This window comes from Taurulus bubalis (genome assembly GCF_910589615.1).
Source record: "Taurulus bubalis genome assembly, chromosome: 3".
NCBI classification, from domain to species: Eukaryota; Metazoa; Chordata; class Actinopteri; order Perciformes; family Cottidae; genus Taurulus; species Taurulus bubalis.
Window position 1 is genome coordinate 3,033,935 of NC_136591.1, and position 137,491 is coordinate 3,171,425.

The window sequence follows — 137,491 nt, forward strand, 5'->3', positions numbered from 1 at the left end:
TTGGCAGGTTTCTCCGCCCTCAGGGTAGTATAGGGGAGTCGAGGGAGTTGAGCTATCATTAGTGATGTACTGCAGTGCTGAGAGAGGGTTATAGCAATCTGACACGGAGCTGGACGCTAGCACGTGCTGTTTTAGAAGTGTGTGTGTGTGTGTGTGTGTGTAGACCAAAATACGTGTGTGTTTGGGTATCTTCTCGCACATCTATTTTTGGTCCGCTTCACCAACACTAGCTGTTTCCTTTTCCGAGGTGAGAGGAGATGAATCCCTCGACGTCTCAGGATCAACAGAGAGACAGGGGTGTGGAGAGGAGAGAACCAATCTCACGCTTAATTAATGATCGCTCCGCAGGGACCAGCACACACACACACACACACACACACACACACACTCTCTCTGGCACTACTGTGTAGGTCAGGTGGTCCACCGGGGCCAAAGACCAGGGTAGACAAGAACAAGATGCTATGTTTTTGTCACTTCAGCTCTGCTCAAAGACCAGGTGAACAAGTAAAAAACAAGATGTGAAATACATTTATTTTTTATTTTCTATTTTAAAATAAATATTTGAAATATAAAAAGCCTCTTTTTTTTTACTGACTTTACCTGATCATCAGCTCACATGCATTTTTTCATAATTTTCTTGATATCACAGCTCTCATTGCACAGGACAATTCAGAAAATGTGCAACACGGCCTTCTTGCAACACAAAACACAACAGCTTCTGTCTGCACATATGATGCAAAATACATTAAGTGCATTCAACCATGAGAACAAACTCAGAACCACAAGAATCAAGAAGGTACTACTAGAATAATAAGCCCTGCTAGCTTTATAAACACAGGATCACTAATCCATGTAGGAAGTGTGCTCAGGGGTCCGTAAAGAGGACAACATGGGAGAGAAAAGCCTGCATTTCAAATAAGTAAGTGTAGACACAAACAAACGCAACTTCTTATGCTAATTCTAAATCGCTTTCTACCTGCAGACAAAGTCAAATACAATGCAACAGCAAGCAGTTTGGATATAATCAGCTGAATTGTCTATTTTTCTACAAAACAAAATCCCGTATATAAGATTCTAATGAGCTTTTGAGACGTCATATCTTCCTGAGTATTATAAATGGTCTGAGCCCTGGCATCAGATACGTCAGTGTGCGCGTCCCGCCCACCATCTTGCTCCCGAAGCCTGCAGACTGAACCCGAGTCACCGTTCTGTGGTTCATCCATTTAACATCTCTTTGATCATGTGCCTCAGAGGAGGGTGACTAATGCTCGGCATGTTAGCTTTAGCTGCCTCCCCGCACACTGTTCAGAGCCATGCATGCACACAGCATACACACATAATGGGAGGATGATGCCACTTGTTGTGTGTCAGATCTGCACATTCAATGTCTGCTCTTATTCATGCAGATGTAAAACTCAGAAGTTCACCGTGAGCATATCTGACATTGAAAAAGCCGTTAACATTTCTCCGTTCCATCACCATGAATATTAAATAGTTCTCAAACGGAATATATATTGTCCCGTTATAAACCTGTTTGCTTAAAGCTGCCTTTTAGTCTCCGGCGGCTTTTTCCCAGCAACTCGCTCTCTCACCGCGAGTAAACAACGAGCTCTGCCGCCTGCGCTCCAGTCTTCATAAGTGGTTTGTGCTGAACTTTAAACGGCCTGACAGTTACACAACACATAATTAAGAGGCTACGAGTACTGCGGCTTGGGAGGATGGGAGGTGATGCTCCATTTAAGGGGGACTCAAGTTCTCATGGGAAATCATGTTTACTCGTCATATATATACTGCATATATTTACAGGGAGCCGTATATATAAGAGGCTACAAGTTTGAACAGGTGTGTGGAGTAGAAGAAGTGAGCTCCTCATCGAACCTCTGACGAAACTGTCGGCTGTCGAGGTGCATTGTGGGTAATGTAGGCATGCCATCGATCATTTTGGAGGCCTATTTTTTTTACGCAGCACTTCTATGTTATGTCCTCTTTCTTCTCTATCTTTTGAGTTAAGAACCAAAAATGGGTGTAAATACAAACGAAAGGTACTACCCTCTCTGTCGTGCCACTAGCTGCTGCTGTATCAGACGTTCCTCACTGTAAATGTGTTCATTTTCCTCTTCCATCAGATATGCTGGTGTCACAACTTAGGATATCTGGAAGCTCCTGATTTACATTTACACTTTTACGCGTCCTGATTTACTGGATAGTCGTTTTGGGAATACTCATTTATGCAAGTCTGTCTATCACGGGGGATCGACGTCTCCTTCTCTATTAACTGGCCTCAGATGCTCGGGAACAATTAGTACAGGAGGCTGCAATCTAGCGTCCCGTCGGGGAAAGACGCCGAGGGAGAGACGCTGAAAGCCAAGAAGAAATTGCTCGCGTCCATCATCTTCAACTGGCCTGGTGCTCAGGAGACGGGGAAATGAGAGGTAAATTGTGTGCAGTTTAATTGGGCTTTTTTTTTTTTTGCCAAGAAAACGCTTGGATACACATTCCAATGATGACAATACTATTGCGTTGAATGGGCACAGATTCCTCTTTGGCACGGCGGGATTTCTGTTTTCTCCGATTATTCTGGAGGTGTTTTGAGAGAGAGGGTTTGAGCCGGAGAGTTACAGGAAAGTTTAGAGAGACGGGGAGAAATCACACAGCAAAAAGGGTCATGACCCAGAATCTACTCGCACTGTTGCGGGATAAGATCTCCCACACTAAGCTACCATGATACCCTGCCTTTTTCTTTTTCCTGCACTGTTTTCCTCGACTCGCTCCTTCTACTCAGACTATCTAAAGTACATCAGGGATGTTGCTTAACGCCTGGGGATATATGATAATCACTGATTTATTCTCTCTTCAAGAGGTAGTGAGGAAGGCGCTGTGCAGCCCGCTGCGTGTCTCTATGTGCTCGTCTGCCAGATCATGTGTGTGTGTGTTCACCTGCATGTGTGTGTGTGTGTGTGTGTGTGCGTAGGCGGATCCGCTTCACTTTTCCACCTGCTGTCAGTCGTCTCTTCGTAGTTAGTTAGTCTCTGTGATCACCGTCCCCCAGACCTGCCAGTAACTGTGTAAAGGTCAAACCAGTCGGCAGGTTATTACTTTATTCTTTCAGTCCCATCTTTCTTCTTCTTTTTTTACCTCCTCATCTGGTCTTCCTATTATTCTTCTGCCAGGCACCCTTGCTCCCAATGAGTTCTGTGGAGGTCCGCTAGTTGCTCAGTAGGCCCAATTAGGAGAAGGCGGACCGATGGAGGCCACGCTGGTGTGTGTGGCTCATTAAAGGGATTCACACACACACACACACACATGCAAGCATCCAGATGGTACAAGGATCTCTTGATCTTTGTCTCACACATCGTCATACATGCAGAAGCAAATGAAGCTACTTGTATCTGTTGCATCACATGCACAACATATTGTTAGAGAACGGAAACGCCATCAACACGACACACTCATTCCAGCACTGGCATGCATTGTCTGTTCCTTTCTGTCGTCGGAGTGTGTGTGTGTGTGTGCAGCACTCTGCGGCGACTTTCTATATGAATCCATCATGCAGGAGAATATGTAGCTATTTCCATTCAACACTCTGCGGGAACGTGTTTGTAGATGTTTGCAATTTCATGTCTGTAGGTCATGTTTCTTTGTGCGTGTGTGTGTGTGAGTGTGTGTGTGTGTGTGTGCGTTCAGTGCAGTTTGTCTCTCAGTGTGTGTGCAGCAGCAGCTCCAGGGGTTTCTGAACCACAGGGGTCTAGTAATGGATGTCCCCCATGCCTCACAGTGGAGCTTGCAGAGATCCTCCAGGAATGCGTGTGTGTGTGTGTGTGTGTGTGTGTGTGTCTGTGTGTGTGTGTGTGCGTGTGCGTGCATGTGTGTGTGCGTGTGTGTAAACCTGCTGTCTTGTCAGCCTCCACTGTCACCACGGGGCACACACACACCAAGGGGCAAACTAACAACACACATCAGTTACACACACACACACACACACACACACTGTGCAGCAGTTTGTTTGTGCCTGGCCGGCAGGACAGCAGCACACGCTCGGGTGTAGACGGCTAACGTCCCGCTGTGGAGCCTCCAGACGGCTGACTGGTTATAAAACACTCAAATGCATTTCACTTCCACCAATCGCTGCAGTCGAGATGAAATCATTCTAATTACACGTCTGTCTCTGAGTTCATCAGAACAATGTTGCATGCATTCGAGGCTTCTTCTTCCTCTTCTTCTTTGGGTGCAGATGTCATCTCCCCCCTGGCTCATGCCGGTAGACTTGCATGGATTATCAAAGTGGAACAGTCTGTATTAAATCCTGTGCCAAGCCATTTTTAAAAAAAAGTTGCGAGGTTGCTGTGAGATTCCACACTCTTGGTGGTGTTTAATTAACTTTTTTTCCAGCACAACGGTTCCGGGAACAAAACTATTACAAAAGTTAAACTTCTATTGCCAGTTTTTTGCAAGTTACTTTATATCAGACTTGGGAACTCACTGCTTTCCAGCTCAGTTGCTTTTCCATTGCTGTCTTTTGGCTAACAGGATTATGCAAGTTGTGTATTAAACTATTTTCCCCTTCTCGTTCTGCTTAAAATCTTCCCAACATTTTGGGAAATGTCCTTTTTATGAGAAGGTACATAATGCATTTCCTGCTGACAGAAACTCATTAAGTGACCACACACCTCCGTAACTGAGAGTAAAACACAGCTATATATCTCATATGTTGAACACAACATGTATGTGATCATAAATCACAACTACAGGTGTTTGAAGCTGGAGCTGCAGCAGCTGGTGACTTATTCCATGTGAGTATATATATATATATATATATATATATATATATATATATATATATATATATATATATATATATATATATATATGCGCTGCCAGTCTGTGATATGAATGTGTGTGTGTGTGTGTGTGTGTGTGCACAGAATGCACCATGTGTCTACTACAGTCAATAGGATGTAATTAAATATGTATCGCACAGACGCAGCCTTTGATGTTCCCCAGCAGTAATGTGTTCTGTTTCATTGCCCAGCAATGTTTCTCCTCTGGGCCGAAAGACAGTCTGCAGACTACAATGCACCTGTTGCTCTGAACCGCAATGACTGAGGGATAATTGTGTGTGTGTGTGTGTGTGTGTGTGTGTGTGTGTGTGTGTGTGTGTGTGTGTGTGTGTGTGTGTGTGTGTGTGCGTGGTTAGTTGCCCTTGAATGTGTGCGAGTGTGTTGAGGAACTGTGGGAGGGCTCCAACGTACAATTTATCTGAAATAATTTCTCTATTGGGTAGCGATTATGTTCCAACTTTCATCTTTTAAAAAGAGACTAAATGGAAAGCTTAATTTGGTTTGTGCTTATTAGGAACTGAACCCATGTGGGGGGGCCCCGGCTAATTTGGCAGACGTAAAGCTGCCGGTATCATCCATTACATAACGCCGACATTGATTTGCTATTACAGCCTTGAAGTCATAATAACCTTTGACTGTGAGAAATACAGCAATATTGAAATGGATTTGAAAGGAGAGGCGAACACCTCGTGCAAGGTCAGATTTCAGATGCTGGTTTTAGAGCTCACAGTCGCTGCATCGGAAGCCAATAAATAGCTTTTGATTGTGTTGTTGCAGCTAGGGAAGTCAACTCAGGTTTCTATAGAAAGCCCTGGAGGCCAAAACACAGGTTTAGCCAGTCCCCATGTGGACATCATGACAGCAGGATCCCATCAGAACAACTGTAGCCCTTTAAGCCCTAACCCTAACCCTAACCCCTAATCCTATTGATTGTTTGAGTTGTGCTTAGAGGTTGTACATTGGGATTATATATTATTGTAGCCCTGATTTTTATGTTTAATTTGATACCTAACATGTTTGTTTTTTTGGGGGAGAGGGATTTATACCATGATTTTTTCTTGATTTTCCTGATATAAAAGGGTCCCCCAATCGGCATTGAACTCATTGAGCTTTTGTATTGGAAGCAAAGAAATGCACAATACGTTGTGAAAAGCTTGGTTTAAGTGAGCCGAGCGGAGAAGAGTTAACTTGTTTTGCATATCTCAGAACGAAGGTGATCAGATTAATTCAAGCCCTGTTCAAATATGTATGTTCATGACTTTATTACACGGATCTCAAGAGCACATCAAGCCTAGATCACATCAATTCACAATGAAGACAGAGATGTTAGAGGAGATCTCTGCTGTTCACAGCTACACATTTTAAATAGAAAAATGTGTGTGACGGTTAAACTAATGAGGAGGATCTGCACCAAACACAAGGAGAACATTTTGGCAGCACTTTAAAGTTCAACAGTGAGCACAGAAGTACAGATGTGTTGCTCCTCTGATAAATGATCATATTATCTTGGATTCAAGCCCAATATGAGTAATATGGACTTTTAGGACATTAATTGGTGACAGTCTTGGTATTTGGTTGGAGACTAATGAATAATACCAAAGACTCTCTGGTTGTAGCCGCCCAAATATGTCTATTGTATTCACTTTAGCCCTTTAAGCCCTAACCCTAACCCTAATAACCCTAACCTTAACCCCTAATCCTATTTATTGTTTGAGTTGTGTTTAGAGGTTGTTCATCGGGATTATATATTATTGTAGCCCTGATTTTTATGTTTAATTTAATACCCAACATGTTCTTTTTTTGGGGGGGGTGTGGGGGGGTGGGATTTATACCATGATTTTTTCTTGATTTTCCTGATATATAAGGGTCCCCCGATTGGACCCTAGGGCTTAACAGATTAATAGTAAACTTATTATTTCTGGGCTTGGATCATTGGTCAGCATCTCACCATGTGACTACCTGCCTACACCCCCACACACACTTTCAGCTATTCTGTGTGCGCGTGTGTGTGTGTGTGTGTGCACGCATGTATAAGTGTGAGTCTGTTTGTCACAGGGCTTCCCTGATGACCTTGTACTCTGCGGCGGGGGGGTGATTAAGGATCAGGGCCAAAGACCATTTCCTCTTCCCTGGAAGACGAATGACCCTGTGTGAAAGTGGCTGCCATGGCCTCGGGGCAATTAGAGTTTGCTGTGAGCCAGCAACCCTCGCTGCTCTGTGTACAAAAGCAGGTCCTTGAGAAAAAGCGAAATACTCGGAACATAACCCATTCTGCTGAAACTAACACCGGGGTGATGGTGGACAAATTAAATGCATTTTCCTCTCTCTCTCCCCTCCCTTTGCTTTCCTAACCCCCCTCCTGAGCCCTCTTTTCATTTCCCCACACACCTGGAAAGACCTGGGAAAATGTGCTGACGACAGGAGGCCGCTAAGTGAGGCCCGCCGAGGGTGCTCATTCCAAATATCAATATTTGATCTAGGAAATCATTTAGCGTGTGGCTTTGGCCCCGCGAGTTGATTCAGGAGCTCATTTCGTTGTAATTCACCCACTATATTGAGGGAGAGGGTTAACAGCGGGGCTTCCAGCCTCTTTGCACTGCTGATGTTTGCTTCTTTTTAATACGGAGATCAACCATCATGACCACACGTTTTATTAGAATAGCCTCCGTGTGTTATTTTGAACATGTTCCCAACATCTTATCAGCCCACAGGGCGGGGAGCGTGAGCAGAAAGAGTTGTGGCGGCCCATTGATAGGGATATGGCCTCGTGCCATTGATTCTTCTTGTAATACAAGCCTCTCCCTTGTCGGCCTGTCAAAAGCCCAGATCGAACATGATAACACGCACATCAGACAGCCGTCAATAGAAAGGCGAGGCTTCCGCCATAGAGATGACTATCTCGTGTTGATACGAGGGCCGGCGCAGCGGAGAAACGGAGCTAGTGAGATAGCGGGAAAGAGGAGATGGAGTGGCAGTCATCACTTCCAGGGCCATTCCTCCCCCTGAGAAAGTAGTCAGTGGCACATCTACCCAGCTAACGCTTATACATGTCCCCAGCTAACACTTATACATGTCCCCAGCTAACGCTTATACATGTCCCCAGCTAACACTTATAGATGTCCCAGCTAACGCTTATACATGTCCCAGCTAACGCTTATACATGTCCCCAGCTAACGCTTATACATGTCCCAGCTAACGCTTATACATGTCCCAGCTAAAGCTTATACATGTCCCCAGCTAGCGCTTATACATGTCCCCAGCTAACGCTTATACATGTCCCAGCTAACGCTTATACATGTCCCCAGCTAATGCTTAGACATCTACCCAGCTAACGCTTATACATGTCCCCAGCTAACGCTTATACATGTCCCCAGCTAATGCTTAGACATCTACCCAGCTAACGCTTATACATGTCCCCAGCTAACGCTTAGACATCTACCCAGCTAACGCTTGTACATGTCCCTAGCTAACGCTTATACATGTCCCAGCTAACGCTTGTACATGTCCCCAGCTAACGCTTATACATGTCCCAGCTAACGCTTATACATGTCCCAGCTAACGCTTATACATGTCCCCAGCTAACACTTATACATGTCCCCAGCTAACGCGTATACATGTCCCCAGCTAACACTTATAGATGTCCCAGCTAACGCTTATACATGTCCCAGCTAACGCTTATACATGTCCCCAGCTAACGCTTATACATGTCCCAGCTAACGCTTATACATGTCCCAGCTAACGCTTATACATGTCCCCAGCTAACGCTTATACATGTCCCCAGCTAACGCTTATACATGTCCCAGCTAACGCTTATACATGTCCCCAGCTAATGCTTAGACATCTACCCAGCTAACGCTTATACATGTCCCCAGCTAGCGCTTAGACATCTACCCAGCTAACGCTTGTACATGTCCCTAGCTAACGCTTATACATGTCCCAGCTAACGCTTGTACATGTCCCCAGCTAACGCTTATACATGTCCCAGCTAACGCTTATACATGTCCCAGCTAACGCTTATACATGTCCCCAGCTAACGCGTATACATGTCCCCAGCTAACGCTTGTACATGTCCCCAGCTAACGCTTAGGCATGTCCCCAGCTAACGCGTATACATGTCCCCAGCTAACGCGTATACATGTCCCCAGCTAACGCTTAGGCATGTCCCCAGCTAACGCGTATACATGTCCCCAGCTAACGCGTATACATGTCCCCAGCTAACGCGTATACATGTCCCCAGCTAACGCGTATACATGTCCCCAGCTAACGCGTATACATGTCCAAGGTGTCTTTGACTTGCCCTTGCCTCAGCGGCGTCACTTTGATCTTTGAACATGCAACCACATTATATCCATGGCAACTGACTGCCAGGATGAGGCGCTAGAGGGGAATTGATTTGTTTGGGCTTTATACCCATCACTATAAACAAAATAAAAAAATCAACTTCAGCCAGTGGGCAGCCTGACATTGTAAATAAACCAATTGGGTTGGAGATTGGGGTTGTAATGACTCTTCTCCTTCGTTCCTCAGTGTTTCTCAGCCTCTGGGCGCAGATCCATGTGAAGGTCATTTGTTATGATAAGACCGTGGTGTGTTCAGGAGCAACCTCCAGCATGACTCACTGGACTGTACATGTGTGCTTAGATTCCTCTCGCCTCTCCCCGTCACAGCCCAGCTCAGCTCATATTTCATGTCATGTTGTAACCCGGGGGCCGCGGCGGCGCTTTAGCCTCGACACTGCTCTCGCTGACCCAGGAGGAAACTAGAGACAGTGGTCGAGTGCATCGCGTCTTTCTTCTCCCCCCCCGCCGAGCGCACGCCGCTGCTTTGATGTGACCGATCAAATCACCGTCACGCTCGGCAGAATATTCCACCGCAGCTGCAGATGCAGCAGCTGCTCCTGGTTTTGCTTTAAGTTGAAACAGTTTGGATAGTACGACGACGGCCGCAAGCACACAATTAAATGATGCTATATTTTAAGAACCCGCCCGGAGAAAAATCAGTAATTTCCTCACGAGCTGATAGTGTGTAATATCTTGTTAAATGTAACGGTGAAGTCTGCAGGGGTTCAGACGCGGTTATTATTATCACAGGTGTGAAGAGAAGGTGTGAGTGCACTCCTGCAGGAACAGTACTAGATGGAAAGCCTCAGTAATTAAGCTTTGAGTTTTCTAACCGGTGGGTTGGGTTTCGCTTGATGCTTTAAAAGTCTGACCATACGCGCTTCGCATGGTAGCTTGTACCCCTAATGTACACTGACGTCTCTCCCTCGTGTTATTTCAATGCAGTGATGGACTTCAGCCTCGGCTAATAAAAGGCCTCAGCAGCCTGAGCTAGTCAAACGTTGTGTGTATCTTCCAAAGGTAAAGAAATGTCCTCCTTGTGTTTCCCCGCTGAGCGATAGTGACACAAAGAGGTCATTGTTTAACACGGGGTCTACCCTGCCTGCATAGCAAGAAGCTCCGGTCCTCTGTCAGTGTCTACAGATGCTTTCAGGTGACCCAGCATAGAAAATAGACTCGAAGCATGAAAATACGTCTACATGCACGTCTGCACCGTCTCCCGTAGACGTGATGTAACTCAAACAGCCTCGCCTGAGCTGCAGCTGCCTCTTTGCAAAGAACGAGGACTGTAGATTGTGTCCCCAAATCTTGGAATCATATTTAAAAAGATCTCTTCTCCACCTCGTCAGGGCCGAGCAGCCAAAAACACACTCTGTAAACACGCTGCATCAAGTGTGTGAGGGGAAGCATCTGAAGCTCCAACATCACACACTCCACCACTAATACTGCAGACTAATGTAAAATATATGATCCGTGCTGTGCTCTTTGTTTGTTTCTTCCTATGGTAAAAGTGTTTAATAAAAGAAGAGTTGGGGTGCCAACCTTCAGGTTTATTGTTAATCTATCTTGCGGCCTCATTGTTCCCTCTGAGGTCAGGCCTGGCTGGTGATGTAGCGTGCACTCCATTCAGCCGCTGTGGTAATTGCAGCTCCGCCTGGTAATGGTTTCTGCATTGCTGCTGGCTGCTCCAGAAGTCCTGATTAAACCCCAGAGAAGCTGAGTGGAGACAGAGACAAGCCCAGCATCTTTGCACATTCTCCATTTTGTTTGTGTCAGAGCCGTCAGTTGCGAAACGAAAAAAATGCGTATTTGAGACTCGTCGGCTGTCTGTCGCCATCGATCGCCGCTGTCATCGTTTTTAGTTGAAGTGGTAAACGCTGTTTCAACGGAGTCTGGCTACTGGTTGCAGGGTTCTTACGCTCATGATAAACCTGGAGAGGTCATGGAGTTTTAAAATGGTTATTTCCAGGCCTGGAAAATTTTGTAAAAGTCATGTAAATGTGTTGTATTCATGTGTTCATGTCGTTCATTTACGCTGAGTTTGAAATAATGAATATGCTTTTAAAAGAAAGACGCTCAAAATATAAGCAGGCATACATACAGGCATCTATATAAATGTTTATTCTTTTAATCAAACTATTGTCTCATTCATTTGTGTCATTTAAGGTTTACTGTATGCTTTGTATTCTTATTGTTAGTTTAAATACTACATTTACTCACTTTTTACTGTTTACACCTAGATTTCACTAAATATTTGGTCATGGAAATTTGGTTTAAAGTCATGGAAACCCACTGGTCAGAATGTGTGTGAGCCCTGTGCGCTGTGTGTGAGGTTAGGAACGTGAGCGTCACTTGAAGGCAGCGTAATCAGGATATCAGGCATGATGCACATAGCCTGTGAGGTTTTGATGTGCTGAACTCGTGGTGTATTACACGCTGTCTTCACACACAGGAAGTAGAAGGCATGTGCATGCATAGTCAAGCTTCCCACACACACAAACACACACACACACATCAAATCAGCCTGTAAATCCTGCCACCCAGACTTTCTCTTTCGAAATGACGATGAGGACGTTTGTTGGAAATAATTACACCGAAAAAAGAAATCACTTTGCTGCCAAAATGTATCCCACTCTATGTTATGGAGATTTAGACAGAGAATTGGATTTCCCCAGCTGTGAAATCAGTTTTTGTTGTTCCCGCTGGCCGTTCTGCTTTACCCTGCTGCAGGCGCTGCACACAGGCAGCCTCTGCACGTACGGCGTCCCGCCTCCTGCTACGTTCTCCTGGACGACCACGAGCGGACCGCGAGCCTCGTGACACTCCATCGGTTCTGCATTCGCTCAAATGCGGGGGGAAAAAATGGCAGCCGAAGCCCTTCATCAGAAGCACTGCGGTGTGAACTATTGTGACACAGAAACATCTTGTGATTATGAGAATGAATCAGGCGCACATCTAGTGGATCTACAAATGTCAAACGTCGCACTTTTCAAAAGCCCTCTTCAATTTCTACGAGTGGAACCAGATTAGAGGGTCTCTCACTCCGAGGCCGAGAGGATTTTCAATGAAACGCGAAGGGAACGCATTGAATGGAGCGTATCCTTCGACCATTCAACCTTTACAACACACGAGCTGAGCAGCCAGTCCTCCCTCTGAATAGATGTAAAGATGAACTTCCTAATGATTTTTCCGTAGCTACGCATGGCTTTGTCCTCCGTATGGAGATTATGAAGAGTTCCATGAGGCTTACCTCGGGGTTAGAAGCCGAGCTATCTGATCCTCATTACCTTCATTAGCCTGCCACACACCTTCTTTCACAGTCGTAGAAATGTCCGTCCTTGAAAGGAATGACTTACATTCATGCTTTCATTTAAGCTGCCGACAACAAAATCCACTTTGATGTCATTAATAAGAAATTAAATCCATTTAAAAGCGCTTCAAAGGAACACATCTGGAACAAGATAAATGGGCGGTGGAGCTCTCTTGATACAGCAGTGGTGGTACTTCACACAAAAAAAGGTTGGTAAGCCCCACTGCCCAAATAAATGTTGTTTTTATGGAACATAAAACCCTCTGCCTGTCTTTAGCCTGCAGCCTGAAACGCTGTCTCTCATTCCAGTCCTTGGCTCACATGTTGGGAATCGCTGCACGGATACTCTGAGGTTTTGGGGAGATTGATGGTCTGATGATTATTCCCTTCTGCCCCGCTCCACAGGGGAGATATGCTACAGTATACTTAAGATAAATGAATGCTAATTTCCCTGACTGATGTGACAGGAGAGGAATCTCTACAACTTTGGATATCTCATTAGAGTGTTTCATGGTTTATTCAACGTCTTTTTATTTTCTTTGTGCATGAGGAATGAGAGACATTACTAATTTATTGCAGTGCTATAAAGAGAAGGGAACAAGATGTCTTAATAATACCTCTCTGTGCACTTCCATAAGCATGTGAGGCTTGTTCTCACCCCAGAACCCAGGTTCTTTGTCTCCATTATGCCCACGTTACCTAAGTGCATGTAACCTGACCCTTGTTAGACTGGACACAGCCTCCTCAGGTTGCCATCGCAACAGCTAGGAAATTGTTTTGGTCACTTATTCCGGCGCGACCCTGACACATGATGAAGGTGTGCTTTTGTTAGCGAAATACTGTGTGTGCTGCGATGCGGTCGGCAGCGTGTGCAGAGCAGCGCTGCACGGATGGACTGGAGGCAGGCAGTGCTTTCAGCGACGCTGGTTACGGGAGATGGGCTGAGGCTGAAAGTGCCGGAACAGACTTTGTGGCTCTGGTTTTTCATCTCTCTGTGTCCCTGCCTCCCACATCTGCCTGCTATCATAATAACAAGCAATAACCAAGACTTTTACGCCTGTAATGTGGCTTCAATAAATACTCATGTTTACAAAGGGGCTATATTTTACAGCAATTTACTTTCCAGCCTCCCTTCTTGCTACTTTTTTTTATTTATTTTTTTGCCTCCTCGTGCTGGAGTACAGTACGTAATGTGGTGCATTATGCACACCAGCACAAACGCGCACATTAGCACATTATCAAATGATACAGAATAGCACAGTCCATCACGCATAATCACCACGCATTGAGAATATGCTTTGAAAAACCCACTTTCTTCCGGCGAGGTTTTGGTATGTTGAACATCAGCGTGTTCGTGTGTGTGTGTGTGTGTGTGTGTGTGTGTGTGTGTGGACAGCTTTCTCGGGGCGCTGTTGAAAGCAGCAGGCACAAGCATGGGGGCGCGTTTCATTAGTCTGTCAAACTCGATGATATTTAGAGCCCCACACCCTCGGCCAGGACTGGAAAACTCAATCAGCGCTCTGATTTCATAACCCTGCTTGGTGACAGGGCTTATTTTATCGCCCCGCTGATTCATTCTAATAAACGCTGGGCTGCCCAGCACTCCAACAGCTGAATTACAACCTCCCTCCCCCTGCCCCCCTCTGTCCTCCATGGGTCGACCCGAACGCAGGGGAAGCGGGGGTGGAGGGGGGATAAATCAGAATTGTGGGAACTGGAGGGTGCAGATAATCCATCGCAGGTCCGGGTGTAGCTAGCGAGACTGCCGCGCCCCGCACCTCCCCTCCCTCTGCACCCTTTAGCACAAATCAGCAGCCGGGACAGTGTTGATCTGTGAGGGCTCGGCGGGGCCATTGATTGCGGACGACGGAGGGAGGAGAGGCCCGATAAATAATGGGAGGCAGAGTGCGGGCGGGTTGAAGGAAAACAATTATCTGCGGAGCTGGAAAGCACATAAAGTACGGAATGATAAACACTGTGAAATATGATTGACTCCAGGTGATGCATGGAAGCCGCAGGACAGGCGGAGAGGTCTGTGTTGCAGAGATATCCTTGACTGGGATGTCCGCGTGCAGGTTGAGGACTTCCTGTCCCGCTTCCCTGTGTAAACGCGTCTCTCTTTCTGTTTCCCCCCCCGCAGACGACGGATGACATCGTGTCGTCGGCGGAGTGCTCCAGCGACGACGAGGACCTGGAAGAGTGCGACTCGGGACATGCAGGTGGGATGGGTGTGTCGAGTTGTGCTTGCTCTGAACCTGGTCTATTTCTCCTCCTCTTTCTTTGATTTGCTACCGAGGAGCCTCTCCTCTGAGCATCATGTCCCATGGGAGCTCCAAGTGTAACTTCAAAAAGCCCTCCGAAAATCTACACGAGTGTTAAGGGGTTCTCAGTGTATTCCTAAAGGCTAAAGAACTCTTTGGAGCTTGATGAAAGCAGTAATAATTAAGTTCCTATATAGCGTGCGCTCAGCAGGAAGTTAACTGTAAATGCATACATCGTGTAGTCAGCTACACACCTTTCATCTCTAAAACAAGTTACACTTAGCTATGGGGCCACTGGTTGCAGACATGACAAAGCGTTGATACTAATTTTGTTCTCTCAGCATTCAGTCGAGAGCAAAACTTTACTCAACAAAGTACGAAATTAGTATCAAGCCCCATGTCGCCCGCACTGATGCTTCAAAATGTATCTGTCCTGTACTGGTGGGTTTCCTCTTGCTGTGCGTGTGTGTGCGTCTCTCTTGACAGAGGATACATTTTGAGATTCTTTCGAGAACAAAGATGCTTTCAGCATAGATACTGTGATATGTAGCAGACTAACTGCAACAGAGCCTCTTCCTCCCTTCTCCTTCTTCTTCTTCTTCTCCTCGTTTGTACCTCTGTTTCCTTCGTCGGAGGCTTGCCTTACCTGAAACATTCTGATAGAGAACAGATATCCTCGAATTTCTGTGCGCATCGTCTCTCTTCCCTCCTCCCTTCACACACACACACACACACACACACGTACATCACTTTGTGATTAGATCAAAGTGATAAGACATTCACTCAGAGGAGTTTGAAAATACAATACACAGCTGGAAATATAACTGCAGATTTTAAATGAGTGGATATTTTGAGGCAACTTGGGTTTGGATCATTTTTAAACAAGAAACTGTCAATCCCACCGGTGCCCAGGGCAGTTTGCATATATCCTAATAGTAGGAGAGCGTCATCCAAGCTGCCTCAGTATGTAAGGAGCGTCTGAGGCTATTTGATCGCGTCCCTGTCCTTCAAAACGCCCTCGGCAGCCTAATCGATGCCACGTTAATCTGCCTAATGCGGCTCATCTTGGCACCGAGCATGTGTTCACTTTTACTGCTAATAATGAGCCTTAATTGAAACAATGCATTGCTCCTTTCACTTTATCTCTGCTGGGAAAACAGATAGTAAGTCACTTATTTATTTTTCTGGGAAATGAGGTCTTTGCGTGTACTTTAGTAGATATTCATTTCCTCCAATCGTTGTCTTTGAAGCCTTATCGCGCCGTTATAGCGTTTGTTTCCTTAAAATTATGACCCCATTTAGGTCCTTCCGCTTATGGCTTTTAATATGAAGAGAAAGTCATTTTCTCCGGGGCGTCTGTGCAGTGTTTAGGTTCTTTATCTATAAGCATGAGTCGCTCTCTTTAATCAGAGATTATTGAAATTGAATGGACGCATTTTTGCAGCTCATACTGCTTTTTCTTTCCGTTGCCGACTCTATTAAAACATCAAACCCAAGTATTCTCAAAAGTGGTAAGAGCAGTGGAAGAAGTTTCTACTGAAGAGAACATGGTACCCTCCCCTCATATAGTGGCAACATATGTAGTCATACACACTCATACATACTGTACATTTCACCATGTTGACACAGAAATTCATATCCTCATTCCTTGCCCCGCTTCCAGTCGTATGAACAGCTGCATGACATGATGTTGGTTTCTTTTCCGTTGCATTGTGTTTGTTTTATTTTCTCCTGTGATGCACATCTGAACATCTCTCTTTCTGTATGGACCCAGCTGTTGGGTTGCTTAACATTTGAGCTTTTTGATTTTGGCTCTACTTCCGAGCCGGGGGCGGGTTGATCGCGGTGGTTTTTATTTCCTCGTTTCGTCGTGGTTGTTTTTTTCTTTGGTGTCCTCCTCCATCATCCGTCGTCCATCCTCCAAGCAAGGATAAAGCCACTTCTCCCGTTTTTTGCCTCATCTTGTGCCGCATGAACTTTTGGTGGTTGGAAAATTCAAAGTCCTCCTCCTCATCAAGTTTGTGTTTATTTTGTTGTGCCATATGGATTCAAGAGAAACATCCCCCCCCCCCCCACATTGTCGATACAACGTAGGGAAATGAACGGCAACAAAACATTTTCTTGCCATCATCCTTTTTTTGGCCTTGTGCAGGCAACCCCATTCTGTCTCAAGAAAGTTGTGTGTGAAAGAATGACTCCCTGTCTCCCGAGCGTTAACCCTCCTCCCTCCACCCCCCCTCCTCACCCACCTCCGTTCTTTTAGCCTTTCTGCATATACATGTCTGTTTGAATGCAGATGGCATAAAAAGACTTTTATTGCCACAAAGTATATCTGTTTTTCTATTCTATCTGTTGCTCCAAGTAGAAGGCATTTGTGGCATGCACACCGTACTGGACTGTACCGCAGCTGTAGACGTACTTATACTCCTCTCCCCCCTGCTTCTGCATGGATATGATTGGCATCCATTTTGTGTACTGCTTCTCCTCCACCCATAAGACTCAGGCTAACCCCCAGCTGGCTTCTACTACATGTCAGTGTGTGTGTGTGTGTGTGTGTGTGTGTGTTCGCGGCTCTGGCGGCGGGCCGACGCCGCGGCCGGAGCCGCGTGGCCGCTCCTCCCTCGGAGGCGCGTTGTGCTTGTGCTTGTGCCTGCTGTCAGCCTGTCAGTCTGTCTGCTGTGGTCGTTGTGTGGTGGTGTCGTCGAATACAACTGTTAAACCTTACCTTCTCCCTTTATCCCACGTGAGTTCCACAAGAGGGCAAATAAGGAGTGTGCGGTGAGAGTCTGGACTCTAAATCAGGACCTGAACCCGTTCACATCCCGACAATCGGAGGCTCGCCGTGTGCAGGAACTCACTCAGACTGCACACACGCTGGTGGGAAACAAGCTCAGTTCAGAGAACAGCTAATAACACTTCGATTTATCATTTCATTTCACAGTGATTAACGGAGTCGCAGCGTGTCATTACCGTGTAATCTGAGCAATTTCTGTGATTAATATGCAATTATATTTCATTAATTGATGCAAATGATTTTCGTAAATCCACAAATGCAAAATGTTTGATTGATACATTCGGTGCCGAAGACGTAATATTAGTTTGACCGGGTAAAGATCGCTTCGAGGTCGACTCCTAACAGGCGCTGCACAGCATGCCTCGGCAGAAACAACACGGTGTTGCAGAAGTATTGGTGCTTTGCTGCTCTATTTACATATATGAATATATAGGAGCTGCAGGAGGCCCTGCAAGAGCTGCAGGAGCTGCAGGAGGCCCTGCAAGAGCTGCAGGAGGCCCTGCAAGAGCTGCAGGAGGCCCTGCAAGAGCTGCAGGAGCTGCAGGAGGCCCTGCAAGAGCTGCAGGAGGCCCTGCAAGAGCTGCAGGAGCTGCAGGAGCTGCAGGAGGCCCTGCAGGAGCTGCAGGAGGCCCTGTAAGAGCTGCAGGAGCTGCAGGAGCTGCAGGAGCTGCAGGAGGCCCTGTAAGAGCTGCAGGAGCTGCAGGAGCTGCAGGAGGCCCTGCAAGAGCTGCAGGAGCTGCAGGAGGCCCTGTAAGAGCTGCAGGAGGCCCTGCAAGAGCTGCAAGAGCTGCAGGAGGCCCTGCAAGAGCTGCAGGAGCTGCAGGAGGCCCCGTAAGAGCTGCAGGAGCTGCAGGAGGCCCTGTAAGAGCTGCAGGAGCTGCAGGAGGCCCTGTAAGAGCTGCAGGAGCTGCAGGAGGCCCTGTAGGAGCTGCAGGAGCTGCAGGAGGCCCTGCAAGAGCTGCAGGAGGCCCTGTAGGAGCTGCAGGAACTGCAGGAGCTGCAGGAGGCGATCATGTTTGGGCTTCAGGATGTCGCACATCAATGTAACGCAGTGTTTACATGGACATGAATAACCGGTTTATGAGGATTATCCCAGTTTATATTCCCAAAAATAATGTTTACATGAGCACAGAGAAATTAGTTATTCATACCCCCCGTGATAAATACTAGTAAACCGGTTTCTGGTTGCTGGTTACTGGCTACTGGTTACTGGTTACTAGTTACTGGTTACTGGCTCTCTCTCTCTCCTCACACACTGATCTCTTCCTGAAAAGCAGAACATCTTTGTTGCTCTATAGCTCCGCCCTCCTCACCTGTCCGCCTGTCACTCCTCGACGGAGGACGGTGGCTGAAGATACGCAGCCTCTGTCACAGATTGTATTTCTGTGACATCACTGTGCAGATAAGGGAGGATGAAGTGCATCCAGGTTCCCCGGCTGCTTTCGGTCCCTCCAGCTGGCACATTCAGGTGTATAATAAATAGTGTTTTGTCCTGCTACAGCAACACTGTACCAGTGCCTTTTAATATGAGCAAACAATAAGACTACATGCTTTCTAAAAAATGACCCAAAAAACATTTTCTAATCCGCCTCCTCTATGTTTAAGGTTTAGTTAAGTTTAGGAAACTAAAGCGACGTGCTTAAAGATGCTCTGGTCTATAGTTTCACTATAATAGTGGATGAAATGACGTGTAATGTGAAAGGAGTTACTCATCGAGTGACAAACCTACAGAGTTATGACCCGACAGCAGTGTGGAGCCTTTCAGCCTCTTTCAGCTCATTGTTTTGGGAACTTTGGGTTCACTCTCATCAGCGTTAAAGTACAGTTTTCTCAGATCTTAGACATGTCAACTTTTTGATAATATGTCAATGTTGCACTGACTACAACTGTCTAAACCCTCAGGTTTCGGGGTAGTCTGTTAACCTGTAGGTAGGCGTATGCTTTGCATCCATCACACCAGCCTCCCCGTACTCGACATGCAGGTATGTTGCTCCCATCTGTTTCAACCAACAACACAACAGAGAGCAGCCTCCCACAAATCTCTGCAAACAGGGCAACAGTTGCCATCCGTGACAGTCAGATAGATTGTAAAACGATTGTGTATTTAATAAAAGGGCCCTAAACGGCCCAGCATGCACCATTACCCTATCAGCCTTTGATGAAGTGGAGCACAGATCAAACATATTTATAGATCTCTCCTCATCTCTTTGGCCTTGGTGGTAAAGTGGACAGTCTCTGGATCAAATTAATGTTCGGCTGGAGGCTCGGATGGGATGAATCCCTTCATTGCTGGAAGAGCAAGAGTCGGGGTACAGAATGAAGTACGATCGGGACGGATCACTGGCTTTTCCTCGTGGCGTCAGCCATGGCTTCTGTCAAGCCCCATCGGGCCGGCTGTCACTTCAACGCAGGCCTCAGATCAGTTTAAAGGTTATTCAGCTGACACATGTCCACCTAGTGCGGAGGTGCAGCCTAACAGCTGTACTGCAAATCGAGCGGCTGACAGGGGCGAGTCGCCACGCCTGCTGGAGACGCCAATTTAACTCGCCAGACTGCGCCCATCCACTTGATGACAGATTAAGAGCTGCCCGCCATGCAGGAAGCCCCTCCTCCAGCCGGCGATCGCTCTCCGCTTGTAAACAGAGCGATGTTCAACTTTTAGGATGGGAATTAATTGTAAGATAAGTGAATGGCAGGGTGAAGTGCTCAGCTTCTTAGGGCACATGTTTCTAGAAAGCTCAGCCATCGCACAGGGCGCCAATATAATCCCTGGCATGTCCCTTTAAGTGTGTCCACACTGGGAATCTGTGTTTTGCTGGCTCTCAGGTGATCAACTCTGGAGCTGCGGTGGGTCGAAGTGAATGAATCTGCTACAGCAGGTGGCTGGGCACAATGTGCACAGCCACAATGAGATTTCAGGGCCCCAAACCACTGACTCGCCCACAATTTGCAGCGTCGAAATCCCATTGACTCAGTTCATCCACGGTTGGCGCTAGTGCCCCGGCTTTCCGCTTTTATGGCGTAGCATCGGCAAATCCCTGACACACCGGCGGGATTCATCTCCATTCGGAAGCCTCAGCAAACGCTGGATGGACACGGGGATCAGGAGAGAGGGAGTGGAGGAAGAGAAGAGTGCTGCTCTGCGATTTCTGCATCTGTAGCCGCCAAGCTGCTGAGGCAGTCAATCAGCCATTTAGAAGTAACTACATTTATTTAATTCCTCTTCAAACGCCGGCGCAGGCATGCCGTTGCCTTTTTTTTTTTGTTATCACCAATGATGAAAACAGTGGGAAATTCAGTATTATTATTTTTCATGCTCTCTTTTTTGTGGATTAAAAAGATTGGATCGGTTTATACCGTTGATGAAAATGCTACCCGGTAGGCACCGGCGTGAAGAAACTCGTATTAATCTGAAGTCCTCACTTTGCTTTGCTTAAAAAAAAAAAAAAGACAAGAAAACATATTATTTGTTTGCCAGGGAGGCGGAGGCTTAAGAATGAAATCCCATCCATCTTGACGAGAGCGGGAAAACAAACGCAGTCTGGTTCAGCAAACCCATTAGACAGCGCAGTGCTTGTCTGCAGCGAGATGTGCAACGCTTGTGCAAGAGCTTACACAGGATTAAAGTGTTTACCCAAAACATCAAGGTCCTCTGCACTGACGTGACTGGAGACCCTCGACTAGCATCCAAGTGTTTTGTTGATGCGGCGCAAAGCTAACAGCTAGCGAAGAGCGGAGTGAAAGGAAGCAAACAAGGCCGAGACAACGAGGACCGTCTGATGAATAAAAATCTCTTACTGGGCTGGGGATGTTTCTGAGCGTGGGAAGACGAGCGCTTGATCACACACTCGGTACGGTGTCGGACGCCATGTTTCCTCAATAGCGGGTCCAGTTTTGCGTAATGAACGAGGTTTCAGCCTGCAGAGGGAGGAGCCTAACCCCGAGCTCTCTCAAATACAGACGCCACCCTGAGCCCTCTTGTGGAACTCCTCTCTGTCACGTGAAGGCTGTTGGTTATGTGCATAACGCAAAGCATCTGAACACTAAATAGAAATTAGCTCATTAATTATCTCTCTACTTTCCCCGCTTGATTAATTAGCCGTCTCCGGGCCTAAATGCCACGTAATGCTGGTTATACATCACCCCTGTTTCACTGCTGATGAATGGTTCCTTTGCCTGAACAAACATCCCACAGCCCTTGGTGGCAGTGACCTTTAACTGACCTCTGACCCCTCCTTAAGCCCCTCCCCCTACCTGTTCCATGGCTTGCTGTATTGTTATTGTATATTACTTTCCCTAAATGCAACTTACTTAAGCATGCATTAACCCAACTTCTTATAGTGGAACTAAAAACCAAAATAAAACCATGTCTGATTGACCTCTCTTTCTCTGACGTACATCCAGACTGCACGCCCTGTCCTGTGTTTAAGATACTAACAAGAGAAATGTAGTAGTAACTAATAATAAAGCCTTTATTATTAGTTAGTGAAGGTGGTGACACTTTGCCTATAAACTGTCCCCCTCCTCTCTGTCTGCCTCAGTGTGTGCTTTCTGGTTGTTCCTCTTTGATAGTGTGAGAGATTTAACGCCTTTCTTTCTTTCTTGCTTGCTTTTTTGTCTTTTTGTACATATATGTTCAAACACATATATGTGTATCTATGTTTCTATTCTGAAAATGTTCAAATTTTTTTACTATCTGCTAATTTGCTAAGAATCACTACTGCCAATGTTTTTGATGATTTCTTCCCTAATTAGAATGAAACTTCCTCTTTTCTCTATGAATGAAGGACTGCTTCACAAACAGCAGGAGGTTTGTAAGATTGGCTGTCAAAACCACGCCGCTGCAGCATTTTGGATTTCAAATTCACGTCCTCATAGAGAAAAAAGAGAAGACACCTCCAAAGTAGACCCTCGCCACTATCTGTGAAAATGTTCCAACCTGTTTCTATGCTAATCTTTAATATGTTCCTGTTATCTGAAGGCTATCTCTGATTGAAATTTGGATTTAAATCAATGAATGAGTCCATTAGTTTTGTGCATGGCAAAAGAAGTTGCAGCTTAGGGTTTGTAAAACTGTCAGTGTTGAGAGTGCTGTTCTCTTTTGTAGATGGGCATGTATATGCTCATTGTTTGTATATCCCCATCCCTTCCTTACAGCCAAAAGCTCTAATGCCGCCCGACCGCTTCGTGCCGCCTTTACATGGACATGGCAACTGATGTACACGTTCACCCCCATCTATGTCATTTCCTTCCTAGTATGTTCATAGGTCCCACCCCGTCTCACACTCCCTCCTCCCAAACCCGTTACGTAGAGATTCTAAGATATGTACAGTCATCCATTTGTTCATTAATGAAGTTAAAAAAGAAAAAAGAAAAGAGAGTCATCTAATCAGGCTGTAGATATTTATGGAGAGACTTAACTATCGAAGCAGGAATTATAGATATACACTTTTCTTTTCGTAAAAAAAATTAAATGACTATCAAAAGAACAAAAAAAAAGTTATGCTGAACAGAATGGTGAAGAATATTTTTCATGTCATGATGTGTGGATGTATGTGTTGTTGCCTCCCTGTACCATCCTGTCTAAAAAGAGAAATATATACTAATTAATCAGAAACTGCTAAAAAAAAAAGAAACTAACCTAACTTGTCCAGAGGCATTCTTACACAACTTTCTTTTGTAAATTTTTTTTCTTCCTGCCAAAATCATGCGGGCAATTTGTTGATGTAAGTTGACAAAACTGATGGTATGCTTTCTTCCTTTGAAACGTGTTTTTTCTTTTTCTTTTTGTAGGCTTTTATGATTTTCCGAGCTGACTTTGTTTTTACCTGTTTTTTCTACTTACCTATTACTAATCCCTTTCTGGATAGCTCTATCTGTGGCTTTACTTTGTGAATGTTTTTTTTCCAACGTTTGCCCTAACTCTGAACTCTTTTTGCAATGCCTTAATTATTATTTTGGTTTCCCTTCTTTTCTGTTGTGTTCTTTTCTTTTTGTTCCTAAAGGTTTGCATCTCTTTATAGTGCCCTGTTTGTGAGCCTTTGCAATGTACAAACAAGCCACTTTGGCAAGAGGAGACGCAGCTTCAACAGACATCTGAATGTTTCAACCCCTTTGTAGTCGTCCAACAACAGGTGGAACCAGTAAAGCATCAAGTGTTCCCAAACGGATCTATTAGAACCAGTGCATGTGGGAATGTTTTGAAGTCTTATGAATAATCAGTTCCCATCGAGTGAAACTGCAATGTCAATCACGTTTTGAGGGAAACATATTTTCTCCAGGATTACGTTTGTGATGTTTATAATCATAGTCTGCGAAGGTCCACAGATGGAGGTTAGCACAGGATTATCACCCATTGTGTGAAACCAAAACTCCATGTTGTGTAATAATAATCGCATCCGGAACTTAAATAACATAACAAACTATGATGTTTTTAATAAAAATAGCAAGGTATCGCAAAAGTCGGGTTACAAGCCGCTACTACGTTCCTAGCTGTAGCCAGCTAGCGCTGCTGCTAGCTCCCCGCTAACTTCCTCTAACTGTCGCTAGTTCCCCGACAACCACCGAAGGTAGCAGGACGCGGCTCGACCCCCGACTCGGGCAGAGGGGACGCGGGCAATAGCAGCTGCAGCGGGGAGCTAGCAGCAGCGCTAGCTAGCTGCAGCGGGGAGCTAGCAGCAGCGCTAGCTTGCTACAGCAGGGAGCTAGCAGCAACGCTAGCTTGTTACAGCGGGGAGCTAGCAGCAGCGCTAGCTTGCTACAGCGGGGAGCTAGCAGCAGCGCTAGCTTGCTACAGCGGGGAGCTAGCAGCAGCGCTAGCTTGCTACAGCGGGGACAACCACCGAAGGTAGTAGCGGCTTGTAACCCGGCTTTCACGGTACTTCTGTGCATAAATGTTCTGCTTTAATCAGGTGCTTAAAACTGGAGAAAATACGTTTCCCTCGTAACCTAACAGAGAATGCAGTTAAATTGGGTTGGAATAGTTTAGAGCTTTCCCCCCACAATGGAGAAGCTGGTACAGGTGAGATCCTTCCCTCCAAACATCAGCAAACATTCAGGTGTGCTTGAACTGCCTGGTGACTTTGTGCCATCGTGGTAACTGTAGGGCTCAAAAGGCAAGGGGCTGGGGGAGCCCACTGGCTGCTTCTCTTACGGCTGGTGAGCGGTGACCGGCTGACGGTTTTCCTTTGTAGATCAGTTGTGACGCTCTGATAGAACTTCAGTGCCACTCAGGTTTTTAAGAGGCTGTTTTTGGGACTTCGGATCACTTTTCAGTCCAAAAACACTGCCTCTTCTCTTTTTAGTTCTCTATCATTTTCCAGTTCGTATTTTTCACCGGTGTAGGTCAGCCGGGTTACAAGCAGCTCCCCTCAGCTGCTCCATGACACACCGCAGCGTCACTTTCTCATTTCAGACTTAGTTATCCTGCTTTCAGGCACACTGATGCACTCTAATTGCAAACACATTTACCGTCTGCTTCTTTTTTATCTATCTATTGGTGCTCAGCTAAAAAGGATTTGCACTTAAAGATGAATGAAACAAGCCTCTTAAAAGCCTGAACTAGTCATTTATGAGGAAATGTGCAGCAATATCTGAAGAAAATAGGGGCATTACACATTCACACGTTGTTATACAGTAACTCGTGATTATTCATGCAGCACATAGAACATCTGATATCCAGGACTGGTTCACACTGCAGCATCAATGTAGAGATAGAGCAAACATGCAGGATGAGTATAGTTAGGAAGTGGAGTCAGTTTACTGCGGCTCACCCTGGTGCATCCCTCAAAGCCTTTTGATGCAATGTAGCCTTCATATATGGCTGTTGTTTTCCTTTCAGTTTGGGTCTTGTTTGGTTCTGAGTTTGATTGTTTTTGCACTGGTACAGTACTTTCCGTTCTTTCTTTCCTTGTTTTTCTTCAGTTCGTTTCTTTGCTTTTTCCGTTCTTTGGTGATTCTGTTGGTGTTTGGCTGCTTCTTGCTCTGCTGCCCTCTGACTGCTGTCTGTTTCTCTCTTTCACCTTCCAGGAGGGGAGCTAGTCATCCCCGTGCTAGTCGAGGACCCCATAGACATCCCCTCTGTATCCACCCGTTCTCCATTCATCCCTTTCCCCCCAACCCTCCGCCCCGTCCTCACCATTATTGAGACCACCAAAGAATCCATGGCCATGGCCACTGAGGCGGGGGTACCTTGCTTGTCGGACCGAGGCGGCGATGATTGTGATGATGGTGATGGTGGTGATGATGGTGATGATGATGATGATGATGGCATGGTGATTTCGGGGTTTGGCTCTGGCGAAGCTTTCGACTCTAGCCTGCCCCCGACTGACGATGAAGATTTTTACACCACCTTCTCCCTGGTAACAGATAAGATCTTGACCACATCGGCCTATGAAGGCGGCTACAAAGCCCTCGCGCCCAAGTGGGAGGCCAAGGACTTGAGGCCTAGCAAAGCCTCTGAGGCAGGTAGGACTACACCCACCTCGCCTCTGCCCGACCTCCGGGGCACGCCGCCGGCGGCGGTCCCCTCGGACACGCCACCCAAGCTGCCCGCCGGGAAAATGAACAACCGCGAGGTAAAACCCCCGCAGCCGGACATAGTCCTGCTGCCCCTGCCCACGTCCTTCGATCTGGACGGCACCAAGCCGCGGGGCCCCTTCATCACCTCGCCCATGCTGCGCACGGTGCCCGCCGCCTTGCCCACCGTGCCCGGCGTGGTGCGGCGGGTGCCCCCGGGGGCCTCGGAGGTGATCCGGGAATCCAGCAGCACCACGGGCATGGTGGTGGGCATCGTCTCGGCCGCCGCCCTCTGCATCCTCATCCTCCTCTACGCCATGTACAAGTACAGGAACAGAGACGAGGGCTCCTACCAGGTGGACGAGACGCGCAACTACATCAGCAACTCGGCGCAAACCAACGGCGCCGTGGTGAAGGATAAAACGCCCAGCGGCGGCACCAAAGGCAGCGCCAGTAGCAAGAGACCGAAAGACAAGGACAAGGAATATTATGTATAGAATTCAAAAGTCATTTCCCAACACATAGAAAAATAAACTGTTTGGAACACAGTTATAAACATTTTGACAGTACCATATTGGCAACTGTGATTTAAAAAGGATAAAATCTCTTTAGAACTCAAGACTTACTGAGTCACTGAAACATTTACAAAAGAACTTTGGCTTCTGGAAGCACACTTACTATTGTAAGCATTACAGAGAGACAATGCAGTACAACTTCACCGGGACCCGACGTGGATCTTTTTACGGAGTCCCTGCTGGAGACGCTTGGCAGTGTGAATAACATCTCTCTAACATCCACGCGACCCCAAGTGACTGTCAAGAGGTGTGTGATCCCTGGAGTTCTGACGACCTTGTCCATTGTAACCCTGTAAAATACGATCACTGTCATTTCGGCCATTCTGAGCATGCATGTGAGGTGTATGTGACGTGGTGCTGGCATCTGTGTAAGTGAGGGACCTCAAGAAACCATGATTGTTCGGGAAAGTTGGAAGTCAAAACATGATTCGCATTGCAAACGGTTTCATTAAATGTAGCTTTCATGGATGCGATATGAGCTAAAGTAAATGAGTACTTACAGCAGTCTTTCTACTTTTTGTTTGTTTTTTATTTATTCATTTAGTAAGTTATTTATTTATTCATTGGATTTCGGTCCTTTTTTTTTGAAGGATGATGTCCAGTCAGGGTTGACTAGTCAGTCCTCAGACCGCTCAGCAGGATGTGATGCAGTAATGCATCTCAACATTCCTCCCTCCCGCCCTCCCGTCTCAGTTAAGGATCAGACTGCTATGCATGGCAACCAAATTCCAGATGGTGTTCAAGCGTGTAAGAGTGGATCCACCAGGCAAAATGCACAATGCATTGTTATTCCTCCGAATTTTAAATCATTTTCTTTTGTCCAGGTTTCCATCGCCTTCTTGAGATGTTGTTGCGAAATGCATTATCATAACGTGTGTCCAGCTGAGATTTAATTGTCGCAATCTTAAAAAAAAAAAAAGAAGAAGTCCAGACTAAAGACTTACTCCAGTGTGAACAAGTGAGATTCTATCTGTTGTCACAGACAACTGTGTCAAAAACAGCAAATATGTTTACATATTTTATTACATCATAGCCGTTGTGCTTTGCAGGTCAATATTGTACAGAAAATTCAAGTTTCTGTTGATTTTGAAGAAATCATCTTCTTGTATAGACGGACCATTTGATTTGATTTTACTGCTTGAGCAACACGACAAAGAAATGATTTTTATTCCTTTGCCAGGAACGCCTGGAGATAAAAAATGATGTGCACAGGAACATTTGTTTAGGCAGAGAGCAAATGTTGTTAGATTAGACGTCTAGTCTCTCTGGATGGTGTTCCTCTTCAGTCGCATGAATATTTCACCGGAAGCTGTCAATCAATTAGAAAAACAACTCCCTCAGATGTTGTAGTAGGGATTCCTCCTTTTTCTGAAATGAATTTCTCATCATGTTATTTATTTTTTATTGGACATTTTAAGAAAAACAGAAGAAGAGAATAAAGACAGAGTGTGATGGATTTGGAGAGCTATTGCTAGCACCTTACTGACTTGCAGGTGTTTTTATTTTTGTTTCCTTTCTTCCTTTTTTTAAAACTCTGACGTCAATGTTCTCGTACGCTCAACTCGTCTTTTTGCATTTGTTTTTTTCTGTTTATTGTGTAGCTTAATTTCATGTCTCATTTTTATGACGTTCTCTTTCAGCAATATCTTGTTTTTTATGTCATTATTTATTGCTGAAGGTATTTGTTCTCATTTTCATGCGAAATCAGTCGGTGTGTATGTTCACTTTGCTTTTTTGTGTTGGTACTTGGCTTTTTTCGACCAGTTAATTATTATTGTCTTATGCTCCTTTGACTCCAAACAATTCCCAGAAATAAAAAATGTTGTTCCCAAACTTTTTGGATGTTAGACCGCGGGTGGCTGTCTCTGACTCATCGTGTTGTGGTGTCCAGGTGGGAGGAGATAGAGACAGATAGCATCTACTGCGAAGATTCTCATCCATTTGCTGTCGCTTCAATGATTCTTTTCATAGCAAAAAGTGCTATCATTTCCATTCAAATGAAGTCCGGAGCAGAGCGGCGCAACACCATCATTTACCTATAGATCATTATGCAAATTCACGCACTGTTCAGCGATGCAACAAGAGAAAAAAGGGCGGATGGAGAAAACGGCTATTAGAGGGTCCAGAGTCTTCACATGAGCAGAGGAATGGTTTGGGGTTCTTTAGAGTCAGGCCTTTATGAGCGTGCACAGCCAAATGAGATTCTCCACAACCATATGGCCGGGTTATGAGCTACTCAACGCTGCAGCACCTGCTTCCTCAGCCCGTTTTTACACTGTCCATATTTTGTTCAAATGGGCCTTCACAGAGCTGGTCATTAACTTGCAATAGCCCATTGATGTAGGATATCAGAGCGGCGTGTGTGAGTATATCTAGCCGGCACAATGACTGCATATGAACTCATTCATCCTGCCACAGGCTATGAGAACAAGAAGGCCAGCGGGGATTTGTTCCACAGAGGGACTGTTTCGTACATTCTGAGCCAGACCCACATTTCAACAGTCATTTCTTTTCTTCACCGCAAATGTGTGGAAATTTGTTCTGTGTAAGTCAACACAATAAAAAGTTAATGTGTAAGAAAACAACATTCATTTTAGCAAGCAATGGTATTCGATCCATTCCTCATCCTACTGCAGTATGCACACGGCCCTATGAGGCAGTCAGTGTGTGTGTGTTAACACATCTTAACATGAAGTGAAACGGCTTGCTCCTCCACAGAACGATCGGCCTGCTGTTCCTGCAGATCTACAGAGCCTTCCTCTGTCTCTCAGTCCATCTCAGCCTCAGCAGACACTGAAACTCACTGGAGCACCAACAGTCTGGCACAAACCCCAACATTATTTTACCCTAGCTATCACTGATGCGTGCAGCGCCTCCCCACACTTTCAGTGGATTGGTTTGTCGATCACATCATATTGTGAATGAATGGAGAACAATGATTGAACCGTTTATTTGTGACATTATTATGGCACTACTGCCAAGCAGCATCTTTGTAAACCGCTGCCACCGTCTCAAGCTCTTCAGGTGGTGTTGCTCTCTCTTATCCTCTGTGAAGATAATTGAAAAGTGTCCAAATGTTTGTGAGCTTTTCCAACTGACATTTGGCGGCCTCCTTTCCCCATCTGCTCCTGCAGCTGATTTTGTTGCCTTGCCGATAGCCTGCCAGAGCTATTTGTAATTGGTCCTTCTTACACTAGAAATGAACCAAACCATTGATCAGTGGGATCTGCACCGAGACCGCCTCTTGTCGTCGGCCCAGTCCGGCTTGTGGCTCCGCTCCAAAGGAGGTTTCACACCGGCCATCTTTTGTTCGGATCGGATCCGAAAAGTTTGAAAGTCTACACCACACAACAAAGATGTGAAAGTTCCCTTAGACAATAAACATGTTCATATTTATAAAACAATCTACCGTAAAAGCCGGGTTACAAGCCGCTACTACCTTCGGTTGTTGTCCCCGCTGTAGCAAGCTAGCGCTGCTGCTAGCTCCCCGCTGCTGCTGCTACTGCTAGCTCCCCGCTGCTACTGCCTGCGTCCCCTGGTCCCACTACCTTCGGTGGTTGTCCGGGAACTAGCGAGAACTAGCGGAGAGCTAGCGGAAGTTAGCGGAAGTTAGCGGGGAACTAGCAGCAGCGTTAACTGACTACAGCGGGGAACTAGCGGGGACACCGACCGAACGTAGTAGCGGCTTGTAACCCGACTTTTACGGTACATGACAGACTTTCCAAACTAAAACATCAAATATGTGATTTAAAGGTAGTTTAACCACAGCATTCATTCCACAGCAGTCATACGTGGAGATGAGACTATCAGAATCTATCAGTTCATGATTGAAGACATTTTGCATTTAGAGATGGTGAATAGCTGGTGAAAAATCTAAAAAGTTTATAGCTGAGCCTTTATTTGACTTTATGAACTTTTCATTTCTGCTTCAACGTTAGCTGTGAAGCTCTTGTTCTGTGGCAGAGGGCAGTTACTGTGGTAAACTCTGTGTTGTTGCACATCTAATAGCCTGTTTTCACTGCAATGGTTTACTTACATTATTTTTAAATGGTAAAACAGATTCAGAATCAGATTCAGGTCTTCACTTGATCAAATACTGAAACGGTTACTGATGTCAAGTGCTCCTTGAAGATGTTTTCCAGTTGTACGGCATGAAGCCGTTCCGTCTCCGCTTCCTTTCTGAGCTGACGGCTCTTTTTGAGATCACTCAATCTGGTCTTTTGTAAATGGAGCCTGGAGCTGCAGTGCACTGTGCACCAGAACCTCGCTGCCTTTATATCTCTACTGTCACAGCTGATTTATGATGGAGGAGCATCTGTCAACGATGCATTTCATTCACAGCATCACACAAGATGAATATGAGTCTAATTGTTAGATCATACGTCAAGAAAGGAAGCCGTTCACACAAACAGAAAATCTCAAAATCCAGAGACGTGACGAAGAATCTAGGTCTTGCAGTGGTAGACATCGGGGAAATATAAAAGGGCTTTTTCCACGGTGCAGAGGGCAGAGATTAAGATTAAAAGCAAATTCTATGAAACACCAAACACGACAAAACCATCAAGAGAACAGAGAAATAAAACACCAGGGAAGGTAATTGCAGCATAAATCACCACCGAAAGCATCATATAGCCAAATATTTCCCCACATAACAAATAAACAATTAATAATATGATCATAATGAATACAAGTCCCCAAACAAGACCTGTGTGTGTTTAGCTGAAGCCTGAAACAGGGAGCTGCTGTTTCCCAACCATCCCTCTCCTTCAGACTCCAGCAGGGTGCCAGCGGAGGAAACGCTCCCGTTTGATATTCACAACCCATTCGCTTACACAGTTGTTGGCTGACAAAGTTTATTGATTGGATTTTATGTGTAGCAACTACTTTTCCTTTTAGTCAAATTAGTAGAAGTAGATTACATCAATCCTGCTGATGTCGGCTGGATAATTCATATCTTAATTGACAGAAAAACAATTTACATTTGCTAATGGCTTTTGCAAATGGATTTCTGTGTATTTGCCTACATTAGCTGTGCCTCTGGAACGGCAACCAGCTCCCCTTCCTGCATTTAAAGGCTGACAGTTGACCCGTCATGAAATTTTACTTCAACTAATGAACTGGTTAATTCCACATAAACGCTTTATGGCATGTTTTTCCGTTCAAATAAACAGCAGCTTTATAAGAGCCATGCATCACCCTCTGTCAGTGATTACGGATGAGACCTGTTTTTGGAGGCTGTAAAAACCTTGAGCACTGGGGATGTCAGCCGCTGGAGCGTTATATGCCTCCTCCTCTAGAGATTGTAGACATGCAGCTTCTTCTTTTTGTCCCAGTAAAGATTCAGGAGTGATGCTGTATCCTCCAAGGACCGGAGCACAGCAGCTGTGAAGGTGATGCTGATCAGTCCTGACAGGTAAAATATGAGCCCGCTGACCTTAACCAGCATTATGAAGGGCGCGCACATACAAACATTAGCAGAGCTCAAATACAAGCCTGTGCGTGTGTGTGTGTGTGTGTGTGTGTGTGTGTGTGTGTGTGTGTGCGTGTGTACACATTGGACAAGCCACAGCAAAGTTCACACACACAGAAATAAATGTTATAGTTGTTGCGTTCATATTCGTATGTCACAGTGGGTGCACACAGTGCTACATTTGCAGTAAGTCAGGTGTATATGTGTGCACTTAATTCACTTTTGTGTCCGCCTGCAGGGAGCACAGCTCCTCTTATTCTTGCACTCCATCACTCAGCGGCCGGAGCTTTCAGTTAGCTCCCCAGCCCTAATTAACTGCCAAAGATATGAACGTGTTAATCTGGGCTCTAAATCTTCGGTTCCACTGACAAAAGCTTTTGCAGGCTGTCACAGCTGCATGATAAACAGCCGCGCTGCGTCCTCACCTAGTGGTCACAGTGCCACCTAGGGACCAGGTCTGGCAGCTCAGCTCACACTTTCAGACTCCAGGGTATTATTGTAATGCATGCATAATAATGCCTGTTAGTGCACGTCTGATAAAAGACCAAAGTCTACTGTCATTTTGAGCAATTTGGCAAAGTGCATCCAATAGTTGTTAATTTACCTGACATTAGAGAATATTACCATAACTTTGAATGGATTATCACTGAAGTGGAACAGAATTTGGAAAGTCGGTTAGTTTCCCCAGATGAGATCGGGCATCAAAATACAGGAGAGAATGTGGTGTGCACGTGGCGTGCACGCGCAAAGGTGAACCCCTTATCCTACTGAGGGTGCACACTCATACTGCATGTCTCTGTCTCCGTCTGTGAGCGATGTTCAAAACTCTGAGTGTGTGTGTGCTGCTTCCACTACCTAGGGAGACAGGCCTCCTATCCGAGCTTGACAGTGTGATTGGATTCAGTGAGAATCCCAATGAAGCAATGAGTATCTCAGCGGCGGCTCCGGTCCCCGGGGCCCCCGCACCGCCCACGGGCCGGCCCCGGCCCTGCCTGCTCGCCCAGATGGAAAGGGAAGCGGGTTGAGATCTGAGAGTCAGTGAAAGTGTTTCTGTTGCTGTGAAGGTGACTGCAGCAGCTGTAAAATAGGATCTGATGGTAAGTGATGGTGGCAGATAATTGTTGAGGCTGTCTGAGTGCTGGAATCAGATGTGCTGCGTTTGACTTCATAACAACTCAACCTGCGCTGCAGATGGTTAGGATGCATTAAGTGATACAGATCAAGTGCAGAAAAATTAATCCATAAGTGACACATTTTTGAATCAAGATTATCAACACAAAAAACTGTTTTGGTTCTTTTTTAAACTGCTGTAGATAAGTGTTGCTGGTGAAGGTGCCTCCTCTCTAATAACACACTGCAAACTCAATACTGGATTCCACAACAGGCCTTTGCCTTGAGCCAGACACGCGGAGCAAATAACAATCTGCCTTTCATCGAGTTGCCTGGTTACATGAAACTTTTTAAAACAGCCATCTGGTTTATTTGGATGCTCCTCGCTCGGTCCTGGCAGCTGAAACTTCATTTATATTAGGCGGACAAAAAGAACACCAATTTAATTGTGACGCACCACTAAAACGTAACTTGAATAGCATAACTTGTTAGGAGCCAAAGCCATACATTAAACGTAGCATCCAATCATTGTAAATGTAGATATTACTATCATCCATAATGACATATGTGCATTTCTGAGTTAACAGTATTCACTCGAGAATGAGATTATGCTAATTGGTTTATTATTTGGTTATTTACACCATTATTGACATAGTGTTTTATCATTTAAACTATGATGTATTGGTATGAAATGTCATTTAAAAGTTCAAATCATAACCAAACAGTATTCTATCAAGTAAAATGTGTCCCTATGATAATCAAGCTGACGTTAGCTTTGTTGGCTATTCAGTTATCTACTCAACAGTTCCACTTTGCTGTGGGTGTAAATATGAACTATCCATCATGTGAAGAAACATATTTAACTGAGTGATAAAGAAAACTCCATTTAACAATAACATCATAACTAAACGCTCAGATGCAACTCAACTTTCAGACTCCTTCTGTCCAGTATCTTCATTTCATTGAGTAACATTCTGCCCTTTCACAACTTCAATCTAAATGGTAGTGAATGGCATTTGGCATTTCTCGTATAATAATGTGCTATATTATAATGGTATGCTATGTAGAATACAACCATTCACCTACTAGCGTTTATTCCTCTTTGTTCCAGCAGCTGCATAGAGAAGACCTCTTTGATTTGAGTGATTTCATCCAGAATCAGTGCAGCAGGTTATGAAGTAAAATGATAGAAAAGTACACAGGAGGATCATAAAGGGAGTTTAGAACTTCCTGCAGGCTGATCACACGTCCTCATAATCAGTGATGAGCTCGTGACACTGAGCCTGTCACTATTACAGCTCGTCACTCCGGCTCCATCAATCCCCCAGCTGGGCCGTCACGCCGCCTGCTCCGTACGAGCTACAGCTCAGACCCTCGCGGTGACGAGCCTTCGCGCTCCCGGAAGCCAGCAGAGGTCATGTTGGGCACCGGGGCCGGCAGACTGAACAACGGGTCCTCCGCACCTGTCTGCCATCAAACATGCAAATCACCCCGCTCAGCCGTGACTGTTGCATATTCCATGAGCGAGCGTGGCACTTCATCTTCTTCTAACATGGCGTATGAACACAAATCGCTGCACAACAATTGCACAAAAAAACATGTTTGTCTTTTTTTTTCACCCTCTAAGCCCAGGAGAAAATGAGCTTGATACGGAGACTCAGCTGCAATAACCCATTCACTTATTGAACGGCGGCGGCTGGATACACTCTCAGCCTCCGGGCTTAAACGAAAAAGCAGAGCCCGGCTGCCTGATTGAATGGGTTTGTAATGCAAGCCAAATAGGTTTGTTCTAATGGGAATCAGCCTCGGTGGCTCTGCAGAGGCTGACGCCAGCACGAGGAGAGCAGTGAGCGGGTGATTGGCTGAAAGAGGCCGAGGTCGAGGCCGCACTCGGGGCCCGCTGTGTTTACTAATGGCCGTTTAGTGAGGGCTATGAAATGAGCCTTAACTTTAGGAATCACAGTATTCGTGAGGAGAGGTGAATATACTGTATGTACAGTGTATTCACCAGTGTGTGTGTGTGTGTGTGTGTGTGTGTGCGCGCTTCTACACTGTCACAGCATATTAAACATCCTGCCGCAGTGCCCTGGAGCGATTACTTCCACAGTATAGTTGCAGCTGACCCAATAATCCCAATCCCCCGTGTAGCTGGGTAAAAGATAGTCAAGCTGATTATTAATATTGAATCTAAACCAGGGAGGCAACAATACATGATAAGATGTGAAACCACAATAAGCACAGTTGTACCTCCAGGTCTCCACTGAATGTTAGTTATATAAATCACTTTTTTTGTTTTACTTCCTCCTGTTGCAGTCGAGCTGCATACTTTCTAAGATATCCATCAGAGATTTCTGCTGCAGCCCCACTACAATGGGGGGAATGAAATTTGATTTGGGATCAGCATCACAAAGTTACATTTAAGAAATTCAGCAGCAATGTGTCTTTTCAGAAACGCTTCAATTCAATTCAGTTTATTTTGTGTAGCCCAAAATCACAAATTACAAATTTGCCTCAGAGGGCTTTACAATCTGATCTGTACACATACGACATCCCTGTCCCAGGACCTCACTTTGGATCAGGAAAAACACCCCCAAAAATGAAGAAACCTTCAGGAGAGCAACAGAGGAGGATCCCTCTCCCCGGATGGACAGAAGCAATAGATGTCATGTGACCAGAATGAATAACGTAACGGAGTTAAACCACATTACATGAATATGACAGAAATTATTCATAGAATTAGGAATTATTATATATAATATTATAGTAGGCATGGACCACGATCCAGATGAACACGATTCATGTCAGCAGAAGGAGATGGAGAGGAGGGGCATCAACAAGGCAGCCATGGCAGGAGGCAGGAGGCAGGAAACAGGAGGCAAGAGGCAAGAGGCAGGAGGCAGGAGGCAGGAGGCAGGAGGCAGGAAACAGGAGGCAAGAGGCAAGAGGCAGGAGGCAGGAGGCAGGAGGCACGATCCATGGAAACTTGAGGCGAGAAAGCATAGAGGCTCCGGGGAAGAAGTAGAGTTAGTAATGTGCATTGAAGAGACATGAATGAGTGGGGTAATATGGTACTATAAGCTCTCTAGTGGGGTAATATGGTACTATAAGCTCTCTAGTGGGGTAATATGGTACTATAAGCTCTCTAGTGGGGTAATATGGTACTATAAACTCTCTAGTGGGGTAATATGGTACTATAAACTCTCTAGTGGGGTAATATGGTACTATAAGCTCTCTAGTGGGGTAATATGGTACTATAAACTCTCTAGTGGGGTAATATGGTACTATAAACTCTCTAGTGGGGCAATATGGTACTATGAGCTCTCTAGTGGGGTAATATGGTACTATAAACTCTCTAGTGGGGTAATATGGTACTATAAGCTCTCTAGTGGGGTAATATGGTACTATAAGCTCTCTAGTAGGGTAATATGGTACTATAAACTCTCTAGTGGGGTAATATGGTACTATAAACTCTCTAGTGGGGTAATATGGTACTATAAGCTCTCTAGTGGGGTAATATGGTACTATAAACTCTCTAGTGGGGTAATATGGTACTATAAACTCTCTAGTGGGGTAATATGGTACTATAAACTCTCTAGTGGGGTAATATGGTACTATAAGCTCTCTAGTGGGGTAATATGGTACTATAAGCTCTCTAGTAGGGTAATATGGTACTATAAACTCTCTAGTGGGGTAATATGGTACTATAAACTCTCTAGTGGGGTAATATGGTAATATAAGCTCTCTAGTGGGGTAATATGGTACTATAAGCTCTCTAGTGGGGTAATATGGTACTATAAGCTCTCTAGTAGGGTAATATGGTAATATGAGCTCTCTAGTGGGGTAATTTGGTACTATAAACTCTCTAGTGGGGTAATATGGTACTATAAGCTCTCTAGTAGGGTAATATGGTAATATGAGCTCTCTAGTGGGGTAATATGGTACTATAAGCTCTCTAGTGGGGTAATATGGTACTATAAGCTCTCTAGTGGGGTAATATGGTACTATGAGCTCTCTAGTGGGGTAATATGGTACTATGAGCTCTCTAGTTGGGTAATATGGTACTATGAGCTCTCTAGTTGGGTAATATGGTACTATAAGCTCTCTAGTGGGGTAATATGGTACTATGAGCTCTCTAGTGGGGTAATATGGTACTATAAGCTCTCTAGTGGGGTAATATGGTACTATAAGCTCTCTAGTAGGGTAATATGAGCTCTCTAGTGGGGTAATATGGTACTATAAGCTCTCTAGTGGGGTAATATGGTACTATAAACTCTCTAGTGGGGTAATATGGTACTATAAGCTCTCTAGTGGGGTAATATGGTACTATAAGCTCTCTAGTGGGGTAATATGGTACTATAAACTCTCTAGTGGGGTAATATGGTACTATAAACTCTCTAGTGGGGTAATATGGTACTATAAGCTCTCTAGTGGGGTAATATGGTACTATAAGCTCTCTAGTGGGGTAATATGGTACTATAAACTCTCTAGTGGGGTAATATGGTACTATAAGCTCTCTAGTGGGGTAATATGGTACTATAAGCTCTCTAGTAGGGTAATATGAGCTCTCTAGTGGGGTAATATGGTACTATAAGCTCTCTAGTGGGGTAATATGGTACTATAAGCTCTCTAGTGGGGTAATATGGTACTATAAACTCTCTAGTGGGGTAATATGGTACTATAAGCTCTCTAGTGGGGTAATATGGTACTATAAGCTCTCTAGTGGGGTAATATGGTACTATAAGCTCTCTAGTGGGGTAATATGGTACTATGAGCTCTCTAGTTGGGTAATATGGTACTATGAGCTCTCTAGTTGGGTAATATGGTAATATGAGCTCTCTAGTGGGGTAATATGGTACTATAAGCTCTCTAGTGGGGTAATATGGTACTATAAGCTCTCTAGTAGGGTAATATGGTAATATGAGCTCTCTAGTGGGGTAATATGGTACTATAAGCTCTCTAGTGGGGTAATATGGTACTATAAGCTCTCTAGTGGGGTAATATGGTACTATAAACTCTCTAGTGGGGTAATATGGTACTATAAGCTCTCTAGTGGGGTAATATGGTACTATGAGCTCTCTAGTTGGGTAATATGGTACTATGAGCTCTCTAGTTGGGTAATATGGTACTATAAGCTCTCTAGTGGGGTAATATGGTACTATGAGCTCTCTAGTGGGGTAATATGGTACTATAAGCTCTCTAGTGGGGTAATATGGTACTATAAACTCTCTAGTGGGGTAATATGGTACTATAAGCTCTCTAGTGGGGTAATATGGTACTATAAGCTCTCTAGTAGGGTAATATGGTAATATGAGCTCTCTAGTGGGGTAATATGCTACTATAAGCTCTCTAGTGGGGTAATATGGTACTATAAACTCTCTAGTGGGGTAATATGGTACTATAAGCTCTCTAGTGGGGTAATATGGTACTATAAGCTCTCTAGTAGGGTAATATGGTAATATGAGCTCTCTAGTGGGGTAATATGGTACTATAAACTCTCTAGTGGGGTAATATGGTACTATGAGCTCTCTAGTGGGGTAATATGGTACTATAAGCTCTCTAGTGGGGTAATATGGTACTATGAGCTCTCTAGTTGGGTAATATGGTACTATGAGCTCTCTAGTGGGGTAATATGGTAATATGAGCTCTCTAGTGGGGTAATATGGTACTATAAGCTCTCTAGTGGGGTAATATGGTACTATGAGCTCTCTAGTTGGGTAATATGGTACTATGAGCTCTCTAGTTGGGTAATATGGTACTATAAGCTCTCTAGTGGGGTAATATGGTACTATAAGCTCTCTAGTGGGGTAATATGGTAATTTGAGCTCTCTAGTTGGGTAATATGGTACTATGAGCTCTCTAGTTGGGTAATATGGTACTATAAGCTCTCTAGTGGGGTAATATGGTAATTTGAGCTCTCTAGTTGGGTAATATGGTACTATGAGCTCTCTAGTTGGGTAATATAGTACTATGAGCTCCTTAAGATATGATGGTGCTTCACAGCCCTTCTGTTGGCAAAAATCTTGTCTCGCTGTCTGGAGCAGCTTAGTTGTCATAGTGATGCTCACCGCGCAGACAAGGAAGGAGTGAAAGGCATCATTGGATGGCTGGTGATGGGGGAGGTCATCCCCATGAGCTCACCAACTAACTGTATCTGTCGACCAGAACATGGCAAGTCTTTATGTTTGGCGGCTCATGACATGTCGGAACAGATTGGAGGGTCAGAAGTGAAACCACCACATGGGAGCCGTCCGACTGGTAATGAGCCACTGAGGGACACAGAGAGTGTATGTGTGTGAGACTTATTGAAAATAACTTTGACGGTCATACTGCAGTTTTTGTCTGACTAGCTCACGCCGATGAGAGTGTGTAAGAGTCGTCACGTGTGCTGAAGCAGATTACAAACTTTACATTTGTAAGTAGAGGCTGTGATTTCCTCAGTGGGAACACACAAATAAACACAAACGTGTGGAAAGCTGTAAATGCATTCATTGCCATCTCTCAACCTGACAAAGTGGAGTAAAGCTGGACTAATGATGGGGCAGAATGTAAATGGGAGCCAGTCTGCATGTGTTTCTCAACCTAATACAGCTGAGATAAGCAGGCGGCTTCCTCGGGACGGAGTTACGGGATGGAGAAGCCCAGTGGGGTCTGTGAGTGTGACTGAACTTGCCAAATGTGATTTATTTAGACAAATGTGAAGATATCAATACTATGGTGAGTGAGGGGGGGGTCAAGAAGTAGAACTCTGAGATTGCTCATTATCTTCAAATGGAAATTTGAGCCCTGAGCGGATGTTATTGCTGAAACTCACACGCTCAATAAAGAAAACACTTGAATATACTTTCTGGACTGTGTTTAGTGCTGAACTCCTGACTGAAGCAGCTTCACACGTCCAGAGATACATGTACAACCTACAGCTCATTCAGCTTCATTCTCCTCTCCTCTCAGACGTACCATGGAGCGCTGCTTTGCTCTGGTATCTTTTAACAAGATACAAGTACATTTAAAAATGGCAAAACTCACATAAACTTAGCTTTATATTAAAGAGGAAGACGTGGCTTAGTTTTTCTTTCTTTTCTTTCTTGTCTTTGTACAAAACACACCTGCAGGAGCTTTGAAAGGATTGGTTTTGTACAGCTGGCACACGCAAAGCTCCAAAAACCCCACAAGCTTGGATTTAGTAAAAGTGTATGAATAATTTGTTTCCTTTTGGGAAGCGTAGCTTCATAAATTGATACCTGCATGTCTTGTTTCAGATTTAAAAGCACCAAGCCGCTCACGAGAAACATGATTACAGTGAGGTTCACTGAAATGATTTCCAAAATGGGTAATTAGGCTTCTAAATTCACCATTGGGGTATTTACTGACGAATTGTATATTGTGGAACAAAGCTTTATAATCCAGCCACAGATCCTATGCTGTGTTCCAGACATCTCGGAACTCCTACGAGAGTCAGAGTTTCTTCTTGTAAATTTGTGTTTAATCCAATTTAATGCCCGACTTCATGAAGAAGCAGCTGTCTGCCGCCACACAACAATGGAAGCACACATTGTAAGTAGTGCCCCATTAACTAAGAGTCAACGTAAGTCAGAAAGGACTCTGGCCAGATGATGTGAGGCGATGCCCTCAGTGGCACGAGTGTTGAGTATGTTTCATAGTTTTTTGGCACATACATATGATTGATTATGAGTATATCTATCACCTGGATTGGTCTACTTGCAGCTGAGGTGGTGTCTCAGGACCTCTAGTTAGTGACTTTTTTGCTAGCTGGCTAACTAGCAAACAATAGCTAGCTAAATACTCATAATCAATAATCGATAATATGTACAGTATGTGCCGGCAAACTACTCGTGCCACTGACGGGCATCGGCCCCCATCACTATCTTATGATGTCCTTTATCACATTGTGTTGTGTCTATTTCCTTTTCTGTTGAGAAGATAACTGAGACGTGTGTTAGCTTTGAGGCTCTGCTGGCCTTTCAATGTCATTTATAAATGCTTTGTATGGCATAGATAGTCCTCACTTTAGATGGAGTCACAGAACATACTTAACTAGTACTTAACTAGCGACTAGAAACTAACTGAATTAATCATGAATTGCAGTATTAAAACACGTTTATAAAGAACATGTTAACCTTTAGTGCATCACCTATAAGTCTTAATAATTGGTTTGCAATATATATTACTTAATTTACAAATGAGGAATCCATCATTTATAAAGTATGAAAACCCAATCATGAAACGCATAATAGTCAAGCTTATTAATCAAGCCTAACATATTTATAACTGTGTTTATGAATTGCATACTAATGAGTTACTATTGAGTGGAACAATGCTTTATGAGTGATGAATTATGTGTTTACCTAATGCTTTACTAATGCTAAATAGTGTGTAGTTATTATGAAGTGCTACCAAGAACTAACTCATGTCAAAGCAAAAAGGACTTGTGTCAAAATGTTCTCACCTGGCTTGATCGATATAGTTGAGTATCATCTGCATAACAATGAAAGTTTATGGAGTGTTTTCTGATAATATTGCCTAAAGGAAGCATATATAAGGTGAATACAATTGGTCTATATGAATATGAATGTAAGCTGCATTAACAAAGTTGCACTCCATGCATGACCCAATATTACACATATTATCAGTTACCCATTTCATAACCGGGGATAATAATAAACATATCTCATACTAATTATGTGGCGCCGTCAGTAGCGACGTTCCGGCAGCCAGGGGGCGTGGCCCAGCGGCAGCGGGTTTTGACGTCATTATTTAAAGTTCTAAATGGAATGTTCTAAGAGCTTCTATAGAACGCTGTGTTCCTATAAGAGAACAGTGTCCCTCCGTTCTCCTCACTGCGCTTGAGGACCCCACCGAGGGAACAGCTGACCTGACTTTCTCCTGAAGAAAACCACTTCAACAACTAGCTAGCAAGCTAACCCAAGCTAACCTAAAACAAGCTAACCTAAAACAAGCTAACCTAACTCAAGCTAACCTACACAACCGTCAGTGAACAACCAGCTGATTGTTAGCCATGTAGCAATGTGTGTTTTCACCCAGAGTAGTGATCATGAAGTTGATTTTATTATCTCTCTAAACTTTACTGAAACATATTCCCTCTGGTCTGTGAATTGTCAAACTTTTCACCTTAAAGAATTATTGCATAAAGTAAAGAAACTCAGAAGTACTATCAGTAGAATAACTGTCAAATAAATCATGCAGATTGGCTCATTTCAAAGTTCTGTATCATATTTTATAATATTGGATTATTGATACTGATTCATCAACATGTGAGCTGTATTTAAATAGCTGTGCAGGTGAAAGCAAATACAAACTAAGTATTGTTGGATAACTTTGTTCACTGCTTCATGTTTTGTAAAAGTAACGCGTTAAATAAGTTGTGTAAAATGTTTCTCTGCAAAGTAAGTAGGACATGAGCTGTCAAATACATGTAGTGAAGTACAGTAGAAGAAAAAACATAATTGAGCTTATTTATTCACCAGGCCATTGAAGGTTCTCTCCACAAAACATCAAAAGCAAAGGTTCAAAAGAAACACACCACAAAATGACATTCAAATACAATTAAAAGCATTAAAGCGCCAAGAGAACCGGAAATGAAGACAAACTAAAACAGAATTAGAGTGCAGTGTAAGAAAGAACTACCTACGTCTTTGTTTAATTGAAGAAGATTCTGCTTTTCAATGTACTCACTCTGTGCTTGTACTGGACAACAGTCCCCATGCCATATGGTTATGCAACAATCCTCTTTCCCACACACACATTTTTATATTTAGCTGTGATAAGTTTTATTTTATGTCTAATGTTGTTTTAGTGTGATAAGTTTTATTTTATGAATAACGTTGTTTTAGTGTGATAAGTTGTATTTAATGTAGGAGGAGGAGCTGGAGAAAGTGTGAACCCTCTCATTCAAAAGGTAAATATACATTTCTACCTTCTTTTTCATACTGATGGATGATTTAAATGTTTACCAAACAAGATTTTGTATTTGTTTTAACGAAGAGAGGAGGAGGAGGGCAAGTATGAACCCTTTTATTAAAAAGGTAAATATCAATTTCTATCTTTTTTTTCATAGTGATGGCGGATTTAGTGATGGATGATTTATGTTCATATTTATTTTCTCAAGATTTTTTTATTTTTAAATAAATATGTTTCTGTCTCTGGTTCAATATATTTCAGATTTAATTGATTGGGCCGAAGACGTGGAAGCCAGATGCTCAACCCGTTGTCGACACGCTGCGTATCGCTCCACCCTTCCTCCCTCTCTCCCCCCTTCCGGGCGACACAGTGGCTCAGTGCTTAGCGCTGCAGCCTCACAGATATGGAGACAAATCCGGGGAATAGTTTTGATCATTTGAAAAGAAAGATTTGAACCTGAAAGTTCATGTTTTGGTCTTGAAATTCAACAATGTATTCAATATAAAAATAAGTGTATGACAAGTTGTTTTGGGGTTAAATTATTTATTTATTTCTGTTGAATTTCTTAAAGTTCAAGACCAAAACTTGAACTTTCAGGTTTAAATTTTCTTATCAAATGATCAAAACTTTTCCTGGATTTGGCTCCATACACAGATTCTTTCCTCTGTCTGTGTGGAGTTTGTATATTCTCTCTGTGTCTGCGTGGGTTTTCCCCTGGTAGTACAAAATAAATATTCACTTTTGGCTAATTGGAAACTCTAAATTATCAACTTTAATCAATCGTGAAAGGGTTTCTCCTGGTGATCAGGTGTTTCCCATTTCATACACAAAATAAAATAAAATGAATGCAAAATAAAATAAATGTTTCTGCCTCTCTGATTCAATATACATAGTATTCATACAATTGCATGACATGATGGTGACTATAAAGAAGAAGTATCTTTAGTTGTGATTTTTAACTAAACTGAAGCTGATCAATAAAATGATCAATGTTACGTCACAAAAGAAGTTCCAAATGGTATTTTAGGAGCTGACAGGAACTGGTTCTGTAATAAACAATTTTATTCTACAGTAAAAAACACGTAATCTTCATCAATGAGGGGTTTAAAAATAGTTTTAATATTAGCATTATTTACCGGTAATTTCTATTTCCCTCATTGTGTGAGTTGACTAATAACGAGTTGATCACTAACGTCCTTTTCTATTACTTCAGTTGTCTTACTGACAGATAAAATGATGAAACTCAGTAAACATAATCTATGTATAAAGACTTTTAAAATGCATCTCTGAATAACTGCAGGTAGTCAGGACTTTATTTATGTAAATGAATTGTGTAGCGCAGCTCATATCCATTATAAATAACCTGAAAGTCAACACTATTAAGAAGCATTCAGAGAAATACTTTCATCAAAGTCATCACTACGGCTCACTAATTAAAAAGCTGCAAACATGAAGCCATGGTGAGTTTTAATAGTGAGACTCTAAAGGTGCAAGGTCAAACTCTGGCTTGAACTTGCACCAATGGATTCTCAGGTATTTTTGAACAACAAAGTGACAGAAGTCTGGTTCTGAAATGTAACGAGCAGGAAATGAACGGCAGCGTTCACTTCAGATCATATTAGCATTAAAATAAATGAAACCAGGGCCCTATTCCTCGTACCTGACTTACCGAGTTAGCGGGCTAATTTTCAGCCCATACACATATTCAAACATCTAGTTATATGGTAATCTACACATACATGTACATACACATATATTGTACATGATACATACGTGCATACAGTACATATATCCTCATAAGTATATATGTATTTGTATACTACTGCCAGCAGGCACATTTAAATAAATATAATCTGATTAATTTGGGTGATGAAGCACTAAAAATTAGCCGATACATTTTCCCAACACTGACGCATTTAACTTGTCTGATATATCAGCGTTCACGGCAACAACGTTGCGAATATTCGCAACGCGTTTGCTGTGAATGACTAAGGTCTTGAATTCCTCATATGCGTTCATGTTCATCTCATGCTTCTCAGCGGAGAAATAAAAAGAGGTTCCTCTGAGTTTATTTGCGATTGTACTGTTAGAAGGAGCGGGCACACGCATTTATCCAGATGACTGACGTCTGGTTGAAATATAACGAGACCGTTTCAGCACGGATCTTCCTTTGTTGAGCCAGGTACGAGAAATGGGGCCCAGTTTGGATCGAACTGTCAGGTTGAGCTGCACCAGTGACCGTCTCACCTTCTGTCACTTTCATGTTTCCATGTTGTTCCTTTAGAATCTTTCTAACAAGGTTTTATGAGCTGAAATGGAAGTTCAGATTCTGCAGAAAACAAAGCTTGTGTTATTTTGTGATGAAGATTTGCATAATTCTAGAAATTATGTTTGTGGAGTTAAAAAAAAAAACTTTGATAAAGTGAAGCAGAACAAAGTTAGAGAGGGTGTCATCTTCATTTACTCTTAACTAGTAACATATAAACTTATATTTAAACATCTGAACAACATCTCACATGTGTACCTTTTATTCTAACACCCAAATTATTCAAATAGCCCTATTAGTTGCGGAGATACACCCTTTTTAGTTTGGCTATGACATTTTCGAGGAAAAAGCCTAAAATAGGTTGGTGTTCGAATATGCATTCCATACAGGACGCCTCCCTCCTCATACCACTAACATGCATTGGTCACATTGCAATGGTCTGCTGTCCATTTCTAGCTCCTAGCATGCTGTACAGAAACAAGCTCCACACGCCTTAATGCTGTAGCTATAAACGATCTAATGGAACGCCATCATGATGGAAAGACATTTTAACGGCATACCTTTCCAAAGTACAGCACAAAGTGCCCGAACATATGGCTCCAACAAGAGTATTTACAACTCTGAGAAGTGTTTACACAGCAGGTACTGCGTGTGTTTACGTCTTTGAAGTGGAGCAGCACATTAAAAGAAGACTTTTCTCTCTCATGTGGCTTTTGGTTGTTCCCTCCAATGAAGGATTTGAGCAAAAAGAGGGACCAGTGGGAGAAGCTGGAATCTCAGCTGCTGCAAAGCAAACACTTAGCTCTGAAATGAAGGAGACATCAAGAGGGCTCTGCTTAGAAAAGCAGACGTTTGGCTGCTTGGGGATTTATTCTCAGTGCATATACTTCCTTCACATTAAAGCAAACAAAAAAATGGACCTATTTGTGCTTATAGTGTCTTTTTACAAATATATACTGTAGGAAAACAAAAATAGAAAGCCATGAAGCAAATCGGTCAATACATTAAAAGAGATATAAAAACATATAGATATATATTTATATATATATATATATTCATTTTCATGATGTCAGTAGAAATATTGTTGAAAAGGCACCAGTGTTTGGTTTGAGTGAACATTTTAGCACTAACACATTGGCATGATAATAAGGATACACTCAACAATATATAAACACCTTAAAATAGTTCAAATAAAGCTAATGTAATGTAACAGTCAAACTATTTGAGTTGAAACCTTTTTTTTAAAATACATTCAATTCAGGTTCTTATAAATAACATTTAAACACTTCCTCCTGAACAGTGTCCAAAGTCATGCGGCTCCAAAGTATCCCTCAGAGTTGGCGTTGAAGTCTCCGTCTTCCCGTCTTACCCTCTTGCTCTTGAGCGCCTTCAGTGACGCCCGGGTGAGGTAGAGGAGGATTAGTGTCGAGTGCAAAGGCCTCCTGGCACAGCCGAGCACCGTGGGTTTAAAGGTTGAGCTAATCCGTGAGGGGTTTGGACTCTGAACTGGTCAGCCGTTTGGGAGGAGCTGTGGCGGAGGAAAAACCAGAAGAGTTATATTCCCACAGCCCACGAGGTGGGAGTACCACCTCCACTTTGATTGTTAATGGATCTAGTCCATTACACGTAGTCCCTAAATGAGTCCCGTCACTGCCAAAGCACTCCTGAACACGTGTGATAATTGCATTGTGTATTAACAGCAGTGTGAAGTAGCCGTAGATATATTTTGGCCAGCATACTTCTTGGAGGTAAAACAGACACAAAGCCACGGGAAAGTACGCTTCCTCTCACACGGCGCCAAATATCTGTAAGCAGCTTAGGAAAGCGCTACAAGTGCTTTTGGCTGAGAGCCACTGGCAGTGATACAGACACACACTCTGAGCACTGATGGAAAAATACTGAACGGGAAAAGTGACAGGTCTGTAAGGACTGCCGCAGTGAAATGCATCACACCGTAAGCTTCATGACGGTGGCCTGTACTGTGGCGGTCAGCGGAAACCTGCGTTGTCACGGCAGAGATACTCACACAGGGTGTCCGACCTCAGCGAGCTGCTCAGGAACGAGCCGGGGCTTTTCACGGAGGAAGACAGAGCGGCCAGCCTCAGGCTCCTGGAGCTGGCGTCCAGCTTCTCGTCCTGGAAGACAGGAGGACGCCGTCACTGACGGAGCTGCAGCCATGCTAGCAGCACTGCGATGCCTAGCGTGGCACGTTTAGCCTGAGGAACCAAACAAGTTGGGACCGACTCGTCCGTCTCATCAAATAGTGGATGCTTTTGCCATGAAAGCCGTTGGTGATCCTCTGACAATTAAACACCTCTACGAGACGGAGTGGCACACATTTGTGGACAGAAGATAATATATATATATATATATATATATATATATATATATATATATATATATATATATATATATATATATATATATATATATATATACACACACACAAGATGTCTCATTAGCTCCTTTTTCCAAACACAGGAGCTGGCGGGACTCGATTTGACTCAGCGATCGGCTGAGGAATGTGAATTTTAAACTGGCTCGCAGAAATCGCAGAATCTGAGAGTTACTTCGTGTAATTTGGTTTCATTCCAGCAAAAAGGATGCCGGTCTAGCAGAGAAGACTTGAGTGTCTGCTGACAGCTGTCCCGTGACCGGGTCCAACCCGCACAGGGACGTTAGTCTGGTTTACCCACACACTAATGTATTATTCATTCAGCATTTAAGTCACGACGGGAAGAGCAACGACTCAACAAACTGAATGAACATCGGTGGCAGATGGAACACACGTCTGTGGCACAATCCTAAAACAATCCATCCAATAATAGAGAGATCACGTCTGTCGGTCCAAAGTGCTCGTGACAGACTAACCGCCGCGGGCAAATTTCACAATGGAAACAGTAGAACCAGAAATGTGAGAGCTGTGGCATCCCAGGAGCTCTACATGATGACACAACATTGTGTTTGGGACTCCCTCTATGAGAAGACAGTGGTTTTCCTGTAAACACGCAGGCACAAGTGGACACACGTCTCTGAATACTTTGTGATTCTGTTGCAAGGCGGGCCAAGTCACTGTTGTCTCTTCCAGTTCCACACACGCATTACAGATATCCCTTGTTTATGAATCATTAATATTGCAGATGTCCTTTAATGACATCCACGGAGCCAAAAATCATCCCGTCTGAACAGAGCTTTCACACACTGGTGGTCCGAGCAGAGGCACATTCACATTCAACGTGGAAGCGCTTTGCTGTTGGCTCTGCTGCCTGCGATCAAGACAGAACTCTTGTAAAGACACCCCATCCATCCTTTTTCATTAAACAAACCCCGGGTGTGAAGCAGCTATTAAGCTAATGCAATCGCCACTTATCACTCAACACAGGAGTCATTTGGCAAACCGACGGGGTAATCTGGCAGATTAAAACCGTTTAAGAAGTGACTGTATGGCTGTTCGGGGGAGGCTGCGCGCGGCTGATGGGAATCAGCTGTCAGCGCCGATGTCTTGATGGCTCCCTCGACTGCTCCCTCGCACGGCGCAGGACCGCAGCCATCAACCGAGACGGGTGACGCTCAGGCTTTGTTTGAGCGGACCTTCGTGGCGACGCTCGAGCTTGTCCCACTCGGTCCATCCGTGATGCATTACCAGCACGTGGAATTATTCATGTATTCACACGAGTTGCAAATGAGGTGCTTTGCACACACACTGGCTGTGGCGTGGGCGAGCCAGACTCATAAATGACTCTCAAAGTCAGGCTATCCTGATCCAAGCGGCTGCTGTTTGAACAAAGCACGGCAATTAGTGACTGAAATAGAAAAGGTGTGGGTTGCTGTTTGGGAGTACAGGCTCTTGAAAGGCATCAGAAAGCTCATTTTTCTAGAGTACAGTCCATCTGTGTGTGAGTGTGTGTGCGAGAGCTGTACTCTGTGCTCCTGGATTCTGCGTTTGGACTCGTCCAGCTGGTGCTGGAGGTCCCAGACGATCTCTTTGTATTTGCTGTAGCGCTGCTCTATCACCTCCCTCTGCCGCTGTGACTCCTGTTGGCACAAAGACACAGCTGTCCTTAACCCTTCAGGGTCTTAGGCCTTTTAAAGCACTCACACATGAGATATATACCCATGTGTTACAACTACAATTGCAGAACAATCTCAGCTCTCTATATAATGAGGCACCATTGTTATAAGGCACAAGTGTAAAGTGATAATATGGCCCTAAAGCTGAACAATTGAAGTCCGATTTTTAAAAATTCTTCATATCTCTTGTGAAAACATAACTTTACTCATGTGGAAGAAACGTTTTGGTGATGGAAATTGGTTTACCAAAGGCCTTAGGTTCACAAAAGCAGTGGAATATATGAATAAAATGGTAGATACATGTAAATAAATGTCCAATACCACATTTTCTATTATCGTTTCCTGAGTAGAAGTGTTGTGTGTAACTACTTTCATCTAAATGAGAGAGGGACTGAGAAATGACTTCATACTACAGACCAAGCTTCATGGGGTGTGTGCGAATGAAAAATATCTCAAAAGTCTGAAATGAATGTTTTCGGCATGATGCTAACGTGATGCGTCTCCATGTTTTCTCATGCACTCTGTTAGAAAGCTCTCTCTATCCAGTATTGACCTCCTTGATGAGCTTCAGACACAAACAATACAGAAACTAAAGTAACTGACGACGACCTGCTCATGGCAATGAACTCGGATCTTTAATGAGTCTTGCTGTTACTCGTTTTAAGTGCCGCCTTGTGGACTGTGGTGGCGAACAATTCATCAGACCCAGTGTGAAGAATCTGGGAATAGTATTCAATCCCTCTTACATTTGAGCAACACAAGCCTTTTTTAAATAACTGCTCTGGATTTAGTACTGAGCAGCTTTAACCATTCCATGAACTCTTGGTGTCACGTGTTTGCCCACCGAGCTCCAGCTCTCTGGAAAACCTCCCACTGCACATTCAAGCTCTGCAGGTACTTGCAAATCCAGGATGTTTTACCTCGTACAAGTACGCAACCTACTGCAGTATTATTAGGGTTATACTACGGTTTCGGATTGCTGTACGGTATGAATTTTTGATATATCGTCACCGGTCGACGCTTTTGGCAGCAACAACATTTAATGTTCACAGCTTGAAGCTGAAGGAGCAGCGGACAAAGCTACTTAGGTCTCATGGTGACTCACTTGACTCATGGTTTGAAAGAAATTACATCGCCATGATGTTGGGTAAATTAATTCGCCAAAATGCCCGCCCACACAGGAAGACTCTTCTTGTGCAGGAAGAGGTCTCTTCCTGTGCGACTGAGTGGGCGGGATTTAACCAGCATGCATTTTGGCGATGTCATTTCTTTCAAACCATGAGTCAAGTGAGTCACCATGAGACCTAAGTAGCTCCATCAACTTCTATCCGTGAGACGTAAGTAGCTCAGACCGCTGTGACTGTAAACATTAAATGATGCTGCCTGCCGAAGGATGACAATAGTTGTTACGGCTGCGCATGCGCCACGAGTATCAAGGGATTCCCCTGGGTCCTAAATCCCTCCATGTTCAGCTTAACACAACCTATGTACCACAGCTGCTGGCCAGTTGCGAGCGAGTGGTGAAAAACGGCGGCGGCGGCGGTCCTTTTCGGCGTCAATAAATTAAAGTGTTTATTTGGAAAAAAATACCATGATATACCGTAAAACCGCCAGAATCTTACAAAATACCATGACATGAATTTTTGGCCAAACCGCCCAGCCCTAGGTTATACTGTAAGATCGTTGGCTTTAAGTTACTAACCTCAACCGTGTGTTTTATTTGCATTTTCTGTTTGAGAGACATTACCCAGAGACGCTCTAGGTAATGTGCACGTTAACTGACGTTGAAGTTTCATTGCACGAAGGTTGGTAATCCGAGGGAAAGGAAACCTACTTTGATCCCAGAGAAAAGGCTTTATCTGGACCCACCTCCAAATCTTTGAAGTTCCCCATCAGACATTGTTTCTCTGGAATTGACTCCAAGTGGTCCAGAGCCACTCTTGTGTTCTGGAAAGAACACACATCAAATCAGTTACTTTACATCACAATGTTCATTTCCTTGTTTGCATTGTCTGACATTCATATTTGGTCCTTTAACTTCAGCCTTTTCAACCAAAACCAAGACTAACTGTAAATGGAGAATCAATACAATATCTGCATTGTGCCGGATCCATGAAACATATTTTAAGAGATTCTTTGAACGAGAAGTAAAAAACAATCAGGAGACTGTAGCTCACAGCATACTGTTATAACAATACTCCTTTAATTAACCAAACAACGGAATCATGTAAAAACAATTACCGTGTAAGCGGCAGACAGAGAGCATTAGAATGAAACAGCTAAACAGGTTAACACTGACACAGTTCCCTTAATCGCCTCCCCCTTTCCCTCACGTGTCTTTTCCTCTTCCTCACTACTCATCACTTCAGACTGAATGATGAAAGAGAGCGAGGCGAGGAAGGGATAATTGATGAAAGACACATTTAGTGAAATGAGAAGTCGATCCCAGTGGAGGGTCAAGTGAAGCCATGAGTACTGATGACGGCTGCACAGCTGGATCAGCTTTAACTTTAACTGCTCTGATGCCGTGGTATTTGCAGAGATAATGGGATGTACTACCAAAAGAACGGGGCTGATAATGTCCGCACTGTTAAGTAATATTTGTTCTCCAGCGAGAGAATATATTGTTCCTTTAAAATAAGCCGCCTGAGAAGCATTCACACATGCACAACAAGCCTGTATGCATCAAGAGCATTGGTAAATACATATTGTTCCTTTACAATAAGCTGTATGCATCAAGAGCATTGGTAAATATTCTACTTGGTATGCTCAGACACACACGAGCTACAGTGTTGGTGGAGCTCAATGCAATATGCAGCAGAGATGCCATTGTTGAAGAAGGAAACCAAAAGCATTCAGAATACAGTTCAAGGTAAAAATGGTGTTTTTCTGTATGTTCCACACACGCCACAGCATATTAAAGGTACATTCTCATCGGCTACTAGTGGCGCTATTTGAGTTCTGTATGATGCACATTCCTGCCACGATATTCTAATACGCAAAATCAAACCAAAGCAGTAAAGAAGACTGCAAGTGTCCTGTATGGAAATAATGAACAGCTGGAAATATTAAACAAATAAACAGCTTTGCAAATGTTTAACAAGGAAGGAAACTATCAGAACCCTGAGGACAGAGCATAGAACCCTGAGGACAGAGCATAGAACCCTGAGGACAGAGCATAGAACCCTGAGGACAGAGCATAGAACCCTGAGGACAGAGCATAGAACCCTGAGGTCAGAGCATAGAACCCTGAGGTCAGAGCATAGAACCCTGAGGACAGAGCATAGAACCCTGAGGACAGAGCATAGAACCCTGAGGTCAGAGCATAGAACCCTGAGGACAGAGCATAGAACCCTGAGGACAGAGCATAGAACCCTGAGGTCAGAGCATAGAACCCTGAGGACAGAGCATAGAACCCTGAGGTCAGAGCATAGAACCCTGAGGACAGAGCATAGAACCCTGAGGACAGAGCATAGAACCATAGAACCCTGAGGACAGAACATAGAACCCTGAGGACAGAGCATAGAACCCTGAGGACAGAGCATAGAACCATAGAACCCTGAGGACAGAACATAGAACCCTGAGGACAGAGCACAGAACCCTGAGCTCAAGAATAATAAAAAAAAGCATTTCAATGTGAAACACTGAATGTAAAATAAATCCAAACAGGACCTTGAATTCAATACTTGCGTCGCGCGGCCCCTCCTACCTATGAAGCTTTTCCAGAAGTAGTGTATTTAGGGATGTATTGATGAATTGCAGATTGATTGTGATATACTGAGGATATGGATTAACGGAGGAAAGGTAGTTTTGTGTAAAGGTATGATAGATTACAGAGTCCTGCTGACTGGAAGGGAACTGTTGGGTAATACAGGATCTGCCTGAACCACTTGGCTGCAGGAAGCTGAAAGATGGAATTAGCTCTGGGCAACATGGGCGCTTTATTTCTGGGAACGCAGCCTGAGCGCTCCCTGTTCAACAGACATCATGTCACGCTGCCTGGTCAATTCAGGAGCTAATGGAGGACTTTGTTCCAACACACTCAGCGCAACCTCTAATTAAGATGAAGTAACTGCTCCACTCCACTCCACTCTATTCATCCCTCCATCGTATGTTTCAATGGCCTTCAGATGGAGCATTTAAGCATCAAAAGAAGTGGTTGTTACAAGGCGTCCCGCTGATCTCCACACTCAACGGCCCACTGACACACGAGTGAGAGTCGCTGGTTGATCCCCGGCACCGGGGGCCGCGTGCAGAGCGGGTCGAGGTACTTCCTCTTCTTTCTCACAACAGCTAATTGGAGGTTGAAGTGGTCAAGCGCGCCACATAATTGTGACGGATGGACGGTTTTATTTATTTATTTTTTACAACAGAGTAAGAAGAGCTTGGGTCAATAGAGCCGTTCAGCGGTGCTAAGTAATTGCGGGGTAACATGTAATAGCTGATTAAGGATGTTAGCGCTGATGTCAATCCTGTATTGTCGGTCCAGCTCGGTTCTTAACCCCCTCAGCAAGACTTATGATGATTACCAGAGCTGTGAGCCGTGACTAAAGCAATCATTTCTAACCCCGTGTCAGCCTCTATGGGTTGCTGAACAGACAAAGTCTACGCACAGAGTCAACACCACTTCTAATCAACAACTCCAGGGCATTGCATACCTCCACGTTTTCTAAAACGGAATTTACATACAACTTTTCTTGAACTGCTTTCATCAATTTGGAGTCGAGAAATAAAAGCTTACCATCTCCAGATCCAAGACACGGTCCTGAAAAGACACAAAACACAGCAATGTTGCTTCATATGCACAGAACACAGAACCTGAGTGAGGCTTAAACTAACACAATAAGTCCAGCTCAAAGTGGTAGATCAGCAGAAATGCAGGGCTAAGAAGAGTCTGACACACACAAACACACACAGATGTTCCCTCTCCAACGATGCATAAGTGATGCTTTGCCTCTTATCTGCCACTCAAACACACACCTGCCCCCCCCCCCCCCCCCCCCCTCCCTCCCCTCTGCCTGCACTGCGCTGATGGTTTGCAACACGGGTGCTTTCTTTCCCTCGACCCGCCCTACAACGGTTTTGTTTTTCTAAACTCGTCAGCGTCCCTCACTCTGTCTTACCTCTCTACGTCTCTCTCTCTTCATCCTTCATAATTAAAAGCTTGGCTGGGTCTGAGAGGCCTGATTAATTGCATGCGAAGCGCTGGCAGGTGCCATCGTGCAGCCACAGATGGGACCCCGGGAATCCAACACACACACGCACACACACAGATAAAGAAGGAATGCTTAGCAGACATTTTACTGTGTGTGTGTTTGGCTGTTTAATGGCGAGTAAAGGGTCGGTGAGGCGCTGGGGGCCGGTCCAACCCAGACTAGGGGAGTTGGTGGCCTGCCAGGTGTAGATGCTGCGGTACTGAAAGACAGAGACAAGGCCTCTGGCGGCCTTTAAACTCCAAGGCCTCGTGTCTGCAATAATTAGCTACTTGTCCAAGCAAGGCTGCAAGCAGTCTGTCAGGCCCGCGGCTGTGTACTAATGTTTGGAGCAGCACATCACACGACTCAGACAACTGAAGCGCAGCAGTTGCACACACAAAAAAATAAAAATATTTGAAGGAGATGTGGTGTATAAATAAAAACCATACCAGCTGTCTCTTTTTTGGCAAAACAAGGCCAGCTGGATATAAAAACCCTGCAGTCTGGGCTGCAGCTCTTCAGACGCAAGTGAACAAACGGGTAAGGATTGATGAAGATATAAAGTGCTCACCTGAAGGCTCCTCATCTCTTCCTCCTTCCTGCGACTCCTCTCCAACAGCTCTGAAAGACACGTTACGGTCCATGAGTCGAGGTAGAGCTACCTCCCCTGAACCCGCGTCAAAGTATTGACAATGAAGCATCTTCAGCAGGTGTTGTTTACTCCTTTAACTCTACACTTCCAGTACCTCATGCTCAAAAACAGACATCCACCAAAGGGAAGCGCAAACACTTCATTTGACTTTTTCTTTCCTCGTCATTTTCTCTGACTGTGTCATTTGGAATTATTAGGAAAATAGAGACATGGATCTGAAACTTTTCAGAAAATGTCCACGTTTATACTCCTGTATTATTGCTAATGTTATTCTTCATATGTCGAATTGTATGCTTGCCAGTAGACACAGTACACAGGTCAAGGCACTGCCCTTTGGAGCTAGTGGCAACTAGAGATTAAGATCAAATAAAATAAAATAATCCTTTATTAGTCCTGCAGTGGGGAAATTACAGGATTACAGTGAATAAAAGATTTTAAAAAATCAAGTAATATAAATAAACAGTAATAGAAAACAGTAAAGAAGAATATTAAATATACAGACTGAATTAAAAAAAAGTATATCAAAGTACTTAAATAATCTCCTCTTCATAAACACACCAAGGAACATTTCATTTGAGTTCAATGGAAAAACTCAATGAGGCCCAGAGTGCGGTTATAATGGCTCACTGTGTGACTGTGGCTGGAAGCCGCTAGTTAGCTGGTAGCCAAGAAGCTCATGAACGAGTGAAACAGCTGAGGCCAACAAGCTAACACAAGTCCAGCGAGATGTTCAGCCGACTAAAGAGGCTTCGGTTAAGATAACTTGGAAAGTACCGGCCTCTGTTCCACCTACTTTACAACCCTTTATTGCTACATGGATGCTGGATGACATCACAACCAAACCTTTCTTCACTTCCCTGGAGTCAACGAGCAGATCTAGAGGAGCAGAGCCCAAATCCTCCTTCAACCCATGCTCTACTTTATCACCATGGTGGGTATTTCAAAGCAAACGACTAATTAGCCTATTTTGGAAAGTGTACTTCACTGATGTTTTTGGATGAACCCCAACCTGGGTGTGGTTTTTAGGGGCGGATCTAGACAAACACTGACTTGCTTTACTTTTCATTTCTTTCTCTGGAAATGATGGTATAGATACAAGTGTGTTTCTAAAGTAAAACTATTACTACTTCCCAGTAAAAGTCCTGCATTCAAATGTTCACTTCAGTTCTGATCAGGCTGATTGATCAGGCCTTGTTTGGATACTTTGTTACCAAGTCGATGCAAAAGGTTTTGAAGCCTTGAGTTCAACAATTTGGCCGTCGCCATCTTGGCTTTTTGCATATAATGAAAGGATGAAAGAGTCATCAGCACAATGTGCCCACATTTATTTTACGTTTGTTCAAGGTGAAGCTAACGTGCAAACACGTCGGTACTTTGTGTCTAGAACATTAGGTTATTGGTCGGTTCTCCCTCTGTATTTGTTTTGGTCGAAGCCATTTTGTTGGTTTCCTTTCCAGAGGTAGTTTTGTTATCTTGATTTCTATTTGTTTGGCACGACCACAAACTGTCCCAACCTCTCCCACTTCATGGAGAACCTTTGTTCTATTTAACCACCAGCAGTGTGAATAAATAGTTTAAAAACATTACTTTCTTTCACTTATTCTTTGGCTGACCTGTGTTCGTTTCCCCTATCTGAAACGGGGGCGTAACAGCTTCTCGAAACAAGATCTCAAACTATCTAAATACATGTCTAAAACAAAGCAGGAGTGTCATTTCACGGGGTCTTTAGCAGTAGTTTAACATTCACACAGATCGTTACAATAAAAGCGGACCGTATCATGTGAATGGAGCCCTGGTGACTGGGCTTCCAGTTCCACTGCTAATGATTAAACCAAAACCCATGAATCGGTCCACTTCTCCTCCAATGAGGTCTGAGGCAGTCGAGCCGTCCAGAACCACCGGCTCGCCTCAACATGCCGGGCTGCTTCACAGACGGCTTGCTGTGACGGTTATTGTACAGAAACAGGTGTTGGAAAGACAAACTCTGCAAAGCAATGTTTTTAATCACAAATCACAGGTTCTTTGCTCAATGAGGTGTTGAATCAAAGGAATAACTCTCTTCATTTAAATACAGTTAGCACTTACTAAGCAAACGCCACAATATTTACCCAGGTTTATTCCGCTGGGCTTCATGCTGAGCACAATAAACTTTGTGCCAACTGCTACAATAAAATGGTGGCAACATAGTGTGAGAATAAAAAATAAAGAAAGAAAATGTTCAAAAACATTTTAGTTGTATTTATTCTCACAACATATAATAATCAGGTATTGTTTTTCCAATAGCTAATGCCAACTTGTGTTAATTATGTGTTTTTGTTTAGTATAAATTAACTGTTGCACCATTGATGACGGCTTCAAATATGATTATGAGAATCAGACAATTCTTCAACAAAGACGTTCTCTCCTCACATGCACAGTGCAGAGCGACCCGCTCCACCTTTGTTTTGGGATCAGCTGCACAAGTGATGCGAAGAGAAGGAAAACACACAGACTGCAACCGCAATCTGACAGTAATGAATTCACTGAGACAATTACTGTACATCACACGATGTTCTGCAGAGGGCTGGCATTGACATGCCATCGACTGAGATGAGGAGGGAAGCAGGAAAAAAACATCTTTTGAAAATACAACTTCCCGTTTTATGAGAACAGGAACTACTGAATTCATCATGAATTGCAGCATTGTTTTTATCCTTTACTAACACTTTACAAATGATCTTATTCGTCATCTATAAGTCCTGAATACTTCATTTACAAATGGGGAATCCATCATTTATAAAGAATGAAACCCAAGCTTATTAATCAAGAATGAAACATTTATAACTGTGTTTATGAATGAGTTACTAATGAGTGTTCATGTTGGAATAATGCTTTATAAATGATGGATTCAGTGTTTATTCATGCTTTACTAATGCTAAATAGTGTGTAGTTATTGTAAAGTGCTTCTGAGAATATGAATGGCAGAAGAAAACACCAATCAGTTGTGATGGGGAGCGGTAAACTAAGCTATAATAAGTATTTGCTGCATGGTGAAGTGTATAGCTTCTTGTCATTACATATGTGTAGGTCTTGTTTTGCTCGGCAATAATACAAGAGAATCACTGAAATGACTAAGAAGCCATACTTAGAGTTGATGCAATCTTAATTTGCACGCCATGAATTAAAATAACCCGATCTTGTGGCTGCTGTGACACCAGCTCTCAGGTCTAATTACTGAAGGGACCATATCAGTGCTTCTGTGGAGACGGACGAGACTACTTCTGTCCGACGGTTGGGTCAACAGACCGACTGACCTGTGAGGGGCTGTGTTATCAGACGGTTTATCCACTTCAGCCCAAAAACAGACTCTCTCTCTCTCCGTTACTGGAACACAAATTAGGCCCAAGTCCCTGCATTGTTCAGCCCTCCCTCTGGCGGCTACAGCTCATTCGGAGAAACTCAGTCAAACATGGAATTCGGAACGGGGAAAAACAAATTCTCAAAGTTCACACACACAAAAAGATGCTTTCTCAAACGTTTTGTAATCATAAAACAGACAGGTCAGTGTGCACGGTCTAAAAGAAACAATGCACCAGGCAGCCATTCTAACAAGCACCAGTTACAACACAGAAGAAAACCTTCAGTAGTATGCAGTCATTTAATTAGCTATCGCTTTTAATGACGCCGTGTTTGAATTCAATTAACAAAGAGAAGAGGAAGTCATTGTGTAGGTTCAATCAAAATGACTATTTGCCCAAGAGTCAAGGAATAAGTCCATTTCCATGGAGCGCTTGCCGAGTATTCACAATGTTTCCCTTCTGTTAATTCACCAGAGCAAATGCTTCCTTTAATCAGGTATTAGCTGCCCAACTTCGTCTGATTAGTTATATAGCCTGGCTTTGCTTGGATGACAATACTACCACCACTGAAGCAAAAAAAAGAAAAACACCACACACACATCTAAACCCACAAATCATACCCTGCATTTTATTTTGCTTCCTCAGAGAAGTCAACATGAAGGTATTTTTCTAATGAATGACTACTCTTTGAGTACCTCTCTTTTCAGTGTCGAGGGAGTGCAGCAGCTTCTCCTGTTGGTCCAGGCGCTGCAGGAGAGCCATCTGCTCCGAGTCCCGGCTCTGCCGGAGGGCCTTCAACTGATCCCTGGTTTGTTGTTGTTGCTTCTTCAAGCGCTGCTCTCTTGTGGTACACTCCCGCACCTCCTCACACAGCCAGCGGATCTTGGTCTGGGTGGTTAAGTAAATACAAAATCAATGGGGTGAAGTAAGATGGGCTTGATTGGTTCGTATAGTAAAGGTTTTAATCAAGACTTAAGGGAATCGGGACATTAGGGGGTGGAATTCACACAAACACTTAAGTTTTAAGACCGTCTGTCAGCCAGGCGGCAACCTTCGGCTCTCAAACGTGAAGCTAATGCAGAGGTGCCTTCATCCTGCACCAAGGGGCGACTCCTCTGGTTGTATAGAAGTCTATGCTTCATGTGTTAAAGCTGCATTCTCTCTCCTGACCACCAGGGGGCGACTCATCTGGTTGTATAGAAGTCACTCCTCAGTCCAGATACGTTCACTTCCTGTTCACTGATTGCAAAAAGCCAAGATGGCGATGGCCGTAATCCAAGATGGCGACGGCCAAACCGCCAGTCCACAAAGTCAAAGTCATGGTGACTGCGTCAATTCAGAGTGGAAGTAAGTCACCTAAATTTTCCCTTAAAAGCATCTTAATTGTAAACTTGCAGCTATCCAAGCTGCAAGTTTACAATTCTCTTGAAATATCTTTGAACACAAAATACAGTCTATCATTTTGACTATGGTGTCAAACTCAATGTTCAGAAAAGAGTACGGTCAAAGAGTGTGCTAAAAGCTCAGCGGCACAGTCAGCAACAGGGACTGTATATGAAATAAAGGGTTGTTACGGCCATGCAAAGGATTGGTTAACTGTGTATTCCAGATGTGCTCGACAAGCCTGTAAATCACACCTACATTTTACTAACATAAAAATTGCTAACTAGGGAGCTAATTATCTCTCTTGTGCTCCGGTGCTTTATTCTTGTAAATGCACAGAGCTCTGAAAGCCTTTCTGACAGGAGACATACATTATGGTGATAAACACGGTGAGCTGTGCAAACACATTTTAACAAAGTCTCTTGCATCGGCGCCACAGCCATATTTACATCTTTCATTTGTACGGTGCATCCTTGCAATACCAAATGGGAACTGATCCGTTTTGGAAAGAAACCAAGGGACAACTATTATTGCAAAAGACAGGAAGGCAACATTAGGCCTCACTAAAGCAGAACAGTGCTAACCGTGATGCTGGCATAGAGGAATGAAAGCCAGTGAGAGAATGCACTGTGACGGAACTTCTTAGGGTGGTGCAATTCACTATTGTCCTTGATAATTACTATGGAGAGACATTCTGTCACAAATCCCTGAACTTCACAGTTTTATTATGATGAGGGCAGACTTCCAGCACACATCAGTGCTCAGCTGTGAAAACTGGTTTCCTCAACAGTAAGTCATCCTTTACTGGGAGGCTATGCCGCTATGTGTTGGTTTAAACACGCAGAAATGCAACAAATGTGGTTGCTACGATTATTTAAGTCTGCAAAGACTAAATCACACTGAATACATGAAGTCTATGCTATGCTCTTACATTAATCTTCTATTTCGTGTAGGCCTCGGAATGAGCATGATTTTCATGGTAATAGTGTCACATGCTTTAATTGTGTGTTTTCTCCATCCTACCGTTTAAAGGTTTGGGATCACTTAGAAATGTCCTAATTTTTCAAAGAAAAGCACTGAAGATAACATTAAATTAATCAGAAATACACTCTACATTGTTAATATGGTAAATTACTATTCTAAGTGGAAACATCTGATTTTTAATGAAATATCTACAGAGGTGTATAGAGGCCCATTTCCAGCAGCTATCACTCAGTGTTCTAATGGTACTTTGTGTTTGCTCATCGCATAGAAGACTAATGGATGATTAGAAAACCCTTGTGCAATTATGTTAGCACAGCTTAAAACAAAAGCTATAAAACTGACCTTCCTTTGAGCTAGTTGAGTATCTGGAGCATCACATGTGTGGGTTCCATTATACTCTCAAAATGGCCAGAAAAAGGGAACTTTCATGTGAAACTCGCCAGTCTGGTCTTGATCTTAGAAATGAAGACTATTCCATGAAGGAAATTGCAAAGAAACTGAAAATGTGTCTGGGTGACCCTAAACCTTTGAACGATAGTGTGTGTGTGTATATATATATATATATATAAATAATGTACATTTAATTGTTTATTTAGACAAATCCCCCGTAAAGAAGGCAGCACATACCTTTGTCTCAGCTTGCCAGCGGTGGATGTCTTTCACTAATCCAGGTTTCTGGGAGATCGCCTGTCAAAACAGCACAGAGGTGAATGCATGCGTGAGCTGCCTGTGAAAGCATGCATTACAAAACATGCTGTTCTTGAAAGACAACTACTTCATGCAGGTTCAGTAGGTTGTCTGAATTGACACAAAATAATTGAAGAAGCATCAGAGAAGTTACAAAATGTAGAAAGAAAATGCAGAAAGGGTGATGTGGATGGACAAACAACCGGATAAATATCAGAGCTGTTGTCAAACCCTTCACTGTCGTGAAGAACGGCTTCTGCCAACTTAAATTGGCGTGCGTGTTGAACAGCCTCTGACACGCTGCACACACACACACACACACACACACACACACACACACACACACAGGAGGTTGTGTGTGTCATGAAAATGAGCTCAGGGACTATGTTCCATCCTTCCCAGACACGCTTGTCAGCATCAGCAATACAAACTGACGGTCTGCCAACTCCTAATGACTGCTGACACGCACACAAAGACACACGCTTCAGATAAAACAAACACTGGATGGCCCTCAGCATTCATGACCTGCTTGTTTCACATGAGGGCATGAACACAGTACCCGAAATGGAATGTGAGATTCTAATTCTCCTTTTAAGCATTCTGGTTTATCACCGAGACCCCGTGTACACAGGCAGGTGTTCGTTTGGTAAAGGGCCATTAGGGGTTCACTAAAACCAGTGCACACGGTGATGGAGAAACTGGAGTAGCAGCTATCCTCTGCTACTAATGGCTCACACACAACTAAGAGGGCCTTCAGACGGGAAACAGCCATGTGTTATAACAAGGGATGGGGCTGCGTGGGTGGTGGGGTGTTGCTTCAGGTACCAATTAAATGAAGTCCAGCTGAATTCATTTGAAAACCTGTCGGAGGCCAAAACCCTGCACAGCCGTTTGCAACACAGACACAGGACTGTAGAGCTCAGGAAAGTTCTCACAGAGGCATTTACCTGTTGATGCAAACAGTCAAACACACTCTTGCCACAGAGGCTTCTACCAGCGATGTGCGTTTGCACGGATTTGATTGGCCACCGCAGTGTTTTGCTGGACTACTACTTTCTGTTTAGCAGATTGAAGATAGTAACACTGAGGCTGATGATGACTGACTACAGGGTTCTTACACATTTTGACCAATGGATTTCCATGACTTTTCCATGACTTTAAACCAAATTTCCATGACCAAAGGTTTAGTGAAATCTCGGTGTATACATGAAAAAGTGAGGAAATGAGAATTCCAAAGCATACCTTAAATGACACGAATGAATGAGAGACAACAGGCTCGTTCGAGATGAGGTAGAATCGATCTGCGGTGATCGGCGCGCAATGCATGCTGGTTAGATTTGTGTCCGACTTGCTCTGAGGTCATGCACACGTGGTTAACGATAATCTCACGAGATCAAGCCGGCCGTCGATTTCAGAGTCAGCCGCCGCAGTTGCTTTCCAACGACTGCGTGGCCCAGTGCATGATGGGAAACGCCTGGCTGTCGCCAAATCAGAGAGCTGATTGGCTCTTAGATCTGACAGCAAACACGTGTTGTAGAAAATCCTTATTTTATGTGTAGTTGTAATACTTAACGCTCGGTTGTTGACTATTAGTCTCATGTTTAAATCTGAAAACATATTTTGTGTGGTTGTTAAAACAAAATCGTATTTATACAACACATATCCAAATGAGTAGTAATGTATTTCACAGACAGACATAAAAAGAACACAAGGATGCAGCTAGACCCACATTCCAAATAAATATATATTTATAAACACATGAATGAATCCAAACGTGATCTGTAAACTACAAGTAGACAAAAGTTCGGAACTAACAGGAAGTCATTTTCTGTGACTTCCTACTTTGAAGGCAGCCTAAAACTGTCCGACTTGACCGCAGTTTATTGTCAACGCCTCCTGCTGCGGCCGCAACTCTAACGAACGAGCCTAATAGTTTGATTAAAAGAATAAACATGTATATACTCTGGTTGACATGCATTCAGTAGCATCCAGCTAGTGCACACAATGCGTTGACTTTTAGTGCAAATTTTTACAAAACGTTAAGTTGGCAACTAACTCTAGCTCTGACTCCCTTTGCGTCAACACGTTGGACAACGTGAGACTCTTAAAGTGGGGAGCGAGCCGCGATATGAACATTTGCTTTCGCCACAAGCAAATTGTGCCGGTGAAATAGCAGACTGGCGTCTTAGGATGATCTAAAAGAGAAATGTGAGTTGGCAACCTTCAGTGCCCACATTACCTCCGCAGTAAGGACTTTTTTTGTTGCTGCGCCATCGCTTATCGCCGCCTGCTTGTTAGCCGAAGTGAGCAGCACGCTCGGCGTAGCCGTTGGCCTCGCTGTGGCGAGAAAGCCGGTGATGGGGTCGCTGTAGCTCCACTAGCAGCAGCGCTCTGATGCTATCACAGTAGCTCAGGGAAGCGGTCGGCAAGTCACCTGTTAATTCTTGCGAATAATTCGCACTGCGAGAATGAAAGCGTATGTCTGCTTCTATATTTCTTTTAAAAGCATATTCATTATTTCAAACTCAGTGTAAATGAACAACATGAACACATGAATACAACACATTTCCATGACTTTTCCAAAACCTTTGGGATGTTATTTTTTCCCATGACTTTTCCAGGCCTGGAAAAGACCATTTTAAAATTCCATGACTTTTCCAGGTTTTTCATGACCGTACGAACCCTGTGATTAGTTCTGCACTTATTAATGATAAGAAGTCGGTTGTAAAATTATTACAATTCATCCTGACGGAGACATAAATGTGTGTGCCACCTTTCATAACAATCCTTCCAATAGTTATCTATACATTCACTCTAATTTACAAAAGGTCAACCTCGTGGTGGTGAATGTCTTCACCACATTTCATGGGAATCCATCCGGTATTTGGACTCTGCCAAACCTAAAGACCCGCCGCTAGTGAGGCTAACCCTTCTGTAGTGTGAACATGGACTTATCCAAAGGTACGAGGCTATGAGATGAAAGTCACCTGCTCCTAAGTAAATAATGGGTCCTTTGCCCATGAGCAACCTTTCCAAAAGCTCGTGTGTGAATCCATTCATAGAGAGACAGAGTAAAACCATAAAAAACAAAGCCAACACAAAAGTCCCACATATTTTTTTTCCTCATGTACACCCTTGTGGCAAGGTGTTTACGCACGATCACCTGCCATGGAAGGCACGCAGCAGGAGGGTTCCTGGACCCTTTCTGTCCCGCGCCTCGGCAAACAACATCGTTACCGCGGAGGTGTCGAGCTACTTTTTCAAGCCGTCATTCAAAACCAGATCCAAGCACAAAAAAAAACCCGAACATCCCAAGATGTTGCCACGGCAGCTCAAAGGGCGGCAATGCAACGCCGCTGTGCAGAGGTGCCCGTCTCGGGGAGCGCACAATCTGTGTGGGAGGATGAAACTCTTTCCCCAAAACCATCAAAAGGCAGCTCGGCGCAGTGGCAGACAAAAAGGAGACTGTTGGAAAACTGAACAAGTAGGCTGGGAGTTGAAAGTGCCGTCTGTGGGGTTGAAGTGAAAGAAATGCCACTATTTTCTCAGCAGCACCGCCGTGGAATCCAAGTGCCTGCCACGGCTTATTTAAATGTGCGACTGCGTGGCTTATGTGTCTGCGAGTAAACCTGTGACTGGGTGTCTTTGGTTACAGTCTGTTTGTTCCACCTCCCGCTGAGGAATCGGTAAAGATGGCAGAGTTTAGAGGTGGAGATGTTAACGACTAGCAGCCAGTGGAAGGGACAACGCTGGATGTCTTTGTTGAGATGATGACTGCGGCTTTTTCCTTCATTAAAGGAGGCAGGAAGCAAAGGAATTTAGACTGAAAGGAAAAAGGGTTGTACTGGATGTTCTTAAAACCTTATTCTGATGTTTTAGAGTTGAATGTCTATCTCCTTATTTTATGATGTCCTCATAATAAAAAGATTGCGTGAATGTAATTTACGGTGTTGTTTAGATTGCTGCCTCCCTTTGTGTGCGGAAAACGTGGAGAGCAAACCGTCTTACCAAAAGGGAAAATATTGGTTTTGAAAGGCTAAATGACAACAAATATGGATTGCAGAATAATATGAAAAAGAAAAAAAACATGAATCTGGGAAATGATGTCATCAATCTTTTTTCAGTAACTCTTGACTGTTAGACTTGACAGCGCTCTGGAGTTATTGCAAATGTTTGAATCACATCAGTTGGAAACAATCCTATGAAGCCGCCACTGGAATCTAATTCTAAAAAAAACGTATAATAGCAGAAATAAAATGAGTGTAGCCTGACCTTTATCTGCAAGCGTGCAACCGGGTGGAGAATGAATGAATGAATAGACATGCAAAAAACATTAGAATGTTGATTTTAAATGAGAATGTCAACCTCAAACTATTCAGCACATCTCCACACAGAGCCTCAGTGACAGAGAGGCACAGGGAAGAAACCCCAGACGAGATTCCCAATCGAGTTCATAAGGGAAAACAACCCCGTCAAACATGACATGACAGCGGAGGTTAGACTTGTATGAAGACTGGAAAGTGGTGGGAGAACTCTGTGCCTATGGAAACACTTTCACCAATATAAAATCTTCCTTGGTAACAGTTTTATCGCCTGCCAACATCCATGAAGTCACATATGACAGCGCTCTCCCCCTGTTGGGGTTCCTTAACCTCCAATGAAGCACTACTCTGTCTTGCAACTTCTGGCATTAGTGCTCCTGAAGAGAAGGAAGGGGGCATCGTGGGGTAACTGTGAACGATTCCCCTCATTAGGCCAATCACTAGCCAGCCGGACTTCTCTTCAACGTGACACATTCCAGATGAGGGGAGGCATTGGCTCCAAGATTGGGGAATCTGTATCAGATAAGAGCTGACCGGGTTCATTAGCTTGGAGCAGCAGAGGAAGACGAGCGTCCAGCCTGTGAGTAAGCGTGTGTGTGTGTGCGTGTGTGTGTGTGTGTGTGTGTGTGGCAGTGTTTCCTGTAGGCCACATGTGTAAACATTAGTACTGTAGAAACTGTACTTAGCACAATATGCTTTAATGAGGCATGTGTATCTTACCCCACATACATTTGCATAATGTATTGGAAAGCATATCTGGAGTTGAGCTTGAATCCTCTTGTTGATCTGATCATTGTGGCACACTAAACCATTGAATCTAATATGAAATGTTCTGAAATGATGCGAGGAAATGAAAAGAACGAGATGCTAACTGAATGCATCTATTTGGTCTCATTTAAACTGTTACTTACTTGTCTTCAATAACATGCAGAAATGAAGACAGGATTGAATAAAAGGTATATTTCTTCAAGTTAGCTGGTTTACCATTTATAAATAATTTAAGGTGATGCGGAAATGGCAGTAAAAATGATCAGGACTGTTCATTGAGGCACACATTCCCTCGTCACACTTTAAAGTTAATGCTATTGTAAAGTGGGTCACAGCTGTTTGTTATTTCTAAAATGTTGGTACCCAGAAGAAAAAAGAAAAAATTCTGGACTCACCAGACCTGTGTGTGTGTGTGTGGTTGAATAGCATGTACTGTACATTCATATCATTCTACTTCACTATACCTTGCTCATATATATCAATAAGGTAATGCAATAACTATTGTAACAGACGGCCGTTTGTCCCATAAAAAGAATACTTCACAGCATGAATCAACAGTTGTATGTCATTTACTCACCCCTTATTATCTTTACATTTAGGAAGAAAACTCTTTCCTCAAAAATCCAAAAACGGAGAACCGTCTTGATGGATTGAAGTAAATGGGGGCCCCAGGCAGTATAATGAAGTTTATGTTATCCAGTCATACGCTCACGACCTCCCAGACCTATTTAGAACACAACTCATGCAAGCGTGAGACTGTTTGTGTGGTTTGAGCCTTCAGGCATGCGAGAAAAATGGTTTCTCCGGGAATTTGAGGTCACACAGGTAAGGGAGGTAATTGATGAACAAATGCTCATTTTGGGGGTGAAGTATTCTTTGAAGAAGCCGATCCTCCACACATTGTGAGTAAAAGGATTTAGTGCTTACCATTTCTTAGCACTTTGTTATACACATAAAACATTGTAATTCTGCCTGATTGGACTCACACAGAAACATAGAAAACACAATCTCATCCATCTCAAGTTCCCTTCCTACAAGCACCTGTCACCTCATGAGGAGAACAAACATCTTTCCCCGGCTAGCATGAAAGGGTTTTGTAGTCACCATGCAGCCTGCTTTCAGCATTCAGTACAGTATGTGCAGGATTAGTGGGCCTTGATGATGATGGTGCATGTGTGTGATCTAAAATGCATCAGAAACTATTACGATAATCCATTAATCCTTCATTGGGTTAAAGTTTTAAGCAGGAATTTCTTAAATGTCAGAATTTGCAGCTTTTCCTTGTCTACGCTGAATATTTTGGGGTATGGACTGACAAAACAGTCAGCCAACACCAGACATTTGATGTCCTCACTTTGGGCTCTGGGAAATATCATCTCCAAATCAATCGCTAAAAATAATTGTCCCTTGCAGCCATAGTGCGCTCAGACGCCATTTGCACAGACAAAAAGCATCTCTGTTCTTATGCTAATTCTCAATGGAAGTCAATGACATGAAGCTACAAACTGAAGCCCGCAGGTAGGCCGGTCCCTCCTTATTTTACTGCTCCAATCATGTGAACCAATCATATGTCTGCGTTTCATCCGGTCCTGTTTCCATGTAGCCACAGAATCCGACAACAAGCCCTCGAGCGACACTTCAAGTGGCTCAGCGACGACATAACGAGCCACGTCATGTTCTAATTTGAACTTTAACACTTGAACCAAAACTAGCTGGGTGAGATGAGTACTTGTACGCAGCTTGTAGTGTTCTGGTTACTGAATGAGTTCCCCTGCTACTGTGCATTGATATTCTGTGTAGATCTGTGTCTGCTGGGTGTGCATGCGAACATGTTCACTCACAATGCCGTGAGGGCATTTTGAATCGCGTTGAATGGCTTTAGACCGACACAACCGACACAACCACATACCCGTAGCTTGTCTTCCCCGTTCTTAGCCAGGCTGCGACAGGCTGCATCCAGTTCCTCCCCCGTGGAGGTGAGGACGGCCTCTCGCTCCGCTTCCATCCGCAACACCTTCTCCTCCAGCTTAACAAGCTCGGACTCTGAGGCGCGACTCCGCTCCCCCGACCTGACCTGTGGAGGATGGGAGAGAGCCGAGCAGGGGTGGATTCAAATTGGCCATTGCCGCCTGGTGCGTTTAGTTCTGTTATTTTAATCTCACAAGACAGGATATAGACATTCATTACAGCAAGTGCTCTGTAAACGAGAGGCGACGTGATCAATTGATCGGCTTACTCGATAATACACGTGCAGGAAGACAGGCAGCGCTTGTCTATCAGAGAGACATTCCCTTCCCACTCACACAAACACAGAGTTAAGTTTCCTCCTCTGACAACAGTTTCAGGGTCCCTACCAGGACACAGTCGATCAATATATCCGAGGCATAGGAACCAACTGATGCCCAGGGACTATGGATCATTATCCTGTCTCTGGGATGATAAACCACCCATGTTACAATAATAAGAGTCCCCTATTCCCCATTCAATACATGATCCCCTCAGAGCCCCATGGGCCTTATCAAAGGCCTGCCAGAGAAGAGCATAGGGTTTCAATACTACATCTGCTGTTGTAAAACACCCAGGGACGTATTGATAGAGCCCCCCTTAAAAATAGTGCTGATTTGGCACCCCTTACCTTTTCAAACCATCTGTAGGTTTATCTGATCATGTGACCGTACAGATATCCCAGATCTTAATTCAGTGTCCTTAAAGCGTAACGTTTCAACATGTGATGCTTCCTGTAGCGGTCGTATTGTACAAAACAACCAAACAAAGAAAATACTCTGAGCGCTGCATGAAGAGCCAGTCCTTTTCACTGCAGATGCACGATGTGGTTATCTTGTGTTTCTCTCCTCGTGTGCAACACAAATGGCTTCCGATAAGGTGCCAGTGTACCAACGTGAAAGACACATCCAGGGACGAGCATGGTTCTATTAAAAATGGACCGGCTGCGGACGGCGCTCATATCTGCACGTTGTCAGTGTCCTTGGACTTTATCTGTCGCGATTAATTAGAATCGGCAAAAACATATTATTGGAAAGTTTCCCCCGCTTTCAATATTAGTCAGTATGTTTGAAAAACTTGGCACAAAAAAAAGGAGACAGGCTTACTTTGTCATCCAGTTCCTGTTTGAGTAGCTGGTACTTTCTGTGGGAAAGTGCGTGTGCCTCGTCTTTGGTGATCAGCTGTGCTGCCAGCTTATCACACTCATCCTTCATCCTGTCCAGCTTGATGCGCAGCGCCTCACACAGCTCCTTGTGTGACGCTGCATCTGCCTGGGGAAGAAGGGGTGAGTTTAAGGCCACGGTACACGGGCAATAACGGGAGGAAATAAGGACCGATGGTTCATCTGCTGCTAAATCTATCAACTCAAAGCAGGTTTGCAATTGCTTTTTCTGTGATGTTCACGCTCTAGAATATACAGGGAGAAATCATGACATCGTGCGCATACGGTTTTCAAAGTAGCCATTTCATTGACATGAATGCTGCTTTGAGCCAGTGAACCCGAACAATTTGTGAAAGATCTTAAGTCACATCGAGCAGGTACTGGGTGAATTCACAATAACGGTCTGACATGACATGTTTGTGCCGCACAGAGAATATCATGTAAGTGAACGGGTAAATGCCAATCCGAGACTCTGAAATCATGTCAAATCTATCTCAGACGTCAAATCTAAATCCTTAATTCATGTGTCAGTCCAGCTGAAGCTTGCCAAGGAAAATCCAACCTCAGACATAAGCTGTCTATCTACAATGATCACATCACCACACACAGCTGAAGATATTGTAAAGTGGAATGGACGTCAATGGTTGAGGACTGGGGAGTGACAGGAGTGACACAGACGAAGAAAAAAGAAAATGCTGGAAGTGAGGAGAGAGGAAAAATACATGGAAAATGCAAAATTAGAAGTGGAGGGAGGCAGAAAGAGAGGGATTAAGACAGAGAGAGACAGCGAGAGAAAAGATAGAGTGGAGGAGGAATCAAGAGTGAGAGGACAAGGACAAGGAAATACGAATATTTCAAGCCTTTTCTGACAGTTTGACTGTATCAAAATCGTAATGCGGATCCTCTGGCTGTGCTGTGTGAATACTGGGTGGGCTTCTGAGGGACATCTGCAGCACCCGTAGGCTGGCACTTTAAAACATTCTAGCAAACGCCCTTGTCCTTACCGCGCTGGGAAATGACACCATTACAATGAGCTATGTCAGATATTAATGCCATTCTGCGCCGCTAATGGGCTAAGCTCAACCATATCAGGGAGGACCATGCCCCTTAAGAGACAATGGACCCGGGAGGGCTCATCATTGGAGATACGGAGGAGGGGGAGGAAGTCAAGAGGAAGCCCGTATCTCCAGCGCTGCCTTGGTGAGACGTCTGAGGTTTTTTAAATATTCACGCTTGGAGCTTTGGAATGGCCGTGAGGATCACCACGAGGAGCTCAGCTATCCTCGATTCACCCGCACTCAAGAGGACAGAGCCGGGCCGCTGAGGAAGATTACTCTGGATGAGGACGGGTGTCTGTGTCTCGCTGACTCGGAAATATGCCAGATGTGCCAGATGAATCTGAAGACTGTGCCAATGATTCTGTAAATGTCAATTAGAGTGTGGCGCACTGTGATCTGAGCCCAGGTGCAAAACACACACAAAAAAAAATCACTCTTTGCTTGGTTTATGACCCTGACATCTCAAAAGACTTTCTGTGATACATAATCCATGCAAATCAAATCAACTGCTGGGTCACACATGCACACACGGAGAACCTGTACCTCACCATTTGATCCATCCTACTATATAGCACCCAAGGGGGACTCAATCCACCATCTTCTCAAGCTTTTCCCCATCCAGATGAAGAGCAGTGCACAGGCGTGACCGGGTGCTGTGTCTGCCACACACCAGCAGAGCGCTCAGCAATAACATAACGCACATCACATTAGACTGAAGGGCACATTTGTTTCTTGAAATATTGTGAATTTATTCTCGTATTATTACAAACTTTCTTCCACAAAATATATGAAAAAACGTCCTCAGAGAACACAGATACGTGGGCTTTAAAGTGCAGACATCTCGCTCTGTCCGGGGCGTTTATACATGCATTCAGAGGAATTCATGCATCATTGAGGTGAAGAGGTGACACCGGCACATTTGGAGAGGTTGCTTCCCCAGGCAAGACACACAGAGGAGGACTAAAGCATGCCTACATGCGTTGACTCGGCACATAATAGAGAAATACTTTCCAATGGGTTCACACTGGGTGTGGAGGTGCCGCAGAGTGCTATGCTATGACAACTGTTGTGCAAGCAGTCGCCTCACCACGAGCACCACATGCATAATTCAGCAGAATGCAGGAAATTAGGTCATATATATATATATATATATATATATATATATATATACACACACACACACATATATACACGACCCTTCTGCTGGCCATCTCACTGCCGCAGAACGTTAGCCTGCATACCAGACTTCCCCTTTTAGTCCCATGACAACTTGGATGGGGATAAAATAATTCCATCATCATCTTGTAGACTTTCTAAATGTTACCGGACTGCATGGATCAAATTCTCATAGTGAAACAAGTTCTACAGAACCAGCAGCAGCGGAGACGCGTATGACATGAAGGCGGTTGGTTGAGTGTTTTTGTAAGGAGATCAAAATAAATCGTATAAACTATCCCTGCCTCTCATACTAAATACTACAAATGAATGACTAATATGTCACTGTGCTAGTCCATGTCGTGTGGCCTTGGGCAAGACATTTGACCCCAGGTGGGCGGGTGGCCCCTGCATCAGTGTATGAATAGGCATGCATGTTGTGTAAAAGCGCTTTGAGAGGTGGAAGACTACAGAGGAGCTACTTTAGTCCACTTACCCTGAGCCCGAACTCAAAGGTCTCATTTAGAGGGAGCTGAGCCTTCCCTGGCTCCGTCATACTTTGTCTTACTAGCATCTCCAAAGCTTACCAACACATATCGTGTGTTCAGTCTATACAAAGACTGAAGTGACTATGACAGATGCCAGACTGAGACAAGGTGCCAGGCAACAAGTAGCTGGTTCCAGACCTCTGGACAGGGTCAAGCTCGCTGTTTCCAGTCTTAATGCTAAACTAAGCTAAGCTAAGCTGGATGCTGGCTCCAGCTACATATTTACTGTAGAGACATGAGAGAGTATTATTTGTACATACCAAATGCCAAACTCATTTCACTGCACATTTCCTTCATGGAATAAATAGTAATATTCATACAAAGGTCTTACCTTAACCTCCTTCAGGTGTGCCATTATGTCATCCCTCTCCTGGTGGCACAGCTTGAGCCGGTCCTGCACTTCACAGTACTTCTTTGTCCTGCTGTCCTCCCTCATCGCCTTCGTGCTGTCCAGTTCTGTCTGGTGCACCACTCTCTCCAGCTGCAGCTGCTGCCCCAGGGCGGCCCGCTCCTCCTGCGCTGCCGTCAGCTTGGCCTGGAGCTTCTGCTTGGCGCTCTCCTCCTCGGCTAACCTCTGGATTAGCTGAGCGTGGGTGGAGGTCATCTGCTTTAAGGCGGCCTTGAGCTCGGCCTGCGTGTCCTGGTCCTTCTGACAACGACGGGCGTGGGTGTCAGCTCGTTCCTCCAGCCTCTGGTTCTCCTCCCTCAGTCTGGTCTGGGCAGCAGCCAGGCGCTGAGTCTCCTCCTCCAGGGCGGCTGAGGACTCCCTCACCTAGGGTTAGAATCTGTTAGTCTGATCAAAGCTCTTTTAATGACTATAGCTGAGGTTTTCTCCTCTTGACTTTGACAACACTTCCAACTGAACATGACAAATTGGTCTGGCAAAAGAATTACATCAAACCTTCAGCCATGACTGTGGTCAGCCTGGGATCTGTGCACAAATGCAACCACTAAAAATGCATTTTTTAAAGCAGAATTGATACGTCTACCTTTGCACAACGTCAACTCTTGCCGACTAGTAAAGGTGTCATCGTTACATGACACACATCCGGCATACTTCATGGTGGAAGTTTCATTTTGACCGCCGTGCTGACTGCTGTCGTTTGTGAAAAGATGAGTCAAACTGGTCTCCAATCAATGACCTAGACTTGCAGCCTGATGGAATGACACGATTCCTCAATGCACACTGCTGACCAAAGACTGTGGGTCTTTGATCCTTCAAGTTTATGCGTGTCCCTGGTGGGCGGAAAGATATTTCGGCTCTCCGGTTGCTCGACCCCATACCTCCCGGATTTCCTGCTCCAGTGATAACTGGCGCTGGCGGGTCTCGGACAGCTCCACGCCCTTGCGGTGGAGCTCCTCTTCGCGCTGGGCCAAACGCCCGAGGATTTCAGCGAGCTCCCTGCGGGCCGCCTCCGTCTGCTGGCTCAGCGCCTTCAGCCCGGCCTGGGAGCTCTCCTTTTCCCTGGCTGCCTGGAGGGAGGGCGAGGGAGCAGGGGCAAAGAGAGGGAGAGCGTGGGGGGAGGGGAGAAGAATGACAAATGAAGAGGAGGCGGAAGATGCTGTACAAAAAAGGAGCTCTAACAATAATGATGAGAGCAAAAGAAAGAGTGACAGAGAGACAGAGGCAGAGAAACATATGCAGTACCAGCTCTTGCACTGATAGGAAAATGGTCGCTCTCAGCTCCCCGATAAGGGACAATGGTCAGGTCTGTTCAAGGCAGATTGCTTCTAATACTCCGGCTTTGACTGGAATTTGCTAAGACTTTGCTGTAGCTCAGAACCTAATCATTTAATTGAGCACTTGATTCTCTCCCCTAATTCATTAAGGGGGCAGAAATCATTTTGTAATTAATTCGCGTCACGTGGAGTGAGCCAGGTGGGAGTCTGTCCGTCTGCCTGCCTGAGAGGAGCGAGCTGCTGACGGAGAGTTTGGAGGTGACTCACTCACTTCAAACGGGATGGAAATCACTGAGGTGACTTTCAAGCTAATAAGCATTGTCAGCCTTTAAGTATTCAACAGGCACTGTAACATACAGTACCTTCAAAAGGTACTCAGGCCACTTTACTTCATATTTGGTTATATCATTATTAAGCTATTCAAAATACAATATTCAAGAGTTCTAATCTGACTTTGATACCAAACCCTCTCTGCTATTTAGATGCAACAGAGTATGAATTCGAAAGAACAGTTTTATGTATTCTAGTTATAAACAGCCTTTTCCTTTCATTCCTTCCTAAAACTGAGAGCAGTTTCCTTCTCTTCACCATAAAGAGGACTGCATGCGACACACATACATAATATTACAACAGACGTGTGTTCATATCGTCTCTTTCCAATCATTACAATGCAAAGGCACAGACGGTGCTGCTTTTCCAGTCCATTTCTACCGTGAAAGAACTAGACCAGAAAAACTCAAATAGTTTTTATCTGTGTTTCCCCAGTGATGGGAGGGTGTTGATTTGTTTTCTCTGAAACGTTGCGCTCCAGAGTTGAATGTGGTCCACACTGTGTGGTAACGCTTACAACACGGAGCTATGGCGTTTGTGTGAAGACAAAACACAAAGCACAGCAATTACAAGTCGATGCAGAGACACAAACAGATGTGAATATGCAGGTGCAATTAGATTCTCCTGACTTCACCAAGATTCTGAAATGAAGGACAAACCTCTCAGTCAACGTCTGCAGTACTATACAGAGACGGGACAAAGAAAGCAGGTCACGGACCCAGACGTGTTTCTGGGACTCCCACAACACGCATAGTGATAGTATTTATTCATGTATTTGGTCCTGCTTGATGGTGGCGATAAACAATGCTAAGTTATGTGCTAGCTATGGAGGTAATCCCCCTTTCCTTTCCAGAAGGAGTCCTCCCATTGGCTGTTACGGGAGAATACTCAAGTGGTCGTATTCGCCTGAGTAATGTGAGGCAAATTTTTCATATACCGTCATATTGTTGTCGCTCTTCGGCAGGCAGCAACATTTATTTTTCACGGTCGGAGCTACTTACGTATCATGGTTATAACTTTATAACAACAATTAATAACCCACAACTAACGCTCTTTAACAGCACAAAACACCACAACAACACTTTGTGACATATAAACAATTTGTAACACTAATCATTGTACATTTATAAAACTACACTGCCGAACTGCATGCTGGGTACAGCTCAGCCACAAAAAAAGAAGAAACTCCGTCGCACAGGAAGAGACAGAAGACTCTTCCGGTCTGTCTCTTCCTGTTTTTTTTCCACCTACATTCCCCTGGGTCCTAAGTCCCTCCCTGTTTAGCTTCCTAACACCCTCTATGTACCGCTGGCCAGATGCGAGCGAGTTGGCCAGCGAGCAGGTGAACAACGACAGCGGCGGTCCTTTTTGGCGTCAATGAATGAATGTGTTTACTCGGAAAAAAATACGGTGATATACCGTGAAACCGCCAGAATCTTACAAAATACCGTGATATGACTTTTTGGCCATATCGCCCAACCTTAGTGTCCATTACGTTCAAAACACTGCATCCCTGATGCCAGTTTGCTGATGTGTTCTGACGTCAGTGGGTTTCAGAACCTCAGGGAGAATTTGGCTGATATAGGTTTGGTTTTATTCTCGCTGCCAGGGCGTCGCCACAGATCAGACTACTGCTGGAGCTGAATGCATCTCAGTACAGACATTATTGATTACTTCACTTTTTTAGAACACACTGTCAAAGTCAAAGCAGGTATGCATGAGCCAGAGTCCACCGTTCAGCGAATGCAACAAAGACAGTCTGTTTTTGTTGACCGAGCTGCCAGCTGGCTAGCTTTTAGCCCAGCAGCAGCAGCGGCGGCGGCGGCATCCGGAAACCTTTGAGACTGCTGGGAGGCCGTGAGCACAGCCCACCAGCACCGAATGACACCGAGTCAATAAGCTGCAATGAGATTTACCACAGTCTGGTCAACTTTAGCTGGATTCTGTGAACCAGCTGAGAGCTTTTACTTCGTTCAAAGACGAGCCCAAAAGAACAACAACTGCCAACAGGAACAAAAAAGCAGCCGACATACGAAGCAGTTGGGATTTTTATCTCGACTACAGTGGACACAGACACCTTGCTAGTTTCACTCGAGCTAATGTATAATAATCATAGTGTCGCTTTCCTGTTACCAACGGCACAAGTTTGTTTATTGATCAGTCCATATTGTACATGTTTCATGCAGGCTGCTCAGAGGCTTTACCATCAAGCACCTCATATAAAAAACTTTTTATAAAGACCAGCAAGTTCTTTGTCAATATTCTTGGTGCATCCAAACACTTGGATGGAAAAAGTTGCCTTTAGAATGGAGTTTCAATGCCAAGCTGAGATTTTTTTCCTCACTTCAAATGTAGTGAAGCACAATTCCCCTCCATGCTCTAGTAATATCTTGACATACGGTGGGTCAGTGCACTTGACTCTATGAGTTGTACAGATAAACTGCTTTCAACATTCTAAAGAGCAGCAGTTCAGCCCTGTAATGCATGAATCTGCCTCAACCGACCTGCGAGGCCTCGTCACTGAGGACCGCGGACCGGCCTCTCGCCTCCTCCAGCTCCTTCTGCAGTCGCCTGCACTTTGCCCTCCACTGACGCACGGCCTCCTGGGCCCTGGTCTTCAGGTCGTCTCTGCTCCTCGTGCTCTCCTGGAGCAACGCCTCCGTCTCCCTCCTCTCGGCCAGCCCTCGGCTCTGTAAGGATGAGCGAATAGGACACAGAAGTGTACATTGGTTCTTTATCATTTTAAACCGTCCCAATGCTAAAATGTCTCGGAGGCCAAGTTCACAAGGATCTCATCAGTGCAGCTTTTACAGCGTCTTTACGTTGTCGTTTTATGAACCTGTGGCTCAGAATGCAACACTGCCCACAGCCTACATCCAATTCAAATGGGGCATCCTACGTTTACAGTCCTTGAAGTAAATCCCCTATTAGCGAAGAATTACAGTGTGACGCAATAACCGATATAAAAATACCTGCATCTCCCTCAACTGCTCCAGCATTCGGAGCTGCTGCTGCTCCCGCCGCGCCAGGTCTGATGACAAGTCCTGGTATATAGAACAGAGAAAGGTCAAGGACTGTGTGTGTGTGTGTGTGTGTGTGTGTGTGTACACTACTGCTGCTAATGGGAGCAAAAAGACAGAGAGGCAACAGACAGGGAGGCATAGCGGTGTGGAGGAATGGGTTTAGGGCGATGGAAGCAAGAGAAAAAGACATAAATAGGTATGAGAGATTACAAAAAATATCAACAGTGAAGAACAGGTTTTGAGAGCAAAGAAAGAGGACAAAAGGCAAAGGCAGAAAGGTCAAAGAAGGTTGAGACTGTCATGCTGCCCACTATTGGATTATCTGCACGGCTGGTCTGAAAAGTCGTCTGAAAGGAGAGTTGCACCGGATTAGCTTCATTCTCCACAAGAAAATCACAATCACTTTGAAGTTTCCAGTTTGATTGAAGTCTCAAGTAAGGGCTAGTCAAGTTAGCCTGGTGCCGTTCAGGTATCTATACTGAAGAAGACAGCTAGCTAGGAGTAATTAGTCATAGGCCTATTAGACTGGATATAACTTCAGTCGCTGAGAAATTTAATATTCCACCCTATTCTCCTCATTATACTTCATTTTTGCTCATTTGCCATTAAAATTAAACATTTCCAATGTCTATTTTGATCTAGACATAAAAACCATAAGAGACGCCTCAGGTGATACATGCAAACACCTTCTTCATCTCTTAACACCTACTCGGCAATAAGGGAAGCGTGGGAGTTTAAACACATTTTCGGTGAAAGAAATCAGAGATTAGAGGAATGTGCCAATGCTTTAAAGTGCAGCTATTCCTACTAACATTTTATTGATACCTTGAATACCCCTGCTCAGCAAGGGAATATGTTTTGTTTTCATGTCTTGCTACAGACGCATCGCACCAGTTTGCGAAGGATAAACGACTGCCGGTTGTCTTCTGATTTCCTCTTCCGACACACTTCATGTGACGATTTTAAGAGGATGAAGGAGCACGGAGTTGGCGGAGGATGCCACCGCGGATGAGAGGCACCCGACAAACTGAAATACCCCAGCTCAGGGTGGAGACGCCGACAGGGGCAAAGTCAAAAGCACGCTTGTGGTGTGTTCTTTGCACTCCAGCTGAGAAAGCCTCAGTGCATCTATTCTTAAGGCTCTTCTGCAGAGACAGCCACGTGGATGACTTCTCTGAATCACTGGTGTTATGAGCTCCTGCAGGTTCTATATGAATACCACACCTCCACCTGGAAGCCGAGTTGGACCCGCTCCTTCTCCTTTCGGTCCAGAGCCCTCTTCAGTTCTTCGACCTCGCTGACGACTGAGGCCGCGTGCAGCTGGGCCCGCAGCTCCGCCACCTCTTTCTCCAGACGATCTACACGCATGGACCCATGCAGGCACATCATCAAAGGGTTGCACGACACATGGTGGATTATTGAGCACGCGAAATACACTACACACTGCAAAAAAAAAAGCCAAGGCAACATCTTTGGAATGAGATGAATATTTGAGCGTTTTGACTTATTTCCTGGCCCGTGCTCTGAATTGGTTATACCTCTTTACCTCCTATATAGGGGGCTCATATGTCAATCACTTCACGTGGTCACATGGGGCAGACCCAGTGTTGGTAGACATGAACAGAATATATATGAAGTGAGAAATTATGCGAATGAGGGACTCTCCACAAACACGGATGCTGATGTGCAAATGCTAAATAATGTCATCATAAAGTATTTCACCATGTCAAAAACAGATTTTTATAAGAAGCGGCCATTTTCAAACTTTCACTGCTATATAAGGCCCTTTGATGCTCTAAATGAAATACCATTACAAATAAGTAAACAGTGGAGCATTGACAGGGAAGATGTTCACTACAGTTGCTCCCAATTTTCTCCCTTAGACATAATGTCAGGTATTTCTATGGTTACTCACAGAGTTGTCATAGCAATCGTTTGCAGGGAGGATTTAGATGCAGGTTAGATGGATGGGTTCCATTTAGCCTGCATCCAAATCCTCTCCGTCTTCCTGCTGCTGCTCCTCTTCCTCCCCTGCCCTCCCCAGACGTAGATTCAGTACCTGCGCCTCTCTGCCCACCACTCCCCTCCTCCCAGGAGGCGTGGTTGCCTTGTGGCTGAGCAATGAGCTGAGGAGTCTTCAGCTGAAGCTCAGTCTTCTCCTTCCTCATCCTCAGCAGCTCGCCGCGCATGTCCTCCACCTGGAAGCAGACACGGAGAAACGTGTGACTGTCTGGCGTTCTCAGAGAAGATGCTGCTACCGATTATTGCGTCGTCTCCTGGGGTTTACTGTACATCTGCAGGTGGAGAACACACACACACACACACACACACACACACACAAACCTGGTGAACAAGGGCTTCTCTGTTGTCCTCAGACCGTTCAAGTAGTCGTCTAGCTCCCTCCAGTTCCTGCTCCATCTGAGGACAGCGTAACAACAACAACAACGACAACGTCAGGACGACACATGATGAAGTGTTCTGAGCATCACCTACAGCGGGAAGAATTCAGAATGTATACAAATTGAGTTGAAGGCACAATTATGACACCATTAGGACGTTTTAATGTTTCAATTTTGGATTAAAAGTTGTAAAGTAAATAAACTGCCTGAGCAAGATTATGAATTCTAACTATTAGTTCAGTAAAAGGATGAAGGGAAAAGGGAAGGACCTTTATTAAAAAGCAAACTTTCTTCTAAATACCAACCCAATGTTTTTACATTTCTTGAATACAAAACATTTCTTTGAGACTGAACATATCCACCTTGGATTTCTCCCGGCCTGCTCTCAGTAGCCTGGCTGGAACGCCGTCCTCCCTCTCCTGGGACGGAGCTTGGCGTCTCCCTGAAGTCTGCCGAACACAGACCACAATATCATGACAAGAGCACGCGCATAAGAGTAGAGTAAGAATGCAACACCAGAGTCCCATTACATCATGGCATTCCCCCCCAATCTCATCTTCTTGGAACGAGATAGTGCCATCATGGCGGATTTGTACAAGAGCTTAGATCCCACTCAATCCCACTCACTCCGAGCGGGCTGTGATGATGAATTACCGGCTGCTAGCAATAACATCTACCCAAGTGACTCATCATCTATTTGATTCACATCACAGCGGGCCCATTGGTGGGGAATAAATGTGCCCTCTGCTCTCCCTCCTCTCTTGCTCTTTAGTAGTAAAAGAGATTATTTTCCTCTTCATGTCCTCGTGCTTGTTTATTTACCCTTAATTTTTGGACAAATGCATTATTTCCCATCGCATTGGGTGCTGCTGGTGTCCCATTATGGCACTACGGAGGAGAGGGATGCAAATGAATTGGAAGCTACTGTCATTACAAAGAGTGTGGAAGAGTCTAGCTCCCAAAGGTTATCAGTGAGGATACAGCTACACAGTGCCCCTCTGTGGTGGACGGGTGAACTGCAGCAGGCAGGAGAGACTCAAGGAAAGCAAAACAATGTAAATATGCTGATTATCTCTAATAAGGGTGATTTCTTTTGCTCAATGGAAGTAGCAATGTAAAACGCAATATTACAAGATGATGTGGGTTTTTTTTTTTACTTTGAGTGCATCCAGCTTTGGCGCTTTATCACTAAAGTGCACCTAATGACAGAGCTCGCTCCACGACTAATGCTTTGAAGCAAACGCACTCGTAAAAAATTAAATAAAGCATGATTGTCATGAAATACGGGAAAGTAGCAATTGCTTGCTTAGCGACCATGTGCACTGCATCGCAGTAATTGCCTGGCTGTGGTTTATAGTCTTGTAAAGCCGAGCAAGAAGGCCAGGTGACTTAGTGGGAATGCTGTTTTAACAAACCGGGGAGGACTGCAGCGCATGAGAGAGAGAAACCTTCCAATTTAGACAAAGTCACCCAGCAAGTGCGGAGACCTTTTGACCTTGTTTGCATGCTCGGTCACAACACGTGGGTCACGCTACGGTGCACGCCATCACACGTGGAATACACGATATGTAGATGTGCATGTAGCACAAATTCCACCCGGTCACTTTATCTGTACGCCGTGAGCAACGTTTAGCACCCTGACGTGCCCGTTGTATTCCTTATTGATCTATTTATTTAGCATTTTCAATTTCAAAGCATTTTTTTTACTTGTAAGACTTATTCTGACCTGTTGGGAATGCAGGAGTGCTTGCTGCCTCAGTTCACTTTGTTTCAGCATTCATTTCTTAACGCCATCAAGAGTGCATTTACACGCCTTTGTACCAAGAGAAGGCAACCAGAAGGGCTGAAGCCATGTGAGGATGCACGAGCATTCAGAAAAGGTGTGAATGTCAGTGGTCTGTATGTTTACTCAGGAATAAGCAACGGGCTTTTACTGCTGCTGCTGGTGCTCGTACGTGGGGAGAAAGTCTGCTGACTGACTTCATCTGCAGCAGCCACATTTCTCATGGTGAAACAAATATATAATTCATTGACTTGCTCTTGGTATTAGTAAAATTATTTATTGCAGTGATGGTTGCTTGACCAGCTGGTCTAGTATACAATCAAGCATGAAGTCTGTACTGGAAGTCTGCATGTCATTTGTTTAACTGCTTTATTCTTGTATACATGTGTGTGTGAGTGTGTGTGTGTGTTTAGGTGTGTTTGAACTGCATGTCTGTTCCGTAAAGTTTTTTCCGAGATTCCTTCTCCTTTATGCTCTTCTGCGTGCTTCGATATTGTTTTGTCTGCATTATAAACATCAACCGGCTCAGGTACAACAAATACAAAATTGCCTTTTTTTTTTTTTGTTAATGAATGTGTGCTGTCTCCTGATAAATAAAGTTCTAATGAAGTATTGTTATGTTCCCTCCATTGAGTGATGTGCCTTCATGTTGTCTCCGGGTTATTTTTCGCCCTTCTCTTTGAATGTGAGAGAACATGACAGTGTCAGCGAGGAGGTGTTGGTGGAGGGATAGCAGCAGTTGAGTGGTGAGGTGGAGTGTCACCTCCTGCAGTCTGTCAGACATGGCCGCCCACTGGTCAGGCCTCCTCTCTCTCTCCACGCCACTTTGCTCAGGATCCATCTCTCTCTCCAGCTCCTGCAGACGCCGCTCCACCCGAGAAGACACCTGCAGACAAGTGAGACGGGGACGCCTGAGGTCACGCACACATCACCGGGGCAGGGATGGCAGCAGGATATGATAAATGACACGACAGGAAATTAAAATGTGGGCGACGAAAAAAAAAGATATCTTTTAGAGCTGATGCAAGTATTCCTTGTCTAATCAGGAAGCAGCACAGCCACCTGTAAAAGGCAGTTATTGCCTTCATCTCGACACATCCACAGACGTGACGAGATAACAAAATATTATACATGTTGGAGAAGCATATTTGTTAAAGCAGTGATGGTGAGGTGAGGGGACATGTGCCTGGAAACATTTACTTAAGTTGGACTTCGCTGAAGTAGCATGTGAGAAAGAGGACCCAAGAGGACTTTGCTGACCCTTAAAGCACCAAAGTCACACAACCTAACCGATCGAGGCTGCAGGAGAAACTCCTGTGTTCTGTGAGGTCAATGACGGTGAAACAATACTCAATATGGTGAAGACTTAAACTAATATTGATCGTTTATAGGAGAGCTTTACTTGTCTAAAATACGTCCACAGCAGTATCTCGCTTTGCTTCGTGCCGATACTCTTGTCTAGGGATGGGTATCGTTGTTTGCATAACCGGTGCCTGAACCGATACTTTTTTTTATTGCCAAGGCAATTAGTTTTCTTCAAATTGAACAATATATTAACCGGTTAAAGCATACTATGAATAGCGTTTCTCAGCCGGTATTCTTCCTGGTCAGCTGCGGTTTCTCCGCTCTGACGTTGACTTCCATCAGACGTTTCCAGCAGGAAGTTTAGAGTTTGGAGTTCAGGAGTCTTTTCTGCAGCTTTCTCGTCCAAATTCCAGCATCTAAAACAGACGTTTGGTGGAGGAAACGGAGCGTTTCTCTCTCGGAGTTCGGCTCCTCTTCTTTACACGCAGTTGTTTTGTTGCATTTGCTGCACGTCGCGTTGTTCGAATCTTTTTTTTGCAAAAGCCACACTTTTGACCGTTTACCTTTCGGACTTTTCTCTGTTAAAAGGTTGATGGCTAGCTGGCTACTGTAGCTAAACAACCTGCTGCCAGGACGGACTCGTCGGACTGACTCGTTCCTTTCGGCTCAGGCACCGAAAGGAAGCACTGAAATCTGCGTTGTGTTTTGGTCCGGTAGATACTGGTCGTATTGGCACCGGTTTTCGGTACCCAACCCTACTCTTGTCTATTTCTCCAAACTGGAGACGTGCAGCCCGCCATCTTCTGTAGGTGGTGCTATCAATTAGTACCTCACGCAACCTAACGCGTCCCTTTAAAATGAAGTCCACAGAGCTCGACAGCATGCTTCAGGTTCTGGTGGTGAAATACACAGCAGCACTCACTGAGGCGTGTCTCTGGGAGTCCGTGTTGTCGGTGAGGCTCTCCATCGCTCGCCGGGTGTCAATATCAGACCTAGAAAAAGCAGACAAACATTCACACAGCAGAGTTTTGAAAGGTGCTTTCCCAGGACATCATTAATCAAAATGTGAATGCATAATGTGATTCCACTAGAAATATTCATGCAGCTTCTGATGTTAAAATATAGTGGACCATTTTGGTGTGGATTTCTTAATAACCTGAAAATGTCAAATTCAAAAGGAGGCTCTGCTGCCGGCCTTTTATTTTTCCAGCGTCGTCCCTTGACGCTGCCCGTGACACTTTGAGCACTTTCTCATCAAGGAGATGTCAGAGACCCGAAGAGTTATTCATTTGTTTTCAAAGTTAAAGAAAAAAACTTTTGGGATGGACGGTGGATTTGAAAAATAAAGATCAATATGCAGTCAGAGCATGGACTTAGGAAACCAAGGTCAGTTGGTGCTCTTTAAGAGAGAAGTAGTAGATTCATCTGGTTTCTTTGCAAAATAAAAGTAAATAACAGGAGCCTGTTCTAGTTCATTTTCAGTCAACTTTAATTGAGTTTTTTCTCACTTTAATGTTCTTTAACTGTATTGCCATTATATGTGAGCACTTTGTAAGGTGCTATGCAATTACAATGTAATATTATCATTATTCTTGACGCCACTTGTTACTATGGAAGCTAATAAAACATCAGTTGTATTTTCAACTCGGTTCTAAAAATCCCCTTGTCGACTGGGGAATTCAGTTGTGTACTGTGTGGAAACAAAACCAAGTTCAGACTTTTCCCCTCCATTCAGATACCTGTTTCTCTTGAGGATTTCTTTATCCAGGTCATCAGACAGTCTGTACTGGTCACAACGCAGATCCCTCAGGGACTGGTGCAAAGTGTGAATCTAAACAGATACAGAATACACAACATTATACATGAGCAAAGCAAAGGGAAAACGTTGGCAATCACTGCCTCTATGGATGCACATTTATTGCAAGGGGAATCACAGATAAATAGAGACTCCTAAACACGATAAATACCTGAATACTCTCATGAAAAAAAACCTCATCCGCATAAAATCTCATCAAGCCCCTTTTTGAGATTAGCATCATATAAACACTCCTGACCCGGTGTGCCCTCTTGTGGAAACGTCCTGACACTGCGTGACAGTAACAAGTGGCAGTGATTAGCGGCTGTCTGTCTCCATTCTTACATCGCTTGCCGACATGCTGGCGTCCTTAAAACGAACACTGGCAGACTGAGACCTCCGCCTCCTTCCTGGAGTGCTGCTGTAGTCCCTCAGTGGAGAAGTAGGGTAGAACCGCCGGCCTTCTGAAAGTACAGATCTACATTTGTTATAAAGTGTGAAAGAAGGAGCCAGAGAACCAAACACAAACTCACTGCACAACATTTTCTAATGCTCCTTTGACATTTGTTGTCATTTTCCATGTATTATTTCTGTGTTTTCTGCTTTTAAGTTGCATCTCTTTGCAAATGATCCAGAGCTAAGACTACAATGAGCGGGACAGCTGAGAGCTAAATCCTTTCTTGTACTCCATACCTGATCCGGAGCCAGCCTCCAGGTCACTGGTATGCAGGGTGGAGGCCGACGCCGACGCACCGTGAGGCCCGTTGGACCGGCCCCCCCTCTGAGTCTGGAGCTGACTGATGGACTCTTCCAGGTTCTCCCTGAGCTGGTGCAGGAGGAAACATCAGACATGAACAGGGTTCATACACATTTTGACTTTTCCATGACTTTTCCATTATTTTAAACCAAATTTCCATGACCAAACATTTTTTAAAACATAAAAAAAGTGTGAAAATGTAGTATTTAAACTAACAATGAGAATTCCAAAGCATACAGTAAACCTTAAATGACACAAATGAAAGAGACAATAGTTTGATTAAAAGAGTAAATATTTATATTTTGAGCATCTTTCTTTAAAAAGCATATTCATTATTTCAAACTCAGCGTAAATGAACGACATGAATATAACACATTTACATGACTTTTACTAAACTTTTGGGATTTTGTTTTTCTCAAAGACTTTTCCAGGCCTGGAAATAACCATTTTTTTTAAATCCATGACTTTTCCAGGTTTTCCATGACCATAAGAACCCTGTATAAAGGCATGAGAGCCAATTACATAATTGAGAAACGTGAATGATGCCTGAATAAACAATGAGACAGTGGATTAAAATACAACATAAGTAAATCACATAACAGGTGTCTGACCAGTGCCATGGCTTCAGCCTGGTCGTCGGTATGCTCCCTGTAGTGGCCCAGCATCCGGTCTACTTTGGTCAAGTTCCTACTGGTGTCCTGCAGCGGAAAAGACGCGTTTTAGGTGCTAAACTAGAATGAACCCGCAGACCCAACATGTCGGAGTCACGAGCTGCTGTACTGTGGTGTACCTGTAAAGTGCTTGCCAGGGTACCGATCTTCTCGGAGAGGTCTTCGGCTCGACCATCAGCACCACTGCTGGCTCTGCCGCGGTCCCGGCCCGGGACGCGGTGGGATTCCCGGCCCCGGGACCGGTGCCCCCGCGTCCTGCTGTACGAATCAGACTCACTGGACGTATCCATCACAGCTCGGCACAGGGGGGTTTACGGGGGAGAAACGACCTCGCTTCGTCTGCATACACCGCTAGCTTGTTAATCAGATTACCGAACAAACTGCGCTGCTTTTTAGCTTTTTTTTTACACTGTATATATTGGGCATAGCGAGCGGAAACGGGCGCTTTGTCATCGTTGCCGTAACAACCACTTGCCCCCCTCCCCGAACGTGATGCTCCAACGAGCAACAAGTGGTCCGACAACTACTGTGACCGTTAGCTAGCTAACCCCACGTTAGCCCCGTGATTTAGCGTGGGGACCGACCCGTGACCACAGCGGTACGCTTGTCTCTCCTCAGCGGGAGCAGAAGGCGTCTTACTGCCGCTAAAGCTCCGCTACACGGGGTCCGCTGGTAGCTTTCAGGAGTAACAGCTCTCCGCGATCCCGTCCCGGTTCCCCTCTGCTATGGCAACTTGAACTAGCCGCGCCTGAGCAGGAAAACAACAGTTGGCAGTGGCCCCAATGGAATGCCGGGAAATGTAGGCGGGCGACCATGGGACAGTGCGGGAATCCGTTATGTGTAAACTACATTGCCCAGAGCTGTGCGTTAGCGCCAGTGTTGCCGCTCGTCAGTTAGAAAAGATAAGGGAGAAAAAGAAAAGGAAAGAAAAGAGGAGACGAAGGGAATTATGTTTCACACACGAAAAGATAAACTGTTGATTGGAAAATAAAAATATAAAGTTACATCTTGAAATGGACAGTTAATGTTAACTGACATGAATGTACATAGTATAATGAATTAATTGGGCATTATTGAACTAATATAACTATACTATTCACTGTGTAGAACTGAATGCTATGGAAGCCCGTAATTATGACTTAACATCTCATAATTATGACTTAACATCTCATAATTATGATTTAACATCTCATAATTATGACTTAACATCTCATAATTATGATTTAACATCTCATAATTATGATTTAACATCTCATAATTATGACTTAACATCTCATAATTATGATTTAACATCTCATAATTATGATTTAACATCTCATAATTATGAGATACTAAGTCATAATGATGAGATTGTATCTCATCATTATGACTTACTTAATACTAAGTTGAAATTATGAGATAGTTAAGTCATAATTATGAGATAGTAAGTCAAAATGATGAGATAGTATCTCATCATTATGACTTCATTATCTCATAATTATGACATAGCATCTCATAATTATGAGATAGTAAGTTGAACTTATGAGATAGTATCTCATAATTATGAGATACTGAATCAAAATTGTGAGATAATTAAGTCATAATTATGACATAGCAAATCGAAATTATGGGTTAGTATCTCATAATATGGACTTAGCATTTCATAATGATGAGATAGTAAGTCAAAATGATGAGATAGTATCTCATAATTATGAGATACTAAGTCGAAATGATGAGATAGTTAAGTCATAATTATGAGATACTATCTCATAATTATGACTTAACTATCTCATAATTATGACTTACAGGGTCTTAATTGTTTTATCACAGTGCGGAAACGGGCTTCCATAGTTACCATACTAGGGACAAAATAAAAAGCTCTCCTCTCACACAGCCTCAGAAGTCCACCTCCCTCCAGTTGGAGACCACCTCCAAACCAGCAGCCCTGCAGCGGTCCGTCCAGCTGCAGCCTCACACACTGCGTGGCCCCGTAAAGAGCGCACTGCTCCCCGGTCCCTCCCTGAGGATTACACCCCCAAAACAAGCATCACTACACCGGGTGACTTGACCTCACACACACACACGTGTGGTTGTGGACATCAAGGGGACTGTGGAGAAAAGACACACGTCAGTCTGGGGACATTTCTTTGCAGAAGCTGCAGCGCATCCCTCCGGCATGCAGGTGATACCATGCGCGTTGCTCGCGCTCCTCAGCCTCGCTGCCAGCGCCGGGTCGGAGGCTGAGTCCTGCCCTGCTGTCTGCGAGTGCTCCGAGTGGAAGACGCGCACCATCTCCTGCTTTGACATCGCTGCTCTCCCCAGGTTCCCTGGCAGCACGGAGACGCTGTAAGTAGGCGGACAGCAGGCATCTGCGAAAGCGATGCTGCGGGCTTTGTTTCATGCCTTCTGCCTGTGAAGTGCTCTCTCAGCCCGAGGAGAAACCATTATAACGTCTTGAATATTCCTTCAAAGTGCCCCAGTGGGACGTTGCGGCTGTCTGTGATGTTAAGTAGTTATTCCATTTTATGGTGTTATATTCAGTGTGTATGACTAACACGCTTTGTGCAGTTGATTCTGGATTTCAATGTAGCCAATCTCAAATATATTAAAGGAATACTAAAGTTTGGAATGATTTATAATTGGCTGTAGTTGTTATTTAAGTTGAACCATATTTAATAGAAAGAAAAGAAGAAACGATTTTTCCACCATTAGAACAACCATAATAAATGAAAAACAACAACCTGAATTTCCCAGGTATATGGTTGATTTTATATTTATTTGTGGATGGTTAATTGCGGTTTTTGTTTTTTCATTGGCCTCTTTAATTATCATTACAGTTTACAGTACAATATCTAATATCATCACATTTTCAATTGTCCCTAAATCTTACAATTATGGATATTTGAGGATGGAGGGAGAGACGGTGTCAGACAACCCAGAATGTCCACTTCAGAAGATTTCACAGAAGACTGAACATCCAGGGCCCTTTAGAGGAAAGAGACCTTTAAAAAGCGTAATGCTCACTACTTCCCATTTCTTTGTGTTTTAGGATATTTTTGCAAAACAACCAACACACCTGCTCACATTTATTCATGGAGCTCCAACTGATGTTTGTTTATCGCCTATTGTTTCTCAGTATACTGCTAGCAGCCAAGCTAACGTTGACACACACTATTTAGATAATGTCTCATCTTATTTGCCAGCTATCAGACTACAGTATATACTGTATAGAGTAAAACATATATTCGGATAGTATAATAATAGTACTGCTAACCCTTTTTTTCAAATAAATCCATACATTTTAAAATGTCAGAAAATTGGGAACCCCGTCACAGTTTCTGAGAGCACATTATGGCATCGTCAAGCTGCTTATTACACTCATAAATATGTATGATGTCAAGTGTAAAAGGGAGAAAAAATTAAAGAAAAGAGAAGTTTTATCCCAGGTTTTACATCTCCGTTCACTCGTGTACTACAAAGAGGATCAATCCCAAAACTAAAATCCTTGTCAGCATTACAGTGGAGAGGAGGCTGTGTGTCTTATAAGCAGATGGTAATTAAACCAACGGAAATTAATATGATATATATATATATATATATATATATATATATATATATATATATATATATATTAAATATTCGCAACGGCTGATCTGTGTGCAATCTGTCGTCTTGTTATCTGAGACCTCAAAGACTCTGTCAAGAATCCTGGGAGCCAGCATGATGGATTACGTCAGGGTCACCTCTGAAAAATGTAGCGGGGCTTTTACGCTTCCTAAATTGCTTAAGAGGGCAGAAGTGATGCAACGGAGAGCGGCCAGTCCGCCATGGCCTTGAGTGATGGAAACACGTGCCGCTCAGAGCCATGTGTGGAAACACAGAACTGGAGAGTATTTCCATTGAAATCTGCATTCTTTAGTGATAAATCAGACGGTACTGCTACATTGTATTAGCCGAACCTTGACTGACGTTATTGTGAAAATAACTATGATAGTTGTACTGTTCCTATGTGATCTAGGGCTCACTAATGAACATCCCTCCATCCTTCAATGCCAAACACACCACTGTGCATCGCCTCCAACAGCACCCATCACATGGCATTATCTCCCGATCACTGCCCCAATTCACTTGAGCTCGTGCCCCGATGTCCGCCACGGTTTCCTCGCATTCCTGCCCAAAGTTTACCCAGAGCCCTCCAGGAGGACCGGGACATGAAAGCATGAAAAATGACATGAAAGCATGGTGAGAAAAATACACCCCAAATAGACGTGGGATGTTCTAGCAGATGAGGCGTGAGGGAGTTTGTTGAAGATTTTAGCCACGAACTGCTGAGATACTTACTTGACTTTGTTTTGCCGGGGTCAAAATTCTTGTCTTTAAATCTTGTCTTTGGATCAAATAGTTCAAATAGATCGCAACCCCTCTCCTTGGCATCAATCTTCTCATTTAACTCTCTGCCAAAAAGTTAATATAGGAGTATGTTCCTGAATGCAAAGCAGACGTCTGTGTGTGTGTGTGTGTGTGTGTGTGTGTGTGGACGCTTAGAGATCCGAGTCCTGAGTGTGTGTGAGGTTACTCCGCGTGTCACTGGGAGGCAGAGAGGCGGAGAGGAAAGCACAGAGCGTAGCGTGACTCCTGACTGCGTCTGGACGATGCATTCAAATACAATATTTACCTTTTGCAGCACATTTCTCAAACAACGGGGAGCACCATTTGAGAATAATTAAGAGGAAGAAAAAAACTTCAAGGGAAAAGAGGGGAAAAACGCAGCGGTTTCAAGCCTTTCAAAAACCTCAGAATTTCTGGATTGGAGTTCAAAACGTGCGATAACTCGATGCCTCTTGACCTTTCATCTAATAACTGAAAACGCCGTGAATGGTAACAGATGAGCACTGGGATTAATTGTTGATCATTATGAGCTGAGATTACTGGAAATACTGACAGCTCCCCAGCTATTCATTTGTACCAATGGAAATTGTTTCTTCTGCAGTAATTACCTCATGGAATTATGAGATGACACATTGAATATTTCAAAAAACCTAGAATAAAATAATTGAAAAGGTAATCGCTCTCCACCACCACCTGTTCGAACAACTTTTTCTTTTTTTTCGGACACATTTTTTATTTCATAAAACCCAGAATAAACTCAGTTAAACGGTATTCTCTCCAGCACCTGTCCGAACAACTTTCTCTGTCTTGCTTCTGCACACACCGGATAGTACAGGGAAGTAAAGCGGTATCTCTGAGCTGCATCTCCAAGCGTTCTCATTGAGAAGACAATACGGGTTACTTATTTTTGAGAATGTTCTTTTTGAGAAGAGTTGACACTGAATCCCACTGCAGGTTGAAGAGCAGCTGAGTAACTGAGCCTCTCCACATCAGAATGAGACCATGTCAATCCAACACTGGCAAGATTATGAATTCTATAGCTTCTCCCCACTTCAAACTCAATTCCCATACTGTTTGTTTTCTCGAGGTTCTATCCAAAATGACAAATTGGGGGGATAATGTTCCCCTCCAGCCTCCCAGATGGGCTCATTGGTCTTCTCCTTGGGAGAAAATGCATGCTGGTTATTTGGGTTTGAGCGCGGTGGTGAGACGCTGCGGTTCCGACAGGAGTGTTTGGTATCAGGGTCTGCTCTGTGTCCCGCTGTTTGTTTGAGTGTGTCAGAGCGCGTGCAGGGTGCTGTGCTCCCATGTCTACTGACCCCCCCACCCATGGGAGTCTGATTCAGACCCAAAGGCCAGATCTCAGCCTCTGAATTAGCCTATTGTTCCCAAAGGGGCGTGAAGATGCCGGCTTTGGCTGAGTCACTTGTTCTACCTGTTTCCAAATGGATGCACACACTGTTTCCAGTTGAGACAGGATGCAGTGGAAGACTCTAAATGTGCATCCTCCTTCAGGCTGGCTCTGCAGAAACAACATGACATCAACACATGTGGCTACCATCCTTATCTCTTTCCTCTATTACTACGTTTTGATTCCCAAAACCACCACAACAACATCTGTTGCAAGACCACAGGAAAGAAATAACACGCGTTGACAAGCTCGGTAAAAGAGCCAACAATATATAGGCTGCTTGTAAAGTTTCTGGGAGATAATCTTATTTGCGAGTCAAAGAGTCAGGTGAGAAGATTTCTGTATGTTCACTGTAAATCTAGAGGCAGCACCCGGTGAGCTTAATGAGCATGAACACAACTCAAAGTAGAGGAGGGTATTTTGTAATCTTTGGTCAGAGCCAGGCTAGTTGTTTTCCTCTGCTTTTAGCCCTCATGCTAAGCTAAGCTAACCATCTCTTGGCTATAGCTTTAGAGGGTATTGGCATTTATCTCCCCATCTGATTCTAAACAAGAATTGAAAAAGTGTTATTCCTAAAATGTCAAACTATGTCTCTTTTTGAAATATATATTTTGTAAAAAGCAAAACGTTTTGACGTGTGGATCAAATATAAGAATGTAGATGAGGTTGTCAATATGTTCATTCTCCTCACATGGCCTGGGTAACAACGTGACGGTCTGTTTCACTCTGAGTTTCCACACTGAGGTCCTAATCTTTTCTGAAACATTGTTCTAAACAGACCCAGACATTGTTGGATTTGGCTGCCAGCTCAGGTCCAGTTGTTTCCCCATGTTCCTAAAGGGGAGTCTGTTATCCTCCCTTACCTTTGGATCTCCTCTTGTCTATGTAACACCTGTTGGTTTTGTGTGTGTGTGTGTGTGTGTGTCCTGATTGTTTGATTCCCTTCACCTGCCCTCAGCCACTGCCATGTGTTTCCGATGATTGTTCATGCCCTACACCTGAGTTTCCCCTCTCTTATATATACTCCCCTGTTTCCCCTTGCCAGATTGTCTTTGTATCCTCGTATGTCAATCCTTTGAAGTATCTGTTTCCCTCGTGTGTTTACTTTGACAAGTAAAGGACCTTTTTGATTTTTACCTTAAACGTGCCTCCTGTTGTGTTTCCTCTGTCCCACCACCGTGACGGTCCAGAGTTATTGGACAATTGTAAATATAAAAATGATTGATTTGAAATGACAGATAACACTTGAAATGGGAGAAAAAAGCTTGCCTTGCTGTGTACAACACAAACAAAATGCACCTGTATATAGTATCTACTTTATTTAGTATTGTAAGTGAAAAAACAACAGGTTGTCATTTATGAGAAGGCATAACTATTTCTTGACCAAGAGCAACTGCCAGGCAAGCTATTAGCCACCATATCACACTTTTAACAGATAAAAACACATTGTAATTGTGGTACTGGTGAGCAAATTGAGTTACCTTTGGACAAACTAGCTGTTTCCAGTTCAGCTAAGCTAACCGTTGCGGGCTCCAGTTAGCTAACGCTACATATTTAGCCCACATTAGAGTGGTCTTCTCGTCTAACTCTGCAAGGAAGTGTTTTTGCCAAGATATCTAGCCAATGTCAAAGAACGCCTCGCTCACAGCCTCCAGAAGACACTGAGAGTAAAGTGTGTTTGTGACGACTAAAATATCCATCTTTACTTTCCAAGCAGATGGCTTTTCGAGACCCGTCTTTCATCCGTGCCAACAGACGCCTTTGCCAACATGGTCAACATCTCCAGGATGTGAGTAGCAATTTCTTCAGTGGGATTATTCATTCAAGGCTCTCCACTTTTTACTGAACTTCTATTCAAACACAACCCCTTTATAGTCGTTCTCTTGCACCTGTTGCCGTTCAACTGCTCTGCTTAAAAAGAGCCAAACTGCCCACCCTTTCCCTCTCTGTCTCCCACCCAAGCAGATGATGTCTCTCTGGTTAGTATCACTGCTGTCTCCTAATCACAGCTGGAAGCGCTAATGCGTTCCTTCAATAGGAATGTTGCTCTTTCAACCGCACAGGGGTTTGGGCATTGACTCGGTATTCCAGCGGAGCGTTTTGGGTGTGTGGTGATTTCAGATTCCCAGTAGAGATGTGTAGAGGTAAAAATACACACTTGATTCCCAGCCGCTAAGTCTGGCATTTGGGTCCAAGTCATGCATGGAGGAAGACAGAGGTGGATGATACGTTTGCTCTCTATCCAGATAAAATGACTGCATGGGAGAAAACCAACCAAATGTCAGTGAGATTTAGTCAGATTATAAGTAAAATAAGTAAACAGAACCTACGTTTTCATCTAGTCATTCCTAAGGACGATCAAGTGCTAAATTCATGGTTTATTTAAAGAGCAATCTTGTTACCAAGGAATAACAAATGGTAGCCGAGTGACTGATGACTGGGTAATGTATATGTGGGGCGCATACCTGTAAAATTACCCGTGACTTTGGAGGCTTTAGGCACGGCGGGTTGATAAATTCCGGAAAGAGTTGCAGGCTTTAGGATAATTTTGGGAGCCACACACTAACTCTTTTCTAAAAGCACGTCTCGCATTTTGCCTGCAGGCTGGTACAGTACCTTCATTCTTACAAGTTAAGCACATGGTTAGAAAACACCATTATTTTGATAATACAAAGGCAATTTGTACTTCAGATTTGGTTTAAGCTGTGTGTGTTTCTTTTAGATATATATCAGTGGATGTGATGCTGCAGAGGCTGGAGAGGCACTCCTTCTACAGCCTGAAGAAAGTCACCCATATGTGAGTAACTAAAGGAAAATGCCACGTTCGTTATTGATCTGTATTGATGAAGCTGCTGCATTTGCTCTCTGGAGAGAACAATGCTTCATTCTGAACCTTGCCGGCAGCAAATGGAAGCAAGGAAGAAATGCATTAGAAGCTTATTCCTCTCTGCACACCCCTGAAAGCTCTTCATCAGAGCAGTGTTGCCTCACTCCCACAAAATAATACCCAGTTGTGGAGATCACTGCATGCAAATTATATGCGAAACAATTCAATTTGGTGTCATATCTTATTATCTGATCTATTATTACTGATCCTGGTCGTAGCAGACAGTCAGAATAAGCATGTAAGGAACCAGTATCCGGGTCCTCTCCTTGCCTTCTTTGGGCTCTTGTTGAAGCAGCTCAGGGGGAAAAGACTTGCAGTGCACTCTATTCTCAATTATGGGATAGAGATTGATGGCTTGGTTTCAGGGTGGACCACACACTCTCCAGCAGAACACCTCCTAGCACTTCATATATTACTCCAAGACGTCCTGCCTATGTGAATGATTAGTTCCAAGTTACAGCAGTTTGTGTCTTTCCACTCTTCAATTACTGTATATGTGCATGAAGACGTTTGAGACAGTATGATTAACAGCTACAGAGATTCATTGGACATGACTTGGTTTATCAAAAGGCTGTCCTTTTCTATCTTAATTACCCTTCCTTTTGGTCTTTCCTTATTAGACATTCCAGACATCAAAACACAGACAGAAACAATAATTCAAACTGCGAGCTGAGGGTTGAATCCGTGTTCTGCGGCTGTATTCTGGATCTCCGGGGCCTATTTGCCACTGATTGGTGTGGTGTAGTGCAATACATCAGATAATGGCATCTCTCTCAGGTTTCCTTCAGGGTCAGACACAAATTAATGCTCCGCTTCCTGTTGGCTGCTCCAGGCCGACAGCAGCTGTGGATCTAAGGCTGCAGTCGGAGTGGAGAATTCAGAGGAGGCTGGTGAAGTTTGTATCATGCCACCACTGAGAGAAACCACCACTGTCACGCATTCTGGCTTTTTACTGGGAAGGAGGAATAAATAAATAGATGAATCTCAATTTTGGCGAGGGATGTGAGTGTGATCAACCTATGCGTAAACACGTTCATGAAAGCTTCAACATTTTTGGTCATTTGTGCTTAAAAGAACGGGCAGAAAGGAAAGTAGGTATTTTATCTTGCCAGCAGCAACATCAGCATGTTTGTTTGGGTCATCTCCAGGAAATAAAGTGGGTAGTTAAAGCTGCATTGATCCAATTAATACGCGTCAATGTAAATGGAAAACAAATCATTAGCCGACTCAGCAGTTTCCCTCCGCTCGTTGGAACCTAATAGTTTCTTGAGCAGATTGTTTTGGTTTTACGGCCGGTAACTTAATGTCACCGTTCTTATAACCCTCACTTCCAGAAGCAGGAGGTGTCTGCAAAAAAACTCTGATAAACACACGGGATGCTACCTGTCCTACAGCAGACGGCGCGTTAGGAAAGTTAGCAACTTAGCGTTTAGCAGCTAAAGAGCCAGCTCTTCCTCGTGAGTTAGCAGAGACCAAAAAAAAAGGATAAAATGATCGAGAAGCTTGGACTTGGTATCCAGAAACACAACTCCAAATAAATGCTAGTGTTACCCCATGTCTGCTGGATGACTACATCAACAGTTAGCTAATGCTAATGTGTCACATGGGCCAAATAACCAATGAATGCTGCTTGAACGTGACCACATCGACATCATGTAGAAATGATGACAAAAAAAGAGGCTCTTTATATAGAAAGAGGATACATTCAGTGACAATGTGTGAAAAACATTAACTTAAAGTGAATGATTCAGTCATAAGGATGATCGTATCGTCGAGATATGAGATTATTTTTTTCTTGTGTGTGTTTTTGTGCAGGTTATTTTGTCACGGTATGTGATGGTGGGACCATTTTACATTGGCAACATGAACCTGATTCTACTCTTTAGATGGATTCAAGAGTGCCCTCAAGTGCCCTCAGATATTTCAGTGTATCTGGGAAGATCAAGCTCTCCCACTCAGTGACTTCCATTGACCTGACCCCGTCTGTGTGTGAAGGAGAGCCAGGCTTCACACGCCAGAGAGAGGTGTTGGGTCCAGCCCAGGGCGGACAGAGTAAACACACTAATGAAACACTAATTGGACTCTACTTCTGGCCCTGGCTGTCTTCACCGACTTTCCCCTCTCTGGCACACTGGCATGCACCTCGTCTGTTCTGTCAACAAGTTATAAGTGTGTGTTTCTGAATGTGTGTCACCATAATGTCTTAGTGGCACACACTTCTGTCATTTTTAGGCTCTGAATGACTTAGTTTTTATGTGTAAGAGCATTTTCAGGACACTTGTTTCTTGTCTGGTCTTTCAGAGAGATACGCAATGCAAAACGTCTGAGCTACATCCACCCGGAAGCCTTTAAAAATCTCCCAAACCTCAAATACTTGTGAGTATTTTTCACTGCAACTCATTGATTCCCTCACATTGACAACCTAATGGTAATCCAAAAAGACGTGGGGTGTATATTTAAAATACTTACATCTGGCAATCATTTTGACATTGTGATCTATTCATAGCATTGTGTACCAGTACGGGCAAGAGTGAGTCATGCTTCATTTGAGTTTAATGCAGAGGTACAGTCGAGTTCAGAAAAGTGGATGCACACTGACGTTTTTAGAAGAATTGTAACGTCTCATGATGACTTAAAAGTCCTTTCAGGCGCCCTGGGTCTACTGCTCTACTTGGTGTCACGCATGAACATGCCAGTTAATGAACTGGGCTCGTTACTATTTTATTATGTTGTGAAACTAAACTCAGATCTTAAGGAATATGTTTGTCATAGCAATGCTCGTCACCATTTTTGCATTAGGCTGTTATAAAATACCATTTCTCCTTGTGTAGTCTCTGTTGTGTGACTGTTTCTCTCCTCTTGCTGTTCAGGGGTATTTTCAATACCGGCCTTTCTTTCTTCCCTGACTTGAGCAGCATCCGCTCTAATGACATGAACTTCATACTGTAAGTTGTTATAACTTAACTTAACTTTTAAACCTAATGCACTATAGTTCAAACTGCTACACGTGGAATTTGAATGTCAGCAATTCATTGGCACATTAATTCAGAGCCAATACTGTAACTATCATGAACCACTGTATTTTATACTTCTTTACTACTTCATGTACTTTACTTTATCATTCGTTGTATTCCATGTAAGACGGAAGGGCAGGAAGCAACAATACTGTTTGGAACACAATGTTGTTGAGATTATGGGAAATGTGGTCTCAATTTTGAGAAATGCCACCACTAAGAAGAGCACTTCCCTCCATAACGTTGATTGTGTGTTATTAGTGTACAAAATGTCACATAGAGGGCCTTTCACACAGAACAGTAACACCGCCACTGCGCTCTGAAAGCCATTATTTCCAGCGGCCCTGTGTGATGGGCCCTATAGGTGAGCTTGTGCTTTCTGCTCGTGTGCATCTTGGTTGTCAATAAGCATCTGCCTTTCCATATATAAGCCTCTGCATGTCTGCACCAAGTGAGCAGCTATTCTCTCATCCTCCCCTTCTGCCATCACCCTCTCAACTCCATCTAATTTAACTTTCCTGCTGAGACATAATACTTGAGAATACATTAATCAACTGTGCCACCTCCCAGCGTAAGGTATTTCTTATATCATTATTAACACCACTTCACTTCCTCTCCATTCGGTGTCTTCCTTTACAGGGAGGTTGTTGATCATCCCTTCATCACGGAGATTCCAGCCAACTCCTTCCGTGGCATCACCAGCGACGTGCTGACAGTGTAAGACATGTGCAGGAGCAACCACATGCATGGACACGTGCAGATATGCACATGTGTACATGTACAGAGAAATAACTGTTTAATTTCATGCAATTACATGTATGTTTGTGTCATACACTTGTATAGAAAATACACAAGGTAAACTAGATAGAAACTGTAGTAAGTACACAGTAAGTGTGTCATTCATCCCTGAAACCAATCTAAACCCTAAAATAGCCACGAGAAGAAGTGTTGTTTGGGCAAAATGTCCTCATTTCAAAAACATGTCCTCACTCTGAACTCCCTTGAATCGGTCAGAGATGGAAAAAAACTCAAAACACAACAGGCAATCACATGCATGCGGTTAGGTTTGGGAGCGAGGACGGAAGAGGGACTGCAATTTTAATCCACCAAACAGAATGCTACATGTTGGGCTAAAAAGTGCAAAATTGCACAGGCCTCGCCACAGAATGTGAAATAAGCAGGTCTTACTTATCTCACTGTGCAGAAAGTAATGAGGCATCAACACATGGAAAATATTTTTCACTCAGTGAATTATTAAATCTGAAGATACAAATTCTAATCAGTGGTATTATCTTGATATTACTGACTCCTGCTTTTGTTTCAGGATGCTGTATGGAAATGGCTTCAGAGAAATCCAACACCATGCCTTCAATGGGACCAAGCTCGATCAAGTGTAGGTGTTTCATATGAACGTGTGCATTCGTTATTCTTGCAGAGAGTTAGATGAGAAGATTGATACCGCTCATGTCTGCATGTAGATATAAATGGCCCATTGTAAGGACACACACAATTCTTATTTTCATCTTTATACACTAAAGAAAAAACACTTATTCATATTATATTCCATTTGTGCCAATAGATCCATCTAAATGCTACACAATGTTCCTTTAAAGACTTGAAACAGGGGAGACCTTGCTCTCTCCAAAGGGAACAACATCCACTTGCATCACTAAAGCTGAATTAATAACCCATGATATCTCATTTATCCCATACCCAAGTTTCACGACAATAAGTTGTAGTTTTATTGGCGCTCATGTGCAGGACTATTTCAGCTGTTTCCTGTCTTTATGCTGACATAAAAGTTAATTTAACCGGCTGCAGGCATATGACGCATACAGAGATGAGAGTGGTATTAATCTTCTGATCTAAAACTGAAAAAGGAAATTTCCCAAAATATCAAACTCTTCCTTTAATTTTGTACAGCAGTTTTAGACACGCGAATGGACACTCTACCACACAATAATCAGAGCAGTGTTATTCTATTGTTACTTGTGTATAAGGTTGCAGGGTTATTTTTATTCACTTATGTTTCAACTTATGATTCACTGTTTCTGAAAATTAACTCTCAAGTCACATTTCTATAAAGATCTGGTAAAATATCGTTCTCTGCGACACCAAAATCAGTCGATTTTTGTTCTTGCATTTCTAAGAAAAATTATGTTGCTCTGTATTATTAAACCATTTCTGGCATGGCACATCTGGCATGTGTATTTCTTACCAGAAATTGCTCTACAAAAGCAGCGGGATCACGGTCACGTCTCTACAGGCCTTCTCATATGTACCGGTACTCTAAAAGTCTAAAGGGCCTAAGCCCAGCTCTTGAATAGGAAGCTGAAGTTCACATGTAAATATATATTCTCATGAAAATATGTTTCAAAAAGTGTGAATCAGGAAGTCTACATTAAGAGTCCCGCTCTCTAGCACACTCCCTGACTTGGAGAAATCAGTTTACAGCCACAGAGAAATGTAAGTGCTTCCCTTCTTTCTTCTTGTCACCCGCTGGTCCTGAATCCTGTACATTCCGGATATGAGGTATTAATCATATTAATCTCACAACACCTACACACATCCCAGGTCCTTATAAGTTGAATCAAGCCATTGGTCCGTGACTTGTGAGTCTTTGCACACAGGCGTTTGTGTTGGCGCCTGATCTGCTCAGAGGGGAGAACTGATCCCAGCGCAGCCTGACCAAGACAAACACACCCCTCACAGGTCTATTATCCTCATTAGATTTAAGGGATTCAGGGTGATGGTGTAGTGAGGGTGCAGTGTGTTTAAGGAGAACACCATCACACCGTCTAATTTGAATCAACAATGTATGCGAGACCCTTTTTTGTCATGTTTCACCCCCCGAAATAAGAAAAAATAAACAGAGAACTGTGCGGTGATGAGGCTTGGGGAAATATTATACCATGCCTCGCCTCTGTCAGTGTGATTGAAATGAGAGGGATAGCTTTTCTACTAATAAACTTTAATTTGTGCTTTCCTGTCCAGAGACCTTCACAGGAATAAGTATCTTACCAAGATGGATGAAAAGGCTTTTGCGGGCACCATCAGCGGCCCTATGCTTCTGTAAGTATACCTGAAGTTTTTATCTTCCTATTTTTATTATTATTATTATTATTATTATGAGCATGTAAAAATACTGACAATCCTAATCTGTAGTCTGAATACATATTTAAAAGCGTAACCACACAGCTAAAGTAAATGATATGTCTGTACTGTGATGAAACGCATCAATAGAAAAAAAGAATATTAACACCCTTGAATCAGACCCCCTCTCCACACAGCGCCTATCATTTTAATTTTGCCGTAACCACTGTGTAGCATTACAATCACAGCAAAGCACAAGCCTGTTTACTCCTTTCTACGAACTGAATTATCTAAGCACTACAAAGTCTGATGAATCAATGTTAATGTCAGATTATCTGGTTATATCAATGTAGATACAACATTAAATGGTTTAATTGTTCTCATTTATCGACAGGCTAGCTAGCCAGCTAACGTTACCTTGCTTAGTTCACCCCGTTTTCTTGCTAACGGCGGGCTGGTGGCCAGCGGCAGCACTATATCCCTGAGAGACTAGGAGACTACAGGGAGGAAAGCAGGAGACTTTTCTTTTTCAAAATTATACAAATGGTGGACTTCGGCTCAGACCTGGGGGGAAGTGACACCTTAGATTGATTTGTTCAATTGTCTCTTGGTGGGTGCTTTTGGTTACACACTTCTGTGCTTAGCCTACTTAACAGCTAGCGAGTGTGTATCTTTCAAACGAAGAAAACACATGTATAAACTGAATAAAACATACCCTCGCCCAGTTCAATACACTCGCTACAGCTTACTTGGTCTGGTATGACCACTAGCTAAGAAAAGCTAATGTTAAACATTTTGCTATGCATAAAGTAACACGTTTTGAAAGCTCATATATAATAATAAATAATCGGCCTAGTTTGGTACTTTCATTATTCACACCGTCAAGATAGATTTGAACAATTTCCTCGTTCATTATGTTCAGACCGGGGGAGACATGTCTGCGAAAGGGATAGAATATCATCAAAGAGTAAAAAATCATTCCCCCACAGCTGTGTCTTTGACCAGGAAATCTGAAACGCATTGTGTGCAAGCGTGGGAGGGAGAAACTTCCGACGTTTCTCCGATACTGTCATTGTTTTTGCCATTCTCAAGGTTTTTAAAGCCGAGTCTCCATTTTAAAAGTGTTTGATTGCCAGAACCCTTTACCACGGCTATCTAGTTGCTGTTATGGCTCTGATCTAACCATTAAGTGTCTGGTTAGCTAAATGGGGCTTGTGTGCAGGTCTCCCTCTGTTCCACTGAGGAACATGTCCTGAGTGAGGTCACCTTCATGAGGTCATGAGTTAAACATCTGGGAATGACAAAATCAGACTGCTTTTTTTTTAACAGCCTTACACAATCCGTCCCATGAGAGGAAAAACGAGCAGAGGGCAGAGAAGTGGGGAGTGCAACTGGGACTAAAAAAGAACAATTGGGCTCTTAGTGAATATTACATACTTTGGCTTGTGTTTATTCTATTTTATTAAATGAATCAGCAGATACAATGACTTAAAGGTTTAATTGGTTCAGAAACTAAAGAAAGCAAAAAGAAAATGTGGCCTCTACTTGGCCCCTGGAAAGGGGAGAGAGTCCGGTGCTGAACAGCAGAATGTCCTGATAATGAGATCGCACAGGATGTTAGTGAGATTGTCGATCCCCTGCATGTCTCTGTCCCGTTGAGGTTGAACTGGCTTTGGCATGACAGCAGAGTCATGTAATAGTTTAAAGATGATGAAGGACGGAGGAGCTCACTCTAAGAACCAGATGGAGGGTTTAATCCACCTATAAGATTTCTGGTGTTATCATGTCTGGCTCCTCTGTAGATTTGCTGATAGTATGTTTATTACAGATTCTGGAAAGGTACTGTGTAGCAGAAGAAAGTATTGTATTTACGGTAGTGTTGATTTACAGGCATACTTACAGGATGGGGGTATGAAGAAAATCAAGAATGGTCCCATGCTTTGGAGGTGACTGGTGGCCCCTCCACTTTCCTTTCATGACCACTCCAAGCCGAAAACTAAAACCTATGTTTATGCACCTAATTGCATCTTCTTCAATTATTCCATTCCCTTTCTGTCTTAAAGAGACGTGTCCCTAACAGGGATCACCTCCCTGCCGACCACAGGTGTTGATTCTCTCCGGGAGCTGAAGGCGCGCGATGCCTGGGCCCTCAAGAAACTACCACCCATCAAAACCTTCAAGCACCTCGCCATCGCCAACCTCACCTACCCCAGCCACTGCTGCGGCTTCAAAAACCTAAAAAAACAACGAGGGTGAGATTCCACCAATTCTTCTCATTTTACATTCGTCAAATGGGCTTAGAGGAATTAGAAAATTAGGGTTGAGGCATCGTAAAAAGTGTGTCCGTAGGGTTTGAAAGACGAATGGAGTCCAATTGAACGCTCTTGTGTTTTTGTGTATTTGGATTATCTACCATAGTGAGTGAGGCAGCTGCACTTATACGGTGTGGATCTTGGCAGGGAGTGAATCAACTCTCTGACGTGTTTACCTATAACTTCTTACAGCCCTGCCATAGTTAATGTCACTCATTGCTGTTATTGTAGGAAGGAAAAAGGTTGAGCCGGACTAATAATGACTCTCAAAACAGGAACCACTTTTCTTCCACTGGATATATAAACGAAATGATGTGATTTGACACTTAGTGTGAGTGAGGGTTGAAACCAGGTCTCTGCATTTTTGTCTAAGTTAGGACTACAGTATTTCTTTATGAACTCAATCTGAATGTGTGTTTCAGCTTCTTGGAGTACCTCATCTGTAACTTGACTGCGTTCTACGACCAGCATCACAAGCGTTCTGTAGGGCCCCTCGGCACCCCTTCCCTCCAAGGGGACGTTGTGGAGGAAACAATCCCAGACCAGGATCCAAATGACGGAAGCCACAGAGAGTCCCAAGACTGGAGGAGAGGTGACTTCCATGGAAGCCTCCACTACCACGCCTATTTTGGGGGCCAGCCAGATGAGGATGTGGGTTTTGGGGAGACCCTCAAGAACCCTCAGGAGGACACCAGCCAAGACTTTAACAGTCGTTACGATTATGTGGTGTGTGAGGAGGGAGAGGAGGTGGCATGTGCACCAGTGCCTGATGAGTTCAATCCTTGTGAGGACATAATGGGTTTTGGCTTCTTGCGGGTGTCTGTGTGGTTTGTAAGTCTGCTGGCCGTTCTGGGGAATGTGGTGGTGCTCCTGGTGCTGCTCACCAGCCACTACAAGCTCTCGGTCTCCCGCTTCCTCATGTGTCACCTGGCCTTCGCTGATCTGTGCATGGGGATTTATCTGCTGCTTATCGCCTCTGTAGACCTCCACACACGAGCCGAGTACTTCAACCACGCCATAGACTGGCAGACGGGCCCTGGCTGTGGACTTGCAGGGTTTTTTACAGTCTTCGCAAGCGAGCTGTCTGTCTACACCTTGACGGTGATCACTCTGGAGAGGTGGTACGCTATCACCTTTGCTATGCGGCTGGATCGTAAGCTGCGTCTGCACCATGCGGCAGCCGTGATGCTAGGCGGCTGGATCTTCTGCCTCCTACTGGCCCTGCTCCCACTGGTTGGGGTGAGCAGTTACCAGAAGGTCAGCATCTGTCTTCCGATGGACACCCAGTCCACTGTGGCTCAGATCTACATCTTGTCAGTGCTGGTCCTCAACATCCTGGCCTTCCTTGTTATCTGTGCTTGCTATTTTAAGATCTACTGCGCAGTGCACAACCCTCACTACCGTTCTGGATCCAAGGATACCAACATCGCTAAGCGCATGGCTGTCCTCATCTTTACTGACTTCTTGTGTATGGCGCCTATCTCCTTCTACGCCATGTCGGCCGCGCTGGACCGGCCCCTCATCACCGTCTCCAACTCCAAGATTTTATTGGTGCTCTTCTACCCGCTCAATTCCTGCGCCAACCCGTTCCTCTACGCCATCTTCACGAAAGCTTTCAGGGGGGACGTGTTCATCCTCCTCAGTAAGGTGGGCCTTTGTCAGCAGCGAGCACAGCTGTTCAGAGGCCAGACGGTCTCGTCAAAGGGCAGCAGCGCAACATCTCAGAACCGCAAAGACAAGGATAAGGTTAAGAAAGTTGGAAACGGAGGCCAGGAAGAAGTGCCCATCCACCTGAAGAAGTGCTCCGGTCAAACCGACCACCAAGCAGTCTGCCAGCTGACGAGTCCTGAAGAGAGCCAGAGCCTGAACACGTGAGCCACACACCAGCTCGAGGTAGTAAAGCAGGGCAGGTTCCGCTGGATCTTGACGTGTTTGTGGACAGATCTGTTTGGATAGTTAACAGAACGATCCAGTATTCTGTATCTGCTTCAGTTTTGCTGGCCAAGTTCAGCTGTTTTCACAATTTCGGCTGTGATGATTTTACGGTTCCAGTTGTTGGAGAATATCAAGTGTCACTGAAATGTGAGCCCGACTTCATCTCTCACTTAGTCCTTTGTATTTGGAGGGAGAGGCTGGAAAAGAACAGATTATTTTAAGAAAAAAATTGTAAAGAACTCAAACATACATACATATTATATTTACCTTTTTTTTTCAGTATCTTTCATTTTGTTGAGATTTAATTTAAAATCCCTGCACAGTCTAGCATTGATATACAAGGACATATAATAGATGTTAAAAATACGTAATACCTTTCTGAGGCGCCCTATTCAAACGTGGTAAATATATTCAAGGACAGCCTGCTGGCTCAGTGCTGTTCACAGTGGAAACTTTATCCAGAAAATGGAAAAACACTGCATTTGTTATTGACATATAAATACCTCTACATATAATGGAAGTACACAATAGTGTTTGGTGATTTATGGATGAAAACAGGACACATTGTTGGTGTTTATTTTGTCTTTTAATCGGAAGCTGAACAGTAATTATAGACATGAATCGTAGAGTACTAGACTGTGACATTGGAAAGCAGTGTTTTTACGGTGCTCTGAAATTGTTCTTTCCTGTGGCTTAAACCTGCACCAAATGGATGTATCACTTTGTTAGATTCATAAAGTATTTGTATACTTTTGTTTTTTGTGTCATTCCGAGTTTTTATTATTATGTAACCAAAATATTATACTTTCCCTTATTTGACGTTGATCCAGCACAACAGTTTGCAGAGGTCTGCCTCATCTCCCGAGAGCATGTGATCCAATTACAAAAAGTAAACACAAGACATATTTTAATTATTAGCAATTTTCTACAAATTACAGACAGGTATGATAATCACAAATATATAGTGTTAAAGCCTTATCTCCCCTCTGGAATGTCATGGTTGCTTTTCTAGCATGATCGTGACATTTTTCCATCCTCTTACGGAAACGAGTGACTTATACAATCAGCAGAGATAGCTTTGCCTTCGCTGGGAGAGCTTAAAGCAAACACAGCTGAGACACGCGTGAGCTGCACTGCTTGTGGGATATTGAGCCATTATGAGTTAAAGGACACCCTCTGCCAATGGACACTTAACATCTGGTTAGCATTTCATCTGCAGGGTGACATTTTTTTTCAAGGAAATATACAGATGGGGGGGGGGATTTCCAGGAAAGAGGGATCATTTCAGACCTTTTTTAATTTCTTGCAAAGTCGTCGTGAAGTTATTTGACCAGACAGCTGGACAGTTTGTTTCAGTATGGAAAATATAGTACATTCCCAACCCTATACCACTCAAAAAATGGAAGGATTTCTAGCTTTAAAGTGGAAATAATTAAGAGCGACATCTGCTCAATGTGTTCCAGACTTGCAGGTCATCATTTTCAGCGAAATGTTTTCCACAGCATTGTGTCCATCTCCTCCAATCATCCATGAACAACAATCCAGTGTGGACCCTTCAAATGCTAAGCACACAGAGCTGGAGCCTGATGTGCCTGGCTGCGTTTGTGAGAGGCCTCCTCCCTTCCACTGACAGTTCATGTTAAGCCACATTTCATACTTGTTTCGCGAGTGTGCACATGTCCAGTTTGTTAACGATCAAAACCACTTCCCATTTGTGTGGGTGAGCGCAAAGAGACTGGGGCTGGTGACATACCTGCCCTCTGAAACTACACCTCAATTTATGACAACAAAATATCCGAGATTATATCAGAGAAACCGACAGACAGAAAGAGCAAAAAAGAACCGATCGAGACTTGGACTGGATTTATTTTGACATTCTTCACGTAGCTGGTTCTCAGGCCTGTCTCATCATTCCTTGGCCGGTATTTCAAATAAACCCATTGCCGAGCTGTTCCTCAAATAAGCAGGGCACGACACGACAATGAACCCCGCTAACACCAGATTGTGTTGCTAAACTCAAATACAGTGGGGAAAAAAAAGGCCTGAACAGAGAAATTGTGGTTTTTAACATAAGATTTAGATTATCCTTGGTCGATCAGAGGAGGTCAGAGTCTTCAAGTATCCATCCAGCTCCGGTTGCTGGGAACATAAAATCCCATTTATGACGTCCTTCCTTAAATTATTCCATGGGCCAGTAGGCATGGACGGTCCTCTTAGAGAGTCAAGTTTCTCTCTCACAGAAAACTCTTGAATGACTACTAGAGTGGACCACAGAGTTGAAGTCAGCGAAGACGTTTGTCTTAGTGTTGTTCTGAAAATGGTTCCACTCATCAGCCATAACTTTGAGAACAAGCATTATATTCTTTACTGTCTTTTGCGTTGTTATCAGAGCTTCTCCTGGCTTTGTTCACACAGCTGACATTGGGTGAAGGCAGGGTTCACCTGGACAGGTGTCCAGTTTATCACAGGGCTCATATAGAGACAGACAACCGTTCACGCTGACATTCACTCCTACGGGCAATTTAGAGCCTCCAATGTCTTTGTCTGGTTATTTGGTACAGCCCAAAATCACAAATTACAAATTTGCCTCGGAGGGCTTTACAATCTGTACACATACGACCTCACATCGGATCAGGGAAAAAAAACATTCACAGGGAACAAAGAATGTTTGCAGTAGTTTATACTGTTAGCGCCTTTAGCACCGTTAGCTATGCGGCGCTGGCTCGCCGTCAACATATTGAAAGCCGTTGAGAGGCTCTAATCCATGGTGAATCGGGCTGATCCTTTCCTCACAAAGGACTGTTCTTGCTACAACTTAATGAACCTTTCAAAGCACAACCAATGACATCACGGCTGTATGTGAGATAGACACTAGCACTTTGCTTCTGCAAGCGTCTGCACTGTAAAAATATGTACGTTCAAATATATATTTTGCAGCTAAATCAAATTGTTTACAGGATATTCAACCTTTTGTTTTATTATAATTCATTTACTACTTGATGTATTTCTTCACAGGGCTTGAACAAAGGCGATAAAGTACCCCATGAATATGAGATATGAGTTTACAGTTGATCACAATTACTCCTCAGCACTGTGTAGGTTGGTTTATGGCGTTCTACAGGTTAAACTCGTTGTCTTCTTACTTCTCCACAGTACCTTTTTTTGTCTGCCCTCTCTTTTAGTAGAAGAAACAGCATGTTTTGCGCTTGAGCCCCAGTGCCACGCGCAGGTGGAAACAAAACTTCAACTATGTGAGCAGTTTTGCACTGTTAGCACTGTTAGCACTGTTAGCACTGCCACTGCAAACCCGCCGGCTCAGCAGTCACCAAGTTGAGAGCCGAAGAGAGGCAACAGAAATCCCAATCTTGTTCATAACACCTTTATGCATTCACATTGTGGCATTCCTCTGAACAAAAAGTGACAAATATGTTTTACAGAAAACCCTGCCAACTTCCTCACCTCAACTCCCCTGCTCAGTGAAGTGGGCATGCTTGTCAGACGCTGGAAAGCTTTTGGGGGAGGACACTGCTCAAAGATAATGTACCTCACAGGTCAGTGAGCGAATCATCTTGGCTTGTCATAGTAGGAAGAGCACAGGGGTTGCTAATAACATAACAATGGCTCTGTTCTATTCAAGTGGGCCATTAAGCCATGCCAGTGTGACAGTGAGCCAGCATGCCCTATACCAGAACCCTGAAACTGAAGTAGCTACATGGAATTCAACAATGGATGAACACCAGGAAAGGAGGAATCTCCATTACAAATGGATAGAGGCTCTTTGTTCACAGACTACGACAAACTCAACCGGCCTGGCTACTACATTCCACTGAAGCCTACACACTATTTTATCATGCAGCTGATTGGCAGTCACTGTCAGTTAGGTGGTAAGCAGAGAAAACCATAGAGTCTAAGTTAGACATCCCCAGGGCCTCATTATAAGCTTCATTCGCCAGCAGCACAGCCTCTTAGGCCTGAGTGCCCAGTAGTAGCAAGAGGGCCCACTTCATCAGTAGCAGCCAGGGATACATTCTTCCTCCACTAGGTCTGTTCGGGACTGAATACGTCTTTGTGAAGCATGATGTATCGTAGAAGTGACAGCTGGTCTCAAATCCATTTACAATCAAGGGCAGAAATCTCTATGTAGTTTTTGATTCAGCTTTAATCCCAGACAGCACCACACCTTTATCTCATAATTGCCCACAAGGAAATACACAGGGATTGTATCAGTTTGGTTAGGACTTAGAGGAAAGGCAGGGAGAACGCCCAGCGCTGTGCATAAACTGACAGACATCGGATTATACAGCTCCAGAAGTGGAATTAAAGACAGGCTGAGGCAGATTCTGGGGCTCACACCTCCATGTAGCATCAGATGTAGTAAGGAAGTGATTTCCAACCAGGGCTCCTTGTACCTCAGAGGCTACTTCTGCAGTTGCTAAATACGTGGAGAGATTAGATTGACTAAACTCATTTGGAAAAAAAAAAAGAAATTAAGATATGATTAAAGAATATATAGCCTACACGTTTTGGGCCAACTCTAAGACTTGAACACGACAAGTTGCGTTTGAGCATGTAGTTGGCAAGTGAGCAGAGAAGTGAACAGTTAGCTAAGTAATGCATAACTGGTTTAAATAGCTAGCAATACTTGATAGTTTTAAATAGTTAAATAAAAGCAAAGTGGTTGAAATAGCTAAAGGTAATGGATGAGTTGTTACAATATTAGCTAACGGGTGAATTGTTACAATACTAGCTAAAGGTAACGAATGAATTGCTACAATATTAGCTAACGGATTAATTGTTACAATATTAGGTAACGGATGAATTGCTACAATATTACCTAATGGGTGAATTGTTACAATATTAGCTAAAGGTAATGGATGAATTGTTACAATATTAGCTAACGGATTAATTGTTACAATATTAGCTAAAAGTAATGATGAGTAGTTATGTTAACGAAATGTAATGGATGAGTGGTTATAATGTTAGCTAAATGTAATGGATGAATAGTTACAATATTAGCTAAATGTAACCGATGAGTAGTTACAATATAAGCTAACAGATTAATTGTTACAATATTAGGTAACGGGTTACTTGTTACAATAATAGCTAAAGGTAATGGATGAGTTGATACAATATTAGCTAACGGGTGAATTGTTACATTAGCTAACAGTAACGAGTGAATTGTTACAACATTAGCTAACGGTAACGAGTGAATTGTTACAAATTAAATGTATGAGAATACATTTCCCTTATCTGAACAGAAAACATTTTGAAAGCAAATAATCCATTTTTAATAGACATCCTTTTCATAAACTCATCTATTTGTTGATATAAAAAAAATAACAAAAGTTTAAAAGGCACACGCAACATCCAACAAAGAGAAATTAAAATAAGCAATTTAAATGATTTTTTTGTACTAATAACCATGGAGAGCTACTGAATGCTGTCTTTAGTATTCTACCTTAAATATGTGGGAAACCTCTGTTGGCATGTCTATATTATTAGAGAATGGTGATGGGCCATTAGTGTATTTAAAAGTGCCCATTTTTCCCAGACATTTGATTCATTTGTTTTAATCAAAAAGATGGAGACAATTACTAAATTACTATAAAAACAATCTAAAATAAACATGATTGTATTCCAATTAAATGATGGAGAAATGCAAGAACACTTTTAAATTATTTTCGGCATTGGTAACCTCAGGGTTTTCTTGGTATTAATAGAGTTTCTTTCAAAACACACTTTATAGCCAACCATCAACCAAATTGACACAATAGTCAAAAAACACATACTTTATTTCAAATTGCTGCAACAGGGGCACTAAAAACAAACTGCAGAGAAACACACAGGCCCCCCCCCCCCTCCGAGTTAAACTCGCTTCAATAGAAAATATTCTTATTTAAAAGTCATGAATAAAATGAAAGCCCAGGAGAACAGACGGTGGACGAAAATATTTGGAACACAGCATTATGTAGCTTTGTCCAACCAACAGAGAGAAAAAGAACACTTAATAGATTATAAGAGCACAGTTTGGTGCGGCTTTCCAACCTTTCAACAAAAAAAAAATAAAACATTTTATGAATTTTCAGGAATAAATTATTAAGAAAAAAAAAGGACATTGCTGTGTCCTCACCCAAAAACAAGGAAGAAAAAAATATTTTAAACTATTTTACTGTTACTACTGAGACCGTTTGAGATTATGGGGTGTGCAAAAAAAACAAAAAACAAATACATTTCCAGAGTAAAGCGGTGACAACACACATCAACATCCACACTCGTCACACTGGCCACATGCCTGTACAATCAGTCACTGTATCTCACTTTCTCTCGCACACACAAATAGAAGAGCGCTGTGGCTATTGATTAACTTGACTGATTCCACAACACATTGATAAACTGACAGTGCAAATTTTCAGACGGCTGCAGGGAACTAAAATGAGAGCAAAGAAGATACACCGACAGAACAGACCTTCAGGCATTTTGTACATTTCTTAAATGAATTCAGTGTTGTATCTGCTCTTTTTTTTGTTATCAATAAAGATGGAATGAAGCTCCAGAGAAGCAGATGAGAGAAATAACAGTATTTTTGGATTGAGCACTCATGAGATTAAAAATAATGCCTTTACACAACTATTAGTTATTCTAGAAGTAATGCAATTGTACCTTATTTTTCTTACCCCTTCATGAAACACATTAAAAAAAAATAGTTTAAAAACAATAACAGGTTGTTAACTACATAAAACCCTCTGGAGCACCTTTTTTTATAAACACGAACCGAGACAGAATTACGATCCAAGAGCAAAAATTTGAAGCCAAAAGTTGATTCTGGCCGCTGTAAAGGCAGCAATCTTGAGTGGTGGCACTAAGTTTGGACTTAAATGTAGACGCGAGTCAATCCAGCCAACCGACTACAGTGCATCATAAAGGTGTTGCTCATCTACGGGGTTATAATGAATGACCTCCGACCCTCATGTGGCGAGGCAGGTCACCCTGGTCCACTACACCTGTATGATGTGAAATGCTTACTGTACTTCCCATTGTGTGTGAATTCTCTCAGGGAAAAAACGTAGAGAAGCCTGGAAGAAGCAAAGAAAGATCAAGAGGACTGTTCGCAGGCGTTCACTTCCCCTGTAGGTTTCTCATCCCGAAAGGCCAGTCGAGTGTTTGGTGGACAAGGCCCGGGTTTTTACGGTACCACGCGGCCCGCTGGGTTAGTCAGAGTTCTCAAAGACTCAGAAGTTGTTTGCTGAAACGAATCCAGTCACAGGCTATGGAAGGATATTGAAGTGTCTGTTAACTGGATAGAGGGAGTTACAGAGTTCCTGCTCCTGTTGCCTTTGTTTTCTTCTTCTGCGGCTTCACCATTCAGCATCCCCAATGGCTTTGGAGAAGACATAATCTCTCCCATTCAGATTCATGATCCCGTCCTTCAGGTGGAATTTCCATTTGTTCTTACTTCTGTGAATCTGGGGAGGAAAGAGAAAGAAATCAATGTTGTGGGCGTCAAAGACAGATGGACACCAGCTCATCTTACAGTGGACGCGTCTCTAATGGTTTTAGCTCACGCACATCGAGGAAGAGCCGCACACACGCACATTAACCAGCGTTGACCAATACTGTGTGAGAAACACCGACGGAGAGAGAGAAGAGAAACAGGCGCGACAGTAAATGACAGCAAAAGGCGGGAAATATTCTCACTGAGCTGAAATGAAGCCAAACTCCTGATGTGCTCCGTCACTGCAGCAATGCAGAATCGTTGACGTCCGCATTGCGATGCATGACACTGATGGGCAAACATTGCACTGCAGGCAAAAAAGGGGCCTCGACCAAAAGAAGCGCCAATATCCAAAACTAAAAAGGATTGCAAATTGTCGCTCGGTTTTTACCGAATGCTCGCAATTTCTTTAAAAAAAAAAAGAATATGGCGATAAATAATTAAAGAGGCATTGATTACATTTATAAAAGGTACTGGGTGATGTAGGAAACAATTTCATAGCTTCAAAGTTTAATTCATGTCCAATAGTATTTGTGTATTTAGATCATTTTATTATAGTGTCAGAAAAGGATAATTGTTTTTACTACTGAAAGAAGAAAAAAAAAATCAAATTGGTGATTCCCACATGTTAGCGTTAGCGTGTGTGTGCTAGTCCTGCAATAGATTGGTGACCTGACCCGGGTTAATGAAAACTAAACAAATAATCTATGCGTGCAAAAAGTATGCGGGCTAGCGTAAACCAACAGGTATAAGATAATTAGACATGTTGAATATTCATACATGCAGGTGGATGGCGTTTACTTGTGCCGTGTTTCCTACCTTGTCATACTGGCACACCACTACATTCTCTGTGTCAAACAGCTCCTGGTCCTCCTCATCACTGACATCGTCCCCACTGTTCAGTGGCTCCTGGTGAGGAAACAAAACAGACAACATTAAAGTTGGGTGGCTGACTTCGGTGAGCTCCATGTCCCATTGATGACGTTACAGGAGGGTATTTGCTATATTGTGAAAAGAAAATATTACACAGTACAAAACTTTTCCTTAACATTAGACCATATTGCTTTTTGACCGTTAAACCTGTACTTTGTAAAACACTGATCCCAGCCTGAGCCTGAGCCAACCAGCTAGCTGTTTTGTGTCCGTTTGGTGCCCACCTCTTCCACCTGCCCGTCCTCTCCCCCTTCCTTGTCCTTTTCCTCCTCCTCATCTTCATCATACTCCTCCTCCTCATCCTCCTCATCCTCTGAGGAGGTGTCTCCGGCGCCGTCCGTCTGCAGGATCATGGTAGGCTGGGGTTGGGCCTGCTGGGCCTGCGGTAGGACCTGCTGTGGTGCAACTGTGCCCTGGACCTGCTGCACCTGCTGCACCTGCTGCACCTGCTGCACCTGCTGCACCTGCTGCACCTGCTGCACCTGCTGCACCTGCTGCACCTGAGCGGTTGCTGCCTGATTCGGCTGCATCACCTAACGGCAAACAGAGAAAAATAAAATTTGAATCAAGCTTCCTTCCATTGTGAGACTGACATAGATTCCCATTAATACTGAACTTCCAGAAAAGAGAAAGTCAATAGGTCTTGGAGGAATTGCAGAAGCGCTGACCTGTGTATTTCCTTGGACTTTGTTTCCTGAAGCTAAGACAATCTGCTGCGGCTGGATGATGACTCCCGTCTGCTGGGGCAGGCCTCCCTGCAGAGGAGCCAGGACCTGGGACCAGGGAACGGGAAGAACTCATTCAGAGAAAGCTCTAGCACGAATATTATTGGCTTGTCCTGTGAAGGAATTACATTTTGTAATGCTGAAAGCTATTCATTTAAAACTCTGACTTTTATTGTTGAAAAGCGGGAACCTGGATTCTGGCTCATGTAGTGATGCATTTTAACTTCATTAATGCTGGTTCATTTTGAGAAGTAACGATTTCTTAGGCGTAAAATGTGAAGTTCGAGTAGTCCTGATTTTCCAGAATACATGTTTTTCATATATTTTAAGTCTTTATTTCCATAAATTGGTTCTTCCACTGCTTCAGCTATGCAGCCAAAGAGAGACGATTGTTGTTCCGAAGACTACAAGCACAAGATAGGTTCAGCCCCGTCGTCGTTAATGCTCAACAGTCTGGACTCTGTTCAAAGTGAGGTGCTCCTACCTGTCTAATGGGGCATACCTGCTGTATGACCGGGGCCTGCACGCCGCCAGGCTGCATCTGCTGCTGCAGGAGGATCTGCTGCTGCGGCTGGATGATGTACTGAGCGCCGTTGGGAGCACGGACCACCTGCAGGATCTGACCTGGGAGACCGTGACACAGAGGAGATGTGAGCGCTGGAGGAGGGAGCGGACCAATATCAGAAATACATATTTCCCCTCTTACCAGTAGGGCTATTTATCAGTCTAGATAGCTTTGGTGGGAGGTGCCTAGTGTTGGACTTATCCACCATAGAGATGTCAGTCTTCTCCACAATATAATGCAGGGTTCATACACATCCTGACCAATGGGTTTCATGACTTTTCTATGACTTTTAACCACATTTCCATGACCAAACATTTAGTGAAATCTGGGTGTAAACAGTAAAAAGTGAGTAAAAGTAGTATTTAAACTAACAATGAGAATACAAAGCATACAGTAAACCTTAAATGACACAAATGAATGAGACAATAGTTTGATTAAAAGAATAAACATTTATATAGATGCCTGTATGTATGCCTGCTTATATTCTGAGAGTCTTTCTTTTAAAAGCATATTCATTATTTCAAACTCGGCGTAAATGAACGACATGAACACATGAATATAACACATTTACATGACTTTTACAAAACGTTTGGGATTTTTTTTTTTTTTTTTTCAAAGGACTTATCCAGGCCTGGAAATAACCATTTTATAATTCCATGACCTTTCCAGGTTTTCCACGACTGTATGAACCATGTCAATGAGACTTCATGGTACTCTTCTTCTGGTGCTCAAGGTGCCAACAAAATACATTTGTAAAAATTCAACAGCAATGTCTCTCTAGAAAGCTCACGCCGGTAGAAAGAGAATAGCTCCGACATAAAACCGCTCACAACGAGGTCAGCGGATGATCTTCAGTAACCAGGTCAAGACTTCTAGAGAGACATCACTTCTTCATTTCTCTAATGGTTTTCTCGGACACTTTGAGCACCACAAGCTGACTCCCGGTATCTCCAACGCTATGCAACTCACACCAAGACAATCAAGATTGATAAATTGCACAACAGGTAAAAAGAGGAAGGTATTTCTTCACAGATAAAGCAGTGAGTGTTTCACCTTGGCTGGTGATGAGCTGCTGGTATGGGGTGACCCCTGTGGGCAAAGCCAGGGTTGCTGCAGTAGCTGCTGCACTCTAGAGGAGGAAAAGGAGAACGGCTGAAACAAGGCAGCCGGGTACACACTCACCCAGAAAGTAGCCCACAGGCAAAAGGTTATATCTGAGCATTACCCTAAAGCAGGACGCTCGGCTTCCAGAATGTGCAAAACAAGTGTTTGAGGTTGTTCTACTGGGGCTCTTAAAGCACACGCCAGCTATGCATGATTACATTTCTCTGGAGAGATTTTAGTATTCATGAAATGCAACGCAACTTCACAATTAAAGTGCTAATATTGGTATTCCCTTGGCTGCTGTGATTAAAGCAGCCGTTTCACGTTTGCTTTTGTTCACGTTACCGGCCAAGTTTGACGGCGAAAAGGTTAGACATTTGCAAAGTGAAGCTTAAAACAAAGAGAGTCAGGATTAAGACGAAAAACAACAGTCTACTAATGCAGCACAGACGCAGGCCTCGACACTGACAGACGGCTCGCTGAACCCAGGTGTTGTCGAGGGCAGTGTTGACACTGCTGTGCGAATGTGAAACCGATGAAGACAAAGTGTGTTTGTGAGAGGATGCTTATCCCCGGCTTTATCTCCGCTGTAATCCCGGCTGCAGGACACTTCTCTGAAAGGTCCTTCCTCTCTTTGTCTTTCCACGTCCGTCTGCAGCCCCACCCCCATTGTAAGAGCCATATTAGGCTTAATGACATGTGTTGAAATGCTCCTTTAAGTTACGTCATAGCCAATATCCCTAAATCGAGGTTAATCAGTTTGCGGAGCGAGACTGAGAAATTAATCTTGTAACTTTATTTTTGTTGAGTAAACCTTTTGTAATGGAGTAACAGCTCATTGTAGTGGTAATATGGATTACCGGACTACACACATAATACTAAAATGGTATGTTAATTTCATCTGTACATCATCTACTTACCATCCCTGTTGCACTCATGTGCTGGAGAATCTTAGAATCTTGAACAATAACTTGCTGCTGGGGAGCTGTGCAGAGAAACATGATTAAGGCATACCATAATATGCTGCAAAACGGAGTATTAGGTCCTGCTGAGGAAACTATTGAACAAAAAAGAATAGCAGTGAACACAGATTCAGTCAAGTCATTGAATCTAGTACTGGCTCTTAAGCCACAGCTGCTGTACTTTCAGAAGAATAACTGTATATCTGCTCGTACTGCCATTAAATACATGAGAAAGATAATCTGTGAAACTAATCTGGTTCCTCTGCCTCTTAATGCTCCTGATGAAGGTTGTAAAACTCCACTGCGCCAAAAAATTGACTAATTTTACAGATAAACACTCAAAATTATTCAATGCAGTAACTGAATCTTGATTCATATTTGATCAGAGATGCCTGGTTTTTATTGTAATTTACGGACAGTGACTGACAGCTGTGTTAGAGAGTCCTCGGCTCGGATTGGTTGTTTTTCTTTGGATTATTAGATTAGAAAACTGTATTAATAATCCCCAGTGGGGCAAATCATTTGTCACTAAAATGTATACAGACCAACAGACAAAGTCCACAGCAGACAAGAAACCCCTCACAAAGAACAAACAACACCAGAAAACGGCATATGGAACATGACCGACATCAGAAAGAAACCACAATTAAAAGGAGTCCATTAAGTAATCTAACTGCTGCTGGACCTCAAGACCTTCTGAGCCGTTCAGTAAAACGCGTCGGCGCCCTGAGTCTCTCACTGAATGAGCTTCTGAGTCCATTAAAAACACAGTGTGGTGGATGACCTTCAAAAGAAACAATCCTTTTAACTCGGCCCTTGTTGTCTTTTCCACAGTGACCTCTGGTGAGTCCGGGGGAAAGCCAATCACTGAGCCTTTCTGATCATCTTATTGATCCCGTTTTATCATCTGCAGTGATGCCGCCCCCAGCAGAGCACAGAAGCATAGAAGAGGACACTAGCTCCTGATAAAAAATATGAAGAAGCTTTCTGCGGATATCAAAGGATCTAATCTTCCTCATGACTGAGCCTTTTTAAATACAGCAGTGTTCTTTTTCCAGTTTATTTGCAGTGGATTCTTACAAATGTCATGAAGAGCACTAAAGGGAGGCAGAGGAACCAGATGTTTTCACAGTACGGTAGTACTGTCAGGATAGAGCGACGGTTTGAGCAAAGTCACTTGAATTTAAGCTACAATTGTAGTTTTAAAAGGTTAAAATACTTTTTGTTTATCAACTTATGTCAAAAAAGCTTTTTAATAGAGGAATTGTCTCCAAAACCACTTGATTCCAGTAGGAAGGAAGAACGCGACTTGTCCAAATGTGCATTTGTTTTGCGAGTAGAAATCATCCACAGGTGTTAGGGGGTTGTGTAGTTATTTACCAGTGCAGTGCGGCAGAGCCGACCGACCTTGCTGCTGCTGAGTGGGCAGCATGACTTGCTGGGCCTGAGCCGGCTGGGACACATGCTGGACCTGTTGGACGTGCTGCACCTGCTGCTGCACCTGCTGCTGGGCGGCCTGCAGGGCGGCCTGCTCCTCCGTGTGGAAGCCCTCCACCGCCTTGGACTGCAACAGTTTGTTCTCCCACAGCTGCAGCGTCGGGCAGAAGAGTTTTAACAATACTTTGCGATTTACCATTTTGAAATAGGAGAATAAATCCATCCAGGTGAGGAGAAGTCAGACGTTACCGTTTTCAGCTCCAGAAGCACCTGCTCATCCACTCCCTCGTCCAGGAACAGCTCCCGCACCTCGTTGATCACATCCTCAATCACAGACTTGTAAAGTTTAGGCTGTGAGGACGCATGCACACGAAAAGACAGAGGACATTTTCATTATTGTGCTTGCTAAGAAAATAATATATATAAGCATATATGTATGTGTGTGTGTGTGTGTGTGTGTGTATATCTGTGATCAAAGTTGCCATGTGGGGCTTACTTTTACATAGCCCAAATGGCGTGTGGTATTCTGAAATGTGTAATAGGAATATATCAGTTAATAACATTAAATGTCCAACAAAACACATACATATATACACACACACACACACACACACACACACACACACACACACACACACACACATATACATATATATATATATATATATATATATATATATATATATATATATATATATTCCGTACCCCCCTTGCCAGATACGCATACATTAGTAAGTTATAATAAAGTAATAAGCCTAAAATATTTAGCTCCATAGTAAAAACTTATATGAAACATTAGCGCTAAAGTGTCCCGGCCAACCGTCCCTCTGGATAACGTCGGATAATGGCGCGCGCTAACTACCGTTGGTGTATACCCGTTCAATGAGTACGGCAGCACAACCGTCGTTAGAGAAGCCGCGGAACAATGGCCGCCGCGGCGCCGGACCAACGGTCGCTCGCCCTGCGCGAGCTGAACTGCGCCGTCCCGTAACGTCCGCGACACGGATCCGAGAGGTCCGTGTCGCGGACGTTACGGACGGCGCAGTTCAGCTCTCTGCCTTCCTCCGCCACTATTTAAAGCCCGGGCTGCTGTTTATATGTAGAGGCGGTGACGTAGCGGCGAATAGCACCTTCCCATCCCGGGCAGTCTATATTAGAGAGCCAACATGGCCGTATAAAACCAAGCGGCAGAAAAGAGGAGGGCCAGAACCGGAGCGAGAGCAGACGTGGAAGCCATTTTACGGAGCGGCAAACTGCGCGCCCGACAGCCCCCCGTACATTGAGCAGTATGTGGCGGAATGTGAAGGATGTTTTCGGTGTTTTTAATCTTATGACTACGTAGTGTGGCCGTGTCACCGGGAGCGGGACTACTTTGTCATGAGATGGGTACAAGTGGTGGTTTGGGACGGCTATCTATGCTGCTGCTGGCCGCGGAATGGTGGACAATGAAGCGGCTTTTAGACTGAGCGCTGACGGGTTTCGGCTAAGGAGACTTTCATTTAAAAGGAAACGCATAATTCATTCGTAGTGGAGGGTGGCGAGGTGCTTTGCGAACATCTGCGTCTAATAAATTATGCCAAAAATAAAACATTTAGCTCATTTAACGTTACCGAATTGTCCTTTAAAATGTCAGACTCCTCGACACAAGCGTTGCTTTGACCCTGAACTAAAGCCACAAGCACAGACATCAAACCCCGAGAATCAGTATCAGAGCCATACGTGTGACTTTTAGAGAAACTATAAATTAATTAACGTTAACGGCCAAATCAAGAACGCTTCAATTGGACAAATAGCTCATAAACCAACTCATTTCCTCCCAACCCTCGGCGTCTAACCCGCATCTGTACTGGAGCCGTTAGCCATTGCGCTACCAGATGGCTTTATCGGAGAGAACTATCTCACCTCACTTTCGAAGAATGATTAAAATGGCCGATTGACTGAAGTTAGTCGTCATTTATTTGGAAGAACAGTGAAGTGTCTGTTAAGCCCATTCATTCTCCTGAATGATAAACAGCTCGTTGACAGCGTTCTCTTAACTTAACCCCCATTTCCCCCGCTGACAATCCTTAGAGATTGATCCTTACCACTGGGTTCGAGTTAGCCGAGCTCGCCATTATACGCGTAGTGTAAAAACCACACGGAAATAGGCGAGAAATAGAGCCAAAAAAAATTACAAAAAACGATTTAAAACAACTGGGAACGGTCTCTTAAAACAGCCGGCATTACTTTTGTAAATAAAACACAGTTTTAGCGGTCTTATTTACAATCCCGGGCTGCGACTCCCAGCCGTCCTCCTTCCGTCGTTGTCCTGCTTTATATACTGAGCATGGAGCTGCGAGTGCGCGAGACATAGGGCAGGGTCAGTCTGTAGCTCTCGCGAGATCTCGTACGTCGTATAACGACCGAGCGATAGATACGCCTGCTGCTGGGAAATGTAGTTTAAACGTGTTTAACGTGGCACGGGGTAAATAAACGTGCACAGATCGCATTAGCTTCATAATGCTCAGTGATCTTGTTTACTGAATTAGGCCAAGTGTAAATATTATGACCCATATAAGGAGATAATCACAATATCCCAGGAGCCATAGTCTCCACACTGCTAGATCATTAGATAATAGGCAAATACTATTGCTATGGGGATTTTATACAACAATCATACAGCATATCAACCCCACGCGAGGCACTTTAAAACCACACTCCCAGTACTTTGTCATAGTCTCCAGTAGACTTTAATCTGACTCTGAAAACAGCTTGTATCCTGTTTGAACTGGTTTTGCCTATACTTAAGTCAATAATGGCTGATTAGGATTTGGCGATAACATATCTTCCCTTTTTATAGATCGTCATTCCATTAAGTGCATGACTATAGTAATTATATTTCTGTAATATAACAGTACTTATATATGGGAATATGTGGTGCCTTTGTTTATGGTTCCAGATCACTTTTAATGTAGTAACACCTTTCTGCCACAAGAGGGTGATCACACCACGTAGCAGAGCTCCAGAAAACCAGCTCTCCTATTCTGATTCCATCACTCACTCACACACACACACACACACACACACACACACACACACACACACACACACACACACACACACACGCACACACACAGACCTATTTTATTTCAATAAAGGGTCTGAGTAAGTGATTCTTTTTTGGGGATTAACCAAATCCATGAATTCAGTTTCATCAAAAATACACCTGTCCTGACTACCTGGGGAACATTTCCAAAATATCATAAAAGCTTCGCAGTAAACGAGAGCCGACAAGAGAATGCTACCTCTACTTCTGTCTCCATGGAAACTTGCCTCACTGGTCATTCTTTGGATGTGGATGAAACACACACACACACACACACACACACATACACACGCAGCTCTCTGTGCATCGTCACCACTGACTTCATCACATGCATTTCACCAAGGGGAAACTAAAGGTCACCGATGAGGCTTCTGCATCCACTCGGAACCTTTTTCTTTCCAAAACTTGTGAAAAAAGATGATTGTCGGGGTTCCTAAAAACTAGGAGATGTGATCCGACGTGAGGCTGCGTAACGTGAGGCGTGTCGTCTCGCTCCTGGTACGATGCCCTCTAAAGATCCAGAGAATGCACACTTTTCTCTCCCCCCCACCCCGCTCTTTCTTTGCAGTAGTTGCATAGCAACAGAGGAGCTGCTAGCTCCAGTTGCGCTGCACAGGGAGGCACCGGCTCCAGATTAAGCCCGTCTCGGCTTCAATTATGAATGGGCTTCCACTGCCACACGGCTCCAAAATGGCACCACTCGGATTGATAAGGTATCGAGGAACTCTTTGGTGCACTTAACTCTTTTTACTCCTCCACCCTCGAGGGGGTGCGGAAGTCTGACTTTAATCAGAAGTATTGAACTTAAATGATTAGAGGAAGTAAATGAATAATTAACTGGCGGAAGAGGCATGGTTATGATAAGACCCTTGTTGATGGGAATATGTGAGGTTAATGATTGGGGTCAGTCTTGAGAGCAAATTAAAGAGTCTCCAGTCTCACAAAGCGAGCACTTTACCAGCACATGGGGGTTCAGTGTGTGTTGCATGTAGAAGTGGTGAACATGAGGAGGGGGTGATATGCTTCTTTGTGAGCCTTTACTATATTTAACTCAGAGGAAACGTAGTTAAATCGCTGCTTTTGAAGAGCTGGGATTAAGCGCCGTGGGTTCGATTCTCTCCGACGGACTCGTTGGGCTCGAGTCCGTCGGAAGCAGCAGCCAAAGGAATCTTCTGCAACTTGTATTTTTTATTATTGCAACCAACTGGAAGACAATACATCACATAAACATCATTGCAGTTTTTCAGGAAATGGAAAAACAAAATAAAACAACATTTATATATTTTTTGCCACGGTATTGGACAACGTTGATATTTACATGTAGTGATGAAATAGGTCTTAAAATCATTCTTTGGCAATATGATTGCACAATTAAAAGGAGAGAATTGAACATTTACTGAAAAAAAAAAACAGAAAAAAAAAAACACAACACCCCGGTGCACTCTGCATCACGCCTCACAGATCAATAACAGTTTTGCATTTTGACATCTCTAAACCTATGGCTTTCCAATATTCAGCTCGGACAGTCGCCAAAGAAAGAACGGCAGTATTGTAGATTGTTTTTGTCAGAGAGAAAACAGAACAGAAAATAAAAATGTGCATTAAAAACATAAAAAAGAAAAAGAATGGCAACTGTATTCTTTTGAGCGTTACATTGCTGTGTTTGGCAGGTTTTGAAACAAACACTTGTTTTCTGGCGCTTTCAGGCAGTGAAGTGTATTTGCTTTTTGAAATGTCCGAGCTATACCTTTACGCGTTTGCTCTGGGTTCTTTTTCCACGACTCGCAGGTCAGGAGTTCATCCTTCCTGCACGTCGCCGAGTGAATCAGAGGAAGAAAAAAAAAAGGCGGTTGCTAAAGCAACACATTCCCCCTCGACACGGCTCTGCCAGCTGAACACATTATTAGTCACCGCGACGACGGTGGTGGTGGTGGTGGATGTTGCCGAGACCCGGGCACTCCGACATCCGACAGATCTCAGACCGGAGACGGACGTCGACGAAACAAGAACTCTGAGGCGTCTCCTTTTTTTTTTTAGCTTTGTTTAGTCTATGCCGGCATGGATACCATACAGAAAGCAAAGCCAGTGATGCATGCTACAGGTGGCAAAAGACTGTACCAGTGAGGGTCATGCATTCGTCTGCCTGCTTGGCTTCGCCGACAACCGCTGCTACAACCAAAAACAGGCCATGTTGCTTTTTTTCCTTTGTGCTGCATCTCTGAATACATTTACGCATTCCTGTTTTCAGCAAAAAAGCGTGCCGAATCATGGCAGTGCAATATTTATATTACTTCTGATGCAAAGAAATGTCAGTGGATTTCAATCAAGTCAGTGGTGTCTTGATCCTAAGCGAGATCCTCGTTTGTAGAGCGGCGAAATATATTAAAAAGCCCTCTGATCTCCGGGTTGGGCTCTTGAGATAAATATGTGTGCAAGCTTTGACACCCACAAGGGCATGTGGTACCTTTAATCAAAGGGTTAACAATACTGTATGTAAATCAAAAAACTTTTTTTTTTGTCATTATGCCATCTCCTACATTCCTCTTCCTTTTCAATAGCATTTCTAAGTAGCCTATTTGGAGATATGAGGTTCTTTCAGGACACACACAAAGCTTCCCATGCCTGTCTGATCCACACATTTACACTGAACAATGCCGATGGGAAATAAGGACACATGTACATTTACACACAGGAGAAAAGAAAAAAAACAATACTGTTATAAATAAAGACAAGTAACGTTCTGTCAAAACATGTCAGAGACATGACAACAGAGGTACTGAGGGCAGGCAGGCAGGCAGGCACAAGGTTAAAGGGTGTGTGCTCCTGGGCACACCAACGCACACACACACTCTACACATGTGTTCTGAAATAACACTGGGGTTAACATTGAACACCTAAAAATCACTGTACAGGCAGAAGAAGACGGAAGCCCACCCCTAAGAGGCGATTCAGCTGGCCTACATAGCCTGAAGCCCAGAGGTGCAGAGTGATCCCCCACGCTCCTCCCTGAAGACGTGTCTTTGAAAGCCCGCTCAGAAAAAAAAAAAGAACCCAACATATTCAAATAAAAAAAAAAAAAATCCAATATAATCACGGGTATAAGAATTGGCGGCAAAACTTTTTTTCTTTCCTCTAGGAACAAGGTTTATATGAAAATAAGTCATGCTTCATGCTAAATACATTGTTTATCTTACATGATCTTTGAATAAAAAAGATTTGCTTTTTATCTTATTTACAAGCACCCATGCAATATAACTGAGAAAGTCCTGCAGGTCAAATTGCTTCAATTAAGAAAGGAAAAAAATAAAATATTTTCTAACCTTTTTACAGAGTTGTCCACACGGGACGAATTGCTTATATCTTTATGAGGGTAGAGTGAGGGTAAACAGACACGAACGGAAATCTAAACCCACAGTTCATGTATATAGTTCTTTGACATTGTAAATGAAGAGGAAGGTGTGGTAGCTACTGGCAGCTACGATATCTATACCAGGTGTCTACGCCTATGGACAGAAGTACTGGGGAAGTTTCAGGGACGTTTACATTATGCAACAACAACAACAAAATGAAGGAGATATTGCCTCGGACCCGGCACACTATCCATCTCTATGGTGATAAAAACATGACCATTTTTTTATTTTTAAATATCTATTCTTAAATACTATGAGTGCTCTTGAAATAAACCATGTCTTTACCCATGATGCTTCTATTATAAGTGGTGTTAAATAATCTTAAGTGCATGAATATATATCACATTGGGTTTTACAATTATTTTGACGCTTTAGGTCATTCTCCCCAGCTCTCCTTTACTCCTTATGCCTTCTTCTTTTTTTTTTTCTCAGCTGTCGCGTCGGCTACATGAAGCAACCTGGTCGCTTATCTTTGGCACAGTCTCACATTTGTGCTCGTGGATGTAGGAGAGTGATGCTAGCGAAGTCTGGTGGAATAGGCTCCGCCCCCCTGTCGCTGGCATCACTGCGAGATTGCTACAGATTCACATGGAAACAAACAGGTAAGACAAACAGCCAATCTTCTGTGTTTGCACCGCACGCTCCTCAATGTGATTCGGCTTCGTCGCGTTCAACTTGTCCAAATTAGTGACAAAACATGCGGTTTTTTTTTATGGCTTTCATCCCCTTTTAAACAACAAAAACAACAAAGACACATGAGAAATACCCATTGATGTTAGTGTTGCTGAACATGTAGGAAAACATAGATTTTTGATATTGCCACAAATAAGTAGGATTCACCTAATGCCCTGCAGATAGATAGAGGGAGATGAGAAGTGTCCGTTGAGACTAATGCTGTAGTAACGTTACCTGTTGACCTATTTGTGTATTGTGTGTGTGTGTGTGTGTGTGTGTGTGTGTGTGTTCAGCTCTAAGCGTCTGTGTGTGTTTGCATGACTATGTACTTGTTCTCTGTCTGAGTCTTAGTTCCTCAGGGCCTCTTTCTGCTCCTTCTGGCCCTTGGCGGTGCGGTTTGTGATGTTGTTGAGGCAGGCTCTGACCCCCGCCAGGTGGAGCAGCGACCCCGCCGCCTCCTTCATCTCCTCGTCGTCGCTCTCCGGCGGCTTCTCCACCGCCGCCGCGCGCCGCTTCTTCAGCGGCAGCGTGTCGCTAATGCCCCTCGCTCGGTTTTTGGTCCAGGGCAAACTGCTCCCCGCCAGAGTCCCGGCTCCCGGCCCCGAACTACGTCTCTGTCCGCGCAGGGCCTGCTGGGAAATGTAGGCGGCGGCGGCGGCAGCGGTGATGTGAGAATCCAGCGGGATCTCCCGCGGCTCGGGTTTGACGTCCGACTGGATCTCCACGGCGATGATGTCGTCGTCGTCGTCGTCCAGCGGAGAGGAAGGGCTGCTGACTCCGGAGGAGCACAGCCGGCTGGGGGATTTGGCGGTGCTGTAGGTGTGGTCGTCCTGGAGGTCCTCGCCGCAGAGCGGAGGAGAGTACCGGGATAGGCTGTCCGGTCCTCGGCTGAGATAATCTCCCAGGGATGATCTGTATGGGGACACAGAGCGAGAGAACGTTGTTACTCCTGCGCTCACACGGCCAGCCAGGTGGCCGGAAAAATCGGTAAAGCATAGCATCGCGATATTTCGATACACGGAAGCCAAGTATCGATCAATTATACACTTTTTGGTCCTCGAATAATACAATCAATTGCTTTTTCAGCCCACTAGATGGTGCTGTGTTGTTTTGTGGTGAGGTCAGCAGAGGGCCCGGGTCACGTGATCGGTAGGAAGTTGGACAAAACAAACATGGAGACATGCGAGAAAGAAATTAGAAATGCGGCGTTTAAATCAAACGTCTGGACTTCCTGTTGCTCGACACACGGGACAACATAAAAAAAGTATACATCAAACTGGCTACTGGTACTCGCCATTCAGACGCACTTCCTCGCGTGAAATCCACCGAGCTGTGTGCGGCTACGGATAATATTATGAACCCAGACACGAGGCGTTTGATGTTCCGATGTTTTGGGGATTTCCACAACAAGTATAAAGCAAAAAAAAGTGGTTGTTTCCATGGTGAATGGCATGAAACTGTTTGCACGTCCAGCTCGAATGAAGCGACTATGTAGACTGCAATAATGACACGACTATGTACTGTAATGCAAACAATTATGACAGTGTTGGTCAGTTTGAAAACTTCATCTTCTTAGATAAAATATGTTGACAAAGTTTTCCTTTGGGGACAATTTGCAGTGGAAAAAAGGCAATAAATCTCAATACTCAATACATCGCAGTATCGTGATAGTATTGCAGTATCGTGATAACATCCCAGTAGCATTGTAGTATACTGATAGCATCGTGATAGCATCGTGATAGTATCGTGATAGCATCGTGATAGCATCGTGATAGTACCGTGATAGCATCGTGATAGCACCGTGATAGCATCGTGATAGCATCGTGATAGCATCGTGATAGTATCGTGATAGCATCGTGATAGTATCGTGATAGCATCGTGATAGCATCGTGATAGCATCGTGATAGTATCGTGATAGCATCGTGATAGCATCGTGATATTATCGTGATAGCATCGTGATAGCATCGTGATAGTATCGTGATAGCATCGTGATAGCATCGTGATAGCATCGTGATAGCATCGTGATAGTATCGTGATAGCATCGTGATAGCATCGTGATAGCATCGTGATAGTATCGTGATAGTATCGTGATAGCATCGTGATAGCATCGTGATAGCATCGTGATAGTATCGTGATAGCATCGTGATAGCATCGCAGCATCGTGAAAGTATCAAATCGGGATTCAAGTATTGTGATAAAAATTGGGACCTCTGGTGGTTCTGCCTGTGTGCGCTGCGCTCCACCGAGCTGCTCCAGTTTGCTCCGCGTTGGGCTGGAAACCCCCAAAAAAATCACGTGTTCATCCGTCACCCTCGAATAGGGCCCCCGAGGGCCGAATGTGCACGCTTCTCAGGTCCGATCAGAGCCGTGCATCTCCAGAGAAGAGTCAGCAGCCTTTCCTTTTACAGAAATGAGCGGACTCATTCTCAGATTGCCACCTATGCATTTTTCGAATGCCACAGAGCATTTTGAGCAGCTCTCTGCTCCCCGAGGTCGTGAAACTCGCTCAGCGCATAAAGGACCTCGCAAGCTTTAAAGTCAGAGCGCCACAGAATGACGATTCTCTGTCTACTACACATCCACGTATTAGTGCAACACGCATTTTGCTCTATTAGTCAGAAGACACTTTTCTCTGTAAGGCCCTAAAGGACAGGGGTGTATTCTGACACCCGATAAATCAGAGGGAGCTTCAGCAGCGGCCCCTTCAGAATGAGAGGGTTAGCATATTAATATCTTATAAGAAAAACATGCACCCCCATACAGTGATCAAATATTCACTGCATACCTTTAGTGAGACTTTGGGTATGTTTAATTCATAATGCGGTGCCGACCATCATACTCTTATGCTCCTATGATGGATGTGCATGTCCATGCATGCTCCGAATGTTCTCTGAATCACGAGGCCTCTCCCTCGAATAAACCTGTTTGTGCGAGAGACCGTTATATAAACACACCTGGGTAGAGTGTTAGGGAGCGTGTGAATGCCTCTGACTTTTGGACACAATGAAGAAGTAATTATGTAAACTATCAGTGGAAAATTTGGGAACGAGGTCTGTCTGCTTTGTGTACTTGGCTACTTGTGTGTATGTCCTGCAGGTGTGTGTGTGTGTGTGTGTGTGTGTGGGAATGTGTTTGCGCAGGGGAAAGCCCTGACTGACATTAATTATGTGTTAGAGGGCAGCAGGAGCAAAGTCAACCCACCGTATGGCCGAGGTCCTGCTCCCCACAGGGCTTACAGGTAGGGGTCTTATCACGGGGAAGAGCGCCTGGCTCCTGACACGAGCGCCATTTTGGATCACACCACGAGGAACTAAAAAGAGAGAGAGAGCAGCGGACGTAAGAACGAATGCCACATTAGTCACATGCAACACACACACACATCACTTTCTCAGCAGGGAGGAAACACAGGGGAAGCTTCTCCGGACCGCCATGAGACCCGGGAGCGGCTCGATGAGCCGACGGGGCGATATTGATGAGAAAGGCGAGGTTCAATTGAGCGGGAAAGCGTCATAAATGAGTTAAGGCCGCCGAGAATCATTCAATTACCAATGACCGCTGGGCTCGGCTAAATGCAGCCGGGCTGACGCCGGGGGCCGAGTTGAGTTAAGGGATGCCACCGCTTTCACGTGTGTGAGGACGTCACGTTTCAGACCAATGAGAACTAACTCAACGTGTTTTTAAATCAATCCACACACGGTACCGACTAGACGTTTATTATAAGGACTGAAGTATTTAACCCCATGGCATCAAGCCTTGTTTTCTGAAAATCCGAATGGTTAAAATACCCGTACTAAATCCTGATTATCTCCTCAACCACAAGGTCTATTTGAATCATTAAAAAAGGTACAACATACAGAAAACCCTTGGGAATATAGATGGTATGTTCATATATGTGTTACTGGTATATTGGTTTATGATAGTGCACAGAAAAGGAAACATATTTTCAGAGTATCTGTGCGAAGTTTGGCTTTGATTAAGCGAAGTTAAGTATTTTTAATAATTAAGTAGGATTCCAGATTTGTTTTGTAAATGATCTTTCTCACTTAATTTTCAGTTTCCAAAAGCTCAAGTTTTCTTTTTTTTTATCCAAACAAGGCTACTAAACAGTTTGTTTAATAGCATTAATAACAGAGGCAGTTGGGGCATTTTTGCTTTAAAAAGTACCGTTAATCTGTTCATCAATTATCAAAATAGTTTCTGGCAATTCATGTTCTATCAAATAATTGTTGTAGCCATTAGATTCATCATTTATTTTGGTTATTCATCATTTACCACTACAGTTTTGCTTTGACTGGAGGGTGAAGGAGAGATGAATTAGAAATGCATCGGCATCAATCGGTACTACAGTTCTCTGGGAATGAACTCCAACACAAGGAACCACGTCCATGTGGGGACACCAGTGACCAGGCACACAGGTCCTGGTTGGGGAGGAGCAAGAGGCTCAATGTCCATGTGGACCAATTGAATATTAGGAATCTATATCTATATCTATATATATAGATATATAGATATATATATATATTGAAGTTGGAGAATCTACCAGAGGGACAACGCTCTCTTCTGACTAAACAAGCCTGCGGTAACCCGCCTGGAGTTTACCTAACACTGCTTTCTCAGATCTAGCGAGAGGAAAAGGATTCCCAACATGTGGACGGGTCTATCAGCTGGTGCTTCACAGACAGAGCGATGATAGACAGGTCCTCCAGGACAACGGAGTGGAGCAAAGATCCCTCTGCTATAAACCGCCTGAAGCACACATCCAGGATAATGGACTGGCTTTGGAACAAATCCCCGAATGTCTTCCAGCGGTCCACCCAAAGCCTGGATCCAAGCCATATGAAACTCCGTGGGGAGACCTGAAGATCTCCTAATCCAGTCTGACAGCCGTCCAGGCGGCGCCGGGTACCGCACTGACACTTCACTGCTGGACTTTGAATGCATCTGCATCTCAGAGCAGCTCAGGTTTTTGGGAACGCGTATTCACGTTCTTGTTCAGCGTTAGACGAGAAGATCGGTACCACACACGGTTCTTATTAGCTTAGCATTGAGACTGGAAGAAGGGAGGCAAGGTGTCATTCTTACACGTCTGCTTTTGTACAGATTAAACAAACAATATATAATGCATGTGTGACCAGAGGGGATGGGATGCAGGATGCCATGATCCCTGGACTGAGTCAAGCTAGCAGTTTCCACCTGTTGCCAGTCTTTATTTGAAGCTAAGCTAACAGGCTCATACTCACTGTACAGGTGTGGCATGAGAGGTATCAATCTTCTCATCTAGTTCTCAGCAAGTGAGTGAATAACTTTATGTCCCCAAAACTCAAATTATTTCTTTAAAATGTCAGAATAAACAGGATTATGAGCTGCCTAATAGGGATGTTGAGATTGTGTGGATCATTCTTCATGTGGAAAAACTAAGTTTAACATTTTAAATTTATTGATGTGTATTAATACGATTATAAAAAATAAATCAGCAACTTGGTAAAACATTTTCAAAATTAACCGGAATTACAATTCAAGTGTAAAACTTTTTAAAGCAACAATAAATCGGTTAAAACGTAAACAGTAATTATAAATCCAGTATATAATGTTTATAAGATAGAAACACTGTGTTGACTCCTTTCCTCTCTTGTTGACTCCTTTCCTCTCCTCTGTGTTGATTCCTTTCCTCTCTTGTTGACTCCTTTCCTGTCTTGTTGACTCATTTCCTCTCTTGTTGATTCCTTTCCTCTCTTGTTGACTCCTTTCCTCTCTTGTTGACTCCTTTCCTCTCTTGTTGACTCCTTTCCTCTCGTGTTGACTCCTTTCCTCTCTTGTTGACTCCTTTCCTCTCCTCTGTGTTGATTCCTTTCCTCTCTTGTTGACTCCTTTCCTCTCTTGTTGACTCCTTTCCTCTCGTGTTGACTCCTTTCCTCTCTTGTTGACTCCTTTCCTCTCTTGTAGATTCCTTTTCCTCTCTTCTCTCAACTAGATTAACCCCATTGGCTCCGAAAACCCATCCAGCTATTTATTATTATTATTAATATTATTACATGATAATATCAGGTCAGTACCGGTCACTGTTGACTAAAGCAAAAAAGAAGAACTTTAAGAATTAAAGATTTTAAATCAACCTTCTTGATTCATTGAAGGCTCCAAATAAGAGTCTTTTCTGCAGCTTCAGAGTTTCCATCAAGGTCAAAGTCTTCTCCATGGTTTCCTCCATAACCTGAGCAGCTTCTCCCGGCTGCGCTGTCGCCGCACACGCATTCATGAAAGGTGCGAACGCAAAAGGTTTCCCCATCAACACGCTGGAGCTGAAGCTTTTCATGGCAGGGTTCAGAACATCAGGACCACTGCTTTTCCAGGACTTTAAACCACATTTCCATGACCAAACACGTTGTGAAATCTCGGCTAAACATGAAAAAGTGAGAAAATGTAGTAGAGACAATAGATAGTTTGATTAAAAGAATAAACATACTCAGCGTATGCCTGCTTATATTTTGAGTCTTTCTTTTAAAAGCATATTAACTATTTCAAACTCGGCGTAAATGAACGTCATGAACACATGAATATAGCACATTTACATGACTTTTACTAAACTTTTGGGATTTTTTTTTTTTTTTTTTCAAGGACTTTTCCAGACCTGGAAATAACCATTTTAAAAATTCCATGACCTTTTCCAGGTTTTCCATGAGCGTAAGAACCCTGTTATCGTTTTCTAATCTCAGTTCACTTCTGATGGGTGTCACGAGGACAGATCTAATTCAGCCCAAACATACAAGTTGCCATGGCGAGCACAATGTGTGTGTGTTTCCTGTGATGAGTTATGATAGCGGTGTGTGTGTGTGTGTGTGGCGGTGGGCTTCTGCAGCCAGCTGTGTCCACGGTAATCTTATTGACTCCGGTTAGTGCGGCTCTGCCCTGATATCTGCAGCTCTGCTCTCCATAACCTTATAAGTAGGTCCCTGCACAGGCTCTCTTTGTAATCTTGATCACTGTGTGTGTGTGTGTGTGTGTGTGTGTGTGTGTGTGTGGGCAGTGCATTAGGTCTCCCCGGGTTGATGTGTGCGCCCGCCCCTCCCCACCGCGCTCCAGTCAGGCTTTGGGTTGCCATAGCAACGGCTCCCCTTCCACATGCCACAGAGTGGTAGATCATGCATCAGCAGAGGAAGTGGTAGAGAGAGGCAGAGAGAGAGGGAGAGAGGGAGAGAGAGAGAGAGAAAGGAAATACCAAGCTCTGTTTGACATGGCCTCTCATAGCTCAGGACACACTCCTGACCACCTCTGTTTACTCTATACACACACACACACACACACACACACACACACACACACACACACACACACACACACACACTCTTCTGCGTGCTCTGTAACTTCTCTGTTTGAGTTTCCAGTTAAACCTTCTCTCTGTCTCTCTAATTCCTTTCCTCTGTGTTGATTCCTTTCCTCTGTGTTGATTCCTTTCCTTTCCTCTCTTGTTGATTCCTTTCCTCTGTGTTGATTCCTTTCCTCTCCTCTCTTGTTGATTCCTTTCCTCTCTTGTTGATTCCTTTCCTCTCTTGTTGATCCCTCTCCTCTGTGTTGATTCCTTTCCTTTCCTCTGTGTTGATTCCTTTCCTCTCTTGTTGATTCCTTTCCTCTCTTGTTGATTCCTTTCCTCTCTTGTTGATCCCTCTCCTCTGTGTTGATTCCTTTCCTTTCCTCTGTGTTGATTCCTCTCCTCTCTTGTTGATTCCTTTCCTCTCTTGTTGATTCCTTTCCTCTCTTGTTGATCCCTCTCCTCTGTGTTGATTCCTTTCCTTTCCTCTGTGTAGATTCCTTTCCTCTCTTGTTGATTCCTTCTCTCTGTGTTGATTCCTCTCCTCTCTTGTTGATCCCTCTCCTCTGTGTTGATTCCTTTCCTTCCCTCTGTGTTGATTCCTTTCCTTCCCTCTGTGTTGATTCCTTTCCTTCCCTCTGTGTTGATTCCTTTCCTTCCCTCTGTGTTGATTCCTTTCCTTCCCTCTGTGTGGACTCCTTTCCTTCCCTCTGTGTGGACTCCTCTCCTCTGTGTGGATTCCTCTCCTCTGTGTGGACTCCTTTCCTTTCCTCTGTGTGGACTCCTTTCCTTTCCTCTGTGTGGACTCCTCTCCTCTGTGTGGACTCCTCTCCTCTGTGTGGACTCCTCTCCTCTGTGTGGATTCCTTTCCTCTGTGTGGACTCCTCTCCTCTGTGTGGATTCCTTTCCTCTCCTCTGTGTGGACTCCTCTCCTCTGTGTGGACTCCTCTCCTCTGTGTGGATTCCTTTCCTTTCCTCTGTGTGGACTCCTTTCCTTTCCTCTGTGTGGACTCCTTTCCTCTGTGTGGACTCCTCTCCTCTGTGTGGATTCCTCTCCTCTGTGTGGACTCCTTTCCTTTCCTCTGTGTGGACTCCTCTCCTCTGTGTGGATTCCTTTCCTTTCCTCTGTGTGGACTCCTCTCCTCTGTGTGGATTCCTCTCCTCTGTGTGGATTCCTCTCCTCTGTGTGGACTCCTTTCCTCTGTGTGGATTCCTCTCCTCTGTGTGGACTCCTCTCCTCTGTGTGGACTCCTTTCCTCTGTGTGGACTCCTTTCCTCTGTGTGGACTCCTCTCCTCTGTGTGGACTCCTCTCCTCTGTGTGGACTCCTTTCCTCTGTGTGGACTCCTCTCCTCTGTGTGGACTCCTTTCCTCTGTGTGGACTCCTTTCCTCTGTGTGGACTCCTCTCCTCTGTGTGGACTCCTTTCCTCTGTGTGGACTCCTCTCCTCTGTGTGGACTCCTCTCCTCTGTGTGGACTCCTTTCCTCTGTGTGGACTCCTCTCCTCTGTGTGGACTCCTCTCCTCTGTGTGGATTCCTTTCCTTTCCTCTGTGTGGACTCCTCTCCTCTGTGTGGACTCCTTTCCTCTGTGTGGTCTCCTTTCCTCTGTGTTGATTCCTCTCCTCTGTGTGGTCTCCTTTCCTCTGTGTGGACTCCTCTCCTCTGTGTGGATTCCTTTCCTCTGTGTGGACTCCTCTCCTCTGTGTGGACTCCTCTCCTCTGTGTGGACTCCTCTCCTCTGTGTGGACTCCTTTCCTCTGTGTGGACTCCTTTCCTCTGTGTGGATGTGGCTTCCTTGCATCCTGGTGACTCATACCTCTGAGTGAGCTCTCCTTCCCTGCAGGTAGGACCCTGGGACGCTTGCTAAGGAGATGGAGGTGACAAACTAAGTGGAGGAAGAGCAGCAGCGCTCTCGCTCACTGAGACTGAGCAATACATCTTTACAAGCTCAAAGCAATGTAAAAATAAAAGAAAGAAACCATGTAAATTCAGAAGAGAGAAGTCTTTCCTGTGTCTGGTCAGCTGCTCCGTCTCCTGCCTCCTCCCCTCTGCTCTCCTTAAATGAGTTCACACACACACACACACACACACACACACATACACACACACGGCCCAAAGGGTCAAAGGTCACCCCTCGCAGACTTCCAGAACGCAGCCGTTTGAAAGTGGCACAAGAATATTTGATATTTGTTATCTATACTTGTACATTGATACAAATACAGAAGTTCTATCAGACAAATGTAGAACAGGAAAAGTCCTCAATGTGCAGCAGACTGCTACCATGTGTTGTAATACTGGATTATCACCGATGCATTATTTATTCATGACAGCAGTCATTTAATATTGCAGCTGCTGAAGCTGCACATATTGGGTCGTTTGGGTATATTTCATGTGATCTTTAAAGGTTTACGTCATTACAAGTGTAGTCAAAAGTTACATATTTCTCTGTTAAATGTAATTGAGTATAACGTGGCCTCAAAATTGTACATGCAGCGTTTGCTATAATACATCTGATTACATCTTAAAATCAAACTTCAACATGTCGCCCTGACATACGGGCGTCTGGACAGGCTCAGTGTCGGGATGCTGGACGTTTGCCAGCTGCTCCGTTCACGGTTAACGGTTTCTAAATGCATCGACCCATTCGGGTGTTTCTTTGAGCCGATAGCAGGTGACCAGGAGCCCTTCACTGAAACGGGAGCGCTTCATTCAGAGCTCCTGCCGGGCGCTGCATGGATTAAGGACACAGCTGCCGGGCCTCCGTCCTGAGCCACGGGGGGAGTCATAAAGGAGTGCGCTAACACACACACACACACACACACACACACACACACTCCGATCCCCTGCTTTCTTATCTTTCCCCTCTGGCTGTCTGTCACACACACACACACACACCTCACATTTAACAAGTCTCTCTCCCTGACCGCCGTCTTCCCAGACGCATCACTCTCACATTGTGTGCGTGGAGTCCGGCTTCTTTTAGACGCTCTCTCCGACCTCAGCTCCTTGACCATTACTACTCCATTATCGGCAGCGATGGAGGGCGCGCCGCAGACGCCTAATGTTTCCATTTCCCCCTCCATTTAGGACTCGGCAGCCCGGCGGAGCTCCCGGAGTGCTCCCTGATTGGGATTGAATGTCCATTTAAACTGCTGTCCAGCCACTAGGGAGGAGGTCGGGGGGAAGAGGAGGAGGAGGAGGAGGAGGAGGAAGAGGATAATGGGAGAAGGAGGAACATAGTGAGACGGTGTGTAGTGTTGAGTGAGGAGAGGAGGACAGTGTTGCCAACTCCTCAGCAAGAAAAATAGCTATTGGCTGTCTTAAAAGTAGCTAGAAGTCGCTAAATGACGTCATTGCCTAATTTGCATAATTGTAAGGGAAGCTGTAGGAGACAGGAATATAGTGATATAGCAATTGTTTTACTCATTAATGACAGCTTGCTTTGGGTGGAACTGTTATAAGGCTGCTTTGCCTAGTTGCCATGTGTTTATTTATAACACAAAGTTTGACATAAATCTGCTTCACAGTACAGGCAGTATGGCCGTGCATCATCTCCAATAAACGGCTACAGCCAGTCTTTGAATTCAGGGTTTGATTCCCACTCCTGTATTTTTGAGCGTACAGTTAGACTGAGACATGATGACTATATGTTTAGCTGATGTCACAGAGAGGCACACACAGAGGACAAGGTGACTGAGGTCATTTATTTTAGTGTAACAGTGAGGAAACATTTACATCCAGCCAAGGCGGGATCAGCGGCGGCTTTGCGCATGCGCGATTCATTTTGAGTCTGGACGCGGAGACGTGTGCGTCTCTCCTCTCGTTGCTGCTGCGCGACTCGCTCGGCTCCTGTGAGGCTGCTTTGGGACGCCGGAGGGGGCGGGGCTCACGGCGGAGGGGGCGGGGCTCACGGCGGAGGGGGCGGGGCTCGCTGAGGACAGTAACGATACGTGCGGCGCTTTCTCGTCAGTCTCCAAGACACCAGGAAGTCTCCAATTACACAGAGGAGGATTCTCTCCCTCCCTGTGTCTCTATCGCTTCTTCTTCTTCTGTTTTTTTTTGTTTTTGTTTAACTTTCAAATACGCCTCCGTAGAAAAAGCGGTGTCAGAAGTCAGCGCTCGGTATTCTCAAGGTGCGCTTCTAAAAAGAAGGATTTGGAATTGAGATGATTGGAGTCGGCACACCCGGAGAGGAGAGAGAAAGAAGGAGAGAAAGAAAGAGAGAGAGAGAGGCGGGAGATCACACACATACAGTAGAAGGCGTGCAGAGGTGACGCGGTACCTTGTAGGAGA

At 43.9% G+C, this 137,491-nt stretch overlaps 5 protein-coding genes across 5 annotated transcripts in view; 2 read left to right on the forward strand and 3 right to left on the reverse strand.

The window, feature by feature from the left end:
* The window catches only part of nrxn3b (neurexin 3b), a gene marked incomplete at both ends in the record, with an annotated part of 259,523 nt that extends 232,966 nt beyond the window's left edge, over positions 1 to 26,557 (forward strand). The window contains 2 exons of the mRNA XM_079216198.1: positions 14,629 to 14,707; positions 25,572 to 26,557. Of these exons, the coding sequence (XP_079072324.1) occupies positions 14,629 to 14,707; positions 25,572 to 26,557 (1,065 nt within the window). The remainder of the gene's footprint in view (positions 1 to 14,628; positions 14,708 to 25,571) is intronic.
* A 19,825-nt stretch (positions 26,558 to 46,382) lies between these two features.
* Positions 46,383 to 86,777, reverse strand: cep128 (centrosomal protein 128; the record flags this gene model as incomplete). Its single annotated transcript, XM_079215922.1, has 25 exons — positions 46,383 to 46,945; positions 47,444 to 47,552; positions 49,339 to 49,452; positions 51,358 to 51,435; positions 54,230 to 54,253; positions 55,255 to 55,304; positions 59,369 to 59,561; positions 61,668 to 61,727; positions 68,727 to 68,891; positions 69,928 to 70,092; positions 73,076 to 73,516; positions 74,029 to 74,217; positions 77,259 to 77,444; positions 77,727 to 77,798; positions 79,002 to 79,135; positions 79,837 to 79,975; positions 80,121 to 80,195; positions 80,539 to 80,625; positions 82,723 to 82,845; positions 84,187 to 84,256; positions 85,004 to 85,095; positions 85,405 to 85,523; positions 85,753 to 85,885; positions 86,428 to 86,514; positions 86,607 to 86,777. 25 exons carry the CDS (start codon positions 86,775 to 86,777, stop codon positions 46,896 to 46,898), a joined length of 3,126 nt encoding a protein of 1,041 aa, XP_079072048.1. The 3' UTR covers positions 46,383 to 46,895.
* Positions 86,778 to 88,642: 1,865 nt separating this feature from the next.
* Positions 88,643 to 105,447, forward strand: tshr (thyroid stimulating hormone receptor; the record flags this gene model as incomplete). Its single annotated transcript, XM_079216272.1, has 10 exons — positions 88,643 to 88,812; positions 93,984 to 94,055; positions 94,989 to 95,063; positions 97,455 to 97,529; positions 98,024 to 98,098; positions 98,807 to 98,884; positions 99,492 to 99,560; positions 101,162 to 101,239; positions 103,324 to 103,512; positions 103,995 to 105,447. 10 exons carry the CDS (start codon positions 88,643 to 88,645, stop codon positions 105,445 to 105,447), a joined length of 2,334 nt encoding a protein of 777 aa, XP_079072398.1.
* Positions 105,448 to 111,213: 5,766 nt separating this feature from the next.
* Positions 111,214 to 120,839, reverse strand: gtf2a1 (general transcription factor IIA, 1; the record flags this gene model as incomplete). The annotated part of the gene is made up of 10 exons (XM_079215478.1): positions 111,214 to 112,970; positions 113,819 to 113,908; positions 114,157 to 114,465; positions 114,601 to 114,705; positions 115,160 to 115,281; positions 116,276 to 116,351; positions 117,247 to 117,311; positions 118,669 to 118,876; positions 118,975 to 119,076; positions 120,810 to 120,839. 10 exons carry the CDS (start codon positions 120,837 to 120,839, stop codon positions 112,863 to 112,865), a joined length of 1,215 nt encoding a protein of 404 aa, XP_079071604.1. The 3' UTR covers positions 111,214 to 112,862.
* Positions 120,840 to 126,119: 5,280 nt separating this feature from the next.
* ches1 (checkpoint suppressor 1) overlaps positions 126,120 to 137,491 on the reverse strand; it is a 61,956-nt gene continuing 50,584 nt past the window's right edge. Inside the window, exons 4-6 of the mRNA XM_079214907.1 lie at positions 137,481 to 137,491; positions 129,097 to 129,205; positions 126,120 to 126,807 (exon numbers count right to left, since the gene is read on the reverse strand). The exon at positions 137,481 to 137,491 is cut by the window's right edge and continues 48 nt beyond it. Coding sequence (XP_079071033.1) covers positions 126,243 to 126,807; positions 129,097 to 129,205; positions 137,481 to 137,491 — 685 coding nt within the window. The 3' untranslated portion in view covers positions 126,120 to 126,242. The remainder of the gene's footprint in view (positions 126,808 to 129,096; positions 129,206 to 137,480) is intronic.